This window comes from Notechis scutatus, chromosome Z (assembly GCF_049901735.1).
Source record: "Notechis scutatus isolate UNSWTSFEM ecotype Mainland chromosome Z, rNotScu1.2, whole genome shotgun sequence".
Classification (NCBI taxonomy): domain Eukaryota; kingdom Metazoa; phylum Chordata; class Lepidosauria; order Squamata; family Elapidae; genus Notechis; species Notechis scutatus.
The window spans coordinates 48,927,284-49,071,462 of NC_142025.1; the positions used below are offsets into that span (position 1 = coordinate 48,927,284).

Sequence of the window (144,179 nt, forward strand, 5' to 3'; positions counted from 1 at the left end):
CTGTTGTGTAATTCACTACTAGTGTATATGGTATAGTTACAGTATTTCTCCCCTAACACTGCCTGTAACAGAAGGATCAATACTGACAAAAAACATGACAGCAAAAATACAACCCTCACCTCAAGTCACCTCTTCCTTAAGCCCAAGATACCACTTTTCTAGAAGCAAGACCCAATAAAGGTCAAATATGGCTATGTGTAGTGATGCACTGAAACTAGTCTTCCTATTTCTACCACTTTTATTGCAAAATTCTATGGCTGTGCAGCTCTTTAATGAAGCAATCCACCTATGGAACCTTTCAGCTTTAATTGCTGCTTTGAAATGAACATGTGAAGCCACAACAGTTCTCCCAACTTTTTGTCCAGGCAAACTGGCCAAACAACAAAGTTTCATATTATTAATAAAAGCTGTATTAATCGACTGGCTTCAATAAAGCATACTCAAGTTTACCTATTCTGGCTGGTTGACATGTTTGATGCCAATTGTCCATTAAGTCCATTAAGAAGGAGCAAGTCATTTTCAGGAAATGAAGCATTTTGTCAAGGTGGATCACAGACAATCTACAGCTTTAGGCAGTAAAGTGTTAATAAGCCTGGGAGCAAATATCACCATCCAAAATTAGAGGAGTGTTTTCTGCACTTTCAGGAAGTTCTCTTGGAATGTCAAAGCATCTAGTTTTCACATGGTGTTTTAAAGGATATTTTCACAAGAAAAGACATATCCTTTACTCCTCAAAAGACAGAAATCAAGGACCCTTAGACACTGAGTGGTGGGTGCAATGATGATAGTTGACAGACACCTTTTTGGTTAAAAAAAGATGCATAATAAAGTGGATTTGAAAGTTTAAAGAAATAATTGCAATGCAACAATGTGGGAAAATTCAATAAAATTCACTCCATGTTATATCTTAAGAAAAAAATGATATAAAATGTTTTACAGATAGTCCATCATTGCAAAAATAGGTAAATCATATAATGTGTAATTCTGGGAAAGGTTGTGATACAGAGGGGATATTTTGTCATATAAGGTATCAAGTAAAAAAGCCCTCAAAAGAACTGGAAAAAAATACAAAGCATTATTTTAAAAAAAATAAAAACAATCTTGGATTAAACCTTCACTTTGTGCTCCTGGTAATTGCTCCAGAATAAATAAATAAATAAACAAATACCACAATTTATTAAGGTGTATGGCCATGAAGATAAATTTAACTCAACATTGCAAAAAAGATCTTTACTAAGATTATCAGACTGTAAAACCAAACAGGATGGCAAACCTAACCATGCAGATAGTTGACTGCAGTTAGGTAAAATGTAATATATATACAATACAAGGCAAACTCAGACACACTAAGCATAGTCTTTAAGGGGAAAATAATTAATATATATATATATATATATAGTGATTAGAAACAAATTCAATATGAATAAATATATTGATGCAATCATCAGTTGGTTAAAACGGGAGGGAATTTATATAAAAATGTTATTTTTCCTGATTTTGCTGTCTTTTTGGATTTTGTTCTTTTTGTTTTGTTCTGTTCTGCAAACCTACCTTTTTTCCTTTTTTCCTTTACCTGATTACATGCATTCACCCTTTGAACAATAAAAAATAGTGATGATATCAATATTACTATCTTGTTCAGATTTCTCAATAGAGATTTCTATTTATTTCTTGAGAGGACAATAACGTACCTAGTTTTATGAATGATTGAAATGATGAATTTTAAATTTTATAATAACTGTAAGGTTGTTATTTATTTATTGATATTTTATTCTTTATCCATTTTGTTCCTTTCTATCTTCCTTTTATTTTATGTAGCTATTTATTCTGTTCCTCTTAATAATTTTTGTTGTAATAAATGCAAAACGTAACAAGAATACTTATACATTAATACAAGGTATGCAAGGTATTAGATTGGAAAGACTATATTTTTTTTAATGGAACAGTTAAAAAAAAGGATGGTGGGCAACTTTTATTCTAGCCTGGGATCTTATTTCCTCTTTCTACGTGCCTGGAGATGTCAAGATGTTCACATTTAAAATATGTTTGTGGAAATAGGTCTCCCTATAGAGGAAAAATGGTTTGGATCAAGATTCTCTAGGACCATCAGAAATTATTAAATTAGAAGCATGGGCTTTAAAAGCTCCTTTCCATTTCTTTCAACCTGTTTGGCTAGGATACTTTTTTTTAAAAAAGATGATTCACTTCCCCCACCCCCAAATTAATGGCATTCACATGTGGATACAAATGATACAAAGATCCTGAAAGCTCTTTACTGCTATTATGTGAAAAGGTCTTCGTGCTGAATAAATGGAAAGCTTTTTTGAAAATGAAGAGGAAGAAATAAAACCGATACACTCATAAGCTTAGAAGAAGAGATGAGAGTTATATAACAACAAAAAGAAAACTTTAATAGACTGAAGTGACTAGCTGACCTTGATTCTAAATTGATCTAAAAAGGCTAAAAAAGGTCTGGCCACTTTTTGAATTGGAGATTTCCAGGAAATATCTGAGTTGTAAATTATATTTCAAAATAATCTTGAAATAAATAATGGCAAATCATTTCCAGTCATCAAGAAAATGATACCGATATTGTTTCTCAGAATCATCGATAGTTGAGTCAGATCTGTTGGAGACAAAAAAAAGGCAGGAAAAGAACCCATGACTAGCATATAATTGTAAATATGCCATAAAAAAAATCAAAATGTGGTGACATTTTTTTAAAAGAGGAAACTGAATTAGGACAACAATAGTGCTAGGTTACAAAACACAAAGATAAAAAATGAGGAATTTTGTATCACATTATTGTGATATAATTGGATCAATATGTAAATCATGTTGTTTGCTTTTTATATATAATTTTATTAAGGATTTTAATTACAATAGCAATAGCACTTAGACTTATATACTGCTTTATAGTGATTTACAGCCCTCTCAAAGAAGTTTACAGCCCTCTCAAAGAGGTTTACAGCCAACAATCTGGGTCCTCATTTTACCCACCTCGGAAGGATGGAAGTCTAAGTCAACCTTGAGCCTGGTGGGATTCGATCCGCCAAATTACAGTAGGAGTAGCTTACAATACTGCACTCTAACCACTGCGCCACCGAGGCTCCTTTTATTTTATTTATTTTATTTTATTTATTCATTTTACAATAGTAAAATCTAATACAAACGAAGTATACAAAGAGTGAAAAAGAAAAAGGAGAAGAAAAAAACAGAAATATAAAGAAAAAAAGAAAAGAAAAGAACATGTAAGGATATGATAAGAAAATAAGAATAGTGAAGACAATGAAAAGAATTATATAAAGAAATGACTACTGAACTTCATCCCAAGTGCTGTTTACCTTCTCTTAGTTTATAACCATGACATCTTTATCATGTATCTCATCCATTATCTATAGACACATCTATAACGTATCTTCTTTTGAGTCTCAGTTACAGTAAAAAGTCATTACAAAAGGAAGTTTGCAAAACTTAGTATGTTCTTTAAAAGATGCTGACCATGTTGTCAACAAAATGGCTATTATGATTATCTCTCAATACTCAAGCCTTGCCAGGGACAATTGTCATCTGGCCTCCTCGCAGAAGAGGAAGAAAAGATGGGGAATAACAATATTTAGCATTTAAAATATAAAATATTCCACAAAACATAAAAGGACATATGCACTGTTCCTGGTGTTCTTGAAATGCCTAGCATCCTTAGGAAACAAGATCATAGAAGAGGGATTCTGAAAATAAGAACTTAGGGAAATATAAAGTTGATTTATCTTGGTCCCTGACAGCATGTTAAACCAAGAAATTATCGTAAAGTTTGACTGATTTCTTTGAATACTGATAATTAGCATGACGAAATTTGAAAGATAAAAGCCTTTTAAAAGGGAAACCACTCCATAGATGTCCAGAACTGATATGCAGGGTAAAACATTTCCTAATAAATGAAGTGTTTTATCAAAAGCTAAGAGAAAAGATTATAGATATCAAAGAAGGTGAAAGGACTTGTAGACATAAGATCAGAAGGTAATTGTAAAAGGGGCTGCAAAAAGTCTAATATGTATGAAAGAATCAAAATTATATCTGAAGTACTTCTCCCATAAATTGGGGAATAAGTTTATAGATTCCTGCTGTCATCACATAAACTACAGTTACTTTCTATCTATCAGACTAACCTACCTCAGAGAACTGTTTTAAAGATTAAACAGGAGGAAGGAAAGCAACATTGCACTACTTTGGGGTCCACTTAGAAAAGTATTTTAAAATGTGCATCTCTTTTCCTTATACCAAGTTGTCAAAGTAGAAAAAATAGCTCTTTAACTGTGGGTTAGGGTTAGGATGGGAACAATAGTTATCTTGTTGTTTAAAACAGGGGTCCCCAACCACCGGTCCCCGGACCGGTACTGGTCCGTGGATCATTTTTTACCAGGCTGCAAAGCTTGGGCGCCGCCATCTTGTTTCGACAGCGCTTCCGGGTTTTCGGTTGCTTCTGGGTTTTTGGTTGGAAAGTGCTTCCGGTTTTTCAGTTGGAAAGCGGTGTTTGGGTGCTCGCGCCTTAGTTTCGTCGAAGGGGGTGGTGGCTTCGAACGAAGAGCCGTCCCGATGGCGGTGGAGTCTCACGTTACTCAGGTACCGGTCCGTGGAAGAATAAATAATCGTGAAACCGGTCCCTGGTTCAAAAAAGGTTGGGGGCCACTGGTTTAAAAGATCTTTAAAATCAAGATTATCACATTCATAGTAGACTACAATCTACTAATCAGATGTCTCAAGAGTTGTCCTAAATGGCAGACACATAGAAAGATATACATGTATATCCATTATTAGAGGCTGAGGAATGAATTGATTCCATAAAGTGAAATGAAATACACAAACTTCAGAGACAAAATTAACAAAGCTTGATCAAATCAATTGTTTAGGTTTTTAAAATCGTCTTATATATACAAATCAGTTAACCAGTACAAGTATAGTATATTTGCCTTTAAAATCCAATCCTCATTTTATGAATGGCTGTCAGTTCATTCCCAATTATCAGTATTTCATTCATTATATTTGCATTACATTTTTGCATTACATTTTATTATCATGTACTTATTTACAATCTTCTTTCACAGATTGTTAAAAGTTATTTAAAAGTTTTATAACATGGTTACTATGATACAAATCTACTTAAAATTGGTGACACTAATTTTTAACTATACAGTACAATTACATTTAGAAATTGCCACATTTTATTTAAATTTCATTAAAGACAAACAAAGCTATACATTTTCTATCAAAATTGCTGCAAATAAGTATTTAATTATTGGCATACTACCATCTCATTTTACCCCCAAAATCTAGTCAATGGATGTTTCCAGTTTTGAGCAAATAGCAAGAGAAAATGTGGCAATTTCTAAATTGTGTCGCTTGCATTGCGAACAACACGAGGTAGTAAGGGGACTGGGGGAAAGGGTGGAGAGGGGGAATTTGTCCCACATGCCTCACGCACCTGGCCTGGCTACCAGGCTGTTTCTTTCCACTTATTTTTTCTTCTGCTTTTGGCTGCATCCAAGGAAAGAAGCAAAAGTCTTTCTTTCTCTCCCCCAAACTCTGCCAGAAATGAGTCTTTGGGATCCTGCAAGGCATCCTGCTCCAAGAGGCTGCGCTGGCAAAGACTCATTTCTGGCAGAGTTTGGGAGAGAGAAAGAAAGACTTCTGCTGCTTCTGCTGTCTTCCTTGTATGAAGCCAAAGGTCTCTTTCTCTCTTTCCTCCTGAGAACAGAGCTGGAGACAGTATCCTGTGATCCCAAATGAAGAAAGATTGATCAGTAGGAAAACGGGGTGGGGAAATTTCCTGCAGACTTTTTGCTGCTTTCTGCAGAGACCCTGGGAAAACATCAGCAAGCCACCGTCAGTCAAAATTCATATTAGTGGTTTGCGGGATTTAAAATTATGAGTTTGGTGGTCCCTGAGGTCCAAAAGGTTGGCGACCCCTGCCTTAGATTGCAATGGACATATTTTTAAAAAATCACTTTACTTGTGTCCTTTTAGTGGCTGTCTGGACAATTGCATACCTCACTATGGCCCTTACTTGTTTGTTTGATTATTTATTAAATTTGTATGGCCGTCTAGCTCATCTATAGATGACTTGCGGCAGCTTACAACATTAAAATAAGAACCACTACCCCTTTCCATTGTCAGATAACAACAGCTACAGACAAGAAGATATGTGATAATACATCCCAGATTAGAATATAATACATTCTGTATTTTAAGATGTATAGACTTCAAGTCTCAGAATAGCCTAGCTGGCATGCCAGCTGGGGAATTAAGGGGCTTAAATTCTACACATTTGGCAAAGTTGCCAAATTTGAGAAGAGTGATCTCACACCTAGAGTATATCTGACCTATAGTCAGGTTTTCTTATCTTTCAGGGTAATATATTAGTCCAATTTAAGAGATTGTGATTTGTATTCTTTCTAATGCAACAGAATGTTGAAAAGAAATTATATAATGGGGCCAGATTTTCATATCTTTGTTCATCAATAAATTAATTCACAAAAAACTGAGCACAATGAGACAAATTTGGTATGCAATGCATGGAGAAACTCAGAAAAGAAAGACCAGGCTTGAAAATGATCTGAACTGATCTGGATAGCAAAATGTTTTCCCAAAATGTTCCTCTCCCATCCTTATGGGAGAGCAGTGGAGCTATGGAATGGAAGCATGGTATGGCATCCACACTTTTCTTCATTATACAGTAGGAAATACAAACATCTTCTACATCAACTGCTGATAAACAGATTGAAAGATTTCAATGAACCACACACACTGCATGCATTTCCTACCTTGGTAATAACAGAATTTGAAAAAGTTGGGGCATCTCAAACCTACAGGAATAGCTTGACTGAGAGCTTCATTGCTAATGGAACTGCTAAAAAAGTGTTGTATGACTTTAAAGAGAGAAAATTTATTGACAGGAGGAAAATCTGTTGTCTGATAGTTTATTATCATATCACCATCATCATCATCATCATCATCATCCAGATCATCACTATTTTTAAAATATTAGCTGCATTCACAGCTAAGCAATCATTATGAATTATGGCTTAATACAAATCACTCCTATTTGGCTCGTGTCTACAGAGGTTCCCTCTACAGATTGTTCATTATAATTTTTTAACCAGTCATTTCGGCTTCCTAATTAAAGATGGATTTGGAAGCTATTGTTTGTTCTAGCAAAGAGGTGAATAAATCCTGAATTTTTCACTTTGCTTTACATATACTAGGGACGCGGTGGCTCAGTATTAAGATGCTGAGCTTGTCAATCAGAAATGTTGGCAGTTCAGTGAATCCTTAGCGCCGTGTAACAGAGTGAGCTCCCGTTACTTGTTCCAGCTTCTGCCAACCTAGCAGTTCAAAAGCATGTAAAAATGCAAGTAGAAAAATAGGAACCATTTTGTTGGGACAGTAAAAGTGTTCCCTGCACCTTCAGCATTTTGTTATGCCAGCCACATTCATGGAGATGTCTTTGGACAGCGCTGGCTCTTTGGCTTTGTAACGGACATGAGCACTGCCCCTTAGAGCTGGAAATGACTAGCACACATGAGTGAGGGGAACCTTTACCTTTTACTTTACATATACTACCAAACTGGCTTGGGTGGTTTCTTCAGACCTTCCCACTGGCAGGTGAAGCAAAGAAGAGACCAGAATTTGCAACAGCCCAAGCACTTAAGGCAGAAATAACAGGGGATAATGTTGGCTGAGTTTCTCTATGTTTAACCCGAACAAGTAGGTTATAAACCAGTGTATAGGCACAGACATCTATCAAACTGTCTGAGCCTCATTAAAGTTTCCTAAGGCAACATGGGCATGATGTATATAGGGCCATTCCAACTTTTACAGATTGGTATTACTGTAAAGAAGACAAATAAGAGCTGCAGCAAAATGTGGCAGCACAGTGTAACCAGGGTTAGTCAGACAATTGTCCTGCTTTTCTGTGTATTCCATTCTTTTTGTCCCCCATCCAATCACCTATTCTGCCTGTCCTTATTAATCTGTCTTCTTTCTGGGAGGCATATCTTATTAGAGTTTCCTTTTTCTATCACTATTTCTTTGCATTTGGGAAACCTTCCCCCATCCCCATTAGAAAGTGCTTCTTTTTAGCTAACCAGAAATCCACACTCGATGGGTATATTCATTTCAGCACATAGAAGGTGAAAGGCTTATAACCAACTTTAATATTATGAAAACACCATGTGAATACTATGGAAAACTGAATGCATGTTTGAGATCTATGATGTTATTCCTTTCCTTACAAAGACTAAATGCTTCAAAATATTTTCCTCTTGGGAGAAACTGATATAGCATTAGTAACATTTCTCTCCCCCATCTTTCTTTCAAGATGTGCCAGTGAGAGGGGGGGGCACTGAAGGCCAAGGGATCTGCCAACTGGGCTGTGTGTTTGTGAGATACAGACATCATAAAAGGTTGAACTCTGACAAAAATCAGAACAAGAGAACTGGCAAGAATATTTACAAGTGGAGAAATCAGACCTTTTTCCCTTTTTTTATCAGCATGCTGTTGAGATAAGGGGTTGGGTCAACCCATTTCTATGGCCTGCATTGGTCACACACTTCTTCATCTTTTGATTCTCTTTAGGAAAAATGCAAGAAGCTGCTGACATTTCTGCTTAAAAGGAAGGATCAATAGATATTTCCTGCTGTCTGCCTCTTTGACCTTATTGTCTTGTGGAAACAAAGAGAGAAAATGGGGAGTTGAAATGTAAGGAGGTGTGTAAAGAAGAGATTTGTGCAATGCAACAACTTGGACAATATCACAGCTTCTTAGTCAACATGCACCAGGTGTAATGCTACTGTTTTCCCCCCACTTTCACACTACTTTTGCTTATTTCAGATTCTTACCCTGCTTTTAATTTCTCACACTCTTTCAAACCATCATCTCCATATTGACAGGCAAATGTCACCCATCATTGAACTGACATGCAATTGAGCCTGAATGTAGAAGCATAATTTACAATCAATTGTTTGTGTGGTTTAAGGTGGCCTTCTTCTGCCTTGCATCTGGAAGAAGCTCAATATACTCCCTGCTCCAGAGATAGGCAGAAATGATGTGGTGATACATGTTTACCATGCCAGGAAAACACACTCAGCTCCACCACCAGGATGGTCTAGAAAGCCTGTTTAAATAAAGAGGAATCCAGGAAGCAACATCTATCATGGCTTCAAAAATTTATTGAATATGGGAAGGTGGGGGTGGGCTTCCTTTCTCTGGCTGTGATTTCCAGAAAAAGAGCAAGAAAGCAAGAAATGAGATTTTCTGTGTGCTTTAAATCATGGGTTACTTCAAGAAAGAGCAGTGTGTGTGTGTGTGTGTGTGTGTGTGTGTGCACACTGGGTTGTCAGGTGAATTGCAATACACTACCCTAGTATTCAAAGTGATATTTCACATGACAGACAGAGGCCACTGGGGGAACCATTAAATAAGGAGCAGCGTTGACCTTTATATTCAGGATCAAAGTCCTAAGTGGATCTCTCTACTTTCCATGAGCTACTCCAGCAAGAAAACGGCCACATCATTTAGGAACGGGCAAGAGGAAAGCTCCCCATTTCATTGCTCAGCGAGAAGGGATGAACAGGGAGGGGGAGGCAGAGAAAAAGGAGAGGGGAGGAAAACATTTCCCCATACTTGTCAGAGAGATGCCAAACTCTCGGTGAGTGGGCTGAGCGCAGCAGATGCTGGGATGAGATGCCAAAGCAGCTCCTCTTTCCCCTGCGCCTTTGGGTGCTTATAAATTACCCCCGCGCCTTCAGCAGCCTCCTCTTGTCGCGGTAGCGGGCTGCGTGCGCTCATCGCTGTGTTCCGTTCCAGCGCGCGGGGCTTCCCGACTGGGGACCCTCCAGCAGTATCGGTGAAGGAGCGAGAAGGACCGGCAAGGGCTTGAAGAGGAACCTCCGTTTCCTTCCTTCTCCCCGGCACGAGTGAAGAGAAGGAATCTCCCAGGCTCCCACGCGCTCTTCTCCCCGCTGCCCTCGGAGATTTGGTGTCGCTTGCAGAAGAGTAATAATGAATGAATGAAAGAAAGAAAAAAAAAGAAATAAAAGAAGGGAGGGAAGAAAAGAGGGGCGCGACCCGCGCGAGAAGACTGCAAAAGAAGCGACCGGGAGGAGCAGAAGGGAAGTTGATTCGAGCTGGCATAGACGGGAAAAAAAAAAGTCGATTGCCAGCCGCAGCATAAAAGTGTGAGCGACTCCACTCAGCCTAACAAACAGCGGCAGCCACAGGTGCCCCAGACGGAAAGCCAAGCCATCCACGACAGCAGCGCGGAGCAAGGCTCCCGGAGCTTCGGGATCTGGCGAAGGAGATCAGCCCGCGTGCCCCTCCCGGTCGACGGGAGGAAGAGGGCGACAAGGCCCCACGGACGCGGGGAGGCTACCCCGCGGTGATTTCGGCTGGAAGAGGTTCCCGACCCACCATCAAGATTTTGTCCAAAAGCAGGCAAGAGGATCGCCCTGCGCTGAGCCGCCTAGTGGGCAGTAGGCGCCGGCTGATCGCGGCCGGTGCGCTAGGGGTGGTCATGGTGCTTCTGCTGGTCATCCTCATCCCGGTGTTGGTGAGTTCGGCGGGAACATCGGCGCACTACGAAATGCTGGGCACCTGCCGCATGGTCTGCGACCCCTACGGCGGAACCAAGGTTCCCAGCACGGCGGCCACGCCCGATCGCGGCCTCATGCAGTCGCTGCCCACCTTCATCCAAGGCCCCAAGGGTGAGGCCGGACGGCCGGGTAAAGCCGGGCCTCGGGGGCCCCCGGGGGAACCAGGTCCGCCGGGGCCGGTGGGCCCGCCAGGAGACAAAGGTGAGCCCGGGCGCCAGGGTCTACCTGGGCCGGCCGGAGCGCCTGGCCTGAACGCGGCCGGGGCGATTAGCGCCGCCACTTACAGCACGGTGCCCAAGATCGCCTTCTACGCGGGCCTGAAGCGCCAGCACGAGGGTTACGAGGTCCTGAAGTTCGACGACGTCGTCACCAACCTGGGGAACCATTACGATCCGACGACCGGCAAGTTCACCTGTTCCATCCCGGGCATCTACTTCTTCACCTACCACGTGCTCATGCGGGGCGGCGACGGCACCAGCATGTGGGCTGACCTTTGCAAGAATAATCAGGTGGGACCGGGGAGAGCTCCAGGGCTCAGAAATGAGCCCCGGCGGAGCGGGGGTGGTGGTGGGGAGATTCTAATTTTTCTCGCCTAAAGTTCTTCCTGGACAGGCAAAGATCCAACTACTGTCGCTTGCCCCGCGCGGGGTAGATAGCTGCATTGGTTGGACTTCTGCAGGTTGCATTTACGTCTCGCACAGCAGCTGCCTCTGGCCGACTTTGGCTAGAGAAAGCAGATCAAAAAAAGGGGGGGGGACCTCTTAATGGACACAGAGTTCGACCTGTAAGTGTTAGGAGACCCTTCAGGAAAATAAAAATAGCTTTGGAAGCTGAAGATCCAGTGAGAACAAAAATAGGTTCCTCTCTGCAGGCACAGGAAGGTGCAATCCTTTATGGATTTTTGCACACTTCCGAAGAGGTGAGTCTTAAAGAGAAAGCCCCAGGATAGATGCTCGCGTGGCTAACAGAGCTCTGGCCCTGAGGAAGCTGGAAGGTAATCCGGGAGAGGAGGCCCTGTGGGCACTGTAATTGGCAGTACCTTGGTAGGAGTTTAGGCTGGCAAGGAGGGACTTGGGAAGGTGGCGCACTAAAGGACCCAAATCGAGGTTACCTACCAAATAAGACTATGAGGACAGGCCTTGGTAGCCACTCAGTCCTTCGGTGAAAATGTTAATAAACATTAATTCGGTTGTGGCCTCAGGACAGAAAAAAACAAAACCCCTCTCCTACCTCGGTTCTAGCTGCTGCTGCTTTTGATTGCTGGGTTCAGAACAGCAGCGTTTTATCAACAAGGCAGCGAATGATTGAGATTTCTTGATTTTTGACTACTAGTTATCTCGGAGGCAGGAATATATTTTCTTTTGGGAAATTACAAATACACACGCGCACCTTTTTAAAAATGAAAACAAATGTTAAGTTTCACAAATCCTTATTTGGATAGCCGGCTGTTAACGATGTGTGAGAACACGGCGCAGCTATCGCTAATGGTCGTGTAACACGGGAATAATTATACATGGGAATAGGTGTACACGGGAATGGGTCTGGGACTTTAATCGGGCTTCACTGTTTGTGTGTGAACAGCGAAGTAAAGTTTGCTGCTTACTTGCTGCCTACTCGTGACTTGGGCTTCCCCCAACCTTCTGGCTGTCTTCCAGATCTCCAAGAGCGAAAGATGTAGGCAACTGTATCCCATTACGCCCCATTCCCAAAGCAGGGTGTCTGTTGCCCACGCCAGGCATTACGGGGGTGTAGCGTCCGGGGGGCACCGACTGAAGGGCTCCACCTTGTTGTTCCGTGAGTCACCTGGCATTACGCCCAGAGCAAGTGGGCCTAGAAACGGTTCTTCGCTTTCAGTACGCTCCTTTTTCTGATGGAAGACACCGGCTCTTGGACACCTGGCGTGGAGGGAGTCTTGGGGTGAATGATTTAAATTGTGCGCATTTTAAATTGTTTTCTGAGACGAGCAAGCGGGAAGGGAAAATCTTAGGGAGTCTTATTGCGGGGCGGGGCAGACATAGGAAAGGTAGTCTAACCAGGGTTTAAGTAGATGGGGTGTAAGGCGGGACGGGGCGTTGGGCCCTGCCGGGGAGCATTTGCTGTTGCGTGGAAAAATGGGGCAATCTGGAGATGGGCGCGGGAAAGAGTGAGCCAGTGGAAAGGGAAACATCCTTCCCTTGAGGTTGAGCGGGCAAGTGGGCGATCCACCTTCTCATAGGAAGCAGGCGAGAGGAAACCTTAAAGGTCTAGGTGTGGGGCTGTAACTTCAGAAGCGTCGCCCCATGCAGGAAAAAGCGTCTTATAAGCACGACAACGGAGAAGTTGCTACAACACCAGACAGCTGTGGAGGGAGAAGGAAACCAGGAGCGCCTGTTTCAACTGGGCCTTCTAGGAGCGCCCTCCCCCTCTTCCTTGCGATAGCGGTTTCACTATCCGAGAAGCCGTCTCTTCCCCAAATCTGCACGAAGCGCGGGCGAAGCTTGGCTAGAAGCCCCGGCTCGTTGGAGGAGGCTTAGGAGGAGAGGAGAGGTGGTAGCAAGACAACCCAGCTAGCGAGAGGCAAAAGGCTGCGCTTGGCGGGTCGAGCGGCTTCTTTCAACCGCGCCTCGCTTTTCTTTTCCCAAGGGCCTCCTGGCGCGGCGGCCCAGACTGGAAACAAAGAGCCCTTTATTAGTTCCAAATGCTCCCAGGGGCTTTTATCATTTATCGGAGGGTTGGGGAAGGAAATAGACTTTTTGAGATGAATGTAGTGCAGCAGACGTCAAATCTCTCTCCTTCAAAGGCCAGTTTCTGGTAGGACTCTCTTGCGCCCAGGATTCACTCCACTCACACCTGAGCGTTTTCGAAGGAGTCTCCGGCAAACCTATGTATATCAGGCACGAAAAAATTGGGTGAAGAAGGGAAGCGACCCGTGTGTGTATATGGGGATGGGTGGGTGGATGTTCTACCAGCGTTTACGGCTTCAGCGCACTTTGGGGAGTTTTTAGGCTAAGGGACAGTAAGCGCAAAAGAAATGGAAAAGACAAAAATGAAATGAAAGTCTGGAGAAACTTGGGAAGTTGGGAGAATTATTCCCAGTTTTATAAGCATAAAATTAAGTCAACATTTTAGAATACCATAATGCAATATCTGTACATGCTTATTGAACCATAGTTCCCTTTGGGATTGCAAATAAGTGCACTGAGAATTGGCATTTATGAGTTTAGTTCTAACTTACTGACTATACTAGATTTGGAATAGACACAGTGATATCAATGCTAAAATATAATTAAACAGGCCCAATTGTTTTAAATGGACAATCTCCATTTGATTTATTGAATCTTTTGGTCTTATTTTGTCAGAGTTTTGTTAGAAATCAGGTTTTGTGCTGTGTTCTTCAGACTTTCTAAAGAAGGTATAATTGTTCTGCTTTCCCCAAGTTTTTGGCAAAAGTCAAAGCAGAACTCCTCTCCTGATACTAAAGATCATGAAAAGTTCATAAAATGGAACAACCTAGTAATCATAAATTTTAATCATACTACGGTTGTGTTACCTCTATATATCTTACTTACATGGACAATAATGATTGCATATAACTTTATAGATGTCATCTATATGCTAATTGTTTGTATTCATTAATGTCTGTGTAAGCGTGATTGATAATTATATGCTAAGAAAAAAAAACAGTACTCATGCCTAGATGGATTTGTTCCCACAAAAATGCAATGGTTTATGACGAAAATGAACTTGAAAAGTGAATGTCCAAATAATTACTTGAAAGTCAAAGTAAAATTATAAGTTGATGACATAATGCCAACTTGTAACACTTGTCTTAATCTACTGAATATGCTGATTTCACAATCCTTATCAGGAAATACTACAGAGTTTTACACTTAAGAGTACAGGTAAGCAAACTGTGTGAACTGTTGTACTGAAAACAAATGGCTATTTTCTCTCTTATCGCCATTTCTAGATTAAGAGAAACCAGAAATAATTCATATTTGCTTTTTGTTTATGCATTTGTGTTAAAATTATAGCTAGAACAGAGAGTGATTTTCCTGCATTTAACCTGTATCTTGCAAAAACTCAAATATGGAAATTGGAAGGTATCCTTTTCCTGAAAAGAAGAATAATGAAATAGGAAATTACTGAAGGTTTTTTGTTTTTTTAGCAGAATACCAATGTACTGTACCCAGAGGAGCACTTTTTAATCACCTCAATTTTGGATTGACTGCATATTACAGATGGGGTCATCAGAGGATGATAAATTAATCATACATGGCTTTTAACCTTGTGTATATAGCTTGAGTAATACATGAAAAATAAAATTATGGAAGTATACACATAATAAAATAAACTAAAGTCTCACTGAAAAATACCATATATTGGTTTACATTAATTATAATGGTTAATGTACAGTTCTCACATTTATATCAGATTACAAAGACTTTTCTATTTAAAATTTGACCAAAATAAAAATAAAACAAAATCTAGTGCATGGCATATTGCATGAAAACAAATGTTCATATTAGCTTGAAAATAGACTAAGTCTATAGCTCCAGACATTTATAAATTAATTCAGTCACCAAACAAACACGCAAATATTGATCTTGCTAGTACTGAATTCAGTTCATATTTATGCAGGCATAAGCAATCCTTAAACCATTTTTTTAAATATTGGTGACTAGCTGTAATCCATTGATATTCTAAGGGCAATGATTTGATCTTATAGCATTGATAGCTAATGAACTGTAACAATTGAATTTTCTTTAGAAATTATTGGTAGGGTGGACAAATTATCTTTTTAAGAGGTCAAAGTGTTATAGATTGCATAGCAAGGAGAAAAATATCAGTCCTGAATTATATGTGACTTGTAAAGAAGAAAATATTTAAGAGAAACATATTGAATATTTAAAGGTTCCCACATAGCTTATTGCTTTCCTTAATAGTTAGCATAAATATAGAACTGCTGAGACGACAACATAATTAGTTTGTTTGCAGTTTGACTGTCCCTGTATACCTTTATAGCCCAATGAGGTGAGCAGTCATGAACTTATGTAATGTACACCACATTGTTTTAATTTGGAAATGCCTTTAACATGTACAGCAATACAGCTTGGAATATTCTTCTGGGGCTGTCCTTATAGGTTTTAAAAAGAGATTATGCTGTCTACCCACAACAACAAAACAAAAGAGAAAAAGCTATAAAGGTAGTACACAGTATGGGATTCAGGTTAATGCAGATGCAAGGCCCAGTAGCTAAATAGAAAGCTATTGCATTGTTTGGGCTGTTTTTTCTCAGTTCTCTTATTATAGTATCTATTCTATGATAGTGGATAGTGTACAGTAAGTAATACTATGCATTTCTGAGATATCTGTCCATTTTCTCATAATGTATAAAGCTAAAATATTTAATGCTAAAGGTAGAGTTTATGTCACATGATAAAAGCAGCAATATTATCAGCTGTAATATCAAGCATTATGCAATTCCAACATATATTTAGATGAAGCACATGGAGTTTGAATATAATTTAAATACTTAAACCTAATGAAATGTAGGCACTATTTCACCTCATGTTGCAATAATCATTCACATACACCAAAAGGTATCATCTTCCTCTTTATTATTTAGAATTATTACCTCAGAAAAAGCATAGATCCAAAGGATGTGCATTTCAGGCATTGATATTGTAAGGTTCTCAGCCATTCTCAGCTTCTTCATTTTTAGGAAATATCCCTTGTGATATTTATTGATTGAAGAGTGGTCAAGACAGATCACCTCAATAAATAGTAAATTATTTCTGAAGCAATGAATCAAAAATTGTACTGCTTGGATATTACTTTACATTATGGCAGCTTAAATTGGAACATATTCAAGGTAATTACAAATCTTATAAGCCGCCTTGAAGCATGCAATGCAGGAGAAGAGTTTTTTTTTTCCTCCTGCTTCTGTCATTTCTAAGCTTTCTAATCCGCTGTGTGATCTTGCATGGTAGAAACTCTTATACATTGTTAAGATTTCTGTACTAACATGGGGATACATATAAACATTTAATTTGAAAACCTATCATTTATACTTCTGAAAGGCATGTATAGGCATTTTTGACATATTGTCCTTCTTCCAATTCCAAAAATATCCACCAGAGTGTATATCAGGTTTTGAACTTTTTTTTTTTAGTTCAGACACCCAAAACCATTAATCACAGATCTATTAAAGAATAGGATAAAACCATAAATACACTGCAAAAATGATAATCAAAGGTTAAAATAGTTATTTGTGCATCTAAAGTATATATAAATAATCTGCTGTAATTCTTGTTTGGTTATATGCTGAGCTGATATCAGAAGTATTAGCAGCTCCAAAGATCTTATTTGTTAAATATAGTTAATGCAATATGACTTATATTTTAAAACAAACCTTGAGTTTGAAGGCTTAAATAATTGTATATGACTAGAATCTAAAGCCTATACAATATTTATTTCAAGATTAATTTACTAAAAATCTTTTAATATTAAAAATAGTGATAGTTGCCTTGTGATTTTAACATTCATTGCTTTTTCAGATGATCTATATTTCAATTTTATATTTTTTTTATTGAAGAGCATTAAAAGTTTTTTGACTCAGATCTAAAAGCATCCAAAGCAATCCAAAGCTGATTGCCTTTACACTTCTATAATCTTGCATGCTTTGTTTTATCCACAAGGCCTGATTTGGATATAGAACTGATAGGAATCATATACAATATCATATTGATACGACTCTAGTTTTATCAGGTGAAAAAAATCAGTCGGATTATATTACTGTAATCTAGTGAAATAATGTAATAATGAAACAGCTTTTGCATTATAATTTTCCATATCATATGATATCATTATTTCAAGAACCATATATTACACATCATTTTGAACTTCCATGAAAAATCCAATGAAACTTGTAAAAGTGTTGAGTTTGCAAACCCCAAATATATTTAAAGAATGTCAGATTGGGAAAAGAGATTAAAATTGGCAGTTCACTAAAATAGCTGGTTAGAGATTTGGAGTAATTATTTTGAATCCAGCTCATTGTTACAACTCACATTTCTCAGCAGGTCATATGAAACTAAATGGGGTAATGTCCATGCAGAACATAGTTTATGAGTTTAAAAGGATTTCAGATATGTTAATTACTTCTGTTTAGGGATAGAATCTGCAATATTCAGATAACAAATTATTTGTTGGTTATTGTACTAGGCGTTACTACAGTTAAAACTGACTCATTTGTGAAATGTTGACTGCAGTAGTAAAGGGAAAAAATACCAAAAATATACGTTGGAACTTGTAAGTGAACATACAGTTTCATTCCTGAGTGTTGACAAGTACTAAAATTATGAACAGTCTTTTTTTCTGTATTTTATATAGGTGCGAGCTAGTGCCATTGCACAAGATGCAGATCAAAACTATGATTATGCCAGCAACAGCGTGGTCCTACATTTGGAACCAGGAGATGAAGTCTATATAAAATTAGATGGTGGAAAAGCACATGGAGGAAACAACAACAAATACAGCACATTTTCTGGATTTATAATTTATGCTGACTGATATTAAATACAAAATAATTGACCTAATGATCAATTCTCTTGGCAAAATAAAAGGATCAAGAAATTCCAAGGGATATTGGTCGTAGACTCTCAAGGAGTGAAGCCAAATGCTACCTAACCCATATCTGTACAACCCAGAGAAAGATGTTTAAAAAAATAGAACAAGTGTAAGAGGTGTGTGATCTACTATCACCAAAGCAAAATAGTCCTTGTTGTTAATGTTCATGTGAATGAAGTTCTATATAAATCACAATTTTTTTATAGAGAGAAAGAAAAAAAAAACACCAAATTATTTCTTCAGCATATGTAATATCCTTGGTGTGCTATGATTTCATGCTGCTTTTCTTCATCCATCAGCTTTGGTGCTTCTGACTTATCTGCTAACTATGAGCCAATTCTGAGTATATGGTTAGGAATGTTTTTTTGATGAAAGGAAGCTGTAAAGGGAAATTCTGCTGTTCCTTCCAAGGGATATATTTGCCTAATGTTTCGGTTCCTTGGCTATCTAGAAATAGGAAACAGGGCTCCTTCAAAGCTTAGCTCTATTGTTGTTGCACTTAGATGAAAATACAACTACAGCACAATTGTCTCATTTTCTATTATTGCTTCAATATTATGCAAGTGTTAATATTATATAATTCCTTACAGGCATACCCCACCCCCTAGAACCAGGAGGATTGTCCCATTTAGTTGAACAGAGTAAGAACAGTCCACAAATATGAATATGAAGTCATTGGGCAGATTTCTGTATGCAAAGCAAGAGACAGAAACAATAATAAAACAATTGCATTCCGTGAAAACAAAATATGAAATTAAAAAACAACAACCCTATATTCTGGGGCTAGGAGTGTTGGTGGTATTATTTCTAATATTTATTAAGAATATGATTACTCTTTATAAGAAATTAAAAGGGATAGGGTTTATGATGTAGATACCAAGAAGCAGCAGTTTGGCACGAGTTAAATGTTGAATCATTATGTTGGGCAGCATCATAGTTACAACAGTGTGAAAAAAATTTCAGTTTTTCTAGCTGCATCTTGTCAATTCCTAAGAATTTAATAGCTTTCTTCAACACTTTTAAGTTCGCTCTTTTCTACAAATCTCATCCTGCATGCCATTTACAATTCAATTTACAATTACAGCCGTATGCAAACTTCATCCCAGTGGTGGAGCAGTGACATAATATAGGTAGTTATGGATAGAACTGATTAGATGGGCTTTTAAAATCTAATTTGCGCAGGCTAATTCGGCACAGTTTAGCACTTCAGGAAGCATCCCACCTACAGTTAGCTAGATAAACCGGGGAGGGGGGGGCAGCTTGCGGCACAATCCTATGCAAATCTGCTCAGAAGTAAATTGCTTTAACAGTAGTTCATACGTAGTATTTTGTTGTTCTGTTGTATCAAAAGAAATACCACACAAACTCCATGATGCTATCAAGTATCTTTGGGAGTGACCTGAAGATTTGTCAAGTATTATAATAGTTTATAATGATCTTATAATAATAATCTTGCTCCCAATCTGTGTTAATACTATATACTACATTTCATAAAGTAAGGTCATCTAAAAATGAATAATCTCCAGCAAATAATCCAGTACGTTTCTAATTATTTTCTTTTGTTTAATTTAAATGTTAAGATTTTATATATTAAAAACATTGTCTATAATTAGGCTCTGAACTCAGTTATGAGACTTCTAGACTTGTTACTGACTTAATCACAATTTAACCCCAGTGATTCAAATAGGACTTACTTCTGAGTATTTATGTACAGGAATGCATATTTTAAGATGCTAAACTTGTAAATGTGATGTTTCGTTATCAATCCAATGCAAACAGGTATTCAGAGAATATGAAATAGGATTGTGTAAAATATGTGTAAAGAGATTTTCAAATATGGTACATTTAAGCCTATTTTTGTGGAATGAAGAGACTCAATGAGCTATTTCAGTTATATTCCATAAACAATTTTCCATATATTTAATGATTTTATATAGGATATTATTTGAAAAAGTCCAAAATTGAGTCCTCTATCCATGCAATTTTCTTCAGCAAGAGCATGACAGTCATGCCTTCTTCTCAGATACTTGAAAAGAGATGAAAAGAAGGACTAGGAATGATATGATAGCAGTGTTTCAATATTTGAGGAGCTGCCACAAGAGTGAGGGGATCAATTTATTCTCCAAAATACCTGATAAGCAACGGATGGAAACTAATCAGGCAGAGAAACAACCTAGATCTAAAGAGAAATTTCCTGAATTTCTCGTAGAAATTCAGAACAATTAATCACTGAAACGAGTTGCCTCCAGAAACCATGGCTGCTCCAACACTGGAGATTTTAAAGAAAAGATTGAATAAACATTTTTCTGAAATGGTATAGGGTTTCCTGTCATTGGACTAGAAGACCTCCAAGGTCCCTTCAAACTCTTGTTACTCTGTTTTCAGCAGCCCTGGAATTCCTTATTAATCTCCTAAATAATAATTCTTAGTTTTGAAACCCAGACAAAGTCTGCCCAGATGCTGCTGTGACTAAATAAATAGGCTCTATAAATCTGTTTATGAAGATACTTTAAATCAATCTTGATTCCTGGTAACTACACAGACAAGTCATTGCTATTTTATTGGCAGTATGTTTTGGAAGTGGCTTTTCATTTCCTTCTCACTAGGTCTGAGAGAGGGCTTGGCCCAAGGTCACCCAATTGGTTTTCTATCTAAGATAAGACGAGAACGCACAGTCTCCGATTTCTAGTCTGGCACCTTTATTTGCTATACCAAACTGGCTTTTGAGCACCTTAAAAGTAAATTCCTGATATGTTTGTTATATCTATTCTTCAATGCACTTTCAAGAAAGTAATTTTTGCCAAAATCAATTTTAAAATCTGTCCTATTAATATATTTAGGATTACCACATCAAGAACATCTCCAATGAAATGGAATTTATTTATTTACAATCCAATATATTCCATATATATTTTCAGAAGTTAGTTTGAATTCACTCTTCTTTTTCTTCATAACCATACATTTAAACTTGCAATCCTATGTATTTGTTTGTGCAACCTAGCGTCTCTTAACTTCGCTTGAATATTATATTTTGATTCCTACAACCTATCTCCCTTCCTTTTCTCTCCCTCCCACCCTCCCTGATCCTGGTGATTACCTGGCAAATTCCTATTTACTTGGCAAAACTCCATCTTAAAAGGGCCAAATGTCATTATTCACACTATGTTGCATTAAAAGAATTTCATAACATATCAATAGATCTTGAAAGATTACTTTGATAATCCTATTGAAATTTTCTTGATAATGTCATTGATACAGACATTATTTACTTTTCAGTTTGCCATACCTAGAACTGCTTCCAACCCCCCAAAAAAAAAAAAACCATGAAAATAATTCTGACATTCAGTTCTGAATCTCATAACTTCACTTAGTTGGAGAAGATATGCAATTCAAACATACTAACAGCAAAACAGGAAGATTATATCCAAATTGTCAAAATGCGTATTTCAAGCCATAGAAGAATTATGTTTCAGAAAAGTAGGTGGAACTATGCAGAGAGGCTGCTTTTCAGGAAAGCAAAAGTTTCAACTGCACCTTGAAATGCAATGCTGAGTGTTGCATTTTGGAAATGGAAAGGCCGAACTCACATTTTAAGTTTTTTATATATGTGCTTTGCTCAAATGAATCTCTAAGTAGGCATGTACAGTATAACATGAGGCAAGGAAGCATTTATTGCTGGATATACAATGCATTTCATGTTAGAATAACACTTTGTAGTAGTTTTATCAAGGATTTTACACACAACATAATGGCATTTACATTCAGTTGTGACCCAGATCATGACTGTCCCTCATTCTGATTAATTCAAATGGATGTTTTCCATCCAATTAATTCCATACAAGGCCATTAAAAAGTAATTTTGATTCATTCACATGGTACGCTCTATCTTCATATTAACATTTCATTAAACATATTTCCCCCCAGAAATACATCTATTTTGAAGTTGTTTTACATTGCAATCATACAATCAAAAAGTTGGGGTTCAGGCATTACAAATCTTATTTTCTTATTCTGTACTCCAAAAATACAATTATATTTTTTCTCAATCCAAGAAGAATTTCAATTCTTTTTTTTACATTCACTGAAAGAAACAGAACCACAGTTTTCTTATTTAAAAGTTAGCCACTGTTTGGGATTTTCTAGCAATAACTTATCAATTTTATTTTGAGATATTCTTCTCATGAGCATTTTTGGAACAATATTTTCAAGAATATGAGAATAGCCATGGCCACCATATTTCTTTAGTCTATGTTTTGTGTGAATATCATGAGCAATCACAATTTTGTCATCATAACCTTCTTCAATCAATGTTCGAACTCTGCAAAAAAAAAATTGAAATTCAAATTCAAAATTCAAATTCAAAAGAAATAATCTCTGGCAATAGATTTCAACAACATTTTTTAATGAAATCACTTATTCTCCTATGCTGAAAAGCAATTGGACCAGCTTTATACAAATAGAAAATCTGTGAATTCTGGGATGGTCATGAATTACTATTGTTCTGTTAATAAACACTATAACCCTTCTCACTTCAGTGATACCATAGCAGAAAAAACTGGACAACTCTGTGGTTCAATTAATGCTATATATAAGTTGAGAACTCTGACTTATTTATCTATTATTAAGCTGGAATAAATGCATACTTGGCTTAGGAGTCTTCCATCTTAGAGAAGCAAGCAGATTTACTGCTTCAGGCAGAAAGGTAAGCAAATCATGCATTCCTGCTAGCAAGATGAGCTGAATAAAATACCAACACCTGTTTATTTATGGTTAAGTCAGATATCCAAGAATTCTGGGTTGTGTGAATGGCTATAGAGTGGAAAACCTCCAAAGTTTTTGTTTCCTAAATATTAAGTTGGTGAATTGAATATTTATAAGTATTCTACTTGCACATGAATTACAAAGTACAGGTAGACTTTGACTTATAACTATTCATTTAGTGATTGTTTCAAGTTATGGCACTAAAAAAATGACTTTTGACAACTTTTCATATGATCATTGCAGCATTCCCATAGTCATGTGATCAAAATTTGCATGTATTTATGATGGTTGCAGCATCCTCGGGTCATGTGATCTACTTTTTGTGACCTTCTGACAAGCAAAATCAATGGAGAAGCCAGATTCCTTTAACAATTGTGTTACCAACTGAATAGCTGCAAAGATTCATTCAACAATTATGGCAAGAACAATCAAAAAATGGAGAAAAGTTCACTTAAAAACATCTCATTTAGAAACCGAAATTTGGGGCTCAATTGTGGTCATAAGTTTAAGACCACCTGTATTTTTTCAAATGAGACCACTTCTTTGAAGGAAATTAAATTTAGTTGGACTGAATATCTAGACTAAATTAAGTGGCATACTGATGAAGCCCAACAGTTGAATGGGAAGAGATATTTGGTCTAATTGGCAAGATAAATTAATAAAATAAATTTAACAAATATGCCACACATACATGTACTGTCTCAATTCTATAATATCAAGAGCTTGGCCTTCAGTCATACAATTTTTATTGTGCATTAACATACCCCTTTGAACTTTCTGGTACATGAGGATGGTACATGACCAATTTATTTAAAAACAGCTTGTGTCAGATATCCCACATAGCCATACAACAATGAACACCACAGATGCATGAACAGCCATTATGAGAAATATTGTTTCCTATAGTTCTGAATAAGAGGTCAAGGTCAGTTGGGGAGTCTGATTAACAAAAAAGTTCAATAATGATTTGTGTTTTTCTTTTTTAAATCAGTGCACTTGGGAGTATCTTTTCCCTACAAACACAGTATGAAAGTAATTTAACCAAATACATACTGGAATGTTTACATGGTTCAGTAATTGGAACATGACCAATTTTCTGCACTGAAATCATTGAACTTCAGATAATTGGATGGATTTGTAATAGCCAGCGCCTCATTAGAAGAAACCTCATGATCACAGTGAGATAAATGAAGTCAGACTATTTGACTTCAAGCAATGGGAGTTGTCCATCTTGCTTACTGAAGGATACAACTCAGCTCTATGCAACCATTAAAACCAGAAGAGAGCTATGAAACATTACAAATACTTATATAGTATTACAGAAGGTAATATTTTATCCTTTGTCGAACTTCCTTGGATAACTCAAATAATTAAAGCAATCTGGTTCTAATGACTATATGTTGAAGGAGAAATAAATTTCTCTCCATGTAATTTCTCACCATAGCAGAATTATTTCATTCTTCAATAACATTTGTAAAACTACAGAGGAACAAATCTATGCTCTATCAAGACACATCTTAAAATGATTTCCATGCAAATTAAATGGCCCTCTCCCACCTCATTTTCAAATTAGCAAAGCTGATTGGGAATTGCATTGGAAAAAAGTTCTTCTCCAATTTTATAGACACATAGATCGATTAGTACAACTATGGGAAGGCCAACTGAAACAATATTTCTTGTAGTATCTGCTTCAACAAATAACTGAAACCCCCCAAAGCCACTCAAAAATAGTTGTAGCATAAATAAGTGTATAAAAGTCATTTTGTCTCCTTATATTGTCTTTGGCCACCCTCAGTGAAGACCATTCTGGTAAGGCTAGGCTGATAATCATTGGCTCAAAAGTAATTCAGAGCTTTGGCTGCTGAAGGTAAAATTGCAATACTGACTAATGACTTTTCTATCAAATAAACTGAAAGTAAGTAGCAGATAATGTAAGAATGATTTCATGTTCATCAATCATAGGATAAGCTGACAAGAAACAGAAACATCTCTATTTACCTATTTTAATTCCCTTAAAAAAAAGCAAAATATTATTAACCTGATAGATTTTATATGCCCAGCTACCTGGTTGTCCCAGAACAAAGAAATCTACTTGTTCAACAACTTACATTTTGGCATTTGTTAAAGTACATAAAATATGGTATATACCAGGGGTCTCCAACCTTGGCTACTTTAAGACTTGTGGACTTCAAGACTTGTGGAATTCTTCTGGGAGTTGAAGTCCACAAATCTTAAAGTTGCCAAGGTTGGAGTCCTCAGATATATACTACATATCCCTCTTAAAAGTTGAATTTTTTGAGATGTAAAAAAAAATCAGATTAAGATAAATCACTTCAGAATTTTTCATCTTTAATATAACATATAAGTTGTACAATTAAATTGAAAAACAAACTAAAATATTTTAGAGGATAGGATAGGATAGATTAGAATTAGAGGGGAAATAACAAAAAAAACCATACAATAATATGGTTATGTAAGTGTTCCCATCATTAAGCTTTGGTGAAGTATCTTTTGATTTTAATACAACATTCAGTCTTTTGCGGTAGGAGCCTATCAGCATAACACATCTTCCCTTAGGAATCTTTGCTCATTCTTCCTTGCAAAAAGAAGTCCAAATCTGTCAGATTGTGAGGGCATCTTCTCTTTAGGTTATCCTACAGACTTTCAATTGGATTCAGGTCTGGGCTCTGGCTGGGCCATTCCAAAACTTACGTCTTCTTCTGATGAATCCATTCTTTTGTTGATTTGGAGGTATGCTTTGGGTCACTATCATGTTGAAAGGCAAAATTCCTAATCATCTTCAGTATTATAGCAGAGTCCTGAAGGTTTTGTGCCAAATTGACTCATATTTAGAACTGTTCATGATTTCCTACACCTTGACAAAAGCCCGAGTTTCCAGCTGATGAAAAACAGCCACAAAACATATTGCTGCCACTGCTGTTTTATTGTGGGTGTGGTCTACTTTTGATGATTTGCAGTGCTCTTTTGTGCCAATCCGACTTATGGAATAATGGCCTGAAAGTTCAACCTTGGTCTTATCACCATAATACATTTTCCCACATTAATTTGTCAGACTTGATGTAGGTTTTTACAAAAAATTTACAATGATTTTCTTTGCCTTCTTGCCTCCTTATTCCACAGCCCAGATATATGAAGATATATGAAGAATGCGAGACGTTGTTGTCACATGTGGTACACAATCAGTACTTACTAAAAATTCTTGCAGCTCCTTCTCAGTTGCTGTAGGCCGCCTGGCAGCTTCTTGGACCAATTTTCTTTTTGTTTTTCTATGAATTTTGGAGGAAAATCCAGTTCTTTGTAATGTCACTGTTGTGCCATATTTTCTTCACTTGTTGATGACTGTCTGGTATATCCAATGCCTTGGAAAATTTTGGTGCCCTTATCTTGACTGATACTTTTCAACAATGAGATCGCTTTGATGCTTTGTAAGCTCCTTAATGACCATGGCTTTTGTAGTAACTGAGTAACTGTCAAAAAAATCCAACTAGCACACCAAACTTAATATGGGCTTTATCAGTGTCACTTTAATTGATGGCAGGTGTGTACTGACTACTATTTAACATTAATTTGAATATGACTGGTTAATTCTGAATACAATCACATCCCTACTTACAAGAGGGTGGGCACACTTATGCAACTATGTTATTATGTGTTTTTGTTGTTATCTCCCCCCTAAAATATTTCAGTTTGTTTCAACTGAATTGTATAGCTTATATGTTATATTAAAGGTGGAAAAAATTCTGAAGTGTTTTATATTTGTCTGGTTTTTTTACATCTCAAAAACTTGGCATTTTAACAGGGTTGTAGACTTTTTATGTACACTATACATTTACTGAGACCTTCTTCTTTTTTATGTCCTATGTTTTCTTTCTTTTCTTTTTACAATTATTTACCCTTATTTCCTGCACATTGTAAAACATGGATCATTTTATCTGAACAGAACAGTGCATAAAAATGTTCTCCTCTTTTGAGTAGGGAGATGCAGTTTTCTGCTATGGCATCCAATGAAAATATAAAACTCTTGTACAATCTGTACTCTTTTGAGTATAACACTACATATTCCATTTACTTAGGCACTCATGTTTCCTTTTCCTCAAGTGTTATGACTTAACTATAACTGATACTAACTACAGTTTCTATTATGAGTAGATGATGAGGATGGTTTGTGAACTAAACTAAGAAGGAAACTGCCTAGCATTAACATCTAAGCAAGAAGTGGAATTAGATGTTCCAATGTGAATGATGCCAATTTTCTAAACCAATGATATAAAGGGCTGAGAAGGAAGGGCTTATGCTAGATTTCCCCTAATAACTGTTTTCCTTCCAGATTGGGCAGAGGGGATCTTCGACCTTTAGAAAGAATAATCTCTTTCTGCCTCTTGATTAAGAATGTCTACCAAAAAGAAACTTTCATATAAGAATGCTATCCAACTTCTCTCTGAACGATGACTAGAAAAGAACTGGACTGATGAGATTGCTTTTTCTTTAAACCAGTTTTGCATGTGGTCAATCATAAATCTGTTCTGTCCCATGTTTACATTAATTTTTCATAGTACTTACATATGTGATCTTAAAATCTTAAATGTAACACATGTATTCCACTGAAAACATATTTATAACAAAGTACACATTTTATATGTTTTATAGTGAACAAATGTATCATAAATTTGGCAAAATATGAAATGGCAAGGGTATATTATGCTCCCAAGCTATATGCTTGTTTAGGAGTCCCATTAGGATCCAAAGAATTTCCTTGGATAGCTTGGTTGAGGAACAGATAATGACCCATGGCTTTCATGAACTTTAAAGGTAACTATGATACAATTTATGAACAGATATCACATGTGACAAGATGATGGCAAGTGGGCTAATCTTATGGCCTTTTAAACCTGGATAGCAATGACATTTCTATCATCAATAAAAGTTCTAATCTAAATGTGTTACCGCATCGGAATACATACCGCAAAATTCTTTCATTGTCACTTGGCATGTCAATATCAGGATTCATATGATAAGAAATAAATTCGGTTCCAAAAAGGTCATATTCTAAATAGCATCCAAGTTTGGCAAACTCTAATAGTTTCTGCTCATCAAATATAGTCCTGCACAAAAACAATGTACCCAATAAATTTGTTTCACAATCAACTGAAATGTTTTATGTCATTTAATAAGTCTACAAATACAGCACATATTGCTTTTTAATTAACAAGTCCCTCTCAAATCAATCCAAAATAAATTAAAAGACCTGTAGAGATTCTGACCTAGTCGCATTTATAAATATTGCTATTTTATACACATCCTGTTTATCAGAAGAGTAATATGTATTCATCTTTTCAATTATTTGGCAATATATGCCATAAAGAAAAAACTTCAAGCAATAAATAAATCTTCATATACTGCTCTTTTATATCATTTCTTACACTTATTCAACATATTTTATATTTCTGTCACCATTAAGACTTGAAATTTCTTTTTCTTTTTTGATAAAGTTTTATTTGGGTTTTCACAAAACAAAACATCTTTTTTTAGCGAACAACATGGTTCCAGGTTTTCACATCTCCATACAGATATAATCTCAGTTACATATTCATCTTTCATATTCAATTTCATACCTTATCACTACTTTATATATTCTCTATTGATTTTTTCCTCAAATACTTCCCTCAGGCTTATTTTATAGCTTTCTCATTCATTTCTAAGTCATTACATTTCCTTTTCAAAATTTTCATATCTTCATAATAATTATACTTGTACTTTTACCTGCCCTGTTTACAATTTCATTACATATTCTTATTTCATCATTTCCCCAAAAATTCCTCCACATTTAAAACATTACAAACCAAGGTTTTCCCTATGGTTGCCAATTAGAGTGTGTCACCTTCATATCTTATAATTAGTTCCCTTTCAAATCCCATTAAACATTCAACTTTTAAATTGTCCCCTTAAACAGTTATAGCATTCAGTTCCTAATAACTGGAAATTTCTGAATCAAAAGAAGTTGCCTTGGGTAGAATGGGTTGAGGCATATGTCTTAAAGGAAACTAAAACCATCAGGTCATTTTTGACAATAAACAATTCATAAACATCTGGAATATTTAAAAATCTGGTTACATTCACTGTCCCCCTTTCCCCCAAAAAACTACTACATTGTATTGTTATTTATTGTGAAAAACTAGGAAGAGTAGGCAAGCTTATTAATAAAGGTGTACAGTAACAATTACAGATAGTCCTTGAATTACAACCACAATTGAGCCCAAAATTTCTGTTGCTAAGTAAGAGAGTTGTTATGTGAATTTTGCCTCATTTTATCACTGTTCTTGCCACAGTGATAAGTTGTTAAGTGAATCACTGCAGTTGATAAGCTAATAATATGGACTTTCCCATTGACTTGGCTTGTCTGAAGGTTGAAAAGAGTGATCACATGACTCTGGGACACTGCAATTGTTATAAATGTGAACTAGTTTCCAAGCACCTGAATTTTGATGACGTGACCATGAGGATGCTGCAGTGTGAAAAATGGTCATAATTCAATTTTTTTAGTACCATTGTAACTTTGAACAGTCACCAAACAATGGTTGTAAGTCAAGGACTTACTTGTATGTTTGTATGTACAGTATGTGTATACGTGTACAAAGCTATTCATCAATCAATTAATTAAAAATGTTAGCAAAGGAAAATAAAAAATAGCCAGACACATATTTTAAAATGCAATTCCAAATTAATACTTTAGGACTGTTGGTTCTTACAAAAAGCAGGGGAGATCAAATTTCTCAGTTAATTTCATTATATGGAACAGACAGGATTAAAAATACCTACAAAAATGACATGTACAATATATACGCCAAATAACATTTTATAACAATACAATAATAAAAAGAAACCATAAATACAATAATAATACAATAATAAAAAGAAACCAGTGTTTCTATTTCCCTTAACAGTATGAATCACATGAAAAAAGTCATGTAATTTCACTAAATAAAAATTGCTCCGATGACACTCATTTTTATCTTTGGACGTTGATATGAAGTAAGAAATTCATCTTGTTTAATCTATTGTTATTTGGATAAAGAAAATCTCTCAGTAATCTTTTTTAGATTAACCAATGACCAAGAATTTGATTTTTAATCAACTTGAGCTACTTATAACAGAGTTTTATTTACTAACAGTTCCTCTAGGCTAATATTTCTTGAACTTGTTTGTTCCCAGTGCTCATTCCCAGTTTCAAAAATTACAGAGGTCCCCCAAAAGAGTTTGTTTTGATGGGTTATATTTATTAACTGTATTTTTAAAGAACACATTCATTGCCACTACCACTTTTCACAATTGTCTGCTGGGATTTTAATATTGTATTATTTTGCAGCGACTGGCAAATAATTTGATTTCACAGATGCTTGAGAGGGTCTTGGTGGACTCCCAGGGATCCTTGGACCATATTTTGAGAAATACTAGTCTGGGCTTTAATATGCACTTTGGTTTGAAATAGGGCTAACCTGGAGCAATGAAAGGGCAACACTCTCCATATTTTGATCACTGACTTGATTAATTTTCTAAATTCAGCCAAAGGCAAGGAAAGTATTCCATAGATCAAACATGACATGTGATCAAGTATTTCTGGCTGAATGATAATATGGAGGCAATCAACTAATGTGAGAAAGTCCCTGTGCCTATGATTTGTGTTAGGGTAGTAATAAACTACAGATCCAGGAAAGAATCATATCGAACAGCATGAAAAGCATACAAAAATATGTGCACCTTCAAATACTGGCACTTAATGTCTTAGAGTTCCTAGTGTTCCTTCAATTACATCATAATGTCTTATTCTGAAAATAACTGCTTACACAAATGAAATGTTTTGAATTAACAATAAGATCAAGGAGTAGGAACAGGTAGGATGAAAGAAACCCTTGTTAAAAAAAATAACTGCCACCAGTAGGAATCTCACTGCTACTAACTCTTTTTTTTTTCCTTTTTACAAGCCTGTAATTCCTTGATTTAGGGTAGAGTTGGGGCTGAATGGAGCTGAGGATTTACTGGCCGGACGCCCTTCCTGATGCCTATGTGGTATTCACAGCAGGTCTTTGTGCCTTGAGAGAAACATCTGCTGCTGTCTAGGACTGAACTTTCAATTTTCCCAGTGGGAGGTGAGAGTCTTCACCACCAGGCCTCCACATTGCTCCTCACTCCTGCCAACGCTAACTAATAAATTTCTTTTTTCAGTAATCTTCATAGTTCACATAAATCAGAAATGGTAACTAATAAGTTTTTCAAATTGCCATGCTCTTTTTGGTTTTCATAGAGATACCTCTAGATATTGAAGTGCGGAAAATATTATAAAGATGAATGTCTATATTGAAGAACCACAGCATATTCTATTGTGTCTTTATTTTACTTCACAAATCAAAGGATTATGCCAGCAATCTTTTAGTTAACATATAAAAGAAAAGGGAATTCATTTAAATGAGGCCTGTTAATAACCACCAGCCTGATTACCCGAGGCAATCAAGGTTCACCTCTAGGCAATCAGACAAAGAAGTATTTGCAATCTGGAAAAAGTTTATTTTTCTTCTAATGCCTCACAGATGAGCAGAATGGAAAAATAGGTTGGTAGCATATTTACTTTCCTTTAAGGGTCTATAATAAAAAGTTGCAACATCGTGACCTCTACTCATGTTTATTTTTCAGTCAGCAATGTTTCTATTTTTAAAAGTGTGATCCAAGGATTCCTGGGGACCCCTCAAGACCCTCTCGGAGATCCACAAAATCTACAAATTACAGATCTTTTGGGGTCCTCCATAATTTTTAAAAGTAGGCCCTGAGAGCACAAAGTTTAAGGAACATTATTCCAGAACATGCCATTCTCTTCTCCTTTCCAGCCCACATCTCCATTTCTCTTGAAATTCATGGGACTCTTTTCACTGGGCTGCTTTAAACGTTTTTCCCCAGAATGTCCAGAATCTGAAAAACTTTACCAAGTTTGTCAATCCTTCCTTTTTATGGAGGGAAGTGCTATTATGGAAGTGGTATGGAAAGAATAGTGTATCCCATATTTTCATGACAGTTATATGTTCAAAATTGCTTCCATCTGTTGGTAATGCTAATCAATAATTGTCAAGCTGCCAACATCTGGCCACACAAGGTCACAGATACTAGGATATTATAGATCATTTTTCTCAGTTGAAGAAAGGGGACATTCATTACTATACTCTTGATTAAGTGCACTATTGTTTTGTTTTCAGAAGCCATATCTCGCTGTTCTAATACAAAATGAGTCATCTAGCACAGCCAACTGTCTTTTTCAACATTACATTGATTTGCTTAGTGCTGTTGTTATAAACATTAAAAACTCTGGAAAAGGATAAAGATTCAGCATTGTCCTCCAACAGATAGCTCTTGAGCTATTGAAGGTTACTTGCTCTACAAATATATTTCTAATATACATACAATAGAGCCTCTGGTCATAAACGCTTCTGATCACAACCAAATCGGGTTCCAACCAAAGAAATTCACAAAATTTTTGAATCAGGTCATGAACACACACTTGAGTGGCAATCACACACAACCCCTGACCCAGAAATTCCTGAAAACATTAGAAGATAAAGAAATCGCTATGGAATGTTATGGAATGAATTATGGTCGTGACCAGAGGTTCTACTGTATTGTAAAAAAGCTCAATCCTTTGACAATTGATTGAGGGAAGGCCACAGGAAGATGGGTCAACCTTTTCAGGAGCTACCAATTTAAAAAAACATGGTCATTTTAAGAAATCAACTCACAATCACACAGACTTGTGAACACTGACTGGTGACAATTAACTAAATTCATGTGGCATTTTTTCTAAATATTACCCAGAGATATTGTGGATACAATTTAGAACTTTTCTGCTTTCAAAATGTACACTCTATGACTTAACTATTCTATTCTTAACTATTCTAAACTTCTGAGAAGGTCTGTGTACTACAATACATGATCCTTCTTAGTCCATCAATCCTATAGCAAGCCTTCAACATCAACATAAATTGACTTGAATAGAATAGAATAACAGTGTTGGAAGGGACTCCCTGCTTAGGCAGGAAACCATACACCAATTGTTATCCAATCTCTTCTTAAAAACTTCCAGTGTTGGAGCATTCACAACTTCTGGAAGCAAGTTGTTCACTTCTGGAGGCAAGTTGTTCTTATCCATGGCCAAACCTATGTTTATTTAAGTCAGCATAGCTTACCTTGTTGTTAGTGTGTCTTGACTGACAACTGCAAAACTGCATTTTTATATCCCAGTGGAAAAATTGATAGGCCATCCAGCTTCATATTCAATTTACTGCAACCTTGCTACAAAATTCCACATTAATTTAAAACATCTATCTAGATTAATACTTAAGACAACCATAAGGAGGTAATGAGAAGCAATATCATTGTGTCATGTCCTTGGTGGAGTCTGATTCTGAGGGGGAGATTGAGCAGCTGCCAGGGAGTGGGAGTGTGGCTCTGGTGGCTGTGGAAGAAATGGGGGAAGGGCACAGACCAGCTGGGCATTCAGAGGAAGACCCAGGGCCACCCCCTCTTCATCCTAGGGTACGCAGGGAGGAACGGAGAAGGGAGCAATGTGGCTTATAGGAGAGAAAAAGGCCCTGATCCCTTTCATTAGTTGCAACTGGGAGAACAGGATATAAGAAGGGCGTTTGCACACAGTACCTTGCTGGAAGCAAAGTGTGCATTATCTTTGTTGAGGCTTATCTGGATTTTGGCATCCTCCCAACTTTGTGTGCTTTGTTATCTTTTGGAAGTCTGCAATTTATTATCCTGGCCTTGTCGTGTTAATTACTTCAGCATGGCTTGTGTTGGTTTTTTTTATTTCTAATTTATCTGTACTTTGGGTTCGGATTGCATTTCTTCCCTTTGTAGACTGTTTTTGAAAGAGTTTGATCTCCAGCCAAGGATAACTGGACATTGGGGGCTAAGTTGGAGGTATTAAAGGGAATTTATCTACTTTTTGTGCCTTTGTTATTTTTGTGCCACATCCCAGGTCATCATACATTGTTTTATGTGAAAAATACTGTATAGAACAAACTAGGACAGCGGTCCTCAAGCTTTGCAGCTTGGCAGCCTGGCTGGGAAAGAGGGGAGAGGGGAACCAAGCCAAGTGAGTGAAATGCCAGGGCACGTGTGCAGCTCAACTTGCGCAAACAGTGGGCCAGTGCATATGTGCACGCACATGTACCTCGATTGCAAGTTGAACTGTGCACACATGCATGTGCATGCCCCCCGTCGTTCACATCAAATTGTGCATGTGTGTCAGCCTGCTGCTCACATTAGTCAAGCTGCATCGCCCAGATTTGCATCAGCCGATGGCCTGGTTGCCATGGCATGGTAGTGGGCTGCAGCCCTGGGGTTGGGGACCCCTGAACTAGGAGACATTAGAAAAGATGTTATGTATAGGAACCATTTCTTTTCCATAATATATATGTATCATGTCAATAGCTAATTTATTCCAGATACCAGTGGACATATTGTGAAATATTTCATTTTTTTAAAAATGGAATCATAATTAGTAAAATAAGAAACAAAAGTAATTTATGAAGTGGAAGTATGGGAATTAGAATCACAGTTTCCTGTAGACAGATGAAGGAAGGGGGTGTATATAAGTTGGAAAGGTTTAACAAAAAGGATAGAAAAATCTTACAGTTTTTCCAGTAAAGAATTGGAAGAATAGAACAAGTACATAGAAGAGGTATTTATGGCTTCATAAAATTTAAATAATACTGTAAGAGCTATACATCCATAAAATATTTTGAATTATGAATCTGAACAGTTTTTTGACATAAATAGAATTTGATAATATAAAGTAGATTTTGAGTCTACTTCACTTGAAAAATATAATCTACTTAAGGTACCCAACCAGGGACTGAGGAGACACTTATATATAAATGAATGTTATAATCTACAAAGCAGTTAGGCAGGTAGGCTTCTTTTTTAAAAAATTAGATTTTAGCAGAACTGAGTGCTCTTTTATAAGCATTATAGTTTAAGTATTTTCAAATGATTTGTCCCTAACTTTTGGATAATTCATCTAAGCATTATAACTACAACTGCCAGTAAAAATTAAGCCATTCTGCCTAATGATACATCAAAACATGGTGCTATACAGATTTAATGAATTCCTTAAAATTCCACTCTTCAGATGCAAAAATATATTTATACAACACATAAATATGAATTCAGTCTCCTGAAAGCCAATTTACCTGTCCAAATGAGACATCACAGTTTTTGAGATATCAGCTCCAGCTTCCTGCAAAATTCTAATGATCTGGAAAGGTGAATCCCCATTTCGGCCTGGATGAATGATGACTGGACAGCCAAGTTGGGCCTGGGCATGTGCTGTTGCTTTAAGGACTCTGTTTTCACTGTCTGTCAGAGGCCAAGAGCAGCCTATTTCCCCTATTACACCACACTTGATATTACTTCCATCAGCTCCATTGAGAACTTCATTAACAATGACTTCTGTCAACTAAAGAAAATGAATGTTATTTTGGTAAGTGGTCTCTTTAGTGGGTATAATTTGTTGAGAAGAGACAAAAAGGACATTTCATCCTTTTCCACCAGTCAAATGAATACTTTGTTTTCCAAACAAAAAAGCTACAACACAAGACCCCCACTGCAATTCAAAATAAAGATGTCATTTCTGTTATGTCAACAGCAGAAGAATATCATGAAAGTTGCAAGAAACAATTGCTGTTATTTATTAAAATAAGGTGAAGTATATAATTATAATCAATTCAAAACCAAAAATGAATTCAACTTAAAACAAACTTCTTGCATTTTATCCAAATTTCTTGTAATTAGCAAAATCACCTTTACATGAAGTCATGTCCTAAAGATATTTGGTTATCAACACAGTATTCTTCCTTGAAATGAATAATTTTAAATAAATAATAATACTTGATGTACGTGGCTTGAATATTAAATTATTCTAACTGCGAATCAGTCAGGCTCTAGCCAGGGTAGGATGTCTTTTTTCTGACAAAAATGGAAGATGAAAAAAACCAAGAGTGTCAAAATCGAGAACTATTTTTGTTCTGGTCCAGTTCACCAGCAGCCCAAAATCAAAACATGCTCTTTGAGAGAAAGATTTCTCACTCTCTATGGAAAAAACCCAATTTCTCATAAAACTGAATTATTTTACATTATTTTTATACACTTGATTTATGATAAATCAACCAACTAGGAAAACTTTATTTTTTGCAAATGTGGAGTATATTTGAAAGCAAAATTGTGACTTTTTGTAATCTCATAGTAAATCTTGGTAAAAACTTTTGATATGCTGGTCTACAACAATCATAAATATTTGATTTCATTTTAAAAGTCTCGCTACATATTTTTTTTTTTTGCACAGGAGAGTTCAAGATAAATAATAAGCAAGAATATTTCACGATTTGTTTTTAAGATATTGACTTCTGACCTTAAAAGCTCTTTTCTTCCTGATATGTCGTATAATACATTAATATATATACACAAGTTGGTAAACATTGAATACAGGTAGCCGTGAAGTTACAAATGTAATAGAACTTGCCATTCGTGGGAGTGAATCTTGTACCTTGAATGCGATCACTCCCTCCTTTTGCCCACGCATTTGCCAATTGAATGTGAGGCTCGTTAAGTGCACATGAGGTATCTCAGGGTGAGGAAGGCCATGGAGGGGGACAGTGATGGAATAGGCCACCTGCTTCAGACCACCCAAGGCCTCCCCGGATCTAGTAAAATACCTCATGCTCCCCACAATTACTTCTCCCCTCAACCTATCGCACCAAGTCACTTACCTTGTGAAGATCTGTCTCCTCTCCAGCATCTGTTTCTTTCTTTCTTTTTTTATACAATCTAATTGGTTTTTAAAACAAACATAAACAAACAAAACATAGAAACATCAAATCATCTTCCATACATGTACATACAGTGTGCCGGTTGGTTTACAAATTGTTTTGTGCTTCCATTTCATAGTCTTCAATTATAATTACATTGTATATAATCTCGTATTTTCAATCAATATATTAAATACATTAATATCATTATTAATCAATCATTTGACTATACTTTTATTCATTCGTGTTTTCCAAAATGATCATATTTTACTTAATTTGTTTTATATCAATTCGCATCATTGTCCCTGATCTATCCTAGAATCATTTTGTAGATATAATTAGAAAGGAATACACCTTTATATATTTTTTTCTAAAAGTCTACATATTTCATTACTGTATTTTATTGTCTAACCATTGATAGAATAGATCCCAAATTTTATAAAATTGTTTATCATCTTGTTCTCTAATTTCAAATGTCAATCTACTCATTTCAGCACATTCCAATATTTTCTTAATGATTTCCTCCTGTGATGGTATTTTGTCCTTTTTCCAGTTTTTAGCAAATACAATCCTAGCCGCTGTTAATACATTTACAATCAGGTATTTCAAGTCTTTACTATATATTTCAGGTAAAATTCCCAATAAAAATATTTCTGGTTTCAAATCTATATGCTTTTTTGTCATTTTTTCCAACCACGTGTGGATTTTAGTCCAGTGTTTTTTAGCATCCGCACAAGTCCACCACATATGGTAATATGAGCCAGGTATCTGATGACATTTCCCACATTTTTCAGATTTATTCTTGAACATTCTTGCTATTCTTGTTGAGGGAAAGTGCCACCTGTAAAACATCTTATACAAATTTTCTTTTAATGCTGTTGACATTGTCATTTTATAATTTTGAGACCACAGTTTTTGCCATTTCTCTAGATCAATCCCATATCCAAAATTCTTCCCCCAAGCAATCATAGTTTCTTTAACTTGTTCTTCTTCTAGTTTAATTTCTAATAAATATCCATACAATTTTTTAATCACCTTTTCATCAGTACCTGTCAAAATCTTATCTAAGTCAGTCAGTTTATCATAGAAACCTTCTGTTTTAGAATCTTTATCATACCTTGAATGTATTTGCGCATATGAAAACCAATTCATCTTTATACCTTGTTCCTCTAGTTTTTATATAGATTTAAGTTCACTCTTTTCATTCAATATTTCACCATATCCAACTGTTTGTTCCTCTTTTTATATTATAGGATAAGAAAATGCTTCAATAGTCGATAGCCAGACTGGAATTTTCAAATAACATTGTCTTTTAATTTTCTCCCAATTTAACCACAGAGACTCCCGTATATAATGTCTTTTAAAGTACCCCTGTATTTTAGTTCCTTTATACCATAAAAAAGCATGCCACCCCAACAACAGGTCATGTCCTTTAATGTCAACAATCTAGTATTTCTTAATGTTATCCATTCCTTAACCCACATCAAATTTGTAGCTTGGTAATACAACTCCCAATTAGGCAAACCAAATCCTACTCTTATTCTAGCATCTTGCAAAAGTTTTAACTTTATTCTCGCTTTCTTACCTTGCCATATATATTTCAACACAATTTTATTTAAATCTTCAAAGTAGTCTTTTCCAAGCCTAATTGGAATTGTTTGAATATCAAATTTTAATTTCTCTAATTTATGATTTTCCTTCTTTTAACGGCTGAGTTAAGTCCATTTATATTAATTGTAATCAATTTTTTCTCTTCCATGGTTATATTTTGTAATTAGGTTTGACAGCTCTCGTGGATCTTGGTTCACGTTGTTCTTTGGCTTCCTCCTTTCCACCTACTGCACCTTCTTCTTTTTCAGTCGTCATTTGGGAGTCCTCTTGGAATTCAATTAGTGAAATTTCTTTTTCTGCCTCTTCCTCCCCTCTGAAAAATTCTGTGTAAAATGATTCAGCTTTCTCAATTGAATCAATTCTATATCTCTGTTCTTGCCATGTAAACATTAAACCTTCTGGAATCAGCCATCTATAATTCACCTCTTTTTTAAGTAACAATTTGGTCAAGAATCGGTATTCTCTTCTCATCTCTCTCACTCTTCTGGGTACTTGTTTCAAGATCACAATCTCCTTATCTTTGTATTTCAATGTTTTCTCTCTTGCCACTTGCAATATTTGCATTTTAATGGGTTTCTTTGTAAATCTGATGTGAACTTCTCTTGGTAAGCTATTTCTCATTGCATATCTTGTGAAGACTCGATAAACCTCATCTATTCCATCCATCTTCTCTTCAGTTATTTCCAAAGCTTCAGCCAATATTTCTATCATTATCTCAGCTAGATTTTGTTCTTTTTCTTCCTCTATGTTTTGGAATCTAAGATAAAATTCTGATCTGTCCATCTCCCATCTCAGCATACCACTTTTATCTTGTTCAACCACAGTTAATCTGTTATCAATGTCTCCAATCTTCTTGTCTCTTTGTTTATCTTTTTCTTCAATTTTTTGGAGTCTCTCATCACACTTCATCATCATTTGTTGGATGTTCTCCACTTTTTCATCGATTTTCCCTGTTCTTTGTTCAATATTCTCTGTTCTTTGTTCAATGTTCTCTATTCTCTTTTCAATATTCTCTGATCTTGTTTGAATATTTTGAATTCCTTGCATAATCATCTGCAGGATCACTTTTTGTTGTTCTTTTTCTTGTCTTAATATTGTCTGTATTGAATGTTGTCCTCCAGATGGCGGAGAGGAAGAAGTGGAAGTTGAAGAACCAGGAGCTGTTAATTTCCTACTCATTTTGAGGAATTCAAAATCTTCAGGTTCTTCTAAATCTTAATCCAATCGGTTGGTGAGATGACAGTAAAAATTCAAAAATGAAGGAAAAGACCATAAACACATCATGGACACACACAAAAAAGAAAAAGTTGTAAAATCCTAAAAAAGGCGAAAAAGTGAAGAAAAAGGCTAAAAAAGAAAGGAAAAATTCTTCAGGTTCTTCAACACCTTAATCTAATTAAGAGGTCTCAAATATAAAAGTATGCATCAAAATACCCCCCTCCCCAAAAAAAGCAATATGGAAAGTAGATGGAAAGACAAAAATACCAGGGAGGGAAAGAGAAGAAAAAGGCTACTCCCTTAAAAAGAAAAAGAAGGGAAGCATTAATACTAAAGCTTTTCCTTTAAAATAAAAAGCAGACGTAAAAATTTAACTTCCAAAGACAAGAAAATAAAAAAAAAACAAAGACAAGTTCCAAAGAGCCAAAAATCCAAATAGCTATTGCGAAAAAAAAGTAAACTGATGAGGAGGGGTAGCACAGCTTAAAAAGAATAAAAAGAGCACACTGCACTTTGTTTGATTATCCAAGGCCCTTGTTATAACTCTCTTCTCCAAAGACTTATCACCTTTTCTTTTCCTAAGCTTCAATACCAGACTCCAACTGTTGATAGAAACCCAGAAGAGCACCTGTAATAATACTCTCCTGTGCTCTTCCCTCTATCTTATCAAACAGGCAATGTCCTTGAAACAAAGTCTCAGTTCTTTCTCAGCTTTGTCTGGTCAAAAGAAAAATAGAATATTTCCAAGCCTCTAGTTGGCAGTGTTACAAAGTTTCTTTAGCTTTCACTTTCCCCCTCCTTTTCCAAGCAAAATATAATAAGAATTAATTAAAAAAGAAAAGAAGAAGATATTTAAAAAATAACTAAAAGGGAGTCTCTGGCTTAAAATATTATAAAATCAAAAAGGAGAGAAGAATATATAAAAAGAAGAAAAAAAAACCAGTCCAGTTTCAAAATATAAGATCATGTGTAGAAAATCCAGCAATGAGGAAAAAAAAATACTTTGACATTCCTGTTTAAAATCGCCGCTTAATCACTTCTGTCAAAACTTCTACAGATTCTTTCTTTCCCTTAGGGTGTCCTTTCAAGTCTTAAAATAAAGAAAAAGTTCTCACCAAACCGGCACACTCTCTCTTTCCATTCTCTTTCATTTCGGAGCTGTCCCAACTTCAGCAGCTTTAATGGCTGCCTCTTTGCCGCTGGCAAAAAGAGCTTCTCCTGGATCTACCAGGGACTTTGTGATATCCCTGGGACCGACAGGATGCGCTCTTTATATTCACTGTCTCTTCAGGATGGTTTAGATCCACTTGGACCGTCCAGGAGCAAAGATATCGGCTGCGATCTTAGATCTCCAAGATCGCATGCCGTATCGTCGCGACGCCAGCTCTGCCCTCATGCTCCCCACAATTGCTTCTCCCCTCAACCTATCGCACCAAGTCACTTACCTTGTGAAGATCTGTCTCCTCTCCAGCATCTGTTTCTTTGCCTGCTCCAAATGAGCATCAAGAGAAAAGGGAGAGTAGGACAAGCGTGTCCTGCTCGGCTTCTTTAATCACCGAGTCTGCCTGCCACTTTTGGAGCAGTAGGCAGCCTTGGTGAGTCTCCTCCAAAGGCTTCCAGGCTCTGTGCATTTGCACAAAGACAGGCTAAGGCAACGAACTTGCATTGCTCCAAGCCCCTCATAAATGTACAACCACTTTTCCCATGAAGACTGGAACCTTCTGGGCGCCTTGATTCCACGGGATATCAGGCACCCATTTCTGCAAAATCGGATGGGTGCCTGAACTCACACAAGACCATGCACCACAGAAATTTCCAGTCTTCATCTGGGTGGAAAGTGTTTGAGGGAAACTGGGGGATTGGAAATGGAGCGAAAAGCTGCATTTTCAAGCAATTCACTCCATTTCAACACACACCCCAGGTCACTCAAACACTTCTCGCCTTGACAGAGACTGGAAGCTTTGTCTGCCTGGAAATGGGGTGCTTGAAAACAAAGCTTCTCTTCAGCAAAGGTCTTTCCTAGCGAAAACGGAGCTCCAGAGCAAAGCTCCCTCCCTTCAATGTTTCAGGCCTTCCCTCGATTTGCAAAGCCTTTTCCTGCAGCTCTCATCCAGGCCTTTGTTTGCAGAGAACAGAGACCTAAGTACCATGAGATCACACAAGATGAAGCGTGTGAGTTCTCAAGCTACTGATCTAGTGTGATCTTGCCGTACTTTAGGCCTCCATTCAGGCCAAAAAAACAAAGGCTCTCTAGATCTTCGCAAGGTAGTATCCACAGGCCCAATGCCTATGGAGACCTGGGGAGAGGGTGGGGGTGGAAATTGGCAGGGTGAATGTTTCAGAACTTCTGCAGTTGTTCATAAAAGTGAAGAACTGCCATAGTGCTACAACATTAATATTTTCGGGACTTGTTTGTAAATGCTAGGGTGCACTTATCGCATAACTTCGAATGTTCGCTAAGGGAATGCTCGTAACCTGGGGATTACCTGTATTCAGCACTGACAACTGTGATAGTGCATGAAGATGTAACCTTAATATTTTCTTAATAAATTAACGGTATATCTTTATAAATAAAAGTAGTTTTATGGATATTTATCTTAAATATTTACCATGATGTAACTGACAGAAATATTTCTACCATGTTTTTATAAATAAAAAAATGCTAAATATACCCATTACAAATGGTTGCGACTTCGGTTAGCAACCATTTACAAATACGATAATAAAATAATTCTGATCAATGTGTGCATTTATAACCAAATTTCATGTATCTGACAAGAATGCACAGTGATAATGTTGGCAAGGGTATATAATAGAACTTATTATAAATTATATGGCAGCAACCACTGATATTAATGTCTCTCACTCTCTCTGTCCTGTGTTCACTTAATAACAATTTCACTTAACAGTGCAACTCAGCTGCTAAATGAAAAATGGTTACAATACTGTAAGTACTAACAGAATCAACAAGATCAACATAATTATTTGAGTGAGAAAAAATGTCTTTTCTTGTCACTGAACAACAAATAACTGTTACTTATATTAGACAGACACATAATAAATATTTCAGGAATGTACAGATTCAGTCCTGAATGAAGAGTTATTTGCAACATAAAATATGCTTATTTGAATAGTAATTCTATATATTAAAGGGCATGAAAGCTACATGCTGAATTAAAAATTGTTAGTGTCTTACTGAGAAAAAATTCACAATTAAATCAGTTCATGCTTGACATTTAGTTTCTGTCTAAATTGTTGGAAGGAACAACAGCTCAGTTCCTGAGAAACATGTGAAGGAAAGACTAGATTTTGCACAACAGAACTTAGTGCAAACAAGGATCCTGTTATTTGTTAAAAATGTGTTCAAGCCTTTGTGCTTATAGGTTTAAGCAGAATGGTTTAGCACTCCTGTTGACATGCAATCATCTAGAAATATTTAACTACCCATAGATTAAACCCTTCTTTATATATGAGCTGTAGTAGCTATCATCTATTGGGTTTATTCAGGAGTGTTCAAAATGGTTGTTCAGTTTTCACACCATTTTGATACCTACCTGTTCCACAGACATAGCTTTAGTCTCAGAGGAATGAGTGGCATCTACGTAAAAACCTGCTCCAGCAATAACATGGACACCAGTTTCTTCTGAAAGCTGTTTTAGTATCTTCACATCTCGCATGATCCCAGTGGTTGTATTTTCCACTATGCTTCCACCTCCTGCAGCCTTGTAATGAAGGAGTTCTTCTCTCACAGCATCAGTCTCTTCATACAGCAGAAGATTCTCTTTGTGGCTATAAGGATTCTGTTTAAGCCAAAACAAGTGCTTCATCTCAATGGGTTTTTCAGAAAGAGCTTCTTGACCTGGGGGTGGCGGGTAGTAACAGCAACTGAAGCCCATTGTCAAGTGTTCATGGGTCATAGTGTAGCCCAGTTGGCTAGGGTCTATTAGGCCCAATACAGTCTGAATCTTACCCTTCAGCGAAGACATTCCTTGTTTTCTTGTCTTAAAATATGTTTTCTAAGGGAAAAGAACAAAAAACAATTACATGGTATCTTTGTTATGCATATTAACAAAGACAGTGGAGAAACACGCAAGAACTTATTTTAAATATATATTATTTTAAATATATTATTTTATTATTTTATTTTTATTATTTATTTTATTTTTATTATTTATTTTATTTTATTATTTTAAATTTTATATTAATATATTTATTTTAAATATATTTAAATGTCTTCTATTTTGCTAGTAAGTGAAAAAAACTGGACTTTTATGAAAGGAATGATGAATTTTATTTATTTCACTGTGGATACTAGGCCCTTGAAAACTATTTTGTCCCAAATATGGTTTTAAAGTATGTGATAAGATTTCTGGAATCTTTTGAAGACTGAAAGATAAATTACAGTTAGGAAATATAGCTGCTGCTAATAAATAGATATAAGTAGGTTGAATTTTCCTTCATACTTATTGCATATACATCTCTATTATTTGAAATACTTGCTATTTCAAAAGCATCCCTGAAGCATAAAAACAGCAAAGCTTCATAAAAGGAAATAAATAGTGAAAGTGATGCTGGTTTTTTCCTAGTCATTGCTTCTTGAACTCAAAATTCTCAGCTTATACTGATCAAACAAATCACAGATATTTAAAAGGCCCAAGTAGTTAACTTATAATTGCAATTGTACAATTGTCTAACTGGGAAAGGAACCACAAGAGATAGAAAGAAGGAATATAAACCATCAAAATAATGCATTACTAAGGGAATAGAAGGAATATATAAACACAGATTAAAGACTTTTTCTTCTAACTAGAAGCAAACTGACCAACTATTTTTGTTTTATTAAGTGAATGATGTAATAACAAAAAATAAATTGACATGGGAAAACCTGCATAGTTCAGGAAGACAAAATTGCTGCAATAATCATAGAAAACTGAACAAGCAAGGAAAAAAAACTATACTTTTCTTCTATGCAGGAGATCTTTTCAAGATATATACAGCTGCTTTTGGCAATAACCCAGATGTGGATGAAGGATGAATCTTATAAACAGCATAAATTATAGCAAAAAGTGGCTTCCTTTCTGAAAAGTCTAGATTTTTTAAAAAAAATTGTTTCATTTCCAATCTGCTAAATGAAAAAGTGTCTAGTCTAGGGGGCTTATTCAACAAATTTTATTTTAAATTTAAACAAATTAAATTTGTTTTATTCAAGCAAATTAAATACTGAAGATTTACAGTAGAAATGCCATTAGTTAAAATGGAACTGAACAACAATAACAATAAACCAGCACAAGGAATGAGGGAGTCATCTAATCCTTGACTGTGTCAGCCTCAAGATATCTTCACCCCTCTCTATTCTTTATTTGCTGCTCTCTATCCTTTATTTGCTGTTATGCCATTTTCTCTTTCGGCTGCCATGAAACGGTGGGAGGGGGGAATCTTGGAAGGGAAGAAGGCAGGAGGTGTTTTGCATTCCTTTGCTGGGTTAAGAAGGGGAGGGGGGATTCTTTTCCTTAACTTTCCATTTCTTCGTTAGCCTCTGTCCTCTGTCCTGCGCAACTGCGAACTTTTATCAAAATATGTCAAGGTCACTGACAGTAGCCTCATCATCACCCGGAGATGACCACATGATCCTATTCAGAAGTTTTAATTGGAAGAATCATTTGATCTTTGGAGGGGGGGAACAATTCTATCCTTTTGTATATGTGTTTTGCCCTCCAGTTTCTTAGTTTCAGAATTGATTCTGTTGCTACCACATCATCTTCCAGTAAAAGAATAATTCTGCTCTACACCATGGAGTCTGAGTATTTCTTTCTTGGGATTTAGAGGGAGCACAGTCTGACAGATTGGCTATTCCACAGGACTGGGGCAGCCACAGAAAAGACCTGCTTCCTCTCTTCTATCCCAAAATCATGGGCGAGGGGTGGACTGAGGAGCAAGGATGCAGTTCATGTCTTCCTGTTTTAAGTGCACTGATTGGGCAGATTCTTTGTAATTTTTACAAAGCCATGAAGATCGTTATAGGTAATTATCAACATATTAAACTGGAACCAAAACAAGCAGGCTCATAGTTTTGCAGCACTGCTAAATGGCTTCATTTACCAGCTTCTGTGCTTTCACATTCTGCTGAACGTTCTTTTTTAAAAAAAGAGAGGGTGTTGCACTCTAGAACTAAGAAAGGCATAAGTTGACCCTAAGGGACTGCTGGGGTCCAATTGCCATCATCATACAAAACTAGTTGAAAGGCTTCCTTTGTCAACCAGCTGTTTATTTGTTCTATTTATCTGTTTCCCTTTTTGCCGCAACAGCACGAAGCAGCTAACAACATATAAAAATATTGTCAAAATACATTTTAAAACAGCATTAAAAACAAGCAGAAGCCATGAACTGCGAAACAGATTATGGATCAGCGTGAGCCTGTTTAAAGCTATCTTGGATTCAGATCCAATGGTTTCTGGACAAAAATAGTTTGGTACAATTCCAGCCAATCCATAATAGCCTGAAGATACAGTATTGGATAAGGATATTGAAAACATTAATTCCTCCTCCCACTCTTTTGTTGTAAGCAATCCAGAAGGATACCATAATTGATGGTATCAAAAGTTGCTGACATTTCCAATGGACTAGCATAGATCCTAACAAAGGTCAAGCATAAGACTGATCAATTTACTTTAATCCCATATATGACTGTGAAACCACACTGTAAGCAATAAAAAAAAAAATCAGTTTTATCCAGTGTTCTCTATTATTCTCTAAAATCCTTCTTAAACATGGAAGTTTGGGCATACAGATAATCTCCGATTTACAACAGTTCATCGCAGTTACAATGGCACTGAAAAAAGTGACTTATGACCATTTTTCACACATATAACTATTGCAGCATACCCATCGCAGCATGATCTAAATTTGGATGTTTGGCATCCCCATAGTCATTTGATCCATATTTATTATGGTTGCAGTGCCCCAGGGTCACTTGATCCATATTTATTATGGTCATTTGATCCATATTTATTATGGTTGCAGTGCCCCAGGGTCACTTGATCGCTTTTTGCAACCTTCTGACAAACAAAGTTAATAGGACAGCCAGATTCACTTAACAAACTTGTTGCTAACTTAGCAACTGCAGTAATTAACAATTGTGGCAAGTAAGGTTGTAAAATGGGACATTTAACAAAGTCTCACTTAACGACAGAATTTTGGGGTCTATAGGGTCATAAATTAAGGACTACCTGTAGTGCAATATGTCTAAAATGATCTATTCTTTATCACAAAAATATTTTTATTTTATCTTAGGCCAAAATAAAAAGAGACTAACCACATAGTACTAAGTTTGTGTAGCCAATTATAGCAATATGCATGCTTAAATTTGCCAGTTTATTTACAAGTACTGCAGAGTCTGATGGCAGGAAGTTAGTAAATTAAATATCATTGCTTAAAAATATCTAACATCCATCATATTGCTTATTTCCCTGCATATTTTAGTCACTCATACATGGTGACTAAATTGTGCTTTTTTAAATGGCTTTCCTTCTTTGGAATAGAATTAAGAGTGTCTGAGAGCAGACAATTTACACATTTGTAAAATGAATAATATTAAAAAACCAAATAATATTTAATAATATAGCAATTCAACAAGATCACTAAGAAAAACAATAGTAAATAATATTGATCAAAGCACTGAATAGCCGAAATAACTTTTATAGTGCACTTGAGAATTTAGTCTTACAGAGAAGTCTCTTATTGCATTCAACGGGTCTTACTTCTGACCAGATAGCATAATCTTATACTACATATAAAAATAGGCTAATCCTATAAGAAAATTTATCCACATTGCCCTACTTGAAAATCTCTTATTTCCAAAGATACCAATGTAATAGAAAAACATTTTGCTGATGATGAAAGTAACCAGGTATAAATAGGTAAGCAAATTATCTGGCCTCCGAGTCTTTAAAAAATTCTAAGTTTTACCCTGCATTTGGCTGACTAGAACTTGGAAATAAACAAAAAAACAAATGAAGATCTTTCAATGCCAATAATGTTTAAAATCCTTGCATGGTTTGATGATTTCATATTTGTACATGAAATTAGTCTTAACTATTAAAATTATTAACTAAGTCTAAAAGGCTTGTTATTTTTTAAAATATACAGTTTAATTTAATATGTCATATACAAAGTTTTAAGCTTGTTAGGAGAAGTTCAAAATATGAAAAAAACAAAGATTATCATCCCAGTATGAACAAGGCCAAGAAATCAGGTTTTGAAACTCCAGTCTTCCAACAATTAATAACTAATTCCAACATTTATTTATTTATATTCCATATTATCACTAAGCATAACTGATTATTTTGATTCGTATTTGTCTGCTGGACAATGCAAAAGCTTGAGGAGATTGTTATAAATTCTAGTCAGCCAAAATGATCAGTTATGAAACAAACTACCATTTAATGATGTCCAGAGGATAGGACTAACTGGAGCATACATTATTGATCAAACAGAAGCCCTTTCTGACTGCCTTTTAGTTCATAATAGCACAAACATTTATTTGTTACTTGCAAAAAAGCTCTGAGAGCAGATTTTCAACATTCTTCTTTTGCGTATAAATGAAACATACAAAGAGAATAGAATGTCCAAGAAGTCCGTTACTTCTACGGGAAATTAACAATCCTTCTTACTTGTATTGTATGCAAAACATCCTGTTACGAAAAGAAAACATATAACAAAGCAAATAGAATCCATGTCACAAAGCAAATAGTTACTGACTGGACAGCTTTGCAAAAATATCATTGTGGATATATGGTTTTCAATTTGTCTGTTACCCTTATTTTTTTACAAGCAAAGTTAGAAAAAAAAACTGATTTAGGGAAAAATGAGTGTGATGCAACTTTTCTAAAGACAAATATCAGTAAAAAATAGCACCAAAATAAGATTATAAAATATGGGCCAAAATGCTACCTTGCTGATTGAAAATAAAACCCTACTCTTTTCACTAGAACTATTTCTAGTTAACAAAATAACGCCTAACATCTCCAAAGGGATTTTTCAAGGGTGAATCATTAAAAGCCAAATGCTTCTTTTGGGTAACCTCTGTTCATTTTGATTAAACTCAAGTTGCCGAACTCAGTCATTAATCAAGTACTCTTGGTAAGATCCAGCCTCCAGCTGCCTAAAAGTCTGAGAAAGGTTCAGTGATCTGATGCATATTTATAGTCAAGACAAAACAGGAGAAGAGGCTAATAATAATCTGTCTCCCCCCCAAAAAAATATAATTTGCCAGTGTTCATTAAATGGCATTTTAACATCATTCTAAATTATATTTTAAATGTCAATCTAAATTCTATATCAACACAAATCCTTCCATTGGCTCTTTATCTAATTCTAAATGTAAAAACATATTATACTGATGAAAAATATCTCTTTTTACTTCTAAGTAAGCAGATATTAATACCTGATTAAGATTCAGTATTGGCAAGGAGAATGACATGCTTTTAACCCTTTGACTTGCATTCTACAGGTGAAACTCGAAAAATTAGAATATCATGCAAAAGTTCAATTATTTCAGTAATACAACTTAAAAGGTGAAACTAATATATGAGATAGACTCATTACATGCAAAGCAAGATAGTTCAAGCCTGATTTGTCATAACTGTGATGATGATGGCTTACAGCTCATGAAAACCCCAAATTCACAATCTCAGAAAATTAGAATATTACATGCAATCAATAAAACAAGGATTGTACATAGAACAATATCAGACCTCTGAAAAGTATAAGCATGCATATGTACTCAGTATTTGGTTTGGGCCACTTTTGCAGCAATTACTGCCTCAATGCAGCATGGCATGGAAGCTATCAGCCTGTGGCACTGCTGAGGTGTTATGAAAGACCAGGATGCTTCAATAGTGGCCTTCAGCTCTTCTGCATTGTTCGGTCTCATGTCTCTCATCTTTCTCTTGGCAATGCCCCATAGATTCTCTATGGGGTTCAGGTCAGGCAAGTTTGCTGGCCAATCAAGCACAGTAATCCCACGGTCATTGAACCAGGTTTTGGTGCTTTTGGCAGTGTGGGCAGTTGCCAAGTCCTGCTGGAAAATGAAGTCAGCATCCCTATAAAGCTTGTCTGCGGAAGGAAGCATTTAGTGCTCCAAAATCTCCTGGTAGACGGCTGCATTGACCCTGGACTTAATGAAGCACAGTGGACCAACACCAGTAGATGACATGGCTCCCCAAATCAACACAGACTATGGAAACTTCACACTGGACTTCAAGCATCTTGCAGTGTGTGCCTCTCCACTCTTCCTCCAGACTCTGGGTCCTTGGTTTCCAAATGAGATGCAAAAGTTGCTCTCATCAGAAAAGAGGACTTTGGACCACTGAGCAACAGACCAGTTCTGTTTTTCTTTAGCCCAGGTAAGATGCTTCTGACGTTGTTTGTTGTTCAGGAACGGCTTGACAAGAGGAATACATTTGAAGTCCATGTCCAGGATCTGTCTGTGTGTGATGGTTCTTGATACACTGACTCCAGCCTCAGTCCACTCCTTGTGAAAGTCCACTACAATTTTGAATGGCCTTTTTCTGACAATCCTCTCCAGGCTGCGGTCATCCCTGCTGCTTGTGCATCTTTTTTCCCCACACTTTTCCCTTCCACATAACTTTCTATTAATGTGCTTTGATACAGCACTTTGGGAACATCCAACTTCATTTGCAATTACCTTTTGAGGCTTTCCCTCCTCATGGAGGGTGTCAATGATGGCTTTCTGCACAACTGTCAGGTCAGCAGTCCTTCCCATGATTGTGATTCCTACTGAACCTGACTTAGAGACCATTTAAAGGCTTAGGAACCCTTTACAGGTGTCATGGCTTAATTAGATGATTAGAGTGGGGCACTTTGAGTCTATAATATTGAACCTTTTCACACTATTCTAATTTCCTGAGATTGTGGATTTGGGGTTTTCATGAGCTGTAAGCCATAACCATCTCAATTATGACACATCACAGCTTGAACTATCTCACTTTGCATGTAATGAGTCTATCTCATATATTAGTTTCACCTTTTAAGTTGCATTACTGAAATAAATGAACTTTTGCACAATATTCTAATTTTTTGAGTTTCACCTGTAGTTATAATTCCAGAATCCCACACAATTCACATTTACAATTTTTATTGACAAATAAAATATAAATTGGTATTTAGTTTAAAAATCATTCTACATCAATATTTAAGGACTGAGTTGCCATACATTTATTAAATTTATTGATTTCTTGTTTACTAAAAAGTTGTGCTTATGGAAGTTAAGAATAAAATACAATAAAGTGAAATGCAACATAAATTTAAAATATTAGAATTCCAAAATTAGTTTGGGGCACAAGTCTAATCCCTTGTTCCTATTGAGTTCTATATTAAAATTAATACAATATAATACTTCATACGTACTATCTGTGCTCAAGCTTCTAGACAATGGATCACAAATAAAACAGAAATTGAACAAACATAACTCTCTTGCTAACAATGAACAACATAAGACATAGCACAAAACAAAAGTAATCCAAAAATCCTGGAAATATCTAAAAGCTATTTTAAATGTTTCGATTATTTTTTATCAGGCTGAAGTTTTTCTTAAAAGCCTGGAACTGCTACACTGTAAATAAATATACTGTACAACTGTATAAATCAATTGTGAAAAATGCTAGGGTAGATTCACATAATATTTAAACGATTTCTTTGCAATAACTAAGTCAACATCTGTCCCAGGTTAATGATGCATGCTAGTTTAGTTGCAAATAGCAGGTCTTATTATATCAGCATAAATTCAATAAACCCAATTTCTTTAAAGCTTCCATCAACTTCTCAAATTTTTGACACTTCTTTTAGTAGAAAAATCTTGACAGTATAAATCAGTTTCCTTCTTGGTTACTGAGATTCATAGAGTGAAATATAATTTCAGAGGAATTATGAAACCATACTTCTTTTCTTATCACACTACATATGTTAGCCAGCTAAGCAATGCAAGAATGTATGTGCCATGTCCATATATATTTTTAGGAACATCCATTTTCAACAGAGCTTGAGTGCCACAAAACTTAAGCTAACAGTTTTATTTTAACACTAGACAACGCAGGACCGACATCTTTTCAGAGACATTTGCTTACCTAAACATAGAAAAAGAATGACCACAGATGGGCAATGGAAGTGAGAGCAACTTCGAGTTCCTGCTAGATTATCCATTGATATTGCTTATGGGAAACTGGCATGGGGCATCAGAAATCACTCCTTCTCTTAGGCTGACCTGCAGAATTTCCTGCCATCTTGCTATGGGGAGGAGTAACAAAGGGGGCCACAGGCCACAAAGAAAACTGCACCCCATTCCCCATTCTGGTATGTCTATCTCTACCTTCCATGACTGGCAAGGCCTCGTCCAATGACTGGTGGGTGGCGCCCAGCCTGCCTTAGCTTACCAGTAGGCATCCAAGTCACTCATCCTTCCCTTGACACACACCATTTCAGATTCAGCTTTGGTTCCAAAGCAGCAGATTGCCATTCACAGGTCAGATCTTAGTACCAGCTGATTGAGGACAGGATCAGAGGGAGGTAGAAAAGAGGATGAGGAAATACTTCTTGATTTTTTTTCTTGCACCATGCAACAAATGCAGCTGGAAGGTAAAGCAGTATGGAAATGGTTATAAATTTGCCAAATTTCATTTCCACAGGAGTCATGGGTCCCAAATTTTGCACAATCTATACATTAGCCGATAAGCCCATTTGAGATATACTAATTCAAAAATTGTTGCCCTATGATGCACTGTTTCACCAAATTGAAGGCTACAAACATTCAGACACAAGAGTGTTATACTGTATATAGCTAAACTATATAGACCTCAACTATATGTATATCCTCAAGATGCGATAAAACTAAATTGCAGTATTTCAAAATACTTTTAGCAGATCAGCACTAAATTGTCTTATGTTAATTTTATTTTTTATTTCTACATACCAGTACAAAAAGAGTTGAAGGAGAGGCCAAGAAAGATCAAACTGCTACTGAATCAAACAGAATAATTTTAATTTAGAATTTATCACTTAAGCCAAATAACTCTGAATGTGACCTGTGGAAAGTTAATGGTGCATACAGTCAGAATCACTAATTAATATAATCTCAATCTATAAAACATTAGGATAGTGAAGTTTACATGACATGCTTTTTATTTTCAAATAGGCATATTTATATCCACATACAGAAGAATGCCATCAGAATTGTTTCTCAAGATACTACAACAATATAAACATTTTTGTTCTGAATATGTATATATCAGCAAAATAAATCACAGACCCGGTTAGAATTACCAATAATCCTTGATATACGATTGGTCACTTAAAAGACATTCAAAGTTATGACAGACCCCACCAAAAGCTACTTACAACTCTGTTTCGAAGTTATAGCTACAGCTACAGTTACAGCTCCTGATGGTCATTCACTCTTTCAACTGATTGCAGGGATGCTGCAGTGCTCCAACCTCTTTTCCCTCATCCTGCGCCACTGTGACCCTTCTGGCCTTCAGCTTATTTGCTATATACAGTCACTCATTGCACACTTACATTTTTAAGATTTCCAGACCTCAGGGTCAGACAACTTGTCCCTGGATTATATAGCTGCCTCCTGGAAGTTGCTGACACTTTGGTCCACCCACATGGTGGCTTCCGCATAGCCACCTTGCAACCCACAGATGAACTGCTCTGTTTTTCTACCAGTTTGCATGGTATTATGCAGACCTTGTTAAGGCAGCACAACAGTAGAGCTTACTCCTGGGCACCCAGTGAGGCATCTGCAAGGAGTTGAAAAGGTAAGAGAGGAGGAAGGTGTAGGGCCTGGTGGGATGGAAAGGTACAGGGACCTAGTTGAAGGGCAAAATGGCCTGTGAGACCCAGTAGGAAAGGTCTGCAGGGACCAATGGGCGAGAAAAAGGCCTGCAGGGAATCAAAGAGGATACAAAGCATGATGAACCTTGAGGGGTGGGGTAGTCCCAGGGCAGGTAGACCTGGGCCTGCACTGGATTCCTAAGGGCTTTTCCCATGCTGGAGGCACTTCATGCTCTGCTTAACAAATTGCACATTTGTTTAATGCCACATTAGAGACAGCATAGAATAGGGGTTGTTAAGCAAGGCCTTATTTAATGGCTATCACCATGATCAAATGTAAAGGATGGACTTTATTACAGTCATATCTCAAAAATGCTGTTTGGAAAAAACTCCACTAATTATAAGGTTGTAATAACAACTAAGTATGATAAACAATGTACAATTTATATTGTAATTCTGATTTGGTAAATATGTCTTGTAGAGTTGTAATTGCAGGAATGTTCCAATCTCCGATGGCAAACCTCAGATAAAGAATGTTTCCAAGCAAATACAACTCAGGCAAACAAAGTCACTAATCTATGGATACAGGAGGATTAGAGAGGGGAAGTAGACATATGTTAGACTTTAACTAGAGATAATTAATTGTATGGATTACTGTACTAAACAGTAATGAAAGTTAAGCAGTAACCAAAGTTAACCAATGATGGAGGATAACTAAAAATGTATATAAATGCAAGACTATACTCCAATAAAGATCATCATCATAATTCAGTTGTTCATGATCAAACAACTCGACTGCTTCATCATTACAACAAGTGGCGCATGAACAGGGACCCTCTTACTTCGTCCAGCAAGGATTTGGTGCACCTTCAACCCTTTGTGGTTTCTTCAACCTTTTGGTTTCTGTAAGTATGGGGTCTTCGCTTTCTGAGGAACAAAGGAAGCATGTAGATGAATTAGGCTATTTGTTGAAGAAAAATAATACCGAGGTACCACAGAGAAATCTCTTAAGGCCGGTCCATTGAGTTTGCAGCTCAATGCCTATGGTACCCAGAAAAGGGGTCTTTAAAATTAACTGATTGGGAACGTATTGGGAAAACATTGCATACTGAACCTCAAGCAAAAATAGAAGTTTTGCATGTGTGGCATTTATGTAGGCATGCAATTGAAACATTTGATCACAATGAACTTTCTCTTTTAACATCTCCACCTTCACGTTATACTAATGCTGTCATTTGTCCCCCTTCTTCACCTGAATTCCCTCAATTCCCTCAGCTCCTGCAGATACAGGGCAAAAGCCTCCTGACTCTATTGTTCAGTCTTCTTTTCAGAAAATGGTAGAGACTTGTAAAAGGGATGCCTCTGTCTCAGGAACAGAACTTGCAGAATTACTGTCTGTTTGTCCAGTACAATATCGTCCTGGTCAGGGGCCACAGCTTGGACTGCAAGTAACAGAATGGGAGGGTCTGCCTTATCAGATCTTAAGAGAGTTAAAAAAGGCAGTTACAGACTATGGGATTAGTGGTAATTTTACAAGAGGACTTGTAGAAGGAATAAAAAATGGTTATACAATGATCCCTGAAGATTGGAAGCAAATATTTCACATGATTTAACATCCATTCAATATGTGGTTTGGGAGAGTGAATATATGAGACATGCTCAAGCTGCTGCTTTAGGAGGAGGAGGAGCATATACAGTTGAGCAGCTATTTGGTTCTGGACCATTTGGTACAATTCCTACTCAAGTTGTTCTTCCTCCAGCTATGTTAACTATTGTTTCTGAATGTGCCTTTCGTGCTTTTCTTAAGGTACCCCAAGCTGGAGAACCTAGAGCAAATTTTTCAAACATTCAACAGAATGCCAATGAGCCTTATGCTGACTTTGTTGAGCGTCTGTCCAAAGCAATTAGACAGCAGTTTGATCATCAGGAAGCTGCTGGTGAACTTCTTCTCCAGTTAGCTATTGAAAATGCTAATGCAGATTGTAAAAGAACTTTACAGCCATTAAAGGCTACTGCTCATTACACTCTGGCAGATATGCTGCGAGTCTGCCAGGATATTGGATCACAAACTTATATAATGCATATGTTAGCAGCTGCTATTCAGAAAGGACAGCGACCAATTGGTAACTGTTTTAAGTGTAAGAAGCCTGGCCATTTTCAGAAGGACTGTCGTTCTACACCTTCTATGCCTCAGAATCGTCCTTCTAAGAAGTGCCCTATTTGTAAAAAGGGATTTCATTGGGCAAATCAATGTCGGTGTCAGTCGGGAAACTTGCCAATGGGTGTGGCACCCACCCAGAATCCAAAGCATGCCTTTCCCATCACTCTGACTCCTCCAGCAGTCTCTCTCACTCCTCCCCAGCCACAGCTGGTAGCGCTGGGATCAATTTAATCACTCAAGAGGAAATTGAATTTAAATTTCCCATGGAAGTTAAAATAGTTCCATCTCAATTTAAAGGTCCTCTTCCTTCGGGATTAGTTAGCTTAATTTTGCCTCATTCTTCTGCACACAAAAAGGGCTATTTTGTTGTGCCTGGGGTAATAGGTTCAGATTACACTGGTATCCTCATGATTCAGATTTGGGTGAATCTTCCTCAAGTTCTTCCTTGTAATTCTTCTGTTGCTCAATTGCTTCTTCTTCCATATGAAAATCCATCTCCTGGTATAGGTAATCATGGGGATGCAGGATTTGGATCAACTTCTTTATCTGTAGGCTGACTTCATCAGCTGAACTCCTCTCGTCCTTTGTTAATGCTCTTCCTTAATAAACAACCATTTCAAGGGTTATTGGATACTGCAGCTGATGTTACTGTCATCTCCTCTTTACAGTGGCCACTACAGTGGCCAAAAACGACAGTTTCTTCATTGTGGGGAATAGGAGGTTCTACAGCTGCTTGGCAGAGTGTTCAAGAAATTAATGTTACAACATCTGCTGGTAAGTCCTTTTTCCTACAACCATACATTCTAGATATTCATACTAATATTTGGGGCCATAATATCCTTTCTCTTCTTAATGCCCATTTGATTCTTGATGATGGCTCTTCCTCTTAAATGGCTCTGTTCTATGCCAGTTTGGGTGGAACAATGGCCATTATCAAGGGAAAAACTTGCTGCTTTACAACAATTGGTTCAAGAACAATTGGCTGCTGGTCATATAGAACCTTCTACTAGTCCTTGGAATATCCCTGTTTTGTTATAAAAAAGAAAAATGGGAAATGACGTTTCCTTCATGATTTAAGAGAAATTAATAAATGTATCCAACCCATGGGTCCTTTACAATGTGGTCTACCAGATCCTGACTTAATTCCTAATTTTTATAAATTATTGGTAGTTGATCTTAAAGACTGCTTTTTTACTATACCTTTGCAGCCTCAAGACAAAGAAAAATTTGCATTTACTGTCCCAGTTTTTAATAATAGCATGCCCACAAAACGATATCATTGGCGAGTGTTGCCTCAGGGAATGCTTAATTCCCCTACACTTTGTCAATATTTCGTGGATAATGCCCTTCAACCCTTTCGGAATAAATTTCCTTCCTATTTAGTCTATCATTATATGGATGATATATTGATAGCAGCCCTGGATTTTGATGAATCTAAGTTGTTAAAAGAGTTAATAGATATTGTGGCACAACAGGGATTGTATATAGCCTCAGACAAAATTCAAAAGGTAGAACCTTATACCTACTTAGGACATAGAATGTTGCACAATTCCTCCATTCCAATTCTTCCTGAATTACAAGTACAGAAATCAAATACATTAGTACAATGGCAAAAATTACTTGGCATTATTAATTGGGCACGCCCATTCTTCTACATTACATCTGGTGATATGTTGCCCTTATTTCAGTCTTTGAAGGGAGCACAATCACCAGGAGATCTAGTTGTATTAACTGATCTTCAAAGAACATGCCTTCAAGAAATATTGAATAAGTTTAAGCATCGATATGTGGACAGGATAACATCCTTAACAATAGGACTTTGCTTAGCTATTCTTCCCACTACACCCTTACCCACGGGATGTCTTTATTCTAATGCGTCCCATAAGCGGTCAACATTCATGAATGGATTAATTTGTCAGCTACTCCGCCTAGAAACATTTATCCTTATCAATCAGCATTAGAGGATTTGATTATTAAAGGTCGTAAACAAGCCTTACATCTTACAGGACAGGATCTCATTAGCATAGCTTTCACTCGTACAAAAGTTGAACATGAGCATTTGATGATGATTTCAGAATCATATCAGATAGCCTTTTCTCAATATGTGGGAAACTTGTCGTATTCTTTACCCAAGGATCCTAGAATAGTGATTACTACTACTTTAAATCCGGCCTTTTCTTCCATTTTTGTGCGAAATCCTATTTCTAAAGCTCTTAAAGTCTTTACTGATGGCTCACCTACAAGGGGTGTGGTTGTCTAGCAGATTCAACAACAATGGTATTCTAAATTTACTGCCATGCAGACTTCAGCTCAACGTGCTGAGCTGGCTGCTGTGATTTTGGCTTTACGATTGTTCAATGACCAACCTATTAACTTGATCGTTGATACTCAATATGTGTATTTAGCTATGCAATCTCTTCCCTTTTCTTATTGTGCTCTCTCTTTGGATAAGAATTAGTTATCCTTGTTTTTAACTTTAAAGAATAGTTTGGAAACTCGCTTGTATTCTTTGTATGTAGAACACATTTGAAGTCATACTCCCTTTACTAATGCCTTGACTGAAGGAAATAGGAAGGCAGATGAATCCTTAAAGGATGTTGCATCTTTGTTTGCTGATCCTGTTGCTAGTCATTCTTATTTTCATCAAAATGCCAAATCGCTTGCAAAGCAATTTAAAATTTCATTATCTCAAGCCCGGGATATTGTCTGTGCTTGTCCAGCTTGTCAGCAACTGGCAGTTCCCTTTCCATTGGGTGTCAACCCACGAGGAACCCAAGCTAATCAAATTTGGCAAATGGATGTAACTCAATTTTCAACCTTTAAGCCATACTGTTATCTTCATACATCTATTGACACTCATTCACATTTCCTTTGGGTTACTGCTTCAAAACATGAATGTACTTCAGATGTTATTTCTCATTGCCTATCCTCTTTTGCTGTAATGGGTCAGCCTTCTCAGTTTAAAACTGACAATTGCCCCGCTTATATTAGTAAGGAACTTCAAACCTTTTGTCAGAAATGGAATATTACTTTAGTGCACGGAATTCCTTACAACTCTCAGGGTCAAGCTATAGTTGAGCGAACTCATCGTACTTTTAAGGCATTGCTTCAGAAACAATTACAAACTGAGTCTGGCCCTTACCATCTGCGAAAGATTCAAAATCTCATTGCTGTAGCATTATATACATGGAATTATTTAACCTTTTTTAGATTTTCTTGCAGACTCGCCTGTTAATTTGCATTTTTGAACTACTGAATCTTTAGCAAGGCCTTTGGTAAAGTATTGCCAAGCTCCAGATCCAACCCAGAAAGGCCCTACACCGCTGATCACCTGGGGTCGCGATTACGCCGGCATGGAAGATCCTTCTACTCGATAAGCAGTGTGGGTTTCAGCGCGCTGTGTTCGTCCATATCATGGCATGGCATCAGGGCCTTCACAACCCGATTCCGGATTTCAATCTTCATCTGAACACGGAAGTCCGTTTTCCAAGGTCGACGCGCCCGCAACCCATCACTTGGGGCCAGGTTAAATCTACTATATATCAAGCTCAACAACAACTGCAACAGGCCTCATTACCTCAGACTCCTGAAAATCTTGTTGCTGCTGTTTTTGCTATTATTACTGCTAATTCTGTTACCATTTTACTTTGTATTTTCTTGTTTATGGTTAATGGTGTTTCTGCTCAAAATGACACTTCTGTGGTTCGTCTTAACCCTAATTTGTGGGTTTGTCATGCCCAATACATGTTTATGACCCATGGCACAAATATTACTTTATACTATGAGCCCCCAATGGCATTTGGTCAAATTTCTTTTACCCCTAACTTGATCATGTCTTCTACATTTATTGTCTCACAACTACAATCTATTTCACACTCCTGGCTATTTTCTACACCCTCTATGTAATTGAATTCTGTCCGTTGGCGTTACTTGAAAGTTAGTCAATTTACAAGGGGTCTGTGTTTCTGTTGTCACGCTAAACACACTTGGCTTCATAATTGGTCTGATTATGATGCTGTGCAGCACATATTTAAAAAGCTAGGGAATTATAGTTATTGTTCTGACTACTATTGGTTGTCAGGTACCTTTAATTCTTCTTTGCATGGAATTAATATAGCTCCTGATATGTATCCTGACAATTTTCCTATTTTTAATGCCTCTGATCAATCTAATACAGGATCGATATGCACTGGTTGGCAGCTTAAGGATCCTAATATGTGGTTCTTTTTTGATAAATATGCTACTAATGTTCATCCTCAGAATTATCAATGTGCAACTATAGGTTATTTTACTCTACCTGTTCAAATAGGTACGCTCCCATCAACTCGACAGCGGCGTTCCTCTCTGGGGCCTACATGTAATGATGAAGTCATTATTGACACACAATTGTCTTCTGGTTCTACATTTGGCCGTGCATTGGCAGGGGCTGTTACAGGAGTCCTTACTCTAGGCTCTTATCCTGGCATAATTGCTCAAGAAAACAGACGATCTATTCTTGGTCTCACCTGCAGACTTGAAAAATCCATCAATGCTACTGCTGCTATTATTCGTGATTTGCAGCATGAAATAGAAGACTTAAATCAAGATGTCTTACAGCAGTGTTTTGCCATAGACTATCTTTTAGCCCGTCAGGGAGGGTTCTGTACATAAGTTGGACGCTGTGGATGTGCTGTGCATTTTCATTCTTTGAATAAAACTATTGAGGATGAGCTTGCCAATTTACAATCATACATTCAAAATAATATCCATGCTCATTACTCACCTTTTGAGTGGCTAACCAATTGGCTCCCTGATTGGTCTTGGCTCAGACAGTTTTTCTTTTATGCTATAATTATTATTATTGTACTAATTGCAACCTGTTGTTTTATTCAATGTATTCCAAATTTATTCGCATTGTTTCGTCCCACTTCCCCCTCTCTTAACCCTCTTCAATTGCGATACATTTATAAATCTTTGAATCCTCCATTTAAAATAAAAAACAAGGATATGTAGAGTTGTAATTGCAGGAATGTTCCAATCTCAGATGGCAAACCTCAGATAAAGAATGTTTCCAAGCAAATACAACTCAGGCAAACAAAGTCACTAATCTATGGATAAAGGAGAATTAGAGAGGGGAAGTAGACATATGTTAGACTTTAACTAGAGATAATTAATTGTATGGATTACTGTACTAAACAGTAACGAAAGTTAAGCAATAACCAAAGTTAACTAATGATGGAGGATAACTAAAAATGTATATAAATGCAAGACTATACTCCAATAAAGATCTTCATCATAATTCAGTTGTTCATGATCAAATAACTCGACTGCCTCGTCATTACAATGTCTTAATACTATTAGCTTGTATATTCAAGTATATTAAAATATGTTCTATTATCAATAAAATACAACATTATAACAATTCTAAATCAAAATTACTTTGAACCATAATATCAAGTTGCAGATATAATTGATGTAATTCTTTGTATTTCAGGGAAGGAAAAAGATTGCACCCACTGATTCTTTGGAAAGATCTTTTTGCCCTCAGTACCTCAAATGAACTTTTCGGATAATTTATTCAACAAAATAATATGAAATATTAGTATATCTGTAGTACATGGAGCTTTTCCACTTAGGATTCTGGTAATTTCTTTCCTGAGTCTGCACAAACAAATGTTGTCTTGAAATTTCAGGCCATTTTATTTGTATTTGGTTCACTTAAGTCAGATGCAATAATTACCTCAAATGAGAAGAGCAGCACAGTGCAATATTCTGATGCAAATTTTACTGAGTCCAATGAAATGTACAAGAATTTATTCAATTTTTTAAAGAATATTTACAAATTGTTAAAAAGGTAATATTAGACCACAAGATTTGCAAGAATAATACTTTAACTCTCTTTCTTTAAAGGTCTTCCTTTAAAAGTCTAAAGAATTGGACCAGCTATGAAGCCAAGTAAAATATGTTAAGTTACTCATTTGAAATGATGAGCAGAAATTGATTACGTATTCTGCTTGAACTCTATTATGTATAATGGTATCAATACCTTGGCCTTTTCAAGATTGCAGAGATAAAAAATAATCTTGGACTATTCCACTTTTTAAAATGAAAAATCCAGTTCCTATGAAAAAGTCAATTTCTATTCCTGAAAAACATATAAAAGTGAATATAAAAACCTGACAGTATACCCATCATTTGAATTGATCGTATCAAGATATTATCCTAATAAAGAATTTGATTTTAAAATATATGTCCAATATATTTCTTTTCTTTTTGGTGGAACATTCTATACTTTTTAAAATACGTACAGATTTTTAGACTAAGTATTTATCACTTTAATTAGAACTACAGTATTTATTTTAAGTTATCTTTAAATAACTAAAGTAGAATTAAAGCAATTTAGTTTTGAAAAGTTTGGTCCAACTGGTTCTGCTGGAAAGATTGTAACTTTCCAGCAGAAACAGCAATTAGAGAAGCAATAATTTATTCTTGGTTTAAGTTGTTATTCAACAGTTGGAATTTTTTACAACTATTCAGCACAGCTGAAAACAATGTGGCTTAAGTCATTTGAAATCCTAATAGAAATCCTACTCCATTGTGAAATCCGAATAGAAAATGGGTGTCCAATCATTTGCCTGGGCAAATGATTGAGTGAAAAAAAATTTTTTGAGCCTCATATATGATATAGTTAATGTATATAAATAAACAACTTCCTTTAATTATTTTTATTACAACATTGAGGGACTGTTCATGGTGGAATGAAGCCTGTAGGCACTGGGTTGGACATGCCTGATCTGAAGTTCTTGCAATGTCCTATTATTTTCTTCTGCTTTGAAATTTAATTATAGCAAACAATATTTTAATACAGTGTTTTTTATGCAATACATTTACTATAGGCCTTATTGTTTGCTACAATTAAATTTAATTTTTGCACATTAATTTAGGCCATAAAATTATTATGTAATGACAGTTCGTTTATTCCAGTTCCTTCAATGAGCATCATCAACATTATTTTAGCCATTGTCTATCACCTGCAGGATGAAGGCCTCTTCAGCATGTTTCCAACCAATACAGACCTGAGCTTTCTTTTGCCAATTGGGCCAGTAATATTTGCTGATGTTGTAGTTCCATCTTGTTTTAAGTCTCCTTCGTGGATGCTTTTTATCAAGTGTGATCCAAGAATTTATGATTGCCTTGGTTCACCTGCCATCAGTTCTTCTTGATATGTGACCAACCATTTCCATTTCCATTATTTTACTCTCTTGATGATATAATATACTTTCGTTTGTTCTCTAATCCATGGCTGTCAAACTCCCAGCCCACGGATCAGATTCGTCAGGTGCTGGCCACACCCATGCCCAGTTTAGCAAAGGGAAAAACGTCCCAATACATCACATGATGCTGCCATGATGACGTGGATTTGACACACCCCTGCTCTAATCTATGTGCAGGTCTTTCCATCTTGTCTTGTAATATTGAGTATGTATCTTTCCATAGCTGTTTGTGCCACTCAAAACTTTTGTATCGATTGTGAGGTTAGTGTCCATGTTTCACTGTTAGAGCAGGTAGTACACACTGATAGCGGGAGGTTTTCTTGAAAATTTTGCTAAGCTTGCCAAATGCCTATTAACCACATTTAACACAGCATTCAATTTCCTTTACTATATCACTTTCCACTGAGATATGTTGGCCAAGGTTTATATAGTAGTCTACTACGTTTAGTTATTAAATTAAAAATATTAAATATTAATATTAAAGATATTAAAAAAAATCTGTTTAAAGTGAATTTATTAAACATAACTTGGCTATTTTTCAGGTTTATTATTAACCCAAATGGTTCTGCTGCTTTGTGCATTTGGTGTTTGACTTCATGCATATGATACTCTTATAAGTACCATAAGAAAAGTGAAGACATCCTTTGGCAAAAATTAAAAGTGGAAGGAGGGTGGCATTAGTTCCAATAGGCTGCTATCCAGGCAATATAGCCATGGCAAAAATCAGACAATCCTGGCTGAACAGAGTGTTAATACAACACATTTACCATTGTCCTTTTACAGTTAAGCCTAATCAGCATATTATCTTTTGATTGAATCACTCTGGCGGAAAAACAAATCTGGTCACGTTGCCAATTTCAAAAACCGATACAAAAATCTATGCCACCAGATAAAGACCGAATGCACCAATTATCACATTAAACAAGAGGAAAACCTTCTAAGCACCAATTCCACCCGCGCTTTTTACAATTTTGTAAACAACAAACTAAAAGACTCAAGGTCCATCCCTCCCTTGATAGGACCTGATGGTAAAGACTGCAACGACGACACCATTAAAGCCAACATCTTTAACACATTCTTCGGCTCAGTATTTGTAAACAGCAATGGATCATGCCCAATATTTCCTAGCCGTACCACAGATAACAACAATGATCTAATACATATCGATTTCACAGAAGACAATGTTGAAAAAGCAATACGCAACCTAAAACCATCTCTATCTATTGGACCGGATGGAATATGTGCCTACTTCTTAAGAAAGCTATCCACTGCCATAGCCAAACCTCTAAGCATAATCTTTGAAAAATCTTTCAGAACCAGCTCCTTGCCTAACCTATGGTCACAAGCCACAGTCATCCCCATCTTCAAAAAGGAGACCCAAGCCTAGTTGAAAACTACAGGCCAATCTCCTTATGCTGCGTCACCTGTAAAGTCATGGAATCAATTATTAACCAATCCATCATCCTTCACTTAGAGACAAATAACCTACTCTCCAATAAACAATTTGGTTTCAGGAAAAACTATCCTGTAATCTGCAACTCTTACACTGCAAAAACATATGGACGACACAACTCGACCAGGGCAAAACAATAGACGCAATCTACATAGACTTCTGTAAAGCCTTTGATTCAGTGGTACCACGACAAACTACTCCTAAAAATAAAATCCTATGGTATCTCTGGACAACTGAATAACTGGATAGAAGCATTCCTGTCAAACAGACAACAAATGGTCAAAATCGGGAGCGTCCTATCAAATCCAGTACCTGTCAATAGTGGTGTTCCCCAAGGCAGTGTTCTAGGACCAACTCTCTTCATACTCTACATAAACGACCTCTGTGATCATATTAAGAGCAATTGCGTTCTCTTCGCTGATGATGTAAAGCTGTTCAATACCACAGACAATACTGCTACCCTACAAAAAAGATCTTGACTATGTATCCGAATGGTCAAACAAATGGCAACTTCAAATCTCAACAAATAAATGCTCTGTCTTACATATTGGCAAAAAAAATCAGAAAATAAAATACAAGCTGAATAGTCAAGATCTTGTTGATGACCCAAGCTCTGTAAAGGACCTTGGAATACTCACCTCTAATGATCTAAGTGCTAGAGCACACTGCAACTACATAGCCAAAAAGGCATTAAGAGTTGTTAACCTAATCCTACGTAGCTTTTTCTCTGGTAATATCACACTACTAACCAGAGCATACAAAACATTTGCTAGACCAATACTCGAATACAGTTCATCAGTCTGGAATCCACACTACGTATCTGATATTAGCACAATTGAGAAAGTCCAGAAATATTTCACAAGAAGAGTTCTCCACTCCTCTACTCGCTGTAGAATACCTTATGCCACCAGACTTGAAATTCTAGAACTAGAAAACCTTGAATTACGCCGTCTTCGGTCTGACTTAAGCATGGTATACAAAATCATACATTGCAATGTCCTACCTGTCAATGAATACTTCAGCTTCAACCATAACAACACAAGAGCACACAATAGATATAAACTCAAAGTAAACCGCACCAAACTTGATTGCAGGAAATACGACTTCAGCAATAGAGTGGTCAATGTCTGGAATACTCTACCCGACTCTGTAGTTTCTTCCCCAAACCCCAAAAACTTTAACCTTAGACTGTCTACTATTGACCTCACCCCTTTCCTAAGAGGTCTGTAGGGGGCGTGCATAAGCGCACCAACGTGCCTACCGTCCCTGTCCTATTGTTTCTCTTATTCTTTTATTTTTCTTATATGTAACCATTTCATGTATTCACAACTATGTATACATTTATACTTATTATCTTGTAAACAATTGGCAAATCAAAATAAATAAATAAAATAAATGAATGATGCTAACTGATGGTTGTTTAGGCTAGTAATTAAGTTTCCAAAAGCCACAATAAATATATATATATATATACCCCATCATTAAGCAGTTATTTAATAACAAAACAAGTTCAGTCATAATTTTCATTCTTTAATAAAATTTATTTTTATTTTATTACATTTATTTCAAAAAAAGGAAATAGAGCATCTTTCAAAAGAATGAAATTGAACTCTACTGCAAAATTTTAGTTAAGTCTGTCATAGATTCCTTTACAAAAGTGCAGTAAACCATCCATAATCTAAAATTGGAGAATAGTTTACCATTTAGCCAAAAATAATTTGTTGATGGACAATACTACTTAGTGGTACAATTACAATATTGCCACCAACTAAAAAAAAAAATCAGTAGCTTTGAAAATTGCCTCAACTGGTTAATGGGAAGACTGAAACTGAAGTTAAATATGAGAAAAGAAGCATAGTGCTAATAAACGTATAATTAAACTGAGGAAATGAGTTCAATCTGCTTTTGACAAAGCAGATCTCTCTTTGAAAGGACACATTTCTATTGTTGAAATTACAGTTGTCAATACACTCACAGATGGGGGCTATGATCAGGAAAATCCTAGGAATAAACAACACAGGATTTACATGAAGGATTTTGAAGGGAAAAAAAAACTCCTAGATGCATCATGCTGTACTGAATTGTAATTTCATCTATAGCTTCAGCTGCAATTCTTCTGAAATGGCTCAGATTGGGCAATTATCCATTCCTCAATTACATCCCGTCCTGACTATTGCAATGTATTCTATGTGAGACTTTTTAATGTGGTCCAGAAGTTGCAATTAGTGCAAAATGTGACAGGTTGCTAATTAGTTCAGTAATGTCTATACTGAATAATCATAATGTCTATACTGAATAATATTTACTAGTTAGGATACAATGTAAGGTAAGAGCATTAACATCGGTTCTTAGATAGCTTAAACTAAGAGATCATTCCTTTATAAATCTGCTCAGCTACTAAGATCTGCTGGAGAGGCTATTTTGAAGGTTTCAACACTGTACAAGGCCCATCTTTCTAGCATGAAGGAGAGTTCTATATTGCTCTCAAATTACGGGCAGCACTGCATCAGTAGTGTGTTCAATCCCTAGCTCATTGCTAGGTTAGAAAATATTGACAGATAAACCTCTTTTGCCAGGCATTTAAATTTTAAATGATTTTACGACCTTTCTGAATTTAATCTGATTTTTAAACATGTATATTCTATTTTATTTTTTTGTATTTTAAACTATAGCAACACTAAATGTGCAACAACAAAAGAGAAGAAAGAAAGAAATCAAGGAATTAATTAAATAAGTAAGCTACCAGCACTTTAATGCAAATGTATTTATATCTTCAAAAAGGAAAACAAATACTTCATTTAATAAGCTTTAAGTTTAAAGAAGGAGCTATTCTTTTGCTTCTATTATAAAGCATGATGCATCTTATAAAACATGATGCATCCAGGAGTTGTTGTTTTTTTTCAAAATCCTGCATGTAAATTAAACTCTCTGTTATTTATTCCTAGGATTTTAAAATGTCCTATTTCCTATTTTTATCCAAACAATTCACCTTCTTCTGTATTTCTAATACTGCTATTCAAATCAATGGAAAGTAACAACTAGACATTTAATCTGATACATTCAATAGTAATAATATAAAATTGTTAATACTTTTCAAGTATCATACTTAAATTACAAAATGTCAAAGCACCCAACATTTATTTTTAAAAATTTTGGTCATTTCTAGTCTATCTCACCAACATTAAAAGCTCTGGAATTCCTACTTTTGAAAATGAAATTGTTTTGTCTGCCTTTATGGAAAATATGATATCATCATCAACAATTTCCAATTCTACAATATCTTTTTCTGTAAGATTTTTGCCAAGGTAAAGATATGGAGAATAAAGTTACATCAGAACATTTTAATCTGATGTCATGGGGTATTGATTTTAAATGCCTGGTTCTCTATACACATTTAAATTAGAATAGTATATATCTAGTCTAGTCATGACACTTATTTTCCAATGTTATCCACAAGGACAGTGTTCAATCAAGAAGTCAGGGCTGTAACTTTTCAATTTGTCTGCATCACCAACTCTCATGGTGCCTGAAACTGAATGCTGACTAAAATGGAAGCACTGGTCTCAAAACATAACCTGCTTTTGACATATGGCTATATACTTACCAAATCATTAATAATGGTAAACAACTTTAAGTACTACCAATATTCTCCTGCTCCCCAAAAATGTATACTACCAGCAACAGCTTAACAGTGATGGTTGTTAATGGCTGTCCACAGTTAACAAACTGATTCACATAGATAATCACATATTCTACTTTCTGTAGTTCTTCCTTTGTTTAAATTTCTCCCCCACTTCAATAACTATATACATATAGTTATATATACAAACCATTCTGGCACAGCAGTAGGCTAGCCCCAAATTTAAAACTGAAACCACTGTAAAAGTCTGACTCACAGACGAACACAATACAGAAGCCTGATGATGGCAGATGAGATTCTGCTGAAACGTTGCTACAACTTTAAAAGCACAACTACAATGACGTGGGAAAATACCCGAACAAAGCCTATATATACACACATATACATACATACATACATACATACATACATACATACATACATATATATATATATATATATATATATATATATATATATATATATATATATATATAAACACACACATATATATATATATATATATATACATACATACATACCTACACACACACACACATATATATATTCTGAGGTTTTCGCGGGTATTTGTATGTGGATCATCTTTGGTTATTCGGGGTTTTTCCCGCGTAAAATTGGAAGTATCTGGGCAATGTTTTGATGAAGTCTCATTCATCATCTTCAGGCTTGTGTCTTCGGCTTTGTGCTTCTCGGAGTAATGTGAGCTTGCAGCTGCTTCTTCCTTTTAACTGCTAGTGGGGGTGTGACAACCAATGAGAACACACCCCCACCCAATCAGAACACAGCCAAGCCCCCACCCAATCAAGTCACACCCCCACTAGCAGTTAAAAGGAAGAAGCAGCTGCAAGCTCACATTACTCCGAGAAGCACAAAGCCAAAGACACAAGCCTGAAGATGATGAATGAGACTTCATCGAAACGTTGCCTAGATACTTCCAATTTTAGGCAGGAGAAAACCCCATCTCAAAGTATTGTTTAAATCTACATCTGGAACTTCAGAGCTCAAAGTCCAATTTTCATTGCATGATTCTAAATGAAGCATCTCCAACAGATGGTGATCTAGTCTCTGCTTGAATATATCCTTTGAAGGGGAAAATATAGTCTTACATGGGAATCAGTTCCACTGTCAAATTGCTGTTAATGTTAGCAAAAAATGTTCTTACATTTAATAAGAATCTGCCTTCCTATAACTTAAATTTACTATCTAATGTCTTGCCCTCTTCAACAAAACAGAATAGTTTTATGACATCCTTTCAAATACTTCAAGAATACCATCATTCTTAAGCAAAGAACACTGCATTTGTCTATTACATTTCAATCTGCTATTTCTTAACCTTGTGATATCATTTTCAATTGTATTTCTTTTTTGTGATAATAGCTATCTCACCCAATTTTGGGTCATTTCTACCAGGTTAAGTGTTCTTAGATTCCCCCCATCTCTTCATCTAAGTCATTAATAAAAAATCCTGAACTGCAGAGACTCAGGACTGAATTTTGTGATACGCAGGGAACAGTAACTTTAGTATAATGAATAATTTACTTAATTTATTTGAGTCAGCATTGATTCTTTGTGACTACTTGAACAAGTCCCTCTAGTTTTCTTGATAAGATTTCCTTCCTAGGGCTGAGAAAGAGTATTTGGTCCATGACTGACTTTTGTGCTCAAAGCAGGAGTAGAACTCACAGTCTCTTGGCCTTAAACCAAATAGGCTCTTAATTGATTAGTCTATGATTTTTAACATCTATTTAATACAAAGTTTCTAATAATTATGTTCCTGATTATGAAAATGAGATAAGTTTAGTCTAGAATATAAATATTCTTGATAAATCCATACTGTGCTCTGGTAGCGGCTATACTGATTGATAAGCACATTGAAACGATTTTCTTTGTGATCCACTCTAGCATCCTGCCAAGTATCAATGACATAGTGACTGATCTGCAGTTGCCTGGATTCTGCTTTTCCTCTTTTAAAAGATAGGAATCTTTGTGTTCCATCAGTCACATCTGGCACTTCATAGCAATCCATGATTTCTTAATACATAACTGTTCAGCCGTCAGCTAATTTCTTGAGAACCACATGAAGCAGTTTACCAGACACTTAATTTCATTTAAAGTAAACATGTCTTGATAATCTTTCAAGCTTCAATACTGCCACTTTGTAGTCCTTAGTAATTCCCATTGGAACAGCTACATTTTTTAAAGAGGTTGAACAAAAATGCAAGTAGCTCTGCCCTACTTGCAACATTGGTTGTATGTTGCCTTCTGAAGCAATTCTAGGCATGTCAGAATATGCACATATTAAAAACATGAACAATATCAAAATCACACTAAAAATGTTTTTTTTAATCTTCACCTAAATGCCTGAATTATAAGGTATCCTAGCATTTTCCCCAACTCATATTGTTCAGGGGGGTAAGAAGATTCTACCTGGAGAAGACAACTCCCAAAGTAACAAAGACACAAATCATACAGGTTCTCACAGGTTATAACCAGCACCTTGAAACTGGTCCATAAGCCTCCTGAAAACCAATGCAGCTTTTGCAATGTTATTCTGGTAAATTAGCTAGAGTTGGTCAGTGTGCAAGCAGCTGCATTTTGGGCCAGCTACACTTTCTCGGTTACCATAAAGAGCAGCCCCATACAGAATGTATTGTAGTAGTGTAACTTAACACTACTACAGTGTTAAAGTTACTGAGTTACTTTTGTAACAATTTCTATTTCAGGAATGGACTTAAGTGATAAAAGTGGCCAAAGGTTCTCTGGATAAAACAGCTTTCACTTGTTCCAGCAAGAAATCAAAGTCCAAGGGAACAGCCAAACTGCACACAAGCTTTGTAGAGGCAGTACAGCTCTGCCCAGAGCAATAGCTGAACTACTGTATGTAATGTTTTTCAATGTCAACAACTTTAAGATATGTGGACTTCAGGTCTCAGAATTCTCCACCCTGTATGACTGAAGAATTTTAGGCGTTGAAGTGGAAATAATGAACCTATATAAAGCAGTGCTTCCTTTGCTATCTGTTCATATTTTGCAATCCTCACCAATCAGGCACCTTTTTCTCTTATTTTGAACTTTAAAGGAAATTTATTGTAGCTATTGGCATAATTTATTAACTATTCTGATATTTATCTTGCCAATATTATTTCTACAAATGTAGACTATCTGTGTATAGTCCTTCTGGATGGCCTGGTATCATTTCCTAGCTACCATATTTATCGGCGTATAACACGCACAGGCGTATAACACGCATCTTCATTTTAAGAGGGAAATTTCAGGAAAGCGCCCGTTTCACCCCCACTCCCACCCCCGCGCGCTTCAATCCACAGTGTCCCATTCTGCCTGCCTGCCTGCCTGCCTTAGTTTCTGGTTGTTTGGGAGCAGCTTCGGCTGAGAATAATAACTATTCGCCTCTTTTACTCAGCCGAAGCTGTTCCGATTCAACCATTAACGAAGGCAGGCAGGCAGGCAGAACGGAGGACTGCGGGCGGGCGGGCGGGGTGGGGGGGGGGAGAAACAGGCGCTTCAGGAAGCTCCCGCTTCTTTGAAGCAGTTTCTTCCTGTGCTGGTGGAGGAGCGAGAGAGCGACTGACAGAGCTGACCCAGAGAGAAGGACAGGCTTCGGTTGCTTCCTCCCTCCCCTTCTTTCATTTGTGTCCTTGATCCCCGATCCCAGCAGCATTCACCGAAGGCTTCTTAACATTATATCGGCGTATAACACGCATACATCATTTGCCCCCTATTTTCAGGGGGAAAAAAGTGCGTGTTATACGCCGATAAATACGGTATATCCTTCCAAAAGCTCAGTAGCTTCTTATACTGTCATCCTGTTTTTTTTTCCCCCATGGAAACTGTTTGCAATGATGCTTATAGTATTTTCTTTCTTAGGAACTCCCATCTGTCTGAAGCTCCTCTTCCCATTACAATTCTCTTCCCATAGCATTCCATAGGATTATTTATGAAATAAAATATACTTTTTATGTGTAACTTAAGCTATTTTTTCCAAAGATTCTGCCAAAAGCATATAAGATCAGAAGAGAAATAAAACTTTAAACATTTTGATTGTATGGATTTTTGTTAAAAAAAAATACAAAACCTCAAATGAATGATTTTATACAGGAAGTAAGACAAGGTAGATGGACTATGCAGTCCATCTTCTTCTGCCAGCTGCCAAGTACATAGATCCACCAACTCATTTAAGCACCTTTCTTCCCTCCTTTGCTCTCCTTCCAGCGGGTGCCACTACTAAGAGCAATAGCAATTGCACTTAGACTTATATACCGCTTTATAGTGCTTAACAGCCCTCTCTAAGTGGTCAGCATATTGCCCCCAACAATCTGAGTCCTCATTTTGCCCACCTCAGAAGGATGGAAGGCTGAGTTAGCCTTGAGCCTGGTGGGATTTGAACTGCCAAATTGTAGGCAGCTGGCTGCAGAAGTAGCTTGCAGTACTGCACTCTAACCACTGCACCACAGAGGCTCATGTATAATACAAGCTATTTATAAGAATAAAATAAAATTCCATAAGAAGTTCAACAGGGAAGCTACTGTGTTGTTACCATCTTAGCTCTGTCCCTACTACCAATATACCTATCTAAACATTTCCTATTGATGAATATTTAGTCCTCTTAAAATAGAATATAATTCTTTATTGGCCAAGTGTGATTGGACACCCAAGGAATTGTCTTGGTGCAAATGCTTTCAGTGTACATAAAAGAAAAGATACATTCATTCAAAGTCAAGAATCATAAAGTACAACACTTAATAATAGTCATAGATACAATAAGCAATCAGTCATACTAGGAAACAGTCAAAATAGATCGTAAGGAAATGTAGGGGTACTACATAAGAGGTACTACAGACAAAATCAGTAAGATACTACACAGACATCACATCAAGACTGCCTTCAAAACAGACAGAAAAATAGCAGCCATCCTTAGAAACCCCAAAGATAAAATTGACCTGGAAAACCAAGGCATATACGAAGTCCCCTGTGCATCATGCCTGGCCACATACATTGGACAGACCAATAGAAGAATAAGTACCCGCCTGGATGAACACAAAAATGCAGTCAAAAAACTGGAACACACTTCCTCACTAGTCTAACACATGGAAGCCACAGGTCATAACATCAACTTCAATGGCTCCAAAACCCTAGCCACTATAGAAAACCCCAGCCACAGAATCATCAGAGAAGCCATAGAGATTGGAAAAAGACCAGAAAGCATGAATAGAAGAGATGATTCCACCAGACTGTCAATCATTTGGAAGCCTGCACTCACAAACAAAAAAATCTCCACACCACTAGCCACACAAGCACCTGGGCACAAACAGATCCCCCCTGATACCTCCAGCTCAAACACACCCCAACCAGGCACCCAGATGAAACCTAGCTTCCTAACAAATAATAGCTGTCCGTTTACCCGGAGCCAAGCTGCACTAAAGGCCTCCAATAAAGGAATACAATGTTGCCAGCTAATCAAGATACAAAAAGAGCCACAAAACAGACAAAAGATATTAGAAACACCAATCAAGCAGAACACAGCAAACTCCAAGACCAATAAACACAGACCAAGATTTCCAACCAATCAGGATGAAGAAAAAACCATTCTGGCACAGCAATAGGCTGCCCCAAATTTAAATCTGAAACCACTATAAAAGTCTGACTCACAGATGAACACTATACAGAAGCCTGATGATGGCAGATGAGATTCTGCCGAAACGTTGCTACAACTTTAAAAGCACAACTACAATGACGTGGGAAAATACCCGAACAAAGCTGAATGCCATATATACATACATACATACATACATACATACATACATACATACATACATATATACATACATTCAGCTTTGTTCGGGTATTTTCCCACGTCATTGTAGTTGTGCTTTTAAAGTTGTAGCAACGTTTCGGCAGAATCTCATCTGCCATCATCAGGCTTCTGAGATATATATATATATATATACAAAAAGGGCAAGATGGCAGTTGCTGGTATGTACCATCTTGCTATTTTAACCCTACCTTTCGGACATTTCAGAGGTGGTATTCAGCAGGTTCTGACCAGTTCTGGAGAACCGGTAGCAGAAATTTTGAGTAGTTCAGAGAATGGCAAATACCACATCTGACTGGAGCTTTTACAATATCCTTCCCCTGCCACGCCCACCAAGCCACGCCCACAGAACCGGTAGTAAAAAAAAAAATGAATCCCACCACTGGGACACTTGTAAAAAATATTATTCAGTACAAATCTCCCAAGCAGTAATAAGTAACCGGTAGACACAGCTGGTCTGATAGACACAGCTGGTTTGCAAGAAGATCAATGACTGAATCATTCAAGTAATAAGCCAACACAAGTACTAATTCAGAAAACTGACATTAGGATGGTTACCAATTTTAAATACATGTAAGATATAATAACTGACACTGTGATCTTGTAGAATTAATTTTTAAAAAGTTCAAATAGGAAAGACAAGGATAAATTTCAAAAAATGTTGGATTTTGGGCTGGAGATCCTTTTGTCCCTAGCTACTTAACCACTAGAAAGTATATTCTTATCCATAGCAATATTTACATGAAAGAAGAGTAAAAAAAGTCAAATCAGCAGATACTGCATCTGCCATCTTGTTTTTTTTTATCTCAATTCTCCAGACACTACTGCCTGATCAAGGTCACATTACGCATTGTTATTCAATATAGAATATATGTAGATTAATTCAAGTAGAAAATAAATATTTTTTGGATTAAAATTTCCAGTAGAACATTTAATTAAGACCTTTAAAATTGGTGAAGCACTTTGTGAACTTGCGAATTGAATAGTGATCTCTGATGAAGAAACATCTGCAAGAAAATATCTCAGAGAATACAAAGGACCCCACAAAGGCACTATACTCATTACCTTATAATTAGCCAAAAATATGAGCCCCATGAACATGAAAGGAGGGATGTATGTTTAATTCGGTGCTGTGCCTTTTCCGAATATAGTGAACAAGGACTACAAGATATTTAGGAAATTTCCTGTATATCTTAACTGCCACTTAATCTTTTGGATATTTGCAACTCACTTTTGTCTGCTAACTTTGTCTGTAAAAGTTGATCTGTATGTCACCACTTGTAAATCAAAAGACAGCTAGTTTGATGTAGTGGCTAAGATTAGTACCTGGAGCCTACAGGGTATTCCAATCTTGCCTTGGGCACAAAGCCTATTGGGTAACTTTGAGCCAAGGCAGTAAGCAATGATACCTCACTTCTAAAATCTTCCCAAGAACACTGCAGGGACTAGTCCAGGCATTTGCCAAGAGTCAGAACTGATTGGAAGGCACACACGCATACACACACAAAGTATTCAGCGGGAGTTACTAATATGAGTGTACTTTACTCACTCATTTGAAAAACAGCAAGCAAAGTCATGAATATTAACCCTCTGCCCTTTTTAAGGTATAGCAGGAATTCCTTAAGGTATAGCAGCAATTCCAGTGATACTTTTCACAGATACCTCAAATACACATAAGACGTTTTGATTATCTAATTTATAAATTACAATTTAGTTAATATATGGTGATGATTTGCAAATTCAGGATTCCATAATTTTATTAATTCAGATTAAGCATTCTCTTGTCAAAAGATACAGAAAAGGGAAGTCTGTAGCACAATCCAGCAATTACTTAGAAACACCACTTGCTTGTGCGGTAGCGAAAGCGCTCGCCTGTCCTGACCTAACCATTTCACAAGGCCTCGTTCCGGGGACTTCGGGGGTGTCACTGCCTTACCAAGCGGCGAAGAAGAAGGTGCCGGTCTGCAGTTCGGCGAGCTAAATCTTCTTTTTCGGGACGTTCCCGAGGCCTCGCTGCTGGTTTGGGGGAAGGCCGCGTCTCCCGTTAGTTAGCCGCTTACTTTCGATCTTACCGACGGCGTCAGAGAACAGGACTGGCAGCTCCTCCGCCTCCCACCGCAGCGGAAGGGGGCCTCTAAGCGCCAATGCAACTCCGCCTCCCGCCTTGGCCTGTCCCAGGTGGAGCGGCGTCGAGCTTCCCCTTGGTTGGCATTTTGCTGGATTACTAATGGGGCAGAATACAGTATAAGCGGCCTGACAGGAAAGCAAGGCTGGAATGTGTCCAACTGCCCTCCGGGTATATTCAATAAATAAAAAAGACTCTAACCTATTCTCAATTTATTTTCAGGCATATTTGTCTAAACCCATGTTGTCAGCCTCAGAAATATTAAGATGTGTGGATTTCAACTCCCAGAATTTCCCCACCAACATAACTAAGTGGGGAATTCTGGGAGGTGCGATTTGCAGTTTAACTTCCTGAGGTTGAGAAACACCTGTTTAAGAAAGCCTATGCTCGGAAGAAATGGCACTGAAGTGTAGAAGTTTCGTTGGCTGCAATATTTGCAGCCTAATTCCTCTGGTTGATCAAGAAAATTAATAGGGCTGGATTTTGTTAGGACTTAGATAAAAATCTGGTGGAAAATCCCAGGAGTCTTAGATTTGGGGAGTACAAACAGAATTGCTTTTCCATCCCTGCCCTAGAAGCTAAAGGGTCTGTCTAAAAAGTTACGCCAATTCAAAGGAATCTAACTTTATGACTTCCAGATGCTTGCTCAGAACTTAATGTTGATTTATTTTAATGTGGCTAGTTGGTGTGCAAAAGTGTACCTAGGGCTATGCTTAGGACCTTTATATAAACTCATTTATATAAACTTATATACTCATATTTTTGCCAGGTGCATTTCAATACTATGTCCATATCCTTTAAGGCAGGGGTCTTCAAACTTGACAACTTTAAGACTTGTGGACTTCAACTCCCAGCATTCCTCCTCCGGTCATGTTAGGTCAGGAGTTCTGGGAGTTGAAGTTCATGAGTCTTAAACTTGCCAAGTTCAAATCGCCTTGCTTTCGGGAGAAAGGGGAAGGAGGAGCATCTGGCCAAACATGTTGAGAGCAAAAATATGCTTCAATGTTTTAAATCATTGGCTGCATTTTGGTTCAAGGGATTAAAATTACTATATTAAGACATAAGTCCCCTCCCAACTATTTAGATTTTCCATCCTACCTTATGCACCTGGTTACTGGACTGGTAATTTCACTGGAGAAAAAAATGTTCAAAATATTAAATTAATACAAATACAGTAAGAAGAAAGTCCCTAAAGTTCTCCAGTAAATACCATTAAGCTCCCTAAGATTTGTTTTTGTGTAAAAGATTACCGATCTAATATATAGTTTCAGCTATGTTAGTGATACAGGCAAATACTCAACTCAATTACTTTGAAGTTCCATTTTGGAGATGCATTTCAAGTGCAATCTGACATCCTTTCAGAAAAAAGCTTTTATTGTTCCTTGCGTTGTCTGTTGATTTTAGTTACATGCCATTCCACTTCCAGAGACATAAACAGGTTGCAACAGAAACACCTGTCCCCAAATACTGCCATTCTTCATTTGTGATCTTCTAGACAGAAAAAAATATTGAGGCAATCTTTTTTGTTTGGTAGGATTAGAAGCAATCTGGAAGCATCTTCACTGACTTGATTCATTCATTTTTGTAAGCCATAATACGATTTATTTTATTTTGGACTGGCACAATGTATAAATTTGACACTTTCCCCCAGTTTCATTTAACCATAGCCCAAACAAAACCCAACAACTTACTATTTCTGACATGTTCTCATGATATCACTTTCATCCCAACCTAATCCATATTGTATACATTGTATTTTTAAAACAGCAGTTTTCTGCTTGACTATGTAGCAAGTCCAGCAAATTTTACTATGTGTACAGTCTGTCATACTTCACTGATCTTTTGACTGGTGGTACAATCAATTGATTCCTAGAAGTGGGATAACCCAGCATCAATTGTCCATTTTAGCTAAGCGCAGGCATGCCTTGTCCCTTCTGATCTCTGGATACTGTCTCCCTGGGAAATAGAGCAGTCAGGATTTTTTAAAATCAGGCTTTCCTTATTTACTTGAAAACTTTCTGAGGCAGTCTTAAAGATGCTGATCAATAACGCTAATAGGCAACTGAGCATTGAATCAAAAGAGGATTAGCTTTCTTTCTGCCACTTTAGGACACACATATATACACACAACCCAAAAACTGTTGTCATAATGTTTTCAAATACAAGCTTAGCACTAAATTCATGTTCAGAAGAAATTTTTCTAATAACTGACATGCCTGAGATGATAACTTTTCCCCACTTACCTCATAATCCTATACCTGTTAGCTGTTATTTGCTCTTTTTTTAAACGTGAACTTAATGCAGTTGCAAAAGAACATCAAACATATTTTAAAAACAACAACTTGACTTCACAGCTGACATTCATGCAAGAATATTGCATAGTACACAAAACTGCCTACATCCCATTTCATCAGCTGTAAAGAGGTGTATGGGATTTAAATGGTGCAACCTTCTATCAATATATACGATACTGGGCCGTATCTAACAAAATGAAATTCAATGTAGAGAAAAGTAAAGTCCTACACTTAGACAAGAAAAACCAAAAGTGCACATGTAGACTGGGTGAAACCAGGCTCAATAGCAGTAACTGTGAGAGGGATCTTGGAGTCTTAGTGGACAACCAGCTAAATATGAGCCAGCAGTGTGCAGCAGCAGCCAAAAAAGCTAATGCAAGGTTAGGTTGTATTAACAGAGGGATACAATCAAGATCAAGGGAAGTACTAATACCACTCTATAAAGCCTTAGTAAGACCACACCTAGAGTACTGCATCCAGTTTTGTTCACCAGATTATAAAAAAGATGTTAAGACTCTAGAAAAAGTACAGAGAAGAGCAACCAGGATGATTAGGGGACTAGAGGCTAAAACATACAATGAACGGTTGCAGGAACTGGGCTTGGCTAGTCTAGTAAAGAGAAGGACCAGGGGAGACATGATAGAGGTCTTCCAATATTTGAGGGGCTGCCACAGGGAGGAAGAGGTCAAGCTATTTTGTAAAGCTCCTGTAGGCCAGACAAGGAATAATGGATGGAAACTGAACAAGCAGAGATTTAACCTGGAAATAAGGAGAAACTTTCTGACAGTGAGAACAATCAACCAATGGAACAGCTTGTCCTCGGAAGTTGTGGGAGCGCCATCACTTGAGACTTTCAAGAAGAGATTGGACTGCCATTTGTCAGAAATGGTGTAGCGTCTCCCGCTTGGGGGGGGGTTTGGACTAGATCAGTGGTCCCCAACCTTTTTGTACCAGGGACCGGTTTCAAGCAGAAAATTTTTGCAAGGACCGGGGAGAGAGAAGGGGGGCTTTTCCTGTCGCCGCAGCTATTCCGAAACGCCCGTTTCACCCCCACCCCCACCCCGCCCGCCCGCTTCAATCCACAGTGTCCCGTTCTGCCTGCCTGCCTGCCTTAGTTTCTGGTTGTTTGGGAGCAGCTTCGGCTGAGAATAATAACTATTCGCTCTTTTACTCAGCCGAAGCTGTTCCGATTCAACCATTAACGAAGGCAGGCAGGCAGGCAGAACGGAGCACTGGGTTGAATCCCGCGCGCGCGCGCGGGCGGGCGGGCGGGCGGGCGGGCGAGCGGGCGGACGGGGTGGGGGTGGGGGAGAAACGGGCGCTTCGGCGACAGGAAAAGCCCCCCCCCCTGCTTCTTTGAAGCAGTTTCTTCCTGTGCTGGTGGAGGAGCGAGAGAGAGACTGAGAGAGCTGACCCAGAGAGAAGGACAGGCTTCGGTTGCTTCCTCCCTCCCCTTCTTTCATTTGTGTCCTTGATCCCCGATCCCAGCAGCATTCACCGAAGGTGAAGAAAGCCTTCATTTTTTTAAAAAAAAAATTCTTTGCGGCCCGGTAGAGAGTGCTCCACGGCCCGGTACCGGTCCGCGGCCCGGTGGTTGGGGACCCCTGGACTAGATGACCTACAACTCCCTTCCAACTCTGATTATCTGTTTATCTGTTATCCATTAATATGACCTATTAATATAATAGCAGCTATCATCACAATGTGGACCCATACCTGTAAGTGAGTAGGAAACTAACATGTTCAAAGGGATGTGTCTTTCCTTTGCAGCATCCTACAGTCCTAAGCTCTTTCAACTGGATTTCTACCAACTGGGAGGAATGGCAGGAGGACCAATTCTTTATCCACCACATCTCAATTCCAATGAATGCTTGTGTAGGGTTAGAGTTGTAGAAATTTTGATGCCTCCTGTTCTACTTCTTCTTCCAGTTTGGGGGGATCAAGGCTGAAGGGCTTCTGTAATGCTTGGATTGAATTTTGACAGGTGATGGAAACTGAAGGTTTGGCCATCAATTCCCATTCCATGGTAATACAAATATTTGGTAGATGTTTTCCTGCTGGTGGTGAGGTTTGTTGACAGCAGCCAAGCCAAGGGAATCTATCTATTCTTTTTCCTAAGCTTCCTCAGCATAGAAATATCAAACACTATTTCTCCTTAATTGCCCCATTCACTTGCCATTTTCTTTCATATATTTTAATTCCAAAATTATATTAAAGATGCTTCTTACTAATATTTCATGTATAATTGAAATATTGAGAAATATAAACCATAACCTGTTCAAAATAATGCCTATATTAGCTTAGTACTTCTAACAGATTTTGCATGGTTTATTTTCTTTACTGAGCAGTAAAAGAAAAGTTAAGTACAAGTCTAAATTATGTTTTATCTCAAAGGTTTCCAAATGAGTATAAATATTCCCTTTATTAGTATTTCTCCTCCATTATAGTGCAAGGCTTTTGTGCAGATTTTTTGGGTTTTGATTCTTCCAGGTTTTGATAGCTACTACCTGAGTTGTATAATACACTGAATAATAAACCATCCAATTGTAATTTAGATCCTGCATGATTATTGTTCAGTGTATCATGCAAACTCAGAAAATTGGGATAATGAAGAAACTCATGTATAAGTCTGTCATGTAAATGGAGATATTTGTTTCTGGAGTCTTGAGGATTGAAGTCCACACTTGCCAAGTTACCAATTTTGAAATATTCTGGGGATATAGCCCAATTTTGTTATTGTTAGTATTGGCATTAATTTGATTTATATGCTGTTTTTCTAGCCAGGGAGTGCTCAATGAGGTCTGAGTCTTTCTTGCTAAATATGTAGTTATACTTGGCAGATTGTATGACATCAGATTGCAACTACAGTACATAAATAGGGAATGAGTTATTTCTATAATCCTTGCAGTTGCAGTCATATTTTTACTCTTAAGCCATCATCCAGTCTTGTTACCGTATTTGCCGGCGTATAAGACGACTGGGCGTATAAGACGAGCCCCCAACATTTCCACTCAAAATATAGTTTTTGTTATATACTCGCAGTATAAGACGACCCCCCACTTGGAGGCATGCTTTTCAAGGCAAAAAGTCGTCTCATACGCCGGCAAATACGGTAAGTTGTAACACTTGGGGTATTCTGGATATAATTCTTGATTGACACCCCCAACCCCTTTCCCCCAAACTTACAAAGCCACCAAAATGCTTTAGAGAGGCAGCTTCGCCTTTCTCAGGCTGGCACTCAATTCCTCTCCCTTTCTTTGTGACAGCCCCCGCGTGCGTGCCATCGGGACTCCAAGGGTGGGGATGGACAGCTGCCAACTCTCTCTCTCTCTCTCTCTCTCTCTCTGTGTGTGTGTGTGTGTGTGTGGTGTGGAGGGTAATTCGGCTATCTCTGGCCTCCGCTCGGTTTTAAAGTCGCTTGGCCGGTTCCCAAGTCGCAGCGCGCGCTGGCCGGGAGACGCGGCGCCGGGTGGAAGCTCGGTGCAGGGGAGGCAGATCTTTCTCTCTTAAGCGGGGAGGGGAGGAGGGGACAAGAGGAGGGACGGGACGGGACAGGGGCGGGAGGAGGGCGCTCGCCTTCTTCCACCGCCCACCGGACCCTTTTCTTCCCAAGGGGACCCTGGAAAGCAGCTCGGGAGCCGGGTGGCCCTGCCCAGCGGAGTCCCATCAGGAACTTCCTGAGGACACCCCCCGCCCCAAGCACAGCCCTCCCGGTCTTTCAAAGAGAGAGGGAGAAGCGGGAGGAGCAAATTGCCGCCCCCCCCCGCTGCCCAGAAGGAGGGGCGCCACAGTCCACCGCCACCACCTTCTCCCCCCACTCCCCGGGCCATTACGCGGCTCGGGGCTGGCTGGGCGGCGGCCCGCCAGAGACCCTCCCGCTCCACCCCACCCCACCTCCAGATTGGCCTCCGCAGCGCCCCAAGCCGGGCGGAGGGTGGGTGGGTGGGTGGGAGGAGGAGGAAGAGAGACTTCGGCTGGGCTTGAAGGGGCTTCGCAAGTTGCGGAGCTCCGCCCCGTCGCTCTTGCACCGAGTGACAATGTATTTACCGGCGCATAAGACGACCCCCCACTTGGAGGCATGTTTTTAGGGCAAAAAAGTCGTCTTATACGCCGGCAAATACGGTAAGTCATTTCTACATAAACATTTAGCTTTCAGCAACTTCAAGTAGATATCTAAAAATATCATCAATTTGTGTTGCTACATTTGTTTATGTGATTTCTATTTCCCCATGTAAATGCATAACTGATAAAGGACAAATTCACGTCTCTAAACATTCAGAGACAAGTTCCCACAAGCCAGACTGACCCAGTTTGTCTTAAGGAAATTTGTCTCTGAGCAGAAATGTCCATCCTAGCATTAGAGAATAGATTACATTGTATATTCATTGTGTTTACATTGAAGTGTATACACAATATACATTGTATATTCACTTCTAGATGTACTATTAGGCTGTAATGCAAATATTAATTATGTAAACTAATTGCACTATGATTTGTGAAAGAGAACTTATAGCTTTGGAATCATTAAAATATCTGTAGGTTTGAGAAAAAGGAAGTTGTCATTGTTTCCATCATGACTTCTTCTTTAAAGCACCCAAAGTCAGTTTAGAAAAAGCTCATTATATATTAAAAAATTACATTATTCAGATATAGTGATATAATTACTTTGCAAAAGTGACTTCTTTTGGGTGTACCTTGTAGTAAAGCAACACAATTTTGCATTAGCCTTATACTTTTGTCTGAAAAACCCATAGTTGTGCATGCTGTAGTTTTATTGCATACCAATATTTATGTGAAGTAAAGCGATGCTAAATTTAAGACACCTTTCCCTCAGTGCATAGAAAATAAAGCAAAAACTGCTTGCACTAGCCTATCCTCTAAATTGTTCTTCCAAATGTAGACTGAAATTATGTTGACAAAAGTAGTATCACTTGAGGTAATTACAGTTATCTATTAATTTTTAATATCTTATACAGTGGCATTTGGGACGGGAAAGGTCAAAATGGGTGTAATATCACTTATGATATTGCAAGTCTGTCTTTTTTGTATATACATTGAAATTGAACACATATCTTCATATACTTTTAATATAACACATTCAGGAATACAATGGTGGATTGAAGAGGGTCCAAAGAGAGGAGTTGAAAACCATGGTAGAAAGAGAAGTTTGTGCACGGATCAGCTCCCCAAACTCCTCTCTGAAGGAAGGAGAGGACCAGGATTGCTGACAAGTGCCTCCTTAAAGAGGTTCCCTGTAAGAAGACTGTAAATCAGTTGTCTCTGGTGGATTTCAGAGCTCTGGAAACCAGAATAAAGTCATTTTGTCTAAGCTAAGCCATGGTTTGAAATATTTGAATGGGCATTAGATCTGTTCATTTTCTCTCTTAAATCAGTTCTGTAAATGGCTTGCAATTCCTTTTTGGATACTAAAACCTTTAGAAAAGCAAGTCCTCGGTGAAACAATTTCATGTAAATGTAAGAAAGATATTTTTTATTCAGAAATAAATAGCAAATGTGTTTATTAGAAGATTGATTTTGAAAAGTTGCAAATAGATTAAGGGCCAGATTCATTTGAAATAAGATTTTGAATCTAATTATAAAAATTAGATGGCTTGTTTAAAACCCTATTAAAAATATATGAAGATTTTGAATCTAAGTGTAAGAAGTCTTTCCATGGGAAAATGATGTGGATTAGAGGAAAAACATGAAAGTATGTGCTTTCTTTCCTACCCTTCTATTGCCCCGACATATGATTAATAGTTATATACATTCATCAGTGCAATTATATGTATTATGCAATTATAAATATGGGTTTCTCTATTCTTGTATTTTCCAACATCCTGATACCAGACTGTATTTACTGAACCTTGCTGCCTTAGAAGAAGCTGCTTTGATTTCTCTCTTCATAAATTTGTTCCCTAGTGGTTCCACTTATATATCCATGGAAGTGAGGTGAGTAAATGTTACATTTGGAAGAGGAATATGAATAGGCAATCTTTAATACTGTAAGATTAAAATTAACTACTGAGTTAATTCAAATTAAGTCAAATAGGATGTAAATGGAATTCTCTAGAACAAAGAAGACTAACAAGCTTTCCCCCCCAAAAAATACAAAGAATTGGATGAATTCCATCTTATTTTGAGTAACATTTTTACCTGTGTTCAAATCTTTATCTCAGCCTTGTGAAATCAGTTAGAACCTTTAAGGACTAATAAAATATGAAACATAAATATAGCTTAGAAAACACTATTGCTGATCTTTCAACACTATCCATGTTTATATGTAGAATTTCAAAAGTGATATAAATGATTAATTAAATAAACTTCTCTAGATGATATTCTAAGACTATGCTAACCTGTAGTTAATTATTCCAGAGAAGGTGAATGAATAACTTAACATACAAATTGTCCTTATAAAATATAATCCAAGGAGATCAACAAGGTTAAGATTTAAAACACTAAGTTTTCTTTGAGGCAAGAAAGAAAGAATGATTGACCTTTAGATGTTCATTGAACAGTCCATGGTTTGTTAGATTTAACATGTATGGTAGGGAAAAATATATTCCCAGCAGTTGGATTAAAGTGCATACTGTCAAAAATAAGAGCCAATATAAAAATCTCCAGATAGGTTACTTATTAACAATGTTAACAAGTAAACCAGTATCTTTTCATTATTCACAAAGAAGCATTTTTTTAAAAAAAAATATTGTTAGGTCTCAATAAAACAGACAGCTAACATATGAAATGCATGTACATATAGTTACAACTCAGCACAGATTGTCTATTTGTTCTTGCTCAAATGAAGCAAATGTATTTCTATGTATACATCTGAGATATTCCAGGATGAAAGCATCTCTCCTAGAACAAATAGTAACTCTATTATTATCTTTTTCCAGGGAAGAGAATGCACTGTAGGAAGGAACATTTAAAAATACTTTTACATGTGTTATGCATCCAGTTCTATTTGGGATTATCAAGCGCCTAACATCACATGTAATTAATTTCAATGACTTCAAAAGAAAATAGTTTTTGACATTAAATGAAAATAATTCTAGTGCCATTTTGTGACTAATACATTGCAAATTATTTTTAAATTATATAATTAGAGGAACTTCACAGCACTAAATTCAGTAAAGCACTGACTGTATGTTTTAGAAAATATTATTATGTATTATAATCATGAAAAGAATGGAGGTGGAAATCTAATATTTGCATAAAACCTATCTGAAGAAAATTAGAATATTCATCTTGAGGGACAAATGTATTGAAATAACATGAGAAACTACAAAAAATTGGCAGAGCTCTTCTGAGCATCTGTTGAATTGGGTGGCTGTCTTCGTGTGTTTAACTTATTAGCATTGCAAGCTGATAGTACCCGTGAGAGTATGTAAATTCAGGCTGCACTTCTATTTATTTTGGAGTAAGTCCACTTGCATTTCTTGTGACAAATTTATAACTATTTTATTTTAAAATATTTTTTTATGAATTCCTTTTATTTACTTCTGAGTAGGATTGGGTTGCATGTAGATATGTTTACATTGTAATTTGTTGCTAACAAATATTTGATTTAAGATAATGTACATAAAGGATTTTGTTCCTCTGTTTTATATTCATGGAGAACTTTCAATTTTTTTTCTAACTATGTTTGGTAGTAGAAGTTCTAACCTGATTATTTCATGTGTTCTTAGATGTGCACTCAGACAAGGAAAGGCAAGGTCTATTTTCTTTTAATTGAAAACAATCACCCATGCAGCTGTTCCACTGCTGTGATTTATTACCTATCGTGTCCCTTGGAAACAAGAAAATAAGTTTTTTTCTTTCTGTTCTAATTGTGATCTTCTTTGTTTCTATGCATCTTGAGTGTGAGAATATAGGTATCCTAGTTGATTAAATGGGGGCAACAATAGATTAACTTTCAAAACAGGCCCTGGTTTCCATAGAGTAGAGTGGAGTGGAGTGGAGTGGAGTGGAATGGAATGGAATGGAATGGAATGGAATGGAATAGAATAGAATAGAATAGAATAGAATAGAATAGAATAGAATAGAATAGAATAGAATAGAATAGAATAGAATTCTTTATTGGCCAAGTATGACTGGACACACAAGGAATTTGTCTTTGGTGCATATGCTCCAAAAGAAAGAAAAAAAGAAAAAAGAAGAAAAAAATACATTCACGAAGAATCATAAGATACAACACTTAGTGATAGTAATCAGAGGTGGTATTCAGCAGGTTCTGACCAGTTCTGGAGAACCAGTAGCGGAGATTTTGAGTAGTACAGAGAACCAGCAAATCCCACCTCTTCGCCTCCTGAGTCCCAGCTGATCTGCTGGGTCTTCTTTCGTTGCCCTGCACAGGAGAACGGAGCTGGAAAGCAGGCTAGTGGGGTGGGGAAGGAAGGGGGATTTTGCAGTATCCTTCCCCTGTCATGCCCACCCAGCCACACCACACCATTCCCACAGAACCAGTAGTAAAAATGTTTGAATCCCACCACTGATAGTCATAGATTACTAATAAGCAATCAAATCATACTAGGAAACAAATAAAACAATATAAATCATAAAGATACAAGCAACATGGTTATAGTCATAAGTGGGAGGAGATAGGTAATAGGAAGGATGAGAAGAATAGTAATGCAGTCATCAGTAAATACTTTGACTGTATTGTGGGAATTAGTGGTTTAGCAAATTGTCCTTGTGTCTAGTTCCAGTGTTCAATGCTCTGTAGCATCATTTTGAGGGTAGAAGTTGAAACAATTTATGTCCAGGATGTGAGAGGTCTGTAGATATTTTCACAGCCGTCTTGTTGACTTGTGCAATATACAGGTCCTCAATGGAAGGCAGGTTTGTAACAATTGTTTTTTCTGCCTGTCTAATTATCCGTTAAGGTCTGTGTCTGTCTTTTTGGGTTGCAGAACCAAACCAGACAGTTATAGAGGTGCAGATGACAAACTCAATAATTCCTCTGTAGAACTGAATCAGCAGCTCCTTGGGCAGTTTGAGCTTTCTGGGTTCGCACAGAAAGAACGTTCTTTGTTGTGCTTGTTTGATGACATTTTTGATGTTAGGTGTCCATTTTAAGTCTTGAGATATGATAAAACTTAGAAACTTTAAGGTCTCTATTGTTGAGACTGTGTAGTATAGGAGTGTTTATCATAAAATCTACCACCATTTCTACAGTTTTGAGTGTGTTTAGTTCAAGATTGTTCCGCATCTGTATGCAGATTCATTATTGTCTTGAATGAGACCAATCGCTATTGTATCATCTGCAAACTTCAATTTTGACAGAAAGATCTTTTGAGGTTCAATCATTGGTATAATTAGTAGGAATCATGCATGCTTGGAAGGTAAATGGATTTTGGCTACTTACCAAAATTTTGCCAAAACACTGTTATTATAATTACAGGATATTATTGCACATGGTATAAAACTGGTAACCAAACCTTTGCTGTCTTCTTAGAAACTATTTCATGAAAACCTCAATTGAAAGCAACTAGAATGCGTGCTTGAAGTCAGTACAGATGGTCTATCAGAGGATGCCAAAATAATGAAATTCATGAAATCATTTTAAAAAGGTCAAGAACTTCAAAGAACAAAAGGCAATGTATGGAGCAGGGTGTAAATATGATGGAGGAAAGTATGGTTTGCCAAGATAGAAATACATTAGAAGAGAATATTTGTAGCTTAGGGTTTGAATTGTGGGGTCCTTGGTGCTCTTTCTCCTTGGTTGTGCAGTGATTATGTTACCTAGTTTGGTAATGAAATGTCTGTGAAAATACAACCAAGTTCACAGAGAACTAAGTCACTTTCACAGAAATATAATGAATGTAGAATAGTGAATGGTTTTCTAGATAGCTGGTAACTATATTTTGTTTCTTCTTTTCTTATTAAATATCTACAGTTTCTTTTGTTTATTTGTATGGACTTTCTAAACACCTTTTCTGTATTTTGCATATTTTAAGGGAAAAAACTGTACTACGCTGCCCTGTCTATTAGATAACTTCAGACAGGAAAATGGTAACTAGTGGTTAGGTTTGGCCAAGAATTCTTTTTTTTTTTAAACAAATTTTATTCAGTTTTTCACATTAAAAACAAAAATCTCTTTTTAGTGGACAACATATTTCTGGGTCATCACCTTTACATACAAATATGACAGCAATTATACATTCATATATGCATACTTAATTCTATTATTACGTTTTCCATTCCAAATTTTCAGTAAGGAGAGAAACAAACACATTAATTCGAGCCTCTTTCATTAATCTCAATCGAAATATCTTTTTGTTTCATTTCAATTATTTCAAATATAATCCTTTAATATTTATTTTAAAAATAAAGATAAACAATATGTGCTTGCTTAATAATAATAATAATAATAATAATAATAATAATAATAATAATAATAAGTTACCAATGTCTCTCCTTGCTTTTAATAGTCTATATTAACTTATTAATTTAGTTAGTTCTTTAGTCTGTCATATTCCCTTTCCATTACACATTCTTTTTATAAATTCTAGATTAATACAAATTTTAACACTAAAAAAAAAAAAAGTATAGGTTTCTCTCCCTTTTACTGTTTTGAGTGTGACACCTCAATGATTAAAATATATCTTTATTCCCTCACCTTGATTCCCAATAAACCATTATTTTTAAGAAGTTACAATAATAATCATTACATCTTTTCATTTGAATTCTGCAGCATGTTTTCCACCCTTGATTTTTAATAAGTTATCAGTATCTATATTACCCTATTTTCTCAATATTTTTAATTGCAGAAATATTCTTATTATCCCATGTCACCCTGCAGAATCCCCTTTTTAATTCATCAACCATTATCTCTGAAAAAAACAATTTCTTTTCAACATTTTACTATTTCTGTTTTTCTTTATTTCATGCACCTGTTTCTTACTGCTTCTCCTCCCTCTCTTTTCCCCATATCTTTTCTCATTCCAGTTTATATCCCTCTCTTTCTTAATATCTTCCTTTCCCCTTTTCTGCTGGGTCTTTCTGCCTTTCCTGACTTCACAGGTATTCCCCCCTTTGATTGCCTTCTTAAATTTCAACTTTTTAACCTTCCTTCTTTCCCCACTTCTTTGTAGTGTTCTTAGTGTTAATTGTCTATTTAAAATGTCTTCTCCTTGAATCGCCTCCTCCTCCTCTGAAGCTCTTTCTTCTTGTTCTTCAATCGCCATTTCCATTTTTTCTAACACAGAGCAAAGTGATTTGCCTCTTTCCTGTAGTAATTCTCTCATATTTTTAAGTTCCATTTTTAATTCCTGAAGAGTTATCATCATTACACACTCTTACATTTTATGATCGTTAAAGTCCACACACACAAAAAAAACACTTTTACTTTCCTTCTTCCTTCTTCCAATTTTCTAAAGTTCTCAGTTATTCCAGCCCAGGGTCTATATCAAAAACATCAATCAATCCCACAGTCAGTCTTTCCTTGCTTTTTTCTTTATTCTGGTTCTGCTTTCACTTTCTAAGATTCTTACTTTGTTTCAATATTTCTTTAATGTTATATCCACACAAGTTCATTCAGAAACAGGATGCTTTCCCTTTTGTTTGAGCTCAAGATTTTGTCAAAAGGTGGCATTCTCCATTATACAAAGTCTTCACCTTTTCCCCCTATTTTTTTATTTAGGGTTTTTCGAACCTCAATATTCCAGCACAGTCCACTCTCCAATTTGTAAACTTTATTATTATTATTTTTTGACAATCTTAAGTCCAGCTTTATTTTATGCCTGTTTATTCCCAAAATATTTTAGTCCAATTTAGTTAAATCTTTAGTTCCAGCTTCTTCCTTTCCCGGTTCGAAGCCCCGCTTAGCTGTCAAAAATATTTTCTTTTTTTTTCCCCTGTCCCTTTGTGATTTCGTCGCTCACTTCTCTTTTCTTAAAAATTCCATGTTACCTTAATCCCGGGGTACTTTTGTTTAGTTGTATTGCCCAGTTGTCCCGGTTCAGATGTTATCCACCTCTTTCTTCCCTCCTGCACAAATCTTAATCCAGCTGAGTCCTCCTCTTCGGGGTGGCCATTTTAAACCACCTTAATCCCGGGGTACTTTTGTTTAGTTGTATTGCCCAGTTGTTCCAGTTCAGATGTTATCCACCTCTTTCTTCCCTCCTGTACAAAACTTAATCCAGCTGAGTCCTCCTCTTCGGGGTGGCCATTTTAAACCAGGGGTCCCCAACCACCGGTCCCTAGACCGGTACCGGTCCGTGGTTCATTTTGGACCGGGCCGCCTACTTTGCTTGGGCGCCATCTTGTTTCAACGTGCTGGATCAAATGCTGGTTTTGACGCCATCCCTCAGCCTCGACCAAAAACATCAACTCCACACCGTGCGTGGCTGGAGAAAAAGGGGACGTTGAACAGGGTTGCCATCTGGCCGTTTTTCCGGCCAAATACGAGAAATCTGGCCGTATTTCTATCTGTTTGGCTGTGAAAAAAATGATGTCTCCGGCCAAAGGGAAGTCTGCCCTCAGCAGGGCCAGTCAGCAGCCTGAGGGAGAAAGGAACGCAGGGTGGGGAGAAAGCTCACCTCAGCGGCTCCGCCACGAAGCGCCTCTTTCCGCCTGGGGAAAGGGAGCAAGAGCGAAAGTGAGAGAGAGGTGTGTGAGCCGAAAGCTGGAGTGGGGTGGAATGAAGGGGCTCAGATCCCGATCCAGACCCCTCATGGGAGCCCCCGAAAGCAGCCCTGCGCTTGTCCGGGGTGCCGGAGGGGCACCGGGGCCATGGTTCAGCAGCAGCGGCAGCGGCGGAGCTGTCAGCCGGGGGAGGACGAGGGTGCGCGACGAAAGGCGCCGGGCGGAGGCGAAGGCAGTCACCGCCCGAAACAACCGGGAGAGGAGAAGAGAAGAGAGCGAAAGAGACGAGAATCCTAAAACACACAGGGCAGAATGTTGCTTTAACCAAGCTACACAGTGAATATCTACTAAAAGTTTGACTGGTTTAATATGGATTTATTCCCAGGTAATTGAAAGTCTTATTTCAGCTGGAAGAATTCTAGACAATGCTCTGCTTGCCAACGGGTTGCAGCGAAAGGGGGCGAGAGAGATCTGGAAAGAAGTGGGCTCTCCAGGTATTTGGAATGAATCCCAGGAATTCCTTATATGCCTGGATTTCTGAACCTCAACAACTTTAAAATGTGTGGACTTGGACTCTCTGAATTCCCCACACACCTTACAATTGTTGAGATTGTGGAAAGCTGAAGACCATATGGGAGATCAAACCCATCCTAAATGTAAAATCTGAATTGCGGATTATTACCTTACAAAATGCTTTTGGAGAAAACATATATTTTTGCCAAACATATATTTTTGTTTAATCATGATCAACTGAATCATGATGACTTTATTGGAGTCTAGTCTTGCATTTATACACATTTTTAGTAATCCTCCAGCATTGGTTAATTTTGGTGAGTTGATAGTGTAATAGTAAATAAAATAAAAAACAATAATAAATAAATAAATAAATAAATAAATAAATAAATAAATAAATAAATAAATAAAAAACCCTAACCAGTCCTTGAAAAAGTGTTCCTGCGTGAAACTGGTCCCTGGTACAAAAAAGGTTGGGGACCACTGTTTTAAACCACCGCTGCAGTCATCTTCGGGGGGGAAAAGACCAAGCCCAGGGGGGGCAGATGCGGCTCCTCTCAACCTGGCTTGTGGCTTCCCCTTACTCTGCCGCCCCTCCAAGGCAGCTTCAGCCCCTAATCGTAATAATCGGGGCTCTCCAACGAAAGAGCACGGACCATAGCCGCAGAGAGTCGCGATCTACGGTCCGTCAGTGAGGAGGCTCCGCCTTCTTCAGGTTTGCCCAAGAATTCTTGCCATTTGATTGAAATACATATATAAGCATGGTCTTAGCATCATTATGCACTTTTTAAGATGGATACTAAATTCGGGATAGCAAATATATGCTGAATATTTGTATATGCTGTATAGCTAGTATATGTTGTTAAGGTTATCAACAGGAAGCAGTCATTAAGGAATATTCTAGGTCCTGCCTATCATAAATTTCACACAGGACATTGGTTAATGGGAGCATGAATTTTGGCAACAAGTAAATGATATGAATAACAGTAAATATGTTCTTGTCAACTGAGCATTGGTTGAAAGTTTGTTGACTTTACCATTTGGCTCATTCCTACATGGGCTGAGATTCAGATAAAGACTTACCTAAGTCCTCTTTTTCAGTATGAAATGCACTTTTCAAAGCTTTTGACAAAACTCTTTATTTTGGTATCCCATTCTGAAATGTACACTATCTTTCTTTTAAATCATCGTCCATTGCTGGGTAGCTACCAGACCTAATGAGACCACAATTAGGCTTTCTTTCTTTCTTTCTTTCTTTCTTTCTTTCTTTCTTTCTTTCTTTCTTTCTTTCTTTCTTTCTTTCTTTCTTTCTTTCCTTCTTTCTCTCTTTCTTTCTTTCTTTTCCTTTCTTTTCCTTTCTTTCCTTCTCTCCTTCCTTCCTTCCTTCCTTCCTTCCTTCCTTCCACCATCCATCTCATATACATGACTCTGGGTGGCTAGCTAATAAAAGCAAAATGAAGGCAGGATAAAATAATTACAATTTAAAAAATAGTACCAAAAGCATATCTAGACTAGCTGCTAGGAATGTATACAACATCCCATATTTAAATCAGCCATAAGACGGAATCATCCATACTATCAGGGGCCCAGGCTTGATAGCAAAACCAAATTTTTAATGTTTTGCCAAAGTCTGGCAGAATTTGGGGGAACGCATAATTTCAGAAGAATAATGCACAAAAAAGGCTTTTTCCTTGATCCCACCAGAGGTAGCTCCCTAGCTGGCCTCTTTTGCTGGATCTAATCAAAACTACTAAAGAAAGCTTGTCCTATAAATTTACTGTTTTTTCTTCAGGAAAAAGAAACTAAAAAATGGAGTTGAACAATGTTTCAGATCTGATTTCAAACAGATGCTTAGAAGGGCTAACAAGAACACCTGTCTGCAACTCTTTGAGACAACTATGTCTGCATGTTAGTTCAAGAAAAGATGCAGTTGCTTTGATGAGCTGAATACTTATATTTGAATTCCTGCATGTTCTAAATAACTTTTTAAAATAATTTCTAAAGCAATGAACAGTTCCATTAAAGAACATTCTTCCCTAGGTTTCAACATAGAAAATTTTCACAAATTGCCATAGGTCTAATTGTGGGAATTATAGAAATCATAGATATATTCACTGAAGAATATGCTCCTATCTTTATTACAAGTAGTAGTCCTGGAAATAATGCTAGTAATGTTGTAATATTCTGTTAATTGGAAGCAGCACCCTTAAGATGAAACTTATTGTAATTAAGAATAAAAACTAACAGCTTTTGCTCCCTCAGTTGTAGTTGTTGCCCATATTTGGTAATATAGAACCATATGCCTTGGAGGCATTCTAGTCCAATCCCCTGTTCAAGATAGGAATCCTTATACCATCTTGAACAAATGGCTGCCCAAACTTTTTTTGAAATCCTCCAGCGAGAGCATCGACAACTCTGGAAGGCAAGCTATTCCATTGGTTTATTGCTCTCCCTGTCAGAAAATTTCTCTTTAGTGTCAAAATAGAATCTCTCTTTAATGAGCTTCCACCCATTGCTTCCATCATCAGATGCTTTGCAGAATAAGACAGCTATCATTTATTTTATTTATTTTTATTTGTCATGTCACACTTCATTCTTCTCTCTGTTAGGCAAGACATACCTAGTTCCCTTAACAGTTCATTTAGTTTAGCCTTCAGGCCCTTATCATCTTGGTTACACTTTTATACACTATTTCTAGTGTTTCAGCATTTATTTTGTATTATGGCGACAAGAACTGGAGACAGTATTCCAAATATGCCTCACTAGTGCAACATAGAACAGAACTACCACTTCTTGTGATCTTGTGCTATCTGCCTATTGATGCAGGATTACTTTGGGGTTTTTTGGTGGCAGCAGCACATTGCATGGGGGAGGGGGAAGAGTTTTGTGTGAGGGGCACACCCACAAACTGAAGCTGCACACATACAGCTTCATTTGTGTGATGCTCATATGGGTGGGGCTCCAAGTGCTGATGCTCACTGTTCGTGTGAGTGGGTCTATGCACATGCAGGCATCTACCCACAACTTATGCAGCCTGGTTGTGAATAGGTCTTGGCCCAGTAGTGGACCACGGCCCACAGTTTTGGAACACCTGTACTAGGACACCTAGATCCCTCTCACAGTTACTACAACTATTCTATACCAGTGCATTTGTTTGTTTTTGTTGTTTTTTTCCTGCCTAAATGCAGGACCTTACTTTTCTCACCACTAAACTGAGTATTATAGGATAGAACTCATTTCTCTTGTCAAGATTTTTCTGTACCTTGAGTCCATTATTCAAACGGTTAACAATTCTCTCCAGCTTAGTGTCACCTGCAGTTTTGATAAGCTCCCCTTCTATCCACCATCTAAACAATTTATGAAGATGTTGAAGAATATTTGGCCCAGGACAACCTTCAGGTACCGCACTGCATGTTTCTCTCCATGTAGGTTTAGTTCCGTTGAGAATTATAGGCTGAGCCAATTGTGAATGCATTTGGTAGTGGTGCTGTCTATCTCACATTGTTCTATCTTACCAAGAAGTTGGCTGTGGTCTATTTTGCCAAATGCCTTCTTGAAGTCCAAATATACTACATCCACAGCATTGCCTTGATTCATTAATTTAGTCACTTAATCAAAGAAGGTGATAAGGTTTGTTTGGCATGATCTGTTTTTAACAATCCCATGCTGGCTTTTATTAATCATGTTGTCCATTTCTAGGTACTAACAAATCTGCTGCTTGATTATTTGTTATAGAATTTTTCCAGGAATTGATGTCAAGCTGATTTGGTCTGTAGTTTGCTGGTTCCAGGTTTTTCCCTTTTTTGAAAATTTGAACCACTTAAGCTGTTTTCCAGTTCTCTGACGCTTTCCCCATGCTCCAGGAGTTTTGAAAGGATATTGTTCAGTAGGTCTGAGATCGCATCTGCCAACTCCTTCAGAACCTTGGGATGTAAACCATCTGGTCCTTGTGATTTTAATTCATTTAAAGTGGAAAGGTGTTTTCTTAGAATTTTTTTGTCCATTTTGACATGCTTTCTTTTCTGTCTCCCATGGTGTTGTTTTTAATAGGTGGGATTGTTACAGGGTAACTATGATGAATAGATAATCTGTTAAGTTTTGGACAGGAATTTCAGACAAGGGTAATTGCTGCATGATAGTGCATCTATTTTAAATGTAGAAAATGCTTAGCAAATCAATTGAGAAACCAAATCCACTAAAAAAGCAAATTCATTGGAAAAAAAATAGATAAAAAGTAATACCTTGTGATCCTAGAGGTCAGTTGCCAATCTGACATCGCACTAAACACACACACACACACACACACACACACACACACACACACACATCTTTAAACATGTTATGTTTAAAGAATTAATTTAATTTTAATTAACTGATTACTGAGGTTCAATACACTGATAGAGAGCCATTTATTAAAATTTAAACCAATGCCTGAGTGCTATTTATTTCATAAGTATTTCGTTCAGTTGGGGTCATTAAATTTCTGAAACCAAATTAATACTCAATAAACAAAATGTCCAATCTAAAAAAATGAGTACTATTTGTACAGCAGCAGATGAAAAAGATACATATTGAGTTTAATATGTATGTATATATGAGGAAAAAAATCTAATTGGATATACCAAGTTGAATAACAGAGAGAAAGAATGAACTTAAAACACATACAATGATAACTAGAATCCTGTGCTGTAAAGCTGACATACATTTCAAAATCAGTACTAAGTTTTCAAAATCAGTACTATGAAAATCAGCAGGAGGCAACTTACCAAAATAAAATGGAAATTTATTGCAGGACTTGTATTTTTATCCACAGTCTTATAGAAAGGCTATATTATGTCAATGTAAATTGTACCCAGTTCTTTAAAATGCTGCCTGTCTCTTCTAATTTTATTGATGGAAGACCCTGTGTAACAGTGATTGTTGTGTCTTATTAAGGATGTGGATGATACAGAAATACAATTATTGCACACTTAGCAAGAAAAGTATGTGCATATATGTATGCATATGTACATACACAAAAACACACGTATATATGAATCTCTGCTATTATTTGCAAAAACCACACCACTTTCTTTGTTTTCCAATTCCTCAAAGACTTGCACGCTTACCACTAAATTTAAATGGGCTTCCTTTCAGAATGCCTTTATCCATCTACAAACACTAGCAGAATAAATTAGTTTTGCTTAGTGTGCTAGTCTGACATCTTTTCAGCAGTTCTGAAAATAGAGTTGCTTCCCCAATTTTATTACTTTCTTACAGCTCTTTACAACTCAGTATCATTTTTTAAAATCAGGCAGGGTTATTTTTCTTGTTTGCCTCTTTATGGTGTGAATTTAGTTTTCATGAAAAGTGTCAGATTAACTGCCCCAGAGATTTAACTCTATTTATCTGAAGAGCAGCTACAGTATGACCAGTGGCAGGGCTGAGTTTAGCACTTTGCTGTAGCAATTGCATGCAGCATTGATGGGAGCAAATGAAGTGCCATTGTGTGTCACATCAAAGGCTCACCATGCACAATCATTCTATATCCAATAATGCCCAGGAATGGATGCATCAGAAAAGAGTACAACAAATCTCTAACATGCAATATTAGCATAATGGGCTGTTTACTTCTGCTTTCTAGCAAATAAAAGTCTTGCCATCTTTTTGGACATTGGCTTCTGAAGGACTTGTCCTCTAATCCACAGCAACTCTTCTAAAAAGCAATTGTAATATTTGTCAGTATGAAGTAGTATAAAAATATTGTGACTTTTTTACATTAATGATGGAGGAGAAAAAAGAAAGAATTTAATAGAAGTAAATAAATGGAGATGTGTCAGGCTCTGTGTAAATAAATAATTAAACAATAGTTATTCTAAGGGAGTAAATATCAGCAGAGTTGGAGCCAAAAGGGTATTAATGGGTGGGTAGGGTGTTTAGGATGCTCAGAAAAAGCCCAAGGTTTGCAAATTTGCTTATCTATTAAACAAATAGCTAGCCAAATGAAGTCTAAATATGCTCTGTAGTGAATATATGGCTCTTCTGATCTAACATCTTGGGCTAAAGCATATCTGAACGCCTAACTGTGATTTTGTTAGTGAAGATAATACATTTGTTCTTAATGCTGCTTACATTGTGGTAATGCCACTATAAAGTCTAGCTTTTTTGCATTCCAAGTGATCCGCCTGCATGAGCAAAGGCAACCCAAGAAATGAGTGAAATAATTATTTTGACCCAAGAATCCTCCCTAATGCTATTGAATCTGTTACATATTTTCATTCAGTCAAAGTGTTCATAATAGAGATACAAAGTCGTCTTCAGGAGGATTTTCCACCAAAGCCTACTTCTGGAGAATAACTCCTACTGAGGTGAAAAGTAGAGGTTGAAACTTAATAATTAAATTAAATGACTAATGAAATATCACTTATATCCAACATTTGTCAGATTTCCAAAGACCAAGTAGGCAAACAGTATGAAACAAACAAATTGGATGACACATCAATTTTAGTTTAATAATTTAGGTTCTCTTGTCCAAATTTCAAGGCAAACAGTGATGTTTTACCAATTAAACCAAGAAGTCTGCCTTTTTTATCCCAGGAAAATCTGCAGGTTTTTATATTTATATAAGAGGTTTTATATTTCAGAGTTATCTCACTTTAATTTCATGAGCAAAAACGTGAGACTTGACCCAGGAGATTTCATCTGCTTCTCTATCAAGCCTGATTAGGAATCTGCTGGCAATCCATGTGTTTCAGGGAAAAGATGTCTTATATTCAGATGAGCTAATTATTATTGTTCCTGTGAATACCAAAGCAATTAATAGCATTTAATTGCTTAAATAAAATGTCATCATCTATATTTGATTTTAGAAAAAGTATTTGGATGACAACTTTGCGTTAGGGAGAGTAGTCATGCCTTTGGGAATATAAATCAGATTTTAGGGAACATGTTATGCTATAAAGTTTGCTCTAAGGCTTACAATATCATTAGGACTTTCTTCTTTCTCTAAAGCTTCTTTTAGCATTAGGAGCAAAAAACATACATTCCCAGCATGATATTAGTATCTGTACAAGAATGTTTTTAGAGAACAGGTTTCAATGTGGACATCACACTGTAAATCAAAATATGTCCTTTAGGGATATCCACAAGTTATGGTCAAGATGATGGTTGCAACAGTGCAAGTGAAACTCTGCCTATTTTTGAATGTGTCAGTATTAAAATAAAAATAGAACTTTAATAGCTCTATTGCAGTCACCATCTTGACTGCATAGCCTGCAGATATTATGCACTAATGATTAGTAGAACTTAGGCATAGTGTACACTTTATCTAAGAAGGAATGCATCTGATGTTCATGTTGCACTCTAATATCACTTTTTTTAGTTTAAAAGGAATGAAGTTAATTAATCAATCAGACTTGAGCTGGAAGAGACCTTGGAGATCTTCTAGTCTAAACCCCTGCTCAAGCAGGAGACCCTATACCATTTCAGACAGATGGCTGTCCAACCTCTTCTTAAAAATCTCCAGTGATGAAGCACCTACAACTTCTGAAGCTGTTCCACTAGTTAATTGTCCTCAGTGTTAGGAAATTTCTTCTTAATTCTAGGTTGCTTCTCTCCTTGATTGTTTCCATCCATTGTTTCTTGCCTTGCTTTCTGGTGCTTTGTGTCAGCCTCCTAAATACTGGAATACTGCTAACATATCTACCCTAGTCCTTTTCTCCAGACTAGCCATACACAATTCCTGCAACTGTTTCTTTATATGTTTTTGTCTCTAGATCCTTAATCATCTTTGTTGCTCTTCTTTGCACTTTTTCCCAAAGCCTCAACATCTTTTTTGTAATGTGGTGACCAAAACTGGATGCAGTATTTCAAGTGTGGTCTTACTAAGGCTTTATAAAGCTATACTAATACTTCATGTGCTTTTGATTCTATATCGCTGTTTATATAACCAAGGATTGTATTCGCTTTTTTGGCTACTGATGCATATTTCTGGCTCATGTTTAAGTGATCATCCACTAGGTCCCTCTCACAATTTCTATTTTTGAGCCCGTTTCATCTAATCTATACTTGTACCTTTGGTTTTTCTTGCCTAATTGTAAAACCTTGCTTTTCTCCACATTAAATTTCATGATGTTGTATAGGATCCATTATTCAAGTCTGTCAACATGTTTTGGGATTCTGAGTTTGTCTTCTGGGTTTTGGCTATTCTTGCCAGCTTAGTGTCACCCGCAATTTTGATGAATTCCCCTTCTATTCTCTTATCTAAGTCATTTATGAAGATATTGAAGAGTATTGGGCCTAAGATGTAACCTTGTGGTATCCTACTGCTTCCTTCCATGTAGATGTCCATTAAAAACTATTTGCTGAGTATAGTCAGCCAGTTACAAATCCATCTGGTGGTGAGAATGTCTGTCTCACATTTTTCTTGTTTACCAAGAAGTAGTTGTGATCTATTTTATCAAACAATGAATCTGCATACAGACTAGCCTTGTGGTGCAACCAGAACAATCTTGAACAACTAGCCTTGTGGTGCAACCAGAACAATCTTGAACTAAATACACTCAAAACCATAGAAATGGTGGTAGATTTTAGGAGAAACCCTCCTATACAATCACTTCTTACAATACTAGACAACACAGTATCAACAGTAGAGACCTTCAAATTTCTAGGTACTATCATGACCTAAAATAGACACCTAACATTAAAAAGGTCATCAAAAAGGCACAACAAATAATGTTCTTTCTGCGCCATCTCAGGAAGCTCAAACTGCCCAAGGAACTGCTGATTCAATTCTACAGTGGAATTATTGAGTCTGTCATCTGCACCTCTATAACTGTCTGGTTTGGCTCTGCCATCAAACAAGACAGACATAGGTTTCAACGGATAATTAGAACTGCAGAAAAACCAATTGCTACTAACCTGCCTTCCATAGAGGACCTGTATACTGCACAAGTCAAAAAGAGGGCTGTGAAAATATCTACAGACTCCTCACATCCTGGATATAATTTGTTTTAACTTCTATCTCAAAACAACACTATAGGGTACTGCACACCAGAACAACTAGACACTTTGTCAAAGAATGAAATAAGATTGGCTTGGCATGATCTGTTTTTAAGAAATTAAGTTAAACGTTAAGTTAAAATAACTTACATAAGAGCAGGCTATATTATGCACTTCTTTGCCCAATGTTCTGTGTTGCAACTTCCAAAGATTAGAAAGTTGGGCAGCAGCAAGGCTGAAAATCAGTGGGCATTTCTTGCCTTTATGTGGCCTGTAATATCTAAAGAAAGTTTAACCCAGTTTTAAAAACTAGGAACAAGGAAGCTAATCATTTCCCCATTCCATACAATGAAGTAGAAAATTATATATCTCACAATATGATTTGTTTCATCCATTCTGAATTGTTAATATTACCCCTTCGACCTTCTTTCTTATCAACAAATGGCCCAAAACACTTAAACGTTTCTCACCCTTGTTGTACAATGTCTTGTGGGATATTTAATTTTTAAATGTCATCTTTCCACTTTCTAAACATTCTTAACAACTTTCTTGATGCATATAAGAGTTAATTCGTGGCAAGGGAGGTTTTTATTTCAAGAGATGTCAGCATGATAAATTTCACTGGATCCCAAGCAGTGGCTTCATGGGATCTATTAAATTCAGTGTTTTCTGTCAGAAAATTTAACAAAATCCAAGTGCTTAAGCTTTTTGGTACAATTCAGCCTTTTATGCCTTGCTGTTCTTGTAGAAAGAAATACAGAGACAAATATCAGCAGCAAGGCAGCCATTCAAATCTTGTGTGTGTGGGCTCATTCCAGGACACAGGCACTGCTAAAGAAAAGGCACTTTTCTATGGTCTCAAATAGGTGTTGTTGTTTAATTGAGGAACTCAGAGCATGTTGATTCTACTAAATTCAACCCATCAAACAGATGCTAAAATGGTATAATACTTTCCAGAGAATGCTGTCTTCCAAGAACATGTAATTTCCTATGTATTATTTTATGTTCACAAGAAAGTATATCCTTCTTTTTTAAAAAAACTTTTAATCAACTGGTTCACATTTAATTGGAAAGCTTCAGCAGCTCTTGCACAATGGGAAATAGCTTGTTCTGTTTATTTGGTTGTAACCTGTTAGATTTACATGCCTTATGCAAATAATTTTTAAAAGACACTGCAACATGGGCTCATGTATATTTTTTCCTTCCCTATTATTAAATTTGTTTTCTTGAGAGGAATACTGATAAAAGCATGCATGCATTTTTAAAGAAATGTATTCAGTGACTTTTATCCCTAAAGACAAAATACATTCAGTTTCAAGAGTCTCTCTTTGAAGGAGATGAGCAGTCCAGAACTGTGAAATATAAATAAATAAAATCATATTGAACAAATTTCAGTCATTGAATGGAATCGTTTTCGCCCATCTCTTTCCCTCTACTTTTCCAGTAATTCATTTGGCAGAATTACACTGTTACCAACCAAGCAAAAAGTCTTTAAGCCAGACACCAGTGTGGGTGGCTCTAATATTCAGCAGTACTGTGTAAACCTCTTCAGAGGTTGCCTTAACTATTTGGGTTATGATAAACTATGACTGAACAAAATACTTATCTTCCTACTTTTTGTTGTCGGTGTTACATATTACTGATGGTTTGAGCGTGCCAGTTCCTGTAAAAACATAATGTATGAGTTATATAGCTCATCTCCCTATTCCCATTAACTTTTTTTTTTTTTTTTTTTTTTACAAAATATGTCCTGAAGATCAGTTTTTCATCTCATTTCCAGGGTAGTGGGTAGTGTTTTTTTTAAATCTTTCCCCAGATATTGAACAACACATTTCTTACATGGTGCCTTTGGAAATATGAATGTTGTTTAGATTTTCCATCCCACATGAAGGCGTGCCAGCCAAGTTGGAGATCAAAACCTTCTAATACTAATAACCTTCTATTTTCTAATTTAACCCAATCCTTAAGCCAGTTTACTATAGCAGCATCATAATATAATTCAAAATCTGGAAGGCCAAATCCTCCTTTTTTCTTGGCATCCTGTAATAATTTATACTTCACTCTGGGTTTTTTCCTCTGCCATATAAATTTAGATATACATTTGTTTAATTCTATAAAAAAAATCTTTTCCAACTTGACTGGCACTGTCTGAAATAAGAACAACAATTTTGGCAAAATATTCATTTTTACTATCGAAATACGTCCCAATAGCGATAACTGCAATTTGGCCCAATTATCTAAATCTTTAACTACTTGCGTTATTAACTTATCATGGTTAACATCTAGCAGTCAATCAGATCCCTAGGTATTTTACTTTATTTACCACCTGCATACCTAATTTATTTGCTAGTTCTTCCTTCTGATCCTTTGTACAGTTTTTTGTTAACACTTGTTTTTTCTTTGTTAATTTTTAACCCTGCCACCTTTCCGTATTCTTCTATTTCTCTTAGTAGTATAGGGCTCGCTTCTAAGGGTTCTTCTAATATAAATGCCATATCATCGGCAAATCCCTGGAGTTTATATTCCTCTTTTTTAATTTTTAGTCCTCTAATCTCTTGGTTTTGCCTAATTTGTACTAAGAGAGTCTCTTCTGCCAATATATACAATAGAGGAGCTAGGGGGCAGCCTTGTCTTACTCCCTTATTTATCTTTATGGTACCTGTATTTTCTCCATTTATTAATATTTTTGCAGTTTGCATGTTATAAATTGTCTTAATAAATCCTATAAAATTTTCACCAAATTACATGCCTATCAGTTGTTTAATAAGGAAGTGCCAATTCAGGTTGTCAAATGCTTTCTGGGCATCTAAAAATATCAATGCCATTGTCTTGGTTGAGTATACTTCATAATATTCTAATATATCCATAATGGTTCTTGTATTTGTTTTTATTTGCCTATGGGGGAGGAAGCCATTCTGATCAGTGTGGATAATTCTGCTTAATACTCTCTTTAATCTTTCCGCCAATATTGTAGCCATTATTTTGTAATCTACATTTAAAAGTGATATTGGTCTATAGTTTTGAATTTTTTTGTGGGTCTGATTGTTCTTTATAAATAAGGGTAATATATGCTTCCATCCATGATTTAGGCATGTTAGCATTCTCCAGGGCTTCATTGTACAAGTCCACCAATATCTCCTCTATTGTTTCTTGGAATTCCTTATAGAATTCCGAAGGAATTCCATCTGGGCCAGGGGTCTTATTTGCTTTTTGTGCTCCAATTGCTTTCCTAATTTCTTCTATAGATATTTTATTATTCAAATTTTGTTTCTCTTCATCAGTAATTTTGGCAAGTTCTTTTCATTCAAATATTAATCAATAGATTCTTCTGGTATTTCTTCCTGTTTATACAATTTCATAAAAAACTCCTTAGCAATTTCTTTCTTTTCTTGGGTCTGCGTGCATAATTTCCCTTCCTGATCTTGGAGAGCTACAGTCGTTCTCTTTTCTTGTTATTTTTTAATTTTATGGGCTAACCACCTCCCTGGCTTATTTGCATTTTCAAAATAATTTTATTTTGCTAATTTAATTTTTCGGGCCAAATCTTCCTGTACATTTAGATTTAATCTTATGTTTTACCAGATCTATTTCTTTCTTAACGTTTGAATTGTTTGGGTCCTTTTGTCTACTTGTTTCCAAATCTTTCAGTTTCTCCCTCCATATGTTTTGTTGCTGTCTTTTTTCTTTATTCTTTTTAATACTATAAGCAATAGTTAGACCTCTCACATAGGCTTTGGTCGTATCCCAAAGATTCTGTAGGGAGGTATGTTCTCTTTTGTTTATTTCAAAAAATACGTTCAATTCTTTCTTTATCATTTCAATATATTTTTTATCTCTTAATATGGTATTGTTAAATGTCCATCTTCCAATTTTTCTCTTTTCTTTCCATTTAATTTGAATGGGATTATGGTCAGCCCATAGATCTGGCAAAATCTCGATCCTTTCAATATTTTCCATTAACCCAGGGTCCATCCATATCTGATCTATTCTGGACCAAGAGTGGTGGGGGTTTGAAAAAAAAATATATTGTTTTTTATTTGGATTTAATTCTCTCCACACATCTTTCAAGTTAAGTTCTCTTACCATATTATTAAAAGATGAAGGGAGTATTTTTCAAAGATTATGCTTAGAGGTTCGGCTATGGCAGTGGATAGCTTTTTTAAGAAGTAGGCACATATTCTGTCCAGCCCAATAGATAGAGATGGTTTTACATTGCATAGTGCTTTTTCAACAATGTCTTCTGTAAAATTGATACGTATTAGATCATTGTAGTTGTCTGTGGTTCGACTAGGAAATACTGGGCATGATCCATTGCTGTTTACAAATACTGAGTCAAAGAATGTGTTAAAGAGGTTGGCTTTAATAGTGTCATCGTTGTAGTCTTTACCATTAGGTCCTTTCAGGGATGGGATGAACCTTGAGTCTTTTAGTTTGTTGTTTACAAAATTGTAGAAAGCGCAGGTGGAATTGGTGCGCAGAAAGTTTTCTTCTTGTTTAATGTGATAATTGGTGCATTCAATCTTTATCTGGTGGCATAAATTTTTGTATCGGCTTTTGAAGTTGGCAATGTGACCAGATTAGTTTTTCCGCCAAAGTGATTTCTTTTTGGATTGATGCTTCCTTATTGTTATGGGTAATTTGTTTTTTCTGGTTTTGGGAGTTATTATTGGTACATATAGTTTGATGACTCTTTTGACTTCAAGTAAAAATATGTTGTAATGGTCTTCTATAGTATTACATCCAGAGAATAGAAATTGCCAATCAAGGGATGAGAGATCGTTATTTAAAAGATCATAGTTGCCTTTTTTGAAGTTATAATTGGGGATTACGTCGTTGTGATGATTTTTGTGTGGACGTATGTTGAGACAAAAGTCAATCATGTTGTGGTCACTGTTGGAAAGGGTTCTTTAATCTGTATTCCATAAATTGAATTCAAACTACTGCAGAAGAGGAAATTGAGGCAGTTGTTAAGTCTAGAGTTGTTGGTTACTAGTTGTTCTAGTCCCAGATTTGTTACTGCATTGTAGAAGGTTGCATTTGTGGGTTCAGTTGTACATTCGTTAAGGGTCCAGTTAATATTAGGTAGATTGAAGTCACCAAGAAAGATAAAAGTGTGTGGGCAGGATGCTGCCCATGTTAGTAGTGTATTTAGCTTGTTTGCATGTTCGATGTCATAATCAGGGGCTCTGTAACATAGTAAGAACCGAAATGTGATATTTAAGGACAATTCACAAATGATGGTCTCAGGAATAGCAAGCTCCTGGGTAACTTGGATGTTTTTTAGATTTAGGGACTTTTTATAGAAGTTAGCAACACCACCTCCTCTATGGATTTCATGATCTGATCAGTAAACATAATAGTCTATTACTGTGGTAATGGAGTCAGGGAGAGGTGCATTGAGCCATGTTTCACAGACAAACATAATGTCGAATTTAGCCATATTTAGTAAGAGGAGAAATTCAGGTATTTTATTTACAAGGCTTCTTGCATTGAGTAGCTTCCATTTAAGGCCAGTTGTGATTGGAATAGAGGTAGTTAGGGGCATGCATGCCTAGTTTTGAGTGATGTTGGATTGGATGGGGTGGGGTTGGATATGGAATTGTGGGTTGTGTGACTTTCTTTTGATGCAATCAGCATGGTAGTCAATGTATAGGTCCTTTTCTCCATTGTCTAGATGGTTTTTGAGTTCTGCGCGGAGTACATGGGAGTGGATTCTTTGCAGTATGGATAAGTCTGGTCTTGAGTGAAGTTTTTTTGTGATTGGGATTGATTTTTGCAATGGTGTTTATTGTATGAATGAATATGCGTTTTCTGGACTCATTTTTGCATACAACTCTACAAAATCTTGGGGCCACAGAGCCATCATTATATTTGAACTCAGGGCCATCTCTGGTTATTTCAATGATATCTTCAGGAGAGATGCTTGTTGTATTTGAGTTGCTTATGATATCGCGAACTTTGGTGATGTCGTCTGATACATTGGTGTCTTCGAGATTTTAATTTGTTCTGATTTTAATTTATATTTTTCTCTTCTCCAAACAGAAGTCTTGCATCATGAATGTTCATTGTCAGTGCTGGTACTGATATAGGATCTGAGATCTGCCAAACTCCCAATGGCTACTCTTGCATGCTCTGGGTATGTTGGCCTTTTTGGTTGAATTGCCATCTTAGGTGAGATTTCCCCAAAATGATGAAAGTTTGATGAAAGACCTGAGGACAGGGTAGGAAAAAACCCTTATAGATATTCATGAAGCTTTAAACGATTAAATATAGCAGCCTTATCTCAATGCATGGCATTGGAAAGAAACAAATTCTAAATAACTGGTTTCTCTTGTGAAAACAGATTTATTGATATCCCATTCTTTTTTCTACACGGCTAAGGGCATGTAAGGTCTCATTGAACTTGTAATGAGATCTGATAGTTCTGGTCATAGTAAATTATTTATTATACTTGTTTTAGTTAAAAATTCTATTGCTGAATATAATAGCATGCCCCTTACTAAAGATTCAATTGGCAGATAACTAACAAAGTACAGAATGGTGGAGGGATGAAACAATTGAACAATTAAGCCTCCTTACTTGTTGCACAGCGATGTACTTAGATTTGATGGTTACAGGTAAAGTGATGCTAATCTTTAATTAAATTAACAATTCAATTTGTTTAGCCACAATTCAATTGGTTAGACTTGCAAAGTTTTGTTGTTATATCCAATCTCAATAAGAGTCTATCTTCCTATGGAGTTACTTTTCTGTTCTGTGCTGCCTAGTGAAGGTGATAGGAATTGCCATACATATATACCTAGATTGCCCTGCAGGATCCAGTTTAAGTTGGTCACTAGGTCCAGAGATTTGTTCTTCCAAACTTCTGGATCATGTTGGAGCACATCCTCAGGAAACTTCTTGAGAAGTTTATTGAATGCTGATTTTGGTCATAAATAATGATGGTGTATCCTCTTTCCGCTTAGAATTGATGCTTTTCATCCTGAAGATTAGACACTGAATTTAGTTAGATGTGGCTTCTTCGTCCAGGATACCTAAAGCTGAAATCACTTTAGGTATTAATTACCTTGTGTTAGGGATATACACCCTAGCAGAACGTGCAACGGCAGTCTAGCAGGCAGGGAGATATGTGAGATAAAAACGTTGTAGTAGCTTACACTCAGTAAGACAGATACACTGTGCAAGTTAAATAGTTTTTATTCCAGCAAGAGTTATAGCATAGTCAAAACAGTCCATATGTCATACACTAAGTTCAGTCAGTCCGGGGGTTATTCAGTTTGCAAAGTCCAGTGTAGAAAAAGAGTTCATTAAACTTACAATCAATCAGTCCAGTGAAATATCTCTTTTGCAGTCAGAGATATGAAGAAAATCAAACCCCTTTTCTTCTCTCAGCAAACACGCAGTTATCACCATCAATCCATTGTCAGCATTCCAGTAAAAGCCAGGGAAACAGTGAGCTCTCTTGCTCCCTCTTATGGTGATTTTACAACCGCACCCAAAAACTTGGTTTACAGTTTAAAGTGATACATACACTTAAACTCACTAACATAGTTTATATATTATTTTTATCCAAACTAAGTTAGGTAAACAATGTTATCCCTAACACCTTTAACTGCCTCAATTGTCTATAGTTCTTTTTTGTAATATAAATATAATAGATAGGACCACCCAATTTTCGTTCAAATATTTTTTCTTACTAATTGCTACTTGGCCCGTTTATTTAAAAATGGCTAGAACTTTCTCCAATGCTTACACCTGTAGGAACAACATTAGTGGAAAACAAGGAAGAGTTAGCATTAGGGTATACACTAAGAAAATGTGCTAGACCACCTTGTCAATTTTCAGACCTGCTGCTGTTCTTTTTTGCTATTACACAGATAGAAATGATATTCAGCAGGTTCTGACCAGTTCTGGGGAACCGGTAGCGGAAATTTTGAGTAGTTCAGAGAACCAGCAAATACCACCTCTGACTGGAGATTTTACAGTATCCTTCCCCTGCCACGCCCACAGAACTGGTAGTAAAAAAAATTGAATCCCACCACTGTGCATGGGGAGGGCTTTTTTGCTTACTAAACAATCAGTATTAGCAAGTGAGAGCAGATGTATTTTATATCCTGTAAGCTGTCCAAGGGCTCTTCTTTGAAATCAGCACTTTTCTAGAAAGGCTTTTGAAATCAAGTGTGTTTGACTTCCATCTGATGCTTGAAAAATGAACTCAGTCTATTTTTTTTTTCTAATTACAAGAGCCAAAATCAATTTTCTGACACAGTTCAACAGCAGAAAAATAGAATCTAGAAAGCTGCCTGAGTGGATCACCAGACCACAATATTTCTCATAATTATAATTCCAAAATCTGCACCAGTGCAACACATAATCCATTGTACTGTAAAATATAAAATGGCACCAATAATCTACTTGTCATTAATGATAACTATTGAATTCATATTTTTAATGGTCACACAATTACAAGATCATTAGATTCTCCAAGATTTCAGTATTCTTGTAGTAGTTCTCTAGGACAGATAAATTAATTGTTACACACACTGTTCTTTATTTATTTGAGCATTCAGACCATTGCACAAAATCATAACAAAACTGAAAAGATTTGTGATTCCTAATTATCAATAACAGTTTAGTGGTATTTCTAAAATTGTCACTGTTGTGAGCAAATTTCTGCCTTTCCTTGATAATATAGTATTCATGTTATATTGAAATTGTTCTTTCCTATCCTGTGATATTTTCAAAGCATTGACCAAAAATGTATTAACCAAACATTTTGCATCACCTATTGGTTGATTAGACGGCTCCATGAAGTTTGCAAATAGAGCAAAAGAGTGATAGTCTAGTCTAGTGATATGGGTATGTCTAGTTTAATGAAAAAAAGGACTAGGGGGAGACATGAGAGCAGTGTTCCAATAACTCAGGGGTTGCCACTAAGAAGAGTGAGTCAGCTATTCTCCAAAGCACCTGAGGGCAGGACAAGAAGCAATGGATGGAAACTAAACAAGGAGAGAAGCAACTTAGAACTAAGGAGAAATTTCCTGACAGTTAGAACAATTAATCAGTGGAACAACTTGCCTCCAGAAGTTGTGAATGCTCCAACACTGGAAGTTTTTAAAAAGATGTTGGATAACCATTTGTCTGAAGTGGTGTAGGGTTTCCTGCCTAAGCATGGGGTTGGACTAAAATACCTCCAAGGTCCCTTCCAGCTCTGTTATTCTATTCTATTCTATTCTATTCTATTCTATTCTATTCTATTCTATTCTATTCTGATAGGCTTCATTTACCACTGTACCCTAGCAACAGGCATTTTTTGTTTGTTGGCTTACAATCCAAAAAGAATAGAAAATACAGAACACAATGCCATGATTAAAATGATAGTGGCAGTGAGAAACCACTGATAACCAATGTAGTGTACAGATTAAGATTATATTAGAACTGAGAATTTCCAGATTTGAGTTATACACACACACACACACACACCTCAGAAGGTTGCCATTGTGAAGAGCAACAGGATATAATATATACAATCACTTAGAACAGGGGTCGCCAACCTTTTGGACCTCAGGGACCACCAAACTCATAATTTTAGATCCCAGGAACACTAACTGGTTCTGTTGGCGTGGCCTAATTTATGGGTGTGGCTTGGTGGTCATGTGACTGGCTGGGCATGGCTTGTATTTAAATATTATAAATATTTATATAAATATTGAATTTTTTTTTATAAAAAAGAGCACCTTTTACCCAAAATAAGGCAAAGCAGGCAGGCAGATTGAGTTGCTCACAGAATCACAGATTCATTCAGAGATCTATCTATCTGCCATCAGCTAGCTCAGTCTGTCACATAAAATTTGCTTACAAGCAAACTCACAAAATTAACTCACAACACACCATTCATGTAAATATTGAATTTTTTATAAAAAAGAGCAACTTTTACCCAAAATGAGGCAAAGCAGGCAGATTGAATTGCTCACAGAATCATTCAGTTATCTATCTATCTGCCATCAGCTTGCTCAATCTCTCAAATTTACTTGCCGTGAGTCTGCACTGAATTTGCTTGCAAGCAAACCTTCATTCCTAAGGGAGGTTCGGCTGTACTTAAAAGCAGAGCCGAAGATCTAAAGACTAGCTAGAAAGCAAGAAATCCAACCATTTTCTGCTTCCTAGCTAATCTAAATCTCCCGGCACAGCAGAACAGATGATGGTCAGAAAAAGGAAAAATAGAAATTTAGCAGGCAAGTTTGCCAGGTAAGGAATGAGTGGGTGGGCAGGGTTCCAGCGGACCATGTGGGTGGTGCAGCCTGGATTAATTGCTTTGGGGGGTGCTCTGGGGTGAGATTTCTCTGCGGCCCACCAAAATTTTCTCATGACCCACCAGTGGGCTGCAGCCCACCCTTTGGCAACCGCTGACTTAGAGTTATGGACAAAAAAGTAAGCTGTAAATTTAATGAATGAGTAAATAGCAATAGCACTTATATATTGCTTTAAAGTGCTTTACAGCCCTCTCTAATTGGTTTACAGAGTCAGCATATTGTCCCAAATGATCTGGGTCCTCATTTTGCCAAACTTGGAAGGATGGACGGCTGAGTCAACCTTCAGTCGGTCAGAATCAAACTGCTTTCAGTCAGCAGAATTAGCCTACTATTAACCTGCAATATTGCATTCTAATAACTGTGCCACCATGAATAAACATATGTTATAGCAATGAAAATCCTGAAAAAAAAATAATCATTTTTGGTCATGTTGCAAAGTTAGCACGAGGGTATCTGGCCTCTCGTGAGCCTTACAAGGTAGACCAGGTCAAATAACAGATGCTACATTTGCCTAAAACCATTTTGATTAAGTTTGGATATAGTAAGACAATCGTGCAAAATTAAATGTGCTTCTCCTCTTCCCTTTTTATATTCATGTGAATTTTATTTTATTTATTTATTTAATTTATTTTGTCAAGCGATTATAAGATAACAGGTATAAGTATAAACATAGTTATGAATACATGAAATTGATACATATAAGAAAAAAAGAAACAATAGGACAGTAGGCACAGACCTCTTAGGAAAGGGGTGAGGTCAATAGTAGACAGTCTAAGGTTAAAGTTTTTGCGGTTTGGGGAAGAAACCACAGAGTCAGGTAGAGTATTCCAGACATTGACCACTCTGTTGCTGAAGTCTTATTTCCTGCAATCAAGTTTGGTGTGGTTTACCTTGAGTTTGTATCTATTGTGTGCTCTTGTATTGTTATGGTTGAAGCTGAAGTATTCATTGACAGGTAGGACATTGCAATGTATGATTTTATGTACTATACTTAGATGGACCAAAGGCGGCGTAGTTCTAGGTTTTCTAGGTATAGAATTTCAAGTCTGGTGGCATAAGGTATTCTGCAATAAGTAGAGGAGTGAAGAACTCTTCTTGTGAAATATTTCTGGACTTTCTCAACTGTATTAATATCAGATACGTAATGTGGGTTCCAGACTGATGAGCTGTATTCAAGTACTGGTCTAGCAAATGCTTTGTATGCTCTAGTTAGTAGTGTGATATTACCAGAGAAAAAGCTACACAGGATTAGGTTAACAATTTTTAATGCCTTTTTGGCTATGTAGTGGGCTCTAGCACTTAGATCATTAGAGATGAGTACTCCAAGGTCCTTGACAGAATTTGATCATCAACAAGGTTCAGTTTGTATTTTATTTTCTGATTTTTTTTTGCCAATATGTAAGACAGAGCATTTATTTGTTGGAATTTGAAATTGCCATTTGTTTGACCATTCTGATACATAATCGAGGTCGTTTTGAAGGGTAATAGTATTGTTGTTGGTGTTGAATAGCTTTACATCATCGGCGAAGAGAACGCAGTTGCTCTTAATATGATCACAGAGGTCATTTATGTAGAGTATGAAGAGAGTTGGTCCTAGAACACTGCCTTGGGGGACACCACTGTTGACAGGTACAGAATTTGATAGGATGCTCTCAATTTTGACCATGTGTTGTCTGTTTGACAGGAATGCTTCTATTCAGGTATGCAGGTGTCCAGAGATACCATAAGATTTTAGTTTTAGGAGTAGTTTGTCATGTACCACTGACTCAAAGGCTTTACAGAAGTCTATGTAGACTGCATCTATTGCTTTGCCCTGATCGAGTTGTGTAGTCCATATGTTTTTTGCAGTGTAAGAGTTGCAGATTGCAGGATAGTTTTTTTTTCTGAAACCAAACTGTTTGTTAGAGAGTAGGTTGTTTGTCTCTAAGTGGAGGATAATGGATTGGTTAATAATTGATTCCATGACTTTACAGGTGACGCAGCATAAAGAGATTGGTCTGTAGTTTTCAACTAGGCTGGGCTCTCCCTTTTTGAAGATGGGGATGACTGTGGCTTGTGACCATAGGTCCGGAAAGATTTTTCAAAGATTATGCTTAGAGGTTCAGCTATGGCAGTGGATAGCTTTTTTGCAAAGTAGGCACATATTTCATCTGGTCCAATAGATAGAGACGGTTTTAGATTGCATAGTGCTTTTTCAACATTGTCTTCTGTAAAATTGATATGTATTGGATCATTGTAGTTGTCTATGGTTCAACTAGGAAATACTGGGCATGATCCATTGCTGTTTACAAATACTGAACCAAAGAATGTGTTAAAGAGGTTGGCTTTAATAGTGTCGTCGTTGTAGTCTTTACCATTAGGTCCTTTCAGGGGTGGGATGGACCTTGAGTCTTTTAGTTTGTTGTTTACAAAATTGTAGAAAGCGCAAGTGGAATTGGTGCATAGAAAGTTTTCTTCTTGTTTAATGTGATAATTGGTGCATTCAGTCTTTATCGTGTGTTTTTCAGTCTTTATCTGGTGTTTAATTGGGGAATAGGGAGAGAAAGTGTGTATCTGAAATATTTTCATAAGCCTACCCACTCATCTGGGGTTAAACAATGTTTATCTAATCATTGTCCTTCTGTCCATTAAAGGCATCCTCATTACTCTGTTGATTTCTAGAACAGAGAATTCTAGTGTAAGGAAATTACCTATATATCACAAGAATGTCTTTGCCCTTAGATCATAGTCTTAATCAAAAAATACCCAACTTTCTCAAAGTTGGATATTGAGGGCAAGGATTAATTCAAAGTCAAGCTTCTTTAACAAGAAATGCTTTATTTTCCTGGGACCAGGCCAAGTATATTTAGTAAGTTTTACAAAAAGCTCTCACTTTTGCTTTTTTTTTGGGTTTGGGTTTTGATAGAGCTGTCAGGCCGTTTTTTAAAGTTTCCCCACAGTTCTTCTTTTCAATGAGGTTTTGTTAACCATAAGTATAGCAAGCAAATTAATTAATACTCAGTTATAGCTGCCATCTGGGGACTCTTGAGTTAGATCCATAATTAGGCTAAATTAATGCATGATGTGTTAAAGAACTTATGCAACTCCAAATTAATTAATTATGATTAGAGGCCTTCCGTGACGTGTTGCCTGTCTGTTAATTATTATTTCCTCTGGCCTAAAAGAAATGAGAGTATACAAACTAAAAAAGAGAATTAAGGAGGATCCAAGAATCCTGAAAAGAAATGTGTGACAATATGTAAGACAATCTGACATTTTCAGCTCGTAATTGTGAAATTGCTGCATGTTTGGGTTCAGTGAATTTCATGGTAAGCTCATTAGGGCTGTGTAAAGGACATAGAGCTTATTCTGTGAACTTCCCAGGAGACACAATCTAACTGCTAGCCCTTGTCTTGACTGTCACACAGGTCTATCTGTCATCCATTGACCTTACTGAGGCACGATAGCCTTTTCATGAGAATAAAGAAATATTTTTTCTCTCGATTGTCTTCAGCAATAGTATTTTCCCCCTTCAATTGCACTGAATATTTTCTACATGCTGGGCAATCACTGTTGAAAGAAAAGAAAAAGTACACATGGGGCTATTTTAAACTGCAGGTTTTATTTAACATGGGGCATTTGCTACATAATAGGTTTTCAAAATGTGTTCTACATCTATTAAAGGAAGAATGACAGTGGTCTGGGGAAATGGTCATTTGTTTTGGCCTTTGTTCCCCTGTTCATATATCTGATTATGCCAGAAACAACAAGTTCCAAAATTACAGCTTCCCAAACACAGCCATAATTCTGGATCTTCTCTCTCCCAAGCATGTGATATCCCTTGCTTTATTTTTTAGGGATAAGAATGATATATATTAATATATTTTATTTTTCTTATTAATTATCATTCTTATAGGGATCTGATAAAAACAGAGACTAGAATTACAATATCATAGGATTGCAATATCATAGGATTGGTAGGAGCCTTGGAGGGCAACCTCACTGCAAGATATTCATTTCTTGGACCTTTCTACAAGGGAAAACCCAGCATCATTGGGTATGCTGTTTTGAGTTGTCTGCAGCCAGTCTCCATAGACTGGTTTACCAACACTGAGGTCAACGATCCTCAGACTAAGGTAACTAGAAGACTTTTCCTGCAGAGAAGACTTATTTGCATGAAAGCAGGAGCATCACTATAAATTAGTGTTTCTCAACCTCAATAACTTTAAATTTTAACTTGAATTCTTGGATTTGAAGTTCTTACATCTTAAAGTTATTAAGATTAAGAAACATTACTCTACACAAACCTAATGATAGCCATCTTCCTTTTGCTCTTCTACACACAGAGTTGGCCATCATTGTGGTAGAATGAACAGGAAACAACTCAACCAGTCATCTACAGATCAAAGGTAAGCATCTACCATTTAGATTTGCTTCACAGGATCAGGCCTAGGACAGAATGCAGAGATGGGAAAAAAGACAAATTCATGGATCTGACAGGAATTTCTTGTGGTCTATGCTTTACCAACTAGAGTCAATTGTCTCAGGCACCCCATGTTTTCCTCTGCTTATTTTGATTCTCTACTCAGTTATTTCCAAATATAAATGTTTTAGGATTCATTTTAGCCTCCTCCTGCATCATCCTTTGACCTTCCTCTGTTCATCCCTCCTGTCATATTACTCCCTGCAAGAACAAGTGGAAAAAGATTTTTTTTCCTGTTTCCCAGATGACTGGAGAAATTGAATCTCATTCATATTTTTTTCCAGGCAGCAGCTGACCATCACAAGAAGATTATGCTATTGACAAAAGTCATAGGCCTCCTAAATGATGGGGATAGTGCTTCCTGCTGTATAAGAATTTCCCCTTGAAATAAACATTTTTTTCAGGATCAATAGGGTTTTTAATTTGCTCTATGTATCAGGCTTTGAATTGTATTAAAAATTATCCTAGTACTGGGTCAAAATTCTGAAGAAGCTCTCTGCATAAGTGTCTATCTCCAACGTCAGTGACAGCAAAATAACAAAACATGAATTATATGACATATGCTCCCCCCCTTTATTTGCACATGACATCACAGGAGGCAGAGTTTGTATTCAGATGTCAAATTGTACATTTCATTGCATCTTCTCCCATTTTTCCTGAACATTTTTCAGGTCAAAGATGACGTCTGTCTTTTGAATAGTGTGTTCTATTCCCAAAAATCAAGAACATAAATAAGAGCATGAACCAAAGTTGAGATTTCCTGAGATAAAATTTTAGATATTTTGGTCAGTAAGAAACCAACTAGTTATTAAATAGAAAAGAAGAAAAAGCCCTGCTTTGCCTTCTGTTTCAGGAAATGCATTTGGAAACTCTAGTTAAACATGCAAGAATATATCATACACATACAGTCTTTCTTTTGTAGTCTCCCAATGGAGGGAAAAAAATCTGTTCTATTCTCAGTCTTCCAATGCTACAAGAATCTTATCAATGATCTGCTGCCTGCAACCAAGTCCTTTATTTCTAACAGGGACCTGACTTTTCTGGTATATTTGGCCATTATAAACCAGTGACACTAATATAAATTGCTGGTTGAAAAATTATAATGAAGTCTAGATATCTTAAAATCGCCAAGGTTGAGAAACACTGCTGTAAGCAAAAAGTCTGCAGAGACTTTCAATCATCCAGGTTATGTTTGTCCCAAAGGTGTTCTTTTAAAAGGCAACTGGACTTCCTTGGGTTTTTTTTTTTTTGAAGACTTTCCACTTCTCATCTAAGAATTTTCTTCAGTTCTGACAGGATAGTGGAAGGATTTATACTCCTTGCAGACAGCTGGTCATTTGCATCTTTTTGGAGGGTTGTTGAAGCACTTGGTGGTTTATTTGTGTCCTCAGGGTCACCTGAGTAGTGCTCCTGGTTCCCGCAGTCTTCAATTTTTCCTCTGGAAATCCATTCTTACTCCCACACCATTCAAAGGGTGTCCATCCCAAACTGAATAGCTAAAGCCTGTAGAGATTCTTAGTCATCCAGGTCATGGTTGTCCCAAAGGTGCTTTTTCAGGAGGCAATTGGAGTTTTCAAGTACTTCAATGACCCTCTAAAAAGACGCAGATTACCAACTGTCTGCAAGGAATATAAATCCTTCCACTCCCCACAATCCAATCAGAGCTGAAGAAGCTTCTTGGATGAGAAGTGAAATGTCTTCAAAAGAAAAAACAAGAAAAGTTCAGTTGCCTCCTGAAAAAAGCACCTTTGGGACTGCTGTAAGGTTCTATTTCCAATATGGCTGTGATTCTGATGTTCTAGTCTAGAAATTTTAACCTTTGCTGTGCTGATAACACTACTCTGATAGCCAAAAGTGCAAAAGAAATGCCAATAATAGTCAAGGAGCATAGTAAAAAAAAAATAGATAAAAAATAAGGAAGGTAGGTACAACAGCAGGTACAACAACCAGTCTTAGAATTGATAATGTAGATAAAGAAGAGGTAGGCACCTTTTGCCTTTTAAAATAAATTGTTAACAGTAATGAAAGAAGCAGACAAGAAATATCCTTCTAAGCAGCCATGAAGGCCACAGAAAAAATATTCAGATGCTGTGATGCGTTTATATATATTGTACAAAGATCAGCATAGCATACCCTGTGACATTCTGTGGAAGTGCAAGTTAGATTTTGGAAAAGCAGGAAAGGAAAAACATTGCCACTTTTGCCACTGTTGAAGAAGACTCCTGAGAATATTATGCACATCCAAAACAAACAAACAAACAAATAGTTCATTAAAAAAATCAACACAGAATTCATCCAATGTACAAATGACCAGGCTTAAATTATGTTATTTTATATAGAATAAGTAAAGATCTAGGTCTCTAGAGAAGATCTGAGAAAGGTAGAGGAAAGTAAAGAAGAGAATGACCTACAGCAAGATGGATAAACTCAATTACAGTAGCAATAACTACACCGTTGGAAGATTAGGGACAGACCATGCAGAAAAAGCCATGTATGTGGTTGATAAGATTCAACACTGATTTGATGGCAGATTATTAATCAGTCTAGAGATTTTATTGCATGTTATCAAGAGATGAATTATTATATAGAAGAAACCTGAGAGAAGAATCAACAAAAGCTTGGTGGTTCTAGCTCAGTTAGACCATCCCTTTCAGAGAGATACATAAAATTAAATCCCCCCATGAGAAGCAATTCAGGAATTTTAAAAAAATCTACTGTAGGTGTCTATTCCTCTTGCTTCTGAACTGTTACCTTCTGTGCAATAGACCATCTGCCACCAAATTGTGAAGGGACACAGAATAGGAATAAGTAGTTGTTAAAAATTTGGTCTCTTATTATGGGACTAATTTATTTTCATCATTGATATATCATCATCATCTTATTCCCTATAGTTTTGCTCTTTTATTATATGTGTATACCACATCAATATGATTCTTTCATAGAGCTGCCCTTATGTTTCAGCTTGGAATTCAATAGGTTCAAGTTCTGTGCTTTCATTTTGAGGTAATTATTATTGGTTTCTTTCTTTTTTCATCCAGTTCAAAAAAGGAGAGCTTTGTCATTATTATTGCTGTGGGGACAAAGAATAACTGAAGGGCTTATTTCAGTCAAATCATTTGCCTCTTCTTTTGTCCTTTTCTGTGACCTTAAGTCTTTTGCATAAGTGCAACCAGTTGAAACAAAGTCTAACAATTGAGAGGAATCAAACTTTTTTTTAAAAAAAAACAAGTTTTATTAATTTTCAAAACACACAAGTCATCATTATCCATTACATATTTAAACCTTTTTCCATTATAAATTTAACAAGTCAGATGAGCTATAATTCTGTTTTAAACCATTTCCATATAAACATACAAAAACCTCTTATCCATTTTCTCTTTATTTCTCTTTACTCTTATTCCATTTTATTATTATTATTTCATCTATTTCTTTCTGACTTAGTTACCATTATTCTCATTCTATATTTCTGCAAGGTTTCATTAATTCTCCCCCAAAAAAAGACATATATACACAACACACAAAACATAAAAAAATCTTTTGGAAAGTAACTTGGACCCAGGTATCTCTTTCTTCATGGACTTCAACTGTATTCATGCTCATATTACATATCATTACTTATTTTATTTACCATTCTAAGTCTTCTATATTAACTTCTCCCCATATTTCACTCTTTTTAATTCTATCTTAATTAATCATCTTAATTTGAGTCATTATATTTGTATCTTTTGTCCATTCTTTATTATACCTTTGTCTCATTCCTTATAAAAAAAAAAAATTTCTCCTGAAATCACTAATCAGAGTATGATGCCTTTCTATCTCCCCACTAAATTAATCAAGTTAATCTTTAAGATAACACCCAATACCCAATCCGATTTTGCTTGGTACATTCTAACTGAATAATACATCCAGAATAATTAAATACATAGTTAAACAATAAATCTAAATATTAAAAACAAATACTATAATAAAAATTTTATAATAACATCAATACCATAATCTTATTAAACTCTTTAATTAAAGCTCAATATTCTAAATCTCCCCTCATATTATTAAATTTTAAAACCAATCATTATTAACATTTCAACATTTTAATCTCTTATCAACTCTTAAGCCATTTAAGTTTTCTATTTCTAATACAATACTACAATATCATCTTATGTACCTTGCAAAATCTCTTTGCAAAATTATACTTATCCTTTATCCCTAAAAAGATTCTTTTTTCCCCATTTAATTTCAAAACTTTGTAGCTTTTCTCCACCTTTTCCCTTTCTTTCTTCTCCCAACAAATCTTTCTACCCCCCCTTCTTCTAGCCTCTGCCTTGCTGGCTTCCCTTCTCTGTCGTTTTCCTCTTCCCTTTTGTTTACCATCATTATATTGATTTTGCACCTTATTTTTCCCTTTCTTAAATGTTTTTTTAAATCTTAAGTCCTTTATTTCTCTTCCTTTCCCTCTTCCTTCCCTCTTGGTCGAGTTCTGAGGTTTATTAAAGATGGCTTCCTCTCCTTCTTCTTCTTCTGCTGTCTTCATCTGTTGCAATGTTTGTTGATAGTTAATGAGGCGCCATTTCCAAAAAAGGCAGGCTTCTTTCAAACCAGCTTTACCATTTTTTTTGCTTGCTCATAGTCCCTTCTCAGTTCCTCAATAGAAGGAGCCATTATAAATCTTTTCTTTTCTTTTCTCTTACAACAACCAAAATATTCCAAAGGAAAAATAAAACAATCCCAAAGTTATCAATCAGTCCAAACCAAGACAGGGTTCCCACTCTCTCCTCCTAGGGTAGTATCAATCAGAAAAAAAGAAAGTCCAAATCTATTTCTTAAAATCTTATTGCAATATATTTTAGTCTTTCAATCCTTAAGGCATCTCCTCCAACAAAGTCTTAGCATACAAATATTTTTTTTTAGTCCTCTCTTTTCCCACTCATCGCTTAGAGCCAGTTTTCACCTAAAAAAAAATAGGTTTCTTAATATTCACTTTTTATTCCGTAGAAAAGAGGGTAAGCTATCCTTTCAGCACCATCAAACTGCCGCTTTTTTCCTCTTCTCGAAGGTATCATTCAGAAAGTCATACTTTTCAGGAATTTTGTTAAATATGTCTTAGAGTCCTAGGAACCAAGAAAAACTTTCTCCTCTCAAGGACTTTCTCCACTTCCTCCTGCGCGCATTCTTACCCGGCTGCCAGCTTCTTTGTGGCGGCCATTACGGGTTCCGCCGCTGCACCGTCCTGGGAAAAGGGGGTTCTGCCGGCTGGGGAGGGTCTGCAACACCCCCAAACCCCTCTCTGGATCCCCCTACCTTCAGCTGCCCCTGCAGGGTCAGCCTAGCTCGTACCCATCCGGATCGGGCCCCAAAAGCAACTAGCCAGCGACAGGGATCGCGCAGCTTCGCAAATCCCTGCCACTCGCGAAGCCGACAAACCGGAAGTCCTCGAGAGGAATCAAACTTTTATCTCCTGAAAAATAATATCTAGTAAAGATTTTATTTCATCAACCTTGCAGCAGTCTCTGACGTTAACCATCGAAAGGGTATTGAGGCTGTTATCCAAGTAAACACATTTATTTCTAAAAGTAGAATTTTCAAAAACTATTCTGAGAATAAAAGAAAGCAAGCTTAATGTAGACCACATTTTATTTGGGTTAAACAAACAGGCTTTGATTTCAGTTATTTGTAGACTACAGAATGGAAAAATAATATATACACACATATTCTACATCACAGTTTAAACTTCCAGTAAAATTTACATTTGCATTTATGCCCCATTTTTCTAGACTATAGTATGTAATCCCTCTTGACTCTTAGTAAAACATTTTATTCTGTGTTTTATGTAAAATGGTTCTTATGTGATGTCCTATGTTTCATTACAATTCAAGGACTGCTAAATCAGAAACAATCTGTCTAGTTCCAAAGTAGGGATCTACAATTTTTTTTCTAAAAAGTTTTTATTTTTTCACATTTCAAAAATATCTTTTTTAATGAACAGCATGATTCCAGGTTTTCACATTTCAAATATTCCATACAAATATGACCTTGGTTACTTATTCATCTTTCACATTTGATTTCATATTCTATCATTACATTACACACTTTCTGTAAATTTTCTCAAATACTTTTCTCAGACTTATTTTATATATTTTTTATTCATTTCTTAACCTATTTCTTTTTCCTTTAAATAATTTTCATATCTTCATATTCATTATACTTTATACTTTTATCTGTCAGGTTTGCAATTTCATCACATATTCTTATTTCATCATTTCAAAAATTCCATCCCAATTCAAACAATTCAAAAAATTTCCCCCACAATTACCAATTTGAGCATACCTTATACATCATTTAATTAACTCCTCTTTAATTCCCAATAATAATTGACTTTTTAATTATCACCTAAAAATTAATAACAATGATCTTCTAACAATTACATAACACATATGCATTTTAGGCTGGATTCTGCATGGTATTTTCCCCTTCAATTACACCAAATCATTAATAATTTCAATTAAATTAATCTATCCAATTAATCATAAAAACTGATGTTAATCTTTTTACAACAATCTTCATAATTTGTTTCAACTATATTCTTGAATTCATTAAACATAGTTAATACACTTATCACAGTTTCTCTTTTTTACCTATATTCCATTTATCTCTATGTATAATTTAACAAAAAACAAGTATTCTAATAACAAGAAAACATCAGTTCCAATCTTCATTTTAAAAATCTATATTTTCCTACCTTCTAAGTAATTTATTACTTCAAATACATTTATAATACACCATATTACCTTGCAGAATCCCTTTTCTTAATCCTTATTTAACCATTATCTCTCTGTTTTTTAAATAAACAATTTCTTTTCATTTTTGTTTGATTTCCATATCTCTTTGCTTCCTGGTTCTTTTTCTTATTACTTCTTTTTTCCTTCATTTTTTCCCCTCCTTTTCTTACTCCAGCTTTTATCCTCCTCCCTCTTTAAAACTTTCTTCTGTAATTGCCTTTTCTGCTGTTTCCTTTTACTTTGGCTTTTAAAACATTCTCCTTGTTAATTGTCTCCTCAAATCTCCAAGTTTTAATTCCCATACTTTTTCCCCTTTGCTTTAATATTCATTGCTCCAATTGTTCATTGTAGATGGCCTCTTCTTTAATCAACTCCTCCCCTTCTGGCTTTCCTTGTTGTTCTTCATACTCCAGAATTGCCATTTCTAATGATTGTAAGACAAGATAGCACAACTCACCTCTTTCATGTAGCATTTATTTTATGTTTCTTAGTTCTATTTTAATGCCAAAAAAGTTCTGCCATTTTTAAACACTTCTATTATATTTTCTTTATCTCTTTCTTTATTCTTTAAGTCCAAACTGATTGTCCAGTAATTTAATTCAATCAGCATCTTTGATATTTATTTCCAATGATCAGCTTTTATTAACTCCTCTTTAAGTTTTTCCCAGATTCATCAAGTAGTCCAAGATCCATAAATTTAAGTTTATGCCAAGATCACCAAATAATCTTTGTGCTTCTTTCTTTTATTTTGATGTTCTGTATTTCCAGTTTCCACTTTCCACTGTATCAAATTTCACTTTTAAAAGAGCCAGGCGTTTTTTTTTAAAGAGTCATGAAAATTTTCCTTTAACACTAGGTGGCACTCTCTGTTATATACAAATTCTGCCCCCCCCTTTCTCTTTTCTATTTAGGGCTTTTAAATTTCAAATATACAATAAATCCAAATATCAGTTACTTTTTTTTTACACATTCAAATTCAGCTTTAATTATGCCTATTTAGTGCCAAAATTAAAATTTTAAATTTATCCAATTTAAACAGGTATTTTCTTCTGGCTTCCTCCTTTCAAAGTTCAAAGCAACTTTCAGCTGTCAATGTTTTCCCCACTTTCTCTGGTCACCGCTTGTACTATCTTTCTTAAAAATTTCTTAGAATCTTAATTCTGGGGCACCTTTATGTCTAGATATTGCATCTGGTTAGCCTGGTTTTCACACTGTCCTCTTCTTCACCACTCCAGCACAATCTTTGTCCCGGTTAGCTCTTCCTCTTCAGGGTGGCCATATTTGACCACCTCTACAGCCCGTCTTTGGAGGGGAGTATGCCTAGCCAGGGAGAGGAGATGCAGCTCCCCTTGATCCAGCTGGTGGCCTCCCCTTCTTCACCACCCCTACAGGGTGGTTCTGGCCCCAAAGGCAGATGCTCGGGGCCCTCCGACGAGAGAGCACTGATCGAAGTCGTGCACGATTGCATCTCTGGTCCATCAGTGAGGAAGGCTGGGATATACAATTTCATATCTCCCCTAAATAGACTTTGCAAAATTCTGCCAAGGTTTCCACCATTCACTGTGGGAGTTTGGTGTTGTCACAGAGTATTTAAAAATGACAGTCATACTTGGGGAAGTATTAATTAACAGATCCAGGACTGTTTATAGGCTGAAGTCATGAAAAGTAAGATTGTGTCACTGTCTAGTCAAATCTATTACTTTGACTAATAAAGGACAACATTTGTAGCTCAGGGTTGGCATGAGGGTTTTTGGTGCTCTCTGAGCTTGCTTTTTTTCTTGCAGTCACTGATGATGTTACCTAGCTTGATAATGAAACATCTGCAAGAAAACAAGCAAGTTCAGAGAGCACCAAGGATACCTTATTACTTGAATCTTTTGACTCTCTTTCCTGTGGTGTATGAAGGGAATGCTGGTCTGTCGTGAATGTACTGAATAAAGGAATATTGCCAAAGACAGTAAGGAGGGTAGGGTAGTCAGTGACACAACAACAGATGAAAAGGGTATTAAAAATAGATCAAATTTGTCTTTACACTACTGCTTCCCCTATTTCCACCCTCCCATGTCACTGAACAGTGGCAACTGTTGTTTAAACTATATTGGCTGTTATTTATTGGGCAAAGATTGTCTTAGCAATAGACATCTGCCATTCGGATGCTGATGCTGATTTCTCTTCAGAAGAATGCCCTAAATTCCTTATTGTAAAGAAATTTAGCAATAATTTAAAGAAAAGGGGGCACTATGAGAAACAATTCCATAATACAAAAAAATTGAATCAAGCAAGAGAAAGAAACCAAGAATAATCTTAATTTTTTTAGTACTATAGAAGAGAGACAGACTGGCATTTGGACAGGCCTTCCTAACCTCAATGCAAATGTTTAGTGTTTTGCTACAAGATAAGATGGGGGGTGGGGGAAAGAGCTAAGGTAGAGTTGTATCCCCTCTAAGTCACAAACCAATGCTGGATGATGTCAACATTGTGGCAGGCAGCTTTTAAAGGTTATATGGCACACATAACTGCTTCCTGATATCTCCTTCTTATATGATTACCTCACTTAGCTTAATGGTGGCTTAGCTGTAAGAAAGATTTACTGGTCCAAACAGCCATATTTGATTAGAATAGTAATGTTCCAAATATCTTTGATGTATGTTAGGTTCATTTGAAGAGCGAGAGTAGGGACAAGATGTTAGATGTTTCTTTCTGTGTTGTGATTTCACACTCCAAATTAGAATCATGGGGTAGGCAGAGGGGGTGGCCACTGACGAGCAGGAGGAAGAGCTGCTGCCAAGGCAACAGTCAGATAAAAGAAATCCGAATCTGGGACAGAATTGTAACATAAGCAGATATTTCTAGCAAGCCCCTCCCTAGTTCACACATTCTATTGTTAAAAATTTACAATGAAGTAATATAGGTTTACATGATTTTGGTTTCCTAGACTGGCTACCTGGAAGGGCTGATAAGCTACACAACTGCATTTGCTGGTAGTAGAAGGATAAGAAACTAAGTGATGTCATAATACAGGGGTGTCAAACTCACGTTGTCATGGTGGCATCATGTGATGTATTGGGATCCCCTTCACTAAACTGGGTGTGGGCATAGCCAGCATGTGACGCATCTGGCCTGCAGGCCAGGAGTTTGACAGCCCTGACATAATAGATACACTAAGTACATGTTGATTCAGACGAGCAGTTGCTAATAAAAGATCACCTATTCCAGGGTGTCAGAACAAAGACTGAACCTATTTATTTGTTTATTATATTTTTTTACTGAATGAAATAATATTGATTGCATTTTTATTTAAAATTGTTTTTATTGCTGTAAGATCCATTGCTATTCTGAAAGGGAGGATATAAACAATTGTAATAAATGAGTGTGACTATGCTAGGATCCCAACCTTTATCTCTGATTATTTCCACTTTTATTGTTTAATTAATTGTCCCATTAAACTGCAACCCAATGAATCCACATATTTTGTACTGACTGCTATCTTTACTAGTAGAACCTTGTTCATTTCTGCTTCATTTGGAGGTTTTTATGGGTTATTATAAAATGGGTAATACCTATACATAATGCTAGGCTGGATGTGAAACGTTTGACAATAAACAAGCTGTCTAGGAGGACATCTATAGTAGCTGTTGGTTTTTTTAGTCTCCTCCTAACCTTATACTGAGAAGTTTCCCTGGGAGATGAATGTGCCAGGTTAAGTTATCTGGGGCTCATAAAATCTTTTTTAGAAGATTGAAATAAAGTCAGTGCTTGCAGAAGACAAATCAATTGTGACATTTCTGAATAGAGTGCGATGCATTTAATTAGCACAAGACATACTGGCAAATGCTGAATTACCCAATAAATCAGTGGATGCTAGAACCCATATAGAACTGGGAATCAGCTGTCTTGTGAGATGTACGGTAAGGGCTAATAGGGAGATCTGGTCATTTCTACTACATTTGCTACTAAATTTCATTTATTTAGACATTTATACATCAAGTTTTTATAATTATTTCAAAACACAAAATGTTGAAGCTTCTTCCGATCCAACTACGTTTGTTGAGGGATAGAAAGGAAATGACAGGCATGATAGCATAAAGAACCATTTCTTGCTTTAAGTTTTCCAGATCTGCAATTTACTTTGTCCTTGTTTCAGATGGATTCTGGAGTTCTTGGCTGGAGTGCTAACAATAAGGACAATTTATATGCTTGGGAAACCTAATAGTTGTATTTCTAAGGATAAGATTGAAAGCATTGGGTTAGGACAGCAACTGCTATTATCCTTGACCCTGGCAGTCTGTTGGTATGGTGTGCAACAAAAGTTTGTTATGATCCATGAATATCTAAGAAGAAGACCAAGTGAAGGGATACTTCATGCTTTAAAAAAGCCTCTGTTTGTGGCACCAAGAATATAACTGAAGGATCCTTGCAGTGGAATATAAAGCTGAATTGAGTGATGCTAAAAGTGATTTATAATCTCAAATTCCAACTCCATTTGCTTCTCAATTCATCCTAAGCCACTGATTTTTTCTTCTTCTCCTCCTATTATTGAGTTCCATTGTTGGGTTAATGCAGGGCTGTCAAAATCCCAGCCCATGGGCTGGATGCATCACATGCTGGCCATACCAACCCCTGGTTTATTGAAGGGGGGAAAAAGTCCCTATACATCACATGACGCTGCCATGACAATGTGAGTTTGACACCCCAGGTTAATGAGAGAATATGGGGAACTCCAGCTTTTTAAATTTAACTAGGTAATTTTTATTTCCATGAATAAAACATGGGTGTCTATAGCATGTTGCTGCTTTCTCCCATTCATAGATGTGTGCAGCATTTTATGTACAAAAGAGGAAGGGCTTGTGTCATGATAGTGCATGGTACCTCCTTTATCATGTGCCCTTTTTCTGCCACTAGCTGCTGCTCTACCAATCTATCTAATCATTTCAGATTCTGAACCATACTAGATATGTCTTCCTCCATCTCTTGGGACTGATCAAGGGGGCATTTGTTCCCTTTATTTATATTGCATTTCTCACCTCTACCCCAAAAGGACTAACAGATTAGGATGGCCTATAAATTGCATAAATAAAGTGTACTGTTTATGGGTCCATGCAGGTATCCCCCTCCTCATTTGCAGTGATAATAATAAGCAGTTTACCTTCCATAAATACTAAATGTTTTTTTCTTTATTATTTAAATCTCTAGCCTTTTATTATTATTGTTGTTATGATTGTATTACTGATCATTATTATTACTACATTTTAAACAATTGCAAAATCATCACAGGATGGAAGAAAGCAAAGTTTGCAAATCCTCACATTCTGCTCAGTTAACATCCTACGAAGATGACATATAATGCAAAATGGCCAGACAACTTTCTCATGGCATTGATCTCACTTCTCGAATTGTTCATCTGTATACCATGGTCATCCATCAGAGTTCACATTATTCAAAGACAGCACTAATATTGGTTCCTCAGTCACTGCTGATTCTCAGTATTACTGTTTTACTGTACATCAGAAAAGGGGAATCTTAGCAAATATTGCAATATGAATAAAACAAACCTATTGCAAACTCATTTTGTAAATTATTCCAAATATAAAGCAAAGCCTAAATTTGGCCAGAGATTGATTGATTGATTGATTGATTCTTTCTTTTTCCTTCCTTCCTTCCTTCCTTCCTTCCTTCCTTCCTTCCTTCCTTCCCTCCCTCCCTCCCTCCCTCCCTCCCTCCCTCCCTCCCTCCTTTCTTTCTTTCTTTCTTTCTTTCTTTCTTTCTTTCTTTCTTTCTTTCTTTCTTTCTTTCTTTCTTTCTTTCTTTCCACAATATTCCTGGCTGTTTTATATCTTGGATAGATATAACAGGTTTATTTTTTAAGCTGCTTTACGGGACGGTGATGTGGAATCTCCTTATATTTTTCTCTTCAGGCAATAAAACATTATAGGAAATCTTCCATTCATTTCCAAATTCTGCATTCCATACTTTGCTTTATATTTTCAACTATGAATATTCTGTAAATCATTTGCTGCAATTGCTTTAATCTTTAACTTCTTTTCAGCTTCAGTAGGAAGTGCCTAAAGAAAAGACTAATTCTTCGTGTCACTTCCATCACAGCTCTGTAAAAATGAAAATTTCATGTCTCTAGAGCTGTTCATGAGCCTTCTTATGGATCTCCATCTGTATTTTAAATCTGATAATTTATTTCAGCCAACATAACTTCAAAATATATATTTTTTCTTTATAATTTCAAGTTCAGCTTGACATTTCAGATAGAGAGGATGTACATGCATATGAACATGAGTGTGTGTATGTATATGTGTGTATGTGATATATATATATATATATATATATATATATATATATATATATATATATATATATATATATATATATATATATATATACACATACACACACACACACACACACACATACACACACGCATGCACGCACACCGGGGGGTGGGGGGAGGAAGGAGGGAGAGAGAGAGAGAAAGAGTGAGAGAGAACATGCTAACAGCCTTATGGCATTTTAATTATTTGATTGAGCTGGCATTGGTTCAGACTGCTTGCTGAATTTTTATAAATCCACATTGGACTTAGATTTTACATTGTAAATGGGACCCGAGAGGCTGACTAATTAGAATCATGACTTAAAGCTATAAGAGTGTACTTATTGATTCAGCTCAGGAAAAGACCATGACAATCAAAAGCAAATATCTACCTCTCTCTTCATCCAGGGTTCAAAAGGTTAAGTACTGTTTGTTTCAGACCCATGGCATTGGAAAACTAAGAGAGAAGGCAATTAACATTTTAAAGTAATTCAGTATTGTTATGTACTCTATTATTTGGAAGATTGCTTTCCTTGTAAGTTAATTATGCTGTACATAGTAAACCATTGCAAGATATATATGTAAAACACACACACACACACACACTTCATTATATCTCTGAAAGAATAGACCTTTATGATTAAATGACATATATATTTTAAGATAAGCTTATTTAGAAAGATGATGGCCTTTCTATGAGCCAAAAACTGTTTTATTGCTTTTTATTTTTTTAAAAAGGAAAAAAGATTGGACAACCATTTGTCTGAAATAGTGGAGGGTTTCCTGCCTAAGCAGGGTGCTGGACTAGAAGACCTCTAAGGTCCCTTCCAACTCTTCTATAATTATAAGAACACTTAAATCCATAAATATGGAAATCTTTTGAAAATATTTGGGTTTGCTTAAAAATAGTATGAAAAAACACTGATTCATTGCAAAATTTTCTAGGCTAAGTCAATGTTACAATCCCTTTCTAAATCAACTGATCAACTTCTCAAGTGGACAAATTATAGTGGTAATTGGAAACTTTGCCCCAATCTCTGCTGCAAAATTAAACAGAAATGAGAAGTTCAGGAAATTTCTGGTCCACCTTTCTGACAAATTCATTTTGCTTTTCAGAAGATGAAAGAAAAACCAGGGATTAAAGTACATTAAATTGTTGATCTGATCTCAAAATATGCTACCAATTTCTTAACAAAGGTTCCTCCCCCTCTCCATGCTCATAAGACCTGTACAGAATGCATAAATACACAATATCCCATTTCACACTTAAAGATATGTTACATGAAACCACACCTAAATATTGTACTTTGAAAGATACAGACTGTTTTGGTTAGAAAGGTTCAGTACAGGAAGTCTTATCTGATGGGCCTTCAAATATTCTGGGACAAGCTTTGTAGTTGCTAAATGATGAATCATGACAAAAGGATCTTCATCTCAATATGCCAAGGCTTGTCTATTATTTTGTTGATCATTAAATCTGCTTTATGGCCCACTGTTTTACTTCTTTCACACATTATAATATTATTCTTTGTTTAGCTTCTCTATTGCTAACACCTTTTATATTTTTTAAAATTGCATTTACAGTTGTGGATGAAAAATAAGAAATAAGAATAGTTATTATTTCTGATTTATATTAAGATTGATTAATATCTGGTTTGGGCTTCTTTGCAATGGACCAAAATTCGCAATCGTGCGTGGTTTCAATCTGTGCTCACTGCCAGAGTGCCCTAATCCTTTGGATTCGGGGCTGAACCCACCCTGTAGAGATGGCAAAGAGCAGGTAGACTGCTAGCTGATTTGAGGGGAGCTGCATCTTGCCTCTTCGGCTGGCCATTACTCCCTTTCCCGAAGGCAGTTGCAGCGGTGGTCAGAAATGGCCACCTTAAAGAAGAACCTGACCAGACAAGATTGAGCAGGAGGAAGACAAAAGGGAGAGCTTGATAGACCGGGCTAAGCAGAGACAACATCCAAGTAAGGTACCCTGGAATTAAAAGTATTAAGAGTGTTATCCCTAAAAGAAGATTTTTAAAGCGGTCGAGAAGAGACAAAAGGAGGGGGGAAATCCTTTTTTCTGTTTCTTATATTGATAGTTACAATCAGCTTTGAATGTTAAAAAAAGAAATCTAAGTAAGAAATTTGTGATAATTTATTTTGACACTAACAGGCAATTTTAAGCTGAAATTAAAGTGTCAAAAGGAAAATTAAGACTTTCTGGATACTCTAAAGCCCTTAAAAGGAGAAGAGTGGAGGAAAAAGGGTGGAACTTGGAAAGAATCAGAGATTGCCACCTGGAAATAAAAGGGATTAACAGTGAAACTTTAAAAAGATTTCCAAAGAATACACTGTAACTGAAACTTTATTAAAAGATAACATAACCCCTGGAAAGGAAAAGTTGAAGAAAGAAGCAAGAAGAAACAGTTTTGGATTACTTGATATTTTTTAGAATTTTGGGTGTTGGATTTTTAATTAAAGTCAATCGGGTGGTTGTTTAAAAGTATTTAAAATGGCAGTACTCCTTGAGGAATTAAAAATGGAACTTAAAAAAATGAAAGAAGAGGCACAAGAGGGAGAAGGATCTTTCGGCTTCGTATTTCAATTCTTAGAAATGGAAATTTTGAACTATGAAAAACAATGAGAAATGCTTGAAGAGCAAAAAGAAGGGTTGTACAAAGAAGAAGCCATCTTTAATGATCAAGTAATGTGATGTGGGGTAAAATGGAAAAAGGAGGGGAAAGGAGTTAAAAATTTAAGATTTGAGGAAACAACTAAAAAAAGAATAGTTTGAAAAATAAACACAACAGTAAGGAGAAGCAGAAAAGAGAATTACAGAAGGGAGAATTAGAGGGGAACAAAAAGAGGGGTGAAAAAAAGGGCGGAAAGGTAAACAGGAAAAGAAGTTATAAGGGACAAAAACAGGAAATAAACAGGGGAAACACACAAGGATTAAAAGTATTAGCTTATTTAAAAGACACAGAGATAATGGTTAAATCAAATTAAAAGTGAGAATTCTGCAAGGGTACAAAAGATAGTGTTGCTATAGTGTGGGAATAACTCTGACTCCAGTATTGAGTAATGATTAATCTAAGACCTTATACATACATGTCTGCCTAAAGGTCACCTAGATAAAACAAGGAAATTAAAAGTAAACACCAGAAACAATCAAGCAGCTCAGACAATTGTAAATAATTCTGTGTATTATGTTTAATTATTGTAATCCACAATGTGAATGCTTACTATGTGTAAAATTCTCAATAAAAGGGAGCACTAGAAATTGCTCTAGACTCCCATCCCGAGTTCACTCGCTTGTGTCTCATCCTTTCCATGGGAGTCCACCACAAGTGGTGACCCCGGCGTGATCCACTGCAGGTGGTACGTGTCCGGACCTCCGTGTTTCCTCGCCTGGAATAGGTAAAGTACGTACTTAACTATTGCTGGACAATAGGATTTTTCAGGGAGCATGGGGGAAAACTCTCTCAGCCACAGGAACGGCATGTTAGTGAGCTGCTGAAGTTAGTCAGGACAAACTTCTTTATCTTTAAACCCTCTGGGGGGAGCAAATAGTTCTTTCAAAAGGTAATGTGAAAGAGCTGCTGCAAGAGATCTGGCGGCAGTGTCCTTGGTATCCAGAGAAGGGATCTTTAAAGTTAGACACATGGAGGAGAATTGGAACTATCTTTCATGAAGAGCCACGGGCAACAGCTGAAATTTTGATATATTGGACGGTTGTTATGACTGCTTTAGAAACTCAGCAACAACCTCTTTTAAAAACTTTAGTAGAACCTCCTCCTTATGAAGGAGTTGTGTTGCACCCCCCAATTTCTAAATTGGAATATGCCTTCTCAACCCCAACAGCGCCTACGCCTGTAGAGGAGAAAATCCAATCACAAACGGGGAAAGTTCAAGCAATGATGCATCAGGCTTTCAATGAAGGGAAATTAGAGCCTGACGAGATTCCCCAAATGAATTTGTTTCCAGTTAATAGACAAATAAATGCTCAAGGTAGTCTGCAAACTGAATGGGTTCCGATTCCTTTAGCTGTTCTTAGGGAAATTAAAAAAGCAGTTAAAGATTATGGTATTCAAAGTCCTTTTACAAAGGGGCTTCTGACAAGTTTGGCTACCTCACGCATGATTCCTAGTGACTGGAAAGATTTAATGAGAATGATATTGAGCTCTACTCAGTATGTGGTTTTTTATTCAGAATACCAAAGAGAAGCTATCACTAGGGGAAGGAATTCAGGGGGGCTGTATACGCCAGACCAAATCTATGGGGCAGGCTTGTTTGAATCCACTGCTGATCAAGCTGCTAATTTGCCTGATCACGTATTTCCAGTGGTTATGGCAGCTGTCCTTGGGGCGTTGTCCCGCATCCAGGATGTGGGAACCCCAGCACAGTCTTTTTCTCAAATTAAGCAAACAGCATCTGAGTCTTACAACGATTTTGTGGAAAGGCTACAATTGGCTATTTCCAGACAAATATCTAATGAAGAAGCAGCAAAGGAACTTTTGCTGAAATTGGCAGTTGAAAATGCAAACGCTGACTGCAAGCGTATCTTACAGCCTTTGGTGGCTAGAGGTGAGGTTACTCTGGCTGATCTGTTAAAGGCATGTGCAGTGGTGGGTTCTCAGGCTTACAACATGGAGACTTTGGCTATGGCATTACAAAAAGGGATGAAACCTACAGGGAATTGTTTTAATTGTGGGAAACCTGGCCATTTTAAAGCCCAGTGCCGTGCCCCTGGGGGGGGGGAATGGCATTTAACAAAAACAAAATTAAGGATATTCACCCGAAGTCAATCTGTCCAAAATGCAAAAAAGGGTTTCATTGGGCAAATCAATGTCGCTCTGATCAGAACCCAAATCCGGGAAACTAAATTTGGGGCATGCAGCTAGCCCCGCTCCCAAGGCTGTCACAAAAGCATTGCCTGCAATTGCTAGGAGTGCAGGTTTGGGTTTAAAAATGCTGAACTCAATTGATGTGACTTTTCCTAATCAAGTGTACATTGGGGACACTCATTTGCATGGGCCACTGCCAGAAAAAACAGTGGGATTAGTACTTCCCAGGTCTTCTGCATCAGAAAAAGGGTTTTTTGTTATTCCAGGAGTTATTGATCAAGATTATAAAGGGGTTATTAAGGTACAATTATACACTGATACTCCTACATCATTAATGGCCGGTGAATCTATTGCCCAGTTATTATTGCTTCCATACATTCCTATGAATCCTTTAATTGGGATCCCACGAACTGGCGGTTTTGGGTCCACTGAAATGACCAGTTCTCCAGTTGCTGCAGAATTGCTAAGCGCTGACAAAAATTTGACTACAGATCAACCAAAAATGACAATTGAAATTCAAGAAAAATCATTTTCTGGCCTTATAGATTCGGAGCAGATGTCTCTGTGATACGCCAAAAGGAATGGCCAAATGAATGGGTGCTTGAGGATTCTCCGGCTGTTCGTGGAGTGGGTGGTATGCAGTTTGCAAGATGTAGTGTACATTAGTTGAAGGCATTGCATAGAGAAACTGGTAAACTGCAAGGATTCAGTCTCTTGTGTTGCCCTTGCATATAAACTTGTAGGGTAGAGATTTGCTATCACAATTTCGCACAAAAATTGTTATTGGATAATGGAAAAATTACAATTGTTAACCTCTCAGCCAGTTGGGATTGACCAATGGCCACTTCCAAAGGACACTCCTTCATATAAAAACAAAAACGGGGGAAGTGGATGGATATGGTTTGCTTTACATACAAAACATTCTTAATATTACATTATACACTTTAAATTTTCTAAACATGACAGCTGCTACAGTAGCCAATAGGCATTTTGCTTCCTCCCCTTCTGCAGGTACGCCAAGACCGAAAGTTCGGTATAGGAGACTACCAGATCCAACGTGGAGAAGACCTGTCCCGCTGATAACTTGGGGCAGAGGATACGCTGCTGTTGAAGATGAGGGGACAGTTGTTTGGGTTCCTGCTCGCTGTGTGCGTCCTTATCATCAGCCAAAGGGGCAAGGGGATGGATTTGGGGGAATGAAAAAGAAACACGTTGATCCAGGACATGGGGAAGCTAGCAAACCTTCATAATAAAACTGATTGTTGGATATGTATGCACATGCCAACTCACAAAACATCAGGGCTTCCAATGGTTGCAGTACCTCTGGCCGAAGGTGACTGGTATAAGGGACAATGCTATGGTTGTTCAGGGATGTGGTCTAACAGTTGGACTAAAAGTAACATAAATACATTGCATCTTGGAAGCCGAATCCAAGAGGTGGCGGGTATTTGTTGGACCCACAATGAGACAGTAGAGAATATGACTTACTTGGGAACATATCCATTTTGCAACAAAACAATTGTTATTAGCAATGGAAGTCGGTTTTATTCTAATGATATGAAAACTAAAAATCTCACTTACTTTGTACATAACATTTCTCGATATGATATCACATCTTTGATCAATGAAAATAGGTGTCCATATATTCCTGCCACATGTTGTCCCACCACGAGAGAAAACCAGTTGCCCAAATGTGCGAATGGGAAATACGCGCCACCATCCACTTATTTGGCTATGTTAATGGAATCCTTTGCACAATTAATCTATGCTGAACCAAATATGGTTGGTCATCTCCTGGGAGCAAATCTATGGTTACTGTGTGGATGGATGGCCTATGATCGCATGCCAGCACGATGGAAAGGAGTCTGCACCTTTGGGAAAGTAATCCCATCTCATTTCATTCAAAAATCATTGGGGACTGCTCATATCCGCAATGCGCGTTCCGCAACGGAAGTAAACTCTGTTTTGACTCATGACTACTGGACACAGATATCGAGGGTAGTTATTCCTCCTTTAGGAGTCATGATGAACTATAGAGATTTACATCGTTTAAACAATTGGACAGTTACTATGTTTAAAGACACCATTAAAACTCTTAAAGCTGCTGGAAGAAGAGCAAGGAAAAATCCTTGACTTTGTCCTGCAAACCAGATATGCGGTGGACACTATTTTGGCAGCGCAAGGGGAGTTTGCGCTGTGATTTATACGCATTGTTGCATGTATATCTCTGATTTTTCTCCAAAACATTACAGCTACTATATAGCATATGGAACAAACCCTGAATGAGAATCCATTACGATCGGAAGACGAGGGACTGGACGTGTGGTCTGCACTTTGGTCCTGGTTGCCAGATGGTTCATGGATTCGTCATTTAATTGTTGGAGTGATATTGCTTTTTATACTTTCTCTTTGTGTATCCAATGTCTCCCTGGACTTTTAGGAATGTGTCGGGTGAAGCCTACGGAAGGAGAGCTGTTGTTGCAGATGGTGAAAAGCTACCGAGGCATCCGCGATCATCAAAAAACTAAAACAGGGGAGATGTGGGAATAACTCTGACTCCAGTATTGAGTAATGATTAATCTAAGACCTTATACATACATGTCTGCCTAAAGGTCACCTAGATAAAACAAGGAAATTAAAAGTAAACACCAGAAATAATCAAGCAGCTCAGACAATTGTAAATAATTCTGTGTATTATGTTTAATTATTGTAATCCACAATGTGAATGCTTACTATGTGTAAAATTCTCAATAAAAAGGGAGCACTAGAAATTGCTCTAGACTCCCATCCCGAGTTCACTCGCTTGTGTCTCATCCTTTCCATGGGAGTCCACCACACTATAATAGAAATAGTAATGAGCTAGAAATGAAACAGGTGATTAAATCACAAGATAAAACTGATATTGTTATGTAAAGGTATGCTTACTAATAATTAAATGTAATAATGAGAGGGAATAAAGATAAAAGAAGCTAAAATAAGAAGGAATGGAAATATTTTAATTGTTCTTAAAGACTTATAAAACACAATTGAAAAGAAATGTGAAAGATTTATAATGAAATCAATACCAGTTGTTAGAATGAATTTGAATAGAATAACTATTTTGTTTACTATTTTTATATATATTTTTCTCTATATTTCTAAGGGAAAGTACCAAGTGGAATTTGGTTGATGAGAGCTATATGATATAAAATAGATATTAGAAACTGAATGTTATAATTGTATTATGTATAAATTAAATGTTTGAGATTTGAAATGACAATAATTATAAGATTTAAAGGTGCCACACTCTATTTGGCAATTATAGGGGGAATCTTGCTTTTTACTGCCTGGAAGGGGAGGGAATTATCTTTTTCCTTCTCTCTTTTGGGATGATGATGGAAAAGAATATATGAAATTGTAAACAGGACATACAAAAGTACAAGTATAATGAATAGAAAGATATAGAAATTTACGAAAAGAAATGTTATTGAATTAGAAAGAAATGAGATAATTATAAAAGAAGGTTAAGGAAAGGGAAGAGAAAAATTATTGAGAAATTGATAAAATTGTGATAAGATATGAAATTGAATATATAAAATGAATATGTAATTGAGATTATGTCTGTTTGGAGTTGTGATAACTTGGAATCATGCTGTTCTAAAAAAACAGATGTTTTATTTGTTATGTTTTGTAAAAACCCAATAAAACTTTTACAAAAAAAGAATTGATTTCAATTTTTGATGTCAGTTTCAAATATGTTAATTTATTTTCAACTTGAAACCATGCAGTTACATAAAAAAAACCTAAAACGAATCAAAAACTCTTCATTTATCCTTTTTTATCTCTAAATCTCTATTTCATGGGATACTATATGTTCATTAGAAGGATGACACAGTAAATGGAGTAGATTTCCTCCAAAAATATTTGAAATTATCTACTTCCTGTTTACCGCCATTATTAAGAACAACTGCAACCAATGCTTTAAACAGTGGCTTACAATGAATTGAAAATTGTTCACTATATCTCTGGGAAACATCTGATTTTCTGCCCAGCATGCTGCTGGCATCATAAGAAGCAAATGCAGTGTGATTTGTTTTGAGAAATACTGCTCATCCAACATATGCAGCTTTAAATATTCAACTGGATACTGAGTATATTCTCAGCTATAAGAAAAGTTCAACCAGATTAATAAAAATTATTATTGGTCACATTGGAAAATTGTTATCAACATACTTTATAGTTATTGCTGATACTTCATTGAAATACATCTTTTCATTCCTGTTTATAATCTTTCTGACTTTTATTTTGGAATGAAATATATTCAATAAAATAAGTTGCTGGAAATTGTGAATGAAGAAAATTGCTACTATCAACTCTATCTTTACAATTCAATATGTGGAATATTTTGCAACTGTAAACTATTTAAATATATAGCTAAAATGTTCATCTCTTTTCTGGTAATGCTGTCAGTGAAATCAATAACTTTTCTAAATCTTTTATTATATTTTTCATTTTAAAAAATGTAGTTGAGAATAATTTCCCCCCTCATTTTTCCATTTAGCAATGGACTTTCTCAGGATTTTTCATTAGTGCCCAACAAATAAATAGTCTATCCATTTTCTGTACTTTAAAATTGCTTAACTTTTTTTTTACTTAAGCTATAACAGTTTCAATATACTGCTTGTTTTTAACAACTAGCCATTTCATATTTTCCATTTGAAATATTGGATCTCTTTCCTTTCCACCAACAAGACTCACAGTTGGAATTTCAGATGAACTGTTTGTTGTACTGAATACTCTGTATTTATCATTGTCATTATGTACAAGCAGCCTGCTCAGCAGTGATCAATTGGTCAGTTTTTATTTACTTCACTTTAAGAAACAACAAAAATATTTTGGTCTTTTCATTTTGAAAACACAAAGTCTAACAAAACAAATAGTAAATAAGGGCTGTTATTTCCCTGTCCTCCCAAGATACAACTAACTTTTCCAAACCAGAGTGGATAACAAGATGGCGACCAAGGCAGCTGCATAGTCACGCCGCTGGGAGCCCGTAGGAGAGAAAAGCACCAGTATCAACAGGAATATAAGTTACAAAAGTAACAAAAATACATAGATGCAGGAATAGAAGTAATAAAGTAACAAAATTCACAGATTAGGTCCTCGGGATCCACAAGTAGCAGCGTAAGGACTCGGACAAAGGCAGCCAGCCGATCTGGAATAAGAAGATCCTGCCAGGGTCCAGGAATCCCGTTCTGAGCAGCCTTCCTTTGTCGGGTAAGGAGATCGAGAGATCTGCTGGAAAACGACGGGCAGCGAGAGAAGGAAAAAGACGGAGGAGACGCCGCTGCCGCTGCCGCCGCTTCGCTCCGGTCCCCGCTTAAGCTGCCGTCTTCAACTCTTGTGACCGCCACCTTCCTTTGTCGGGTAAGGAGATCGAGCGATCTGCTGAAAAACTTGAGGGAGACGACGGGCAGCGAGGGAAGAAAAAAAAAAGACGGAGGAGAAGCCGCTGCCGCTGCTGCCGCTTCGCTCCGGTCCCCACTAAAGCTGCCGTCTCCGACTCTTGTGTCCGCCGCTGCAACTCGCCGTGAGCCCCCGGGGACTGGAGAGAGAAGGAAGAAAATCCGGGAAGCGCTGGCCGGGAGGATCGCTGGGTGAGAGCGCTCCAACTTTCTCTCCCAATTCGGTCTCCTGTTGTGGGTCGCTCCGGAGAGGTTTCCTTCTGGTTCTGAGTCCCCGTGTGAATCCAGAGAAAGGACGATTCGGTAACCACGTTCTCCATCCCTTGAAAAAATTGATGAACTCCGAGGACGGTAATCCCTTCCTCACGATCTAAAAGCCCTTAAATAAGAGTGGAGGGTACGCCATTTTAACTAGGGACGAGCCCCACAGACAAAGAAGACTCCTAATACTACCTCATCACCTCAAAACTTACAACTTTTCTACCTCATAACCTATATCAACGATTAGATAATCAATTTCTATAAAATATTTTATTAATGGTTTAATTGATTTATTGTTTTTTAACTGATTAGTGTGATTAGAGTGTTTAGTACAAATAGTATGATTACTGACTAGTTTAAAAGACCAAAATTCATGCAATTTAATTGAATAGTAAAATCTTTGATTTAGTGGATTTAAATGAACAGTGTGAGTAATGATTAGTGTAAATAATTGACTAGTGATTAGAGTAATTAATTGACCAGGCTGATTGTTGCTTAGGAATATTATCTGACTTGAGAGATTACTACAATAGATTGTTTGATATTGTTTGATGTAATATTGACTATATAGATTACCCTAAATTGTTCATTTAATTAATTCAATCAACGTACTATTTTACCAATATTACCATGCCAAAAAGAAAATCCTACCTCAAACCACAACTCAATGAGAAGACAATCCCCACCAATGAACTACAAGACTCCTGCACCAATGAACTTCAAGACTCCTGCACATGCCTTAAATGCTGCAAAAATCTAAAAGATAATAAATACTCCATCAAATGTTCTCTGTGTAAAAATACACTCACCATGACTGCTTGGGATTACCTGAGCAAATGATTCGATACCTAGAATCATCCAATGAGTTTCCATATTTCTGCAAATTATGCATATCCAAACTAGATCTGTCTAAAAGAGATGATACCGCGAAACCATCAAAACATCCCCAAACATTGAAACCATTGAAACATCCTCAACCATCGAAACCATTAAAACATCCCTCAACACCATATTAGCATCCCTGGACGCCGTAAAAGAAAGAATAACCAACCTTGAAAAAAAGACACAACACAAAAACCTGAACATCAAATAGCCACAAACCACATCTCCACCCAACAACCACAATCCAATCCAAACCCAATCCACAAATAAACGCAACCCAGACAAATATTGATATCCCAATCCTCATCAGAGAAGCTGTTGAACGTGAACGGAAACGTCAAACGCCATCTTATTCGGACTAGAAGACAGCATTGTCAATGATGACATCACAACTGTCGAAACATCATCAGAGATTACCAAGCATCAACCATCTCCGGTGATGAAATACTTGACATTTCCGCATTGACCGAGAGCTCAAAAATAGAGAGCGGCTCTGTGGCCCCACGCTTGTGCAGGATCATTTGCAAAAATGAATCAAGCAAACGTAAACTCATTTACACTATAAACTCACTCGCCAAAACCAACACCAACCACAAAAACCTCCGTTGCCGCCCTGACTTAACCATACAGCAACGTGCCCGCTCCCGTGCACTCCGCATCGAACTCAAAACCCGTCTAGACAATGGAGAGAAGGACCTGTACATTGACTACCATGCTGACTGTATCAAAAGTAAGACACGTAACCCAATACCCAACTTTTACCCTCAACCACCACCCTACCTCAACCACCTACCACCACCCACCATCACCCAAAACTACCCACCACCCACCATCACCCAAGACTAGGCACGCACGCCCCAACTACCTCAATCCCAACTGCTGCCGGACTTAAATGCAAACTACTCAATGCAAGAAGCCTCGTGAATAAAATACCTGAATTTCTCATCCTCTTAAATATGGCTAACTTCGACATTATATTTGTCTGTGAAACATGGCTCAATGCATCTCTCCCGACTTCATTACCACAGTAAGAGACTATCATGTTTACCGATCAGATCGTGAAAATCGTCGAGGAGGTGGTGTTGCTATATTCTATAAAAATCCTTACATCTAAAAAATATCCAAGTTACCCAGGAGCTTGCCCTTCCTGAAACCATCATCTGTGAACTTTCCTTAAATATCACAATTCGATTCTTACTATGTTACAGAGCACCTGATTATGACATCGAACATGTAAACAAGCTAAATACACTACTAACATGGGCTACATCCTGCCCATACCCTTTTATCTTTCTTGGAGATTTCAATCTACCTCATATCGACTGGACCCTAAATAATTGTACAACTGAAATCATACACACAACCTTCTACAATGCTATTACAAATCTAGGTCTTGAACAACTAGTAACCAACAACACTAGACTGAACAACTGCCTCGATCTCATCTTCTGCAATAGTTTGAATTTAATTTACGGAATACAAACCAAAGAACCCTTTTCCAGTAGTGACCACAATATGATTGACTTTTGCCTCAACATACGTCCACACAAAAATCACCACAATGATGTCATCCCTAATTGTAATTTCAAAAAGGCAACTATGATCTTATAGATAATGATCTCTCATCCTCGATTGGCAATCTCTATTCACTGGATGCAATACTGTTGAAGACCATTACAACATATTTTTACTTGAAGTCAAAAGAGTCATCAAACTATATGTTCCAACAACAACTCCAAAAACAAAACAAAAAAGCAGATTACCCATATCAATAAGGAAACTTCAATCCAAAAAGAGATCACTCTGGCGGAAAAACAAATCTGGTCACGTTGCCAATTTCAAAAACCGATACAAAAATTTATGCCACCAGATAAAGACCGAATGCACCAATTACCACATTAAACAAGAGGAAAACCTTCTAAGCACCAATTCCACCCGTGCTTTTTACAATTTTGTAAACAACAAACTAAAAGACTCAAGGTCCATCCCTCCCTTGATAGGACCTGATGGTAAAGACTGCAGCGACGACACCATTAAAGCCAACATCTTTAACACATTCTTCGGCTCAGTGTTTGTAAACAGTAATGGATCATGCCCAATGTTTCCTAGCCGTACCACAGACAACAACAATGATCTAATACATATCGATTTTACAGTAGACAACGTTGAAAAAGCACTACGCAACCTAAAACCATCTCTATCTATTGGACCGGATGGAATATGTGCCTACTTCTTAAGAAAGCTATCCACTGCCATAGCCAAACCTCTAAGCATAATTTTTGAAAAATCTTTCAGGACCAGCTCCTTGCCCAACCTATGGTTACAAGCCACAGTCATCCCTATCTTCAAAAAGGGAGACCCAAGCCTAGTTGAAAATTACAGACCAATCTCCTTATGCTGCGTCACCTGTAAAGTCATGGAATCAATTATTAATCAATCCATCATCCTCCATTTAGAGACAAACAACCTACTCTCCAATAAACAATTTGGTTTCAGAAAAAAACTATCCTGTAATCTGCAACTCTTACACTGCAAAAACATATGGACTACACAACTCGACCAGGGCAAAGCAATAGACGCAATCTACATAGACTTCTGCAAAGCCTTTGACTCAGTGGTACATGACAAACTACTCCTAAAAATAAAATCTTATGGTATCTCTGGACAACTGAATAACTGGATAGAAGCATTCCTGTCAAACAGACAACAAATGGTCAAAATTGGGAACGCCCTATCAAATCCAGTACCTGTCAATAGTGGTGTTCCCCAAGGCAGTGTTCTAGGACCAACTCTCTTCATAATCTACATAAACGACCTTTGCGATCATATCAAGAGCAATTGCGTTCTCTTCGCTGATGATGTAAAGCTGTTCAATACCACAGACAATACTACTACCCTACAAAAAGATCTAGACTATGTATCTGAATGGTCTAACATATGGCAACTTCAAATCTCAACAAATAAATGCTCTGTCTTACATATTGGTAAAAAAAATCAGAAAATAAAATACAAGCTGAATAGTCAAGATCTTGTTGATGACCCAAGCTCTGTAAAGGACCTGGGAATACTCACCTCTAATGATCTAAGTGCTAGAGCCCACTGCAACTACATAGCCAAAAAGGCATTAAGAGTTGTTAACCTAATCCTACGTTGCTTTTTCTCTGGTAATGTCTCACTACTAACCAGAGCATACAAAACATTTGCTAGACTTCTGCAAAGCCTTTGACTCAGTGGTACACGACAAACTACTCCTAAAAATAAAATCTTATGGTATCTCTGGACAACTGAATAACTGGATAGAAGCATTCCTGTCAAACAGACAACAAATGGTCAAAATTGGGAACGCCCTATCAAATCCAGTACCTGTCAATAGTGGTGTTCCCCAAGGCAGTGTTCTAGGACCAACTCTCTTCATAATCTACATAAACGACCTTTGCGATCATATCAAGAGCAATTGCGTTCTCTTCGCTGATGATGTAAAGCTGTTCAATACCACAGACAATACTACTACCCTACAAAAAGATCTAGACTATGTATCTGAATGGTCTAACATATGGCAACTTCAAATCTCAACAAATAAATGCTCTGTCTTACATATTGGTAAAAAAAATCAGAAAATAAAATACAAGCTGAATAGTCAAGATCTTGTTGATGACCCAAGCTCTGTAAAGGACCTGGGAATACTCACCTCTAATGATCTAAGTGCTAGAGCCCACTGCAACTACATAGCCAAAAAGGCATTAAGAGTTGTTAACCTAATCCTACGTTGCTTTTTCTCTGGTAATGTCTCACTACTAACCAGAGCATACAAAACATTTGCTAGACCAATACTCGAATACAGTTCATCAGTCTGGAATCCTTATCACGTATGTGATATTAACACAATTGAGAAAGTCCAGAAGTATTTCACAAGAAGAGTTCTCCACTCTTCTACCCGTTGTAGAATACCTTATGCCACCAGACTCGAAATTCTAAAACTAGAAAACCTCGAATTACGCCGTCTTCGATCCGACTTAAGCATGGTATATAAAATCATACATTGCAATGTCCTACCTGTCAATGAATACTTCAGCTTCAACCATAACAACACAAGAGCACACAACAGATACAAACTCAAAGTAAACCGCACCAAACTTGATTGCAGGAAATACGACTTCAGCAATAGAGTGGTCAATGTCTGGAATACTCTACCCGACTCTGTAGTCTCTTCCCCAAACCCCAAAAACTTTAACCTGAGACTGTCTACTATTGACCTCACCCCTTTCCTAAGAGGTCTGTAGGGGGCGTGCATAAGCGCACCAACGTGCCTACCGTCCCTGTCCTAATGTTTCTCTTATTCTTTTATTTTTCTTATATGTACCTATTTCATATATTCACAACCATGTATACACTTGTACTTATTATCTTGTAAACAATTGACAAATCAAATAAATAAATAAAAAATAAATAGATTCCATGCTTTATTCTCCCATAAGCATTCTTTCT

At 36.8% G+C, this 144,179-nt stretch overlaps 3 protein-coding genes across 4 annotated transcripts; 1 reads left to right on the forward strand and 2 right to left on the reverse strand.

Annotated features, from left to right (window-relative positions):
• The first annotated feature begins 10,267 nt into the window (after nt 1-10,267).
• Nucleotides 10,268-26,779, forward strand: C1QL3 (complement C1q like 3). 2 transcript variants are annotated; one of them, XR_015745600.1, is made up of 3 exons: nt 10,468-11,155; nt 18,021-18,373; nt 26,160-26,779. XR_015745600.1 is itself a non-coding variant. In XM_087945305.1 (2 exons), the coding sequence occupies exons 1-2, from the start codon at nt 10,568-10,570 to the stop codon at nt 18,198-18,200; spliced, it is 768 nt and encodes a 255-aa protein (XP_087801431.1). In that variant the 5' UTR covers nt 10,268-10,567; the 3' UTR covers nt 18,201-18,787. The 2 variants fall into 2 exon arrangements, 1 of the variants encoding a protein (XP_087801431.1); XM_087945305.1 differs by lacking the exon at nt 26,160-26,779 and having other exon boundaries at nt 10,268-11,155; nt 18,021-18,787.
• Nucleotides 20,938-75,988, reverse strand: PTER (phosphotriesterase related). The gene is made up of 5 exons (XM_087945303.1): nt 75,843-75,988; nt 43,276-43,737; nt 35,279-35,544; nt 28,001-28,141; nt 20,938-22,575 (listed from the first exon to the last, which is right to left on the reverse strand). Exons 2-5 carry the CDS (start codon nt 43,705-43,707, stop codon nt 22,365-22,367), a joined length of 1,050 nt encoding a protein of 349 aa, XP_087801429.1. The 5' UTR covers nt 43,708-43,737; nt 75,843-75,988; the 3' UTR covers nt 20,938-22,364.
• Nucleotides 35,551-43,269, reverse strand: LOC148128850 (uncharacterized). Its single transcript, XM_087945304.1, has 2 exons — nt 36,800-43,269; nt 35,551-36,644 (listed from the first exon to the last, which is right to left on the reverse strand). The coding sequence occupies exon 1, from the start codon at nt 39,680-39,682 to the stop codon at nt 38,654-38,656; it is 1,029 nt and encodes a 342-aa protein (XP_087801430.1). The 5' UTR covers nt 39,683-43,269; the 3' UTR covers nt 35,551-36,644; nt 36,800-38,653.
• Nucleotides 75,989-144,179: the final 68,191 nt, after the last annotated feature.

Excerpts from the sequence above, each read along its gene's own strand:
- LOC148128850 (XM_087945304.1), bottom strand. The coding sequence starts at position 39,682 with ATGAGTAGGAAATTAACAGCTCCTGGTTCTTCAACTTCCACTTCTTCC.
- PTER (XM_087945303.1), bottom strand. The coding sequence starts at position 43,707 with ATGTCTTCGCTGAAGGGTAAGATTCAGACTGTATTGGGCCTAATAGAC. Across the intron at positions 35,545-43,275 it reads AAGCTATGTCTGTGGAACAG|TTGACAGAAGTCATTGTTAA; the intron begins GTAGGTATCAAA and ends CATTTTCTTTAG. Across the intron at positions 28,142-35,278 it reads GTGATGTCTCATTTGGACAG|GACTATATTTGATGAGCAGA; the intron begins GTAAATTGGCTT and ends GTTTTTGTGCAG.
- C1QL3 (XM_087945305.1), top strand. The coding sequence starts at position 10,568 with ATGGTGCTTCTGCTGGTCATCCTCATCCCGGTGTTGGTGAGTTCGGCG. Across the intron at positions 11,156-18,020 it reads ACCTTTGCAAGAATAATCAG|GTGCGAGCTAGTGCCATTGC; the intron begins GTGGGACCGGGG and ends TATTTTATATAG.